Raw genomic sequence first — 109,986 nt, 5'->3', positions numbered from 1 at the left:
CGAGTGTGTGCGTGTTTATGCGCGCGTGAATGTGTATAGGGGGCGTTCCAAGCAGGGATCAAAAGATCAATCCTAATACAGTGCTACCACGCTGACCTCTCAAATGTAATAAAGGCGCCATCTCTCACCCTGGGGTCCTATTCAGGAGCCTCCCACCACATGAACAAACCTGGTATCTTTAAATTAGCTGACTCTCTTGCCCTGCAGGTAATTGCATTAGTTTATCAATGTTCAACACAATTTATTACTTACTCAGGCACTAGAAAAATCCCTGTGTTGACTTCGCCTTACAAGGAGGCTGGGGGTGCGGGGGTGAGCTTGTGCGTGTTTCTTTGCAAATAAAGAAGAGTAAACACAATGACGCAGAGAAGTGAGGCATTTATTTCGCCACGTGGGTTTTATTCATACAGGTGATGTGTTATCATCAAAAGACCTGATGTCTGGACCAAATTAAAACTTCACATTTTACTTTTCATGAGCCTGATTTCACATGCAGCGCCCGTGTTATTTATTGGTGTCCGTGCAAAAAAAAAAAAAAATCTTCCCTCTTTTTTAATGCAACTATTGTCCAATCTTGTATGGCCATAGCTCCAGTGCTTATTTTAAAACTTTATATGACAGCAGACTTATTTGCTTTAATAGGTGCTTAAATCAGATTGCCTTTCATTACACTAAAAACAATATTACTGTCTTTTCTTCTCAATAGAGTCCTCTGGCTTCAGGCTGCTGTGCCTTCTGCACATCTGTATGCATTATGGATCTGTCTGAGGTAATAAACAGACCCTGCTCTTATTCCTGCTTCCTGGTATCATTATTCCTTGCCCCTCAGATGGATTATAGCCCACTATGCAACATGTAGATGAGTGGCGCTCCTCTGATTGCCTTATGGCCATCAGGCTTTGCATATTTACTGCCCATGAATCACAGTGCGCGTGACAAGCCCACAGAAACATATTCTGATCTTTCTCCCTCCTCCTTGTCCTCCTTCTCGTCTCCTCACTCTCTGCTCCGTTTTCCATTTTCTCTGTCACTCGCTTTTATTCTTAGTTCCTTTTCCTCCATCGTCTTTCTCCCAACTCCTCCTCCGACTATTCTTTCATTGTCTGTCTTTCCTCGTGCCTTGATCCTGCCCGGTGCATTCCCAGCTGCTTAATTAAAGCATGCATTATTGATACAGCTATATCTTTGTCCATCTCTCTTCCCTGTTCATACGACTGCTACATTAAGTGTAAATTGTTTCGCTGTAATTCCCACATAATGTTCCCGTTATAATCAGTGTTTCTGGCGCGTGGCAGCAAGGGGAGGACAGGAAAAGGGAGAGGAGATCATACAAGCTTTTACTGTAACTTACTGTTTGATGTGTGGCTTTGCAAACTGCCGGCCCCCGATAATTAGGTCTGTTTTGCAAGTCAAATGTACAAGGCACTAATATAGAAAATATGAGATTAATAAAAGAAGGTAGTAAGGCTTGTGTGAGTGAGATTGTTTCTGCTGTGCCTGAGGGAAAGAAAAGCACTCTTTAGCGCTTTGTAGCATTTTTGTGTGTGAACAGTTTGCCATTGTCCTGTGAAAACTGAACTTAGTTTAAGTTTTAAAAAAATGTGCAATAATCTCCAATCCAATTTGACTGTCTTCCTGCAGAGGTCGCGTAAAAGGTGCAAGTCTGTACAGTTGGTAACTCTGTTGACTTGAGGTAAGTAGGTAATGGATTCAAGTCCTAGTCTGAAAGTTGCCCTGCCATACAGAGGCAATCTGTCAAGGGTGTACTCCGCCTGTCATTCAATGACTGCTAGAGACACGCAACCCCTCCGTGACCCAGCAAGGAAAAGGACGTATTTTACAACCTTACAACAGAGTCCTTGGCTTGAATCATTGCCAGGGTTTTTCTGAATGAAATTTGCATGTGACTGCAGTTTGAGACCACTAAACTAAACCATCCTAATGTAGTTCTGGCTGTGAGTCCTGGATAATTGTCTGACTGGTTTCTCTGCTGAACTAAAGCTACCTCGCAACATTATGCTACCATCTTCAAGTTTTCTTTCTGTGTGAATGGTGTACTTTGAATTGTGTAGTGTTCCCCTGGTAAGGGGACGAATTGTATGAATACTGTATGAATACAGGTACATATGCACCTGTGTTCATACCTGTATGTACACCTGCACCTGTATGAACAGCACAGGTGCAGGTGCTGTGTTATTATAAAAGAATGTGATGTTCCAGCCAAATTAAAATTTCACATTTTACTTTTCGTGAATCTTATTTCACACGCTGCTCCCGCATCATTTCTGTTCACTGTTCATATGACTGCTTTATGTTGGTGTAAACCAAAGTACAAAACATATACAGCACAAAGAGAGCAAAATAGCAACAGGAGCTTGTTAAATTATGTTTCTATCACTCACTAGAAAGAATTGATGGAATAAAACTCTACAAAGCTGCAACCAGAAGACATAAGTGACATTATCAGAACATTATCAGTGACATTATCTTTATCAGGTTGTTGAGCGTCTTTAAGTCTCTGGCTCTGATGCCGCTACACCAACAGAAAACCACATAAGACAGTGCACTCTCCAGAACAGACGTATGGAAGATATGCAGCATCTTCCTGCAAACCTTGAAGGACCCAAGCTTCCTCAAAAAGTCCTGCCTTCTCTCTTCCTTCTTGTAGACGATTTAGACAACCTGCTAGCAGACTACTCTATATTATGTGAACCTCTAAACCAAATTTCAGCACACACTCATGCCCATTTAAGAGCTTATAACTGCCAAGCAAAAATACTTGTCATGTAAAGTGATTATCCCAGAGGAGTTTGGAGTACAATATTTTTGATGAAGAAACTTTATCCTTCCAGCATCAAATGACCGGGATCTTGGAAAACCAAATGTCTATTAGCCTAATAACTGTTTTCCGTTCAATAAACCACACTCAGAGAGCAAACACACTGACTTGGTAAACCTCCATATTCAAAAGCAGAAAGTTGACAAATGTAGAGGTTGGGATTTAGTCAGAAGTCACATTTTGTGCTGCTATCATTACTGTTGCTGTTTCGTAACAGAAACTCAAAGTTGTTTGCTATAAGTCATACAAACCAAATTGAAAGGATGCTTGAAGTCAGTTTACTTTAATTGCATTTTGGCATTTTATCAGTTTTAAATCTCATTAAGTCATATAGTTTTCTTTATATCAAAGAAGAAAACACTGTACTTTTGGTTGTTGGGATTTCTGCTCCTTTCAAAGGCACTTCCTCTTGCCCTCCTCCAACCATCACTCCTAATGAAACGGTGTCGATGCATTACCATTTATCAGTCACAGAGTGCTTGGTTTGCCATTATTGATCTTAGGGAGGCCAATTGGCTGGAAGGGTGCTGTAAACTGGGCAATTTAGAACATGCATCCTTCATTGTCACATTATGGCTGCAGAATGAAATAGTTAAAAGCTGAATGAGTGCAGCGGTTCTAAATAAAAGAGGCGGAATATAATCGAGGAGACAGACAATGGCTGTCAATAAAATCTGTGCACATGCTGCAATCAAAGTGATTATGGGAGCAGGGATGGTGCAGAGTAAAGTACTGTAAAATATCCTTGGTGAAACAGAAGTTGCAGATGGGTAATGGCACAATGGCACAACTACTGGCCCACATCTCAAAGGCAGGGTTGCTCCATATGGAGAGTAACAGACAAAAAGAAAAGAAAAGTGTGTGAGGGCCTCGTAAGACCATAAAGCAGTACTTAAATATTTTAATTTCATTTGTCATAGAGGCCCCTCCCTCCCAGTCTATTACCCTGACAACCATCCTTCATCAGCTGAATGAGTGCATTATTCATTAGCACTAATTATTTTCACATAATGTCTGCCCCGATATATTTAACCTCCACATTACACCCGGGATAATGGCCTTGTAAAATTGAATTGTGAGAAAGAAGTGGAGTTGGAGAGCTCATTTAAAGAACATAAGAGGGAAGGAGAAAAAAAAAGTGAATGAGGTGCAGAAGGGTTTTTGAAGCTGCTAGGGCAGGGAGGGTTAAGAGGAGTGTTAAACACTTTGGGACAAGGAGCCCCACAAGTGACAGGGACATTTGTTCTCGTCTCATTTGCATGTTAAGAGAACATTCTGATGGTTCTCTGCTGGACTGACAAGATACCTAAAAACCCTGTAGGTTGAAAGTGGCCTCAAGGTGAGGAGCTAAGATTAGTCCGTCCTGTTGAGGTCATGCCGAGGCCTACACAGTGATGAAGATGAGCTGGGACAGCAGGAACAGAAAGTGGAAAGTCGAGTCTTAATGTCATCACCTTCACTCCTGTCTTTACTTCAGCTGTAATTCCATTTACTGAGCTTTAGTTCCCTTTTTTTTCTTTTTTTTTTTTTAACATTTCACATTTTCTGCTGTCCTATAAACAACTTACCTGCACTGACGCACTGGTTGAATCACCCACTTTGCCTGAATCCCGCTGAGAAGTACCGGGAAGTCGCATTCTGCAGACAAACTTCAAAACAAACTGTGGTCCAACGAAGACTTTGTTCTTGTTTTGATTATTCATGAGTCTGACATTCACCGGCGTGTAAAATGTAAAGCCAAACAGGGCTTGCTGTTAAACCTGCTTCATCTCTGTGGTCTTCTGGGTGAGAGCTGAGAGCCCCTGCTAGTAGCAGAGTCGGAAAACTCACCCAAAAACAAGTAAACCTATACAAACACTCGCATGCAATTTAGGATGCCGTGCAATTTCTTCAATCAAGCCCAGAGATTTGCACTTTTCTGACGAAATGGCCTCCAAATTCAGACTGAACCCTTTCTAACTGATTCAGGAGGAATATATGGGATTTTCATCATTTATTCATGAAATGATCTAACAAATTTTAAGCAGATTAACTTGTTTACTTCCAGCTAACAAAAGAAATAAGCGTGTACAGTGCAAATTCCCTTAAATGGCAAATTATTCAAAGATGTATCATATTTCATAAAATGCATTACTTTTATAAAGGACAAACATCAAGAATTATAACAAGTACTTTATAAAAACTAAATTGAAACTACAGACAGACAGCCGTGGATTGATGTAAATCTTCATGAGATCATTGTTTTACAAGTTAGGAAAAAAAAAACAACATTATCACGGATGCAATATTGAACTCATTTGTTATTCCATATTAGCGCACAGACTTAGTTATATAAAGAGCTGTGAACATTAGAACTTTTTAAATTTGATTACTTAGCTTGGAGTCTTCCTCGCTGACCAGTACTTCAAAAAATCCAGAAAAAATATGTCTCTCTTAAATACAGGGAATACAGAAAGATTTAAAACCAATAAATAAACCAACTGAAACGTTGTCACACCAGTAGTGATAGCTATTCTGAAGTGTCATTTACCAATACTCAGATTTTACATTTACATTTTAAAAACAGGTACAAACATTCAGACTTGTTTCACAGCTCAAGATTGAAGCATCAATCTCTTGGTACACAAACTTCTTTCTGGAGAGTTTTTCTAAAATAAGTTGTCCTTTCAAACATGTTTATCAAGAACACAGTCAGTAATTAACCAGGCCTGTATGTGGCAATGTAAAACAGTAAAACAGTAAAAGAAAAATGTCAAAAACAAATAAGTAGGTATACAGAATGCACTTAAGGCTCACTACTGTTGAGTTTAACATGCTTACAATCAAGGTGGGGCTATGAGATGAGTGATTTCAAATTGTTTGTTGGTTGCATACACAGAAATTCAATAAATTAAAACACTTCAAAGTTACATGGGCTTATAAAATATTGGATTTGTGAATCCGTTTTTCATTAAAAAAAAATCTGTCAAAACAGTCAAGCAGGGTGCAGCTCTGTGCTACGGCACCGGCTAAAGTTCAGCCTTTATGTCAACTTCTTAGAGAAGCTAGGAATAAAACGTATATGTCAGTATTTTAATGAACCTAATTAATAATCTCAATATTTTCCCTTCCATTTAAGTACAGCGTTGTATACATTCCTCTGTTGTGTCATGAATCAGAAAAGGAAAAAACCTAAATATAATAGCATGAAGTGTTTCATTTTATTCATGGTAATTTTGAGCCACTCTTTGTCTAAAAAATGTATAAAGATAAAAAAAGTTCATATCTCACTTTGTGTTATATGTTTACCATTATGTTACAAAAAATTTACACCTCAGAATTTGGAGCTACTCCTTTATACACAATAGTTTATAAATAAGCTGTCAGTGGATTTTATTATCTGACTAATCACAGCAACATAAATCCAGTAAATCTGATCTCAATAACACTCCTACATTGCTTTTCCTGAGTCTCCTTTGTGTGATTTTGCAAACAGTGACCATGTTCCTCTCCAGGCTATGAGAGTGCAAACACTCTGCTTTGTATGTTTGATGACGGGTAATTGCAGTTCGCTCCAACTGGGAAAAAATATTATTCTGAAGATTTTCTGCTCGACGCCCAGAAGGCAGCGCTCTCTGTGTATCTGTCTCTCTGACATTTGGATTCGCCTTTTAAAGAAGACATTTCTCAAAACTGTTTGTTCATGTTTTCCAGACAAACATTTTTCTTCTGAACTTCAAACAGTTCAAGGAAGTGTGCAATTTACTAATCTTTAAGATTTGTTAACCAGATGACAATAGGTCAAATGATGTACTAACTTGGTCCACAGTGTTTACCGGTGATATTATCTTTGTAAAAATGTAACCTGTTTCCTCTGAGTGAATTATGTCATTCAGTGTTTAGTTTTAAATCACATGGCTTTGAGGCGTGGTGTAGAAGCTTGAAGTGGCGATGGTGGAAAGGTGCTGGTCTCATCTGTAGAAAAAGACACAAAATGCACATTAATCACATTTCTTTACATGTCATATTTACACAATATATGGCACAATTAAGAGAATAAGTACACAGCACGGTAGGTTTTGCCATCATTTCAGTATTTTTTGGGGTGTGTGACTGAGTATTAATGGCACACTGATTTTGCAGTTATTGAGTAGACATGCTCATCTTTGAATAATTCCTTTGAATCACAGCAGCTTTCCAATTACAGCACTCTGGTGACTCGCAATGAACCTTTATCCATTCTGCAAATGAGCGTGCTATCCCTAAATAATTTCCTCTACAAAGATGGTGCCGTGCATTATGAAATATTCAGAACTCAATTTTCCGGCCCTATCAGTCTTTGGAAAGATCCATAATTACATGATAATCCATAATGTAATTCATTTTGGGCACTTTCGGAAACTGAGTTCCAGTCGCTGCAAAAATGTTTAATGCGTGGCTGAAATTGGATAAAGTCCGCTTTGTAGTATTTTGTTGTGATTGTTTAAAGGGATTATATTTCATAGTCCAGTTTTGCTGGATTTCTGACAATTACAGAGGCCTTTAGGGTCAATGGGCGATACTGAGATACTCTCGTCAGGGTGACATAGAATTATAAAGCGCGTAAAGGACCAGAGGGACAAGATTATTGTCAAAAATTCAGAAACATACACCATCCAGTCATATGGCCGTATCGTTCAAACTGTGATAGAATTCAGAAAAAAATCTGAATTCTATCATTTTACATTGAATTCAGGTACATTTTGGTTGTAAACAGCATTAGAAACTTAAAGGTGCAGAATCACATCTTATTAACCAGAAACGTGGGGTTACAGTTCAGTTATTATGAGGCGTTGCTCTGCAACAGAGGCATGTGTACAAAATATTGTCATTTCAAAGTTGAACATGAGACGCTGATTGTGTAAGAGACGGACGGATATTTCACCAAGACCCATTTGTGAAAGCCCACAATAGCCTATAGAACGCTATCAACACAAGATTTCCCATTGAATCGCGTGCCATAAAAAAGTGAATGTGTGCTTTATATTCCCATACAACCGGTGCGGTGTACTTGTGGAAGTTTATAACATATAATACAGTTTACACAGCAGTATCTCACTGTAAGGTGCTCAAGAAAGTAGCCCATAAAAATCTGTAGCCACTGGCTTTAAAACTAATAAAGTTAAATGGAGTCGCTGACATTCTTTTGTGTAGCGTTATTGGAAGAGAGGCCTGCTGTCAGTCATTGTGACAGAGAACTCAGCAAGATGATGGCGATGAAATGCCTGTTAAAATGTGAAGCTCCTGTGATAACAGTGCTAAGCTTAAAGGCCAAAGCTGTCACAGCAAAGGCGAGACGCAAGAATGAGAGCAGTAGGACTTTAGAGCAGTGTTGTCAAGCAGCTGGAATTGAAGCAAAATTACATCAATCTCCTTTGTTTTTGGAAGTGATTGGGATAAAAGACTAGATATTGGATGAATTCTTAATGTGTATAGTGCGGACCATTCATACACGGGAACTGGTGTTTCAAAATTTATTTTTGTGATGGAAAAACTGTGATTAGGCTGTCCCTTTAAACAGAAATTATTGATGGACACCAAACAGAACAAACTGTTGTAAGCTGTGCAAGAATTGACACTCAAAACTATTTATTTTTCCCAGCATTAAAGGCACAAATAAGAACTTACTATATAGTAGGTTATATTCATCCGTCCATCCATCCATCCATCCATCCATCCATCCATCCATCCATCCATCCATCCATCCATCCATCCATTTTCTGTTCACCCTTGTCCCTAGTGGGGTCGGGAGGGTTGCTGGTGCCCATCTCCAGCTACGTTCCGGGCGAGAGGCGGGGTTCACCCTGGACAGGTCGGCAGTCTGTCGCAGGGCAGGTTATATTCAACCACTATAATGTTTAGGTCAGTGTATTCTAGTGTATTGTGTTTGTCATTGCTTATTCCTTTCTTCAGAAACATAATAAAAACAGACAAAAAACATATTGACATTTTTTGCAGCTGTTTATAGAACCTACAGTGTATGGGTAAATTGACACTGATACCTTTAACTTACTGGGAATTGGTGACAAATGACTTCTGTAACAAGGCGGCCTTTTGCGGTTGGATTTTACAGTGAGGATGAAGCTTTGAGGCAGAGTCAGGTGGAAACAGCAGTGGTTTATTCTTCTTAACTAGATTATGGTGAAATAGCATCTATGAAAAAATAATCTATGCAAGATCAGGGGAGGAACTCAGTGGAGGTAAACTTTTCAAGTTTTGAATGACAGCTTTTGTCACAGTTTTTGTGCTTTTTTTCCACTACAGTGAGCTGCAAACAGGCTTGCGACACCCAGCACATCAAATCTCTATGTGGAGTGCTGGGTGTCCAAGCTAGTGCTGTCAGGCAATATTTTCTCAAGACTTTCTCCTCCCCCTCACAAGACAAATTCCCACTTAAATTTAAATTTAATAGTTCAAATCTGTAATGAAGAGTTTGTTATAACAACTGTCCTCTGGCAGCCACTGTTGCGCTTTAGGGCCTGTGTTATTAATTGCCTTTTGCTCACTTCTTTTGTTTTACACCTTTTTTTTTCATGTTTCTCACTTTTATACATTTAAATAAAATGAACTTTAACAAATCTTGAACACAGCGGAAAAGAAAATGCCTTTAAATACGTGTTCACATTATTGGTTAGGACAGTGCAGTCAAAACGTGCTTTGGGTTGAAATTGTCACGACAGCTGAAACGTCAGAAAGGAGAAAGAATTTAAAGGATCTGTAAACATTTTACATTAGATTGCATTTACTTTCCTTTCTTGATAGAAGTCAGTTTTCATTTTCTATTTGCCAGTAGGATAACATCCACCATAAGCTCACTTTAAGTCATCTTTTACACATAACATATTCCGCTTTTTACTGTCTTTCTTGTGTGATGACTGTTTCCAATAACATCATTCACTTCCTTTTAGAAAATAATTAATTTTTTTGCTGGAGCAATCAAGCTCTGATGCCCCTCATTTTCTCCTTGACATTTTGTGATGAATTCCCATCTGCAAAGCATTTCCAAATGCTTTGCCCAAGGAGGTGTAATTTAAAGAATATCAGTCACTGCGGTGCTGCCAGAATGAGAATTATGGTCACATGGATGTCTCATCTGACGAGCAGCAGAGGACAGACTCAAATAACAAGAGCGCAATAATTCACTCACTGTTATTATCCACCTAATTATAACACAAGATCCAGCCATGTCGCTTTTCCTTCTTGGATTCAGAATAAATGAACAAATTGACCTCTTGTTATAGTCATGTTTCAAATGTGTGCATGCCTACAATTGGTGTGGTGTGTAGTTTTCTGTTTGCCTAGAATGTACATCTACAAAGCTAAAGCACCCATTAGAAGGTTACCCAAAGTTGTCGTGCGCGGAGCAACCACACACTAAGTCATCAATTTTCACAGGCAAACTATTATAATTATAGCACTATAACAAGTTTAATGAGAGCAATCAGCTCCGAATATCCGTGCCTTCAAGGAAGCAGAGGTCTAAGTCAGTCACAGAGCGACTCCTTGGTCATTCTCCATTCGCTTGCAGAGGGTGTTCTCTGGGTGTCAGGGTCTTGGCAATGCTGCTCCCCAATGAATGCTACCAAGTCCGCTCCTTAGTGGGGGTCCCTAATTAGATTCTCATGTGAATTTAATGGACTCACTGCTTTTGGTCCTGCAAGAGAGAGCAAAAAACTACAACATCTGGAGGGAGAAGACCCTCCTCATGCACAGTGGATCGATCGATCTATCTATCTATCTATCTATCTATCTATCTATCTATCTATCTATCTATCTATCTATCTATCTATCTATCTATCTATCTATCTATCTATCTATCTATCTATCTATCTATCTATCTATCTATCTATCTATCTATCTATCTATCTATCTATCTATCTATCTATCTATCTTGAAATTAATAGCTAGATCATTAAGTTGATTCATTGGATTCTCGGGGGGATGACTTTTTTAAAAATATGTTTTTTAATAAAACCTAAAAATTCAATTTCTGAACTAGCAACTTAGTTCCTTAATAAAACACCAAAAATTTGTTATGGGTTTTGGATTTCATATGGCACCACAAAAATATATCTGCCTTCTACATGATCACCGTTTTTAAAAACACACATTGCTCTTGTTACACAGACTTATTGCAAAAAGGTATTTTTCTGCAATATATAAAGATTATTATTTCTCCAGCTGCATGTTTTTTTGCAGTGAAAAATCTTATAAATTTACAACAAAACAGGCTCAGTCTTTTTTTTCCGCATCTGGAGACGGGTTCTAAGGGAAAGCTATTTGCAAACAGATTTCAGTGCAAGACTTGCAGGTCAACGGAACTAAAGAGGGTAACAGGAAGGATTATCACTGACAATGCTGCACTTGACTTGTCCATTTGAACATTTGTTTACCAGGATACATAATCTTAAATGTTATGTACATATGTTTTTTTTTTTAATTTTTATTTTGCACATACTGATCACTCCTTCTGAGACACCATGAAATCATCATGGTTGTGGATGGAAAAGAGGCTGTTTAACTCAATCCCATTTCTGTCTTCTAAATCTCTCAGTGCTGTTCTAATGAGCACAGACATCTGGACCCATCTCACAATACGAGGCTGTGATGAATATGACCCCCGTGGTCAGGCCCTGCCCTAAACCCCACCAGGGCACATAAAGCAGCAGCGCAGGCCTGTTAAAACGCTGAGCTGGAACATAAATCGGTCCGAGCGCTTCTTAACTGTCCAATTTGCATGGCCCTTACACAAAGAGGCTAACGATGTTTTACAAGACAAACATGAACAAACACGAACACGGCGCCATGCGTGCAGGTAGGTTGATAGGGTTGAACCTGTTTGTTTTACGAGGACATTTCACAGTTTGAATCTGTTAAAGACGCTTGACGGGACTCGTCCCCGGAAATGGTAAACAAAAGTTGCGGTAGACAGAGCAGTCTGCAGGAAAGATGGAGGCTCTGAGAGGAAAGAATTCGAAAGTTAGAGAGAGAGAGAGAGAAAAGAGGAAACGGAGCAGAAGCAAGACTGCCGATGGGAAAAGGCAAGATGAAGAGGGTGCTGAGATGGGAGTCTGGGTAGTTTTATCTAGTGGGCAGGCTGACGGTGGCGGCGGGATCTGTCTCTGTTAGCAAGAACAGAGACCTGTTATTAAAGCCATTTATCACTGGCTGAATATTCTCCCTTTAATAGGCGCTGTCGTTAATTACCCAACTTTGTCAAGACAGAGTGTCAAGGGCTCTCTGTTTTCTCACAGACAGGCTCACACAGCCACTGTGATGCATACTGAAGCTTGACCATGTCATCAGGCCAGGGGACTCATTTTTATAAGTGCAGGGGGCAAAACGAGGAATCCGCACAGGCACACATCAGAGCAGGTTTTTGATGCTTTTCAAGACATGATAAAATGATGCAGTCCTCAACGAAAGAGTTCAAATTATCTAATGAAGAACTGAATTACGCAACTCTGCTAAATGGACAATAGGAAAGTCATATTATTAGTATTTTATTTTATTTTCCTAGAGTTCTATTGTGTTTTTTTTCTGTTTTTGTGCATTTTTTTACTTTATTTTTACTGTAGTTTATATATAAATATAATATTTATCTAACCTAATGGAGGGACAATCCAAAAATAGATCAGACAATAATGTCATCTTCTCAGTTTTACATAGCATTGTAAAATGCTACATAAACATGCATGCAGAAGTCAGAATAATTCATGTTTAAATACATTTTATACTAGACATTATGATTTGAAACCAATATTACAAGACCGTGAGCATTTTTATTTTACACAAATTAAGGTTTTTGGGAATTTCTTTAAGACAAAGTTGAGGTTAATGTAAAAATACTTAATAAAAGTCTCAGCTTTTAGATGCAGGAGAAAAAAAAACCTACACAGCATTTTCCAGTTCAACAATGACAAACGGACTGCTCTTTACAAGAACCAGGGAACTTTAATTTATATTCAGTTGATTGTATCAGCTGCCCCGTGTAAAAGAAAAGTGTGTGGGGGGAAAAGTCTCCTCCTCTCCTCCTCCCTGTCTTCATTCCTAATTAGACACTTTTGTTCTTCTTTTATAATTAGCCACTTAACTAGCAATAGAGCTGCGGCTGTAAAACATTTACAAGGATACTCGACAGGACACGCCAGCACCTTTTGTTTAGCAATTAGTTTCTCTTTGAAAGGAACAATGCACAACATCTGCTGGTCTTGTAGAGCTCAGTGAAAGAGGGAGGCAAACAGAGGCAGCAGTACGGATTGTACCGCAAGGACTTGCCACAAGGGCTGTGAAGTTTATAGTCTGGAGAAGATGATCTGGAAATGGAAGAAAAGCAGCTCTGATGGATATGATGATAATAGAGTAAGAGAGGGATGTGTAATAGGGACTTGTTTTTCACATTTCATTGATTAAAAACTGGCGTGGCGTAAGCGCAGATTCCCATGTGAACAATGAAGCAGAGTTTTAGCGCGTGTCCCAGTATGGCTTCTTTTAGTACCCAGTCATTTACATTGTAGTTATCCAAAGACAGAAGCAATGAGAGGCAGAATGTCCATTGATCCCTTTGGCCCGATTAGCTCACCAATGTGCAGTCAAGGCGAACTAATCAGATGCATTGATCATGGATTACTTTTTAATGCTTCAACAGGCAATATTATGATTTTTATTTTTTACATCCAACTTACAGGCCAGTTATCTTCTGGGATACAATGCCAGACATTTGGGAATTTGTTTCCTATGTATCAAAAGAATCCATGACTGCAATCTCTGGACTTACTTTTAAACTTTTTAAAACATTGGTCACACCGTCATAACTTCAATCAAATTCTTTATTTCTTTAAATTTTCTCTGAATTGTTTTACTGCAGCTTGTTTTTGATTTGCAAGATTTATTTCATTTTCTGCTTGTTTTACCGTTTGTCCAGAAGAGGTTGCTGTGTTCACTGCAATTTACAGGGAGTGAATGTTGAGGTCTGATTCTTATTCTGACTTGTATTTATTAAATAAATGAAGTAAGTTTGAAATGGGAGCTCAATTTATATATTTTCATTGCAAGCACATAAAATCTCCAAATAAATATGAATTGGACAATCGCATAACATTTCAATGCCTTATATTAAATTTATCATTGCTGGTTTTTGGGTCCTGCACAGAAACTGTGCTCCTAGTAAAGAATTGGTATATGGTAATAATAATATAATTATGGTAATGTTTTTATTAATACTGTTCACTGTGCAATTTTTCCTCATTGAATACATGCTAATTGATTATAGATGTAGTGTTCCTCATTGACAGTAGGGGGCAGAATCCATTCATTGATTTGAGTGCCATTATGTGGAAGCCATGTAATTGTGTTGTGAGGCCTATTAACACACACTTACACCCGTCTTTGGAGAGCAATGTTTAGCCTGTTGACTTAAATGTGTTTATCTTGTTTCAAAGAGCAGCGCTGACTGTACAGTGTGTGACTTTTTAGAGAGATCTGAAGAAGAGAGAGTTCTTCAAAGTGAAATTTTTGTCTGCCCATTTGCACCAACATCTAAAAAAAGAGAAAAAAACAACAACTAAAAAACAAATCCTGTGAGGGAGTCTGAACAGCTGTTAGAGGTATGAGCTTCTCTCTGATACCTGCGTTCCCGTGATGCTGGAGATCAAACGCTTTGCTTAGCACAACATCCATTCCTGTCTGTCACACCCTCAGGCTAAACATCAGTAGTGTGCCTTAAAGCTTGCAAATGTTCTCATGACAAAGTTAAAATGTCTCGATTAATATCTGACAACTCGACTTTTCTTCCCCTCCTCCACACCGGTTCATGTGTCTGCTTTGGCTGCTTATCCATCTGGTGATTTCTGCTGGATTCGTCCATCGCTATGGTGTTCCCGTGTTAAGACGGTGAAAAGACTCGGCCAGTGATGAAATCTTGGGATCTTGAGAGTTTCTTGCGTTTGCTGTGATGCGGAATGTTATAAATGTAAGCGTAAATCGCTTTTCATTCTGATTCTATTTTGCTGTCGACAAAGTTATTTGAAACTTTGTTATGTTCCAAAGTTCCACCGCAAGAGTCATTTACATGAACTGTTGAATAATTGACAACCACAGAAAGGATAATGGCAAAATGCTGAGCAACCTCGATGGTGTCCTCTTATGCCATGAACTCCCATCAGTCCTGTTTCTCCATCTTGACGCTTTTAGTCTCATCCATCCATCAACTTTTAACCAGACCTTGTGGAAGATGGCGAGTGACTTAAAAGCCCGGCAAGTCAGACCTAATTAGCCAACGCCTAATCAGACCAACCCGAGCGCAAGGACACTAAGTGGATTGTAGGGAGCAGTTAAGATCTTCTCTGCTGTTGAACTGGTAGAAAAAAAAAAGATACTAAGACCTTTGAGCAGATGAGAAAACTGAATATGATGGGGTCACAGCAAGCAGCAAATATAAATAAATAAACAACCTCTGCAAAAAATGCCAAATGACCTACACCTATAAGATAATAGAACATCCATTTTTCCATTAGTCTTCTGTATTTTCCCTGTAATAATAATGGTTTCTTTCAGAGGAAAGGTACACAGCCATAGGTTATACATTTTAGTAAATTTAAGTTTATTAAAACTCACTGGTGGGAGCTAAAGGCACAATTAGCATAGAAGGTAAAGGTTAGACGTAACACAACTGTGAACTGTGTGGTTTACTCGATTGGTTCAGGTGTTACTTCACAAACTAGGAAACTTTGCCTCATGTGTAAATCAAAGCAAACAAATATCACATATGAGGTTCCTCAAGGCTTCATTCATGAGCCACTTTTATTTAATGTCAATTTACTACGTATAACTCACAATATCTACCACAGAAACTACATGCTATATTAATGCTACTAACACAAAGCTTTATAAATGGGTCACAACATAACCTTAGTCCTCTACAGTCACTGAGTCAGTGTGTCCACGATATCTACAGTATTAGTGGATCAGAGAGAATTTTAATTCTGAAACGATTTTGCTTTGGTCCCAAAAAGGTAGTCTAGGATTCAGCAAGACTAAATGGGGCTAAAAACTGCACAGCATGCTAGAAACCGGTTGTTGTAGACAGACTTAATTATGCCTGTCAGAATAAGGTTATCTGAGAAACATTAGTCAGAACGAAGGCTCTCTAGTCAGGGAATCTTTTATATTTAGCAGGTTAAAAGGTTAGATTATTGTAATTTATAAGAAAATAACCAGGTTCTTGCCCATCATCGGGGAAAATGAATCATTTCACAGGAATCCTTAAATCACTGCTCATTTTGACTTCCTGTTTCTTGAAAAGGATAAAAAAAAAAACATATTACTTGTCTATAAGGTAATGAATTGTTTTGGACCTATAATACATCTCAGTTGCTTGTCAGGTGTGAACCATGTAGATGTAAATCTCTGTTTACACAGCTTTCATTTATTCATTATTGCAAATAGTCTGTTGTCCTAATGCATAAATAAACATGCACTTTATGAACATTTACTATTTCTGATAAATGCAGAGTATTTCAGTACTATAATATGGTCCTTACTGTATGGTATATTATTCTTAATTTTGTTTCTTTATAAATTTATGATACTTCTTTTCATCTTCATGTCTCGAAGCATCTGAATTTCTATTCTATTCTATTCTATTCTATTCTATTCTATTCTATTCTATTCTATTCTATTCTATTCTATTCTATTCTATTCTATGTGCAGAAATTCTTTCATTTCAGGACTGAAACATAGTTTTTGTTATAGATTTCCCATGAAGCTAAACAACTAGAAGACCATTTTTATCATGCATTTTTTTTAGATTTACATTTTTTTATTCTATCAAAGTGTCTTTCTTTTAATGTGGTGCTTAATTTTTTTTCATTCTTTTAATGTTTCTTTTCTTGAACATACTTTATTTTTTACTTACATTCCATATGGCAAAAATAGATCAGAGTCCTTTCTTGTTGGTTTTTGCTGCGTAGAAACTATTCTCCCATGAAGACACTGGGTTGGAGTACTAGTTACTGAGAAAATGTTTTTCTGCAAACCCGAGACGGCAGGACACCAGACGAGAGGGGACAAGACAGGAGGAGACAGAACAGCCGTGCAGCAGCGTCTCTTCATTCTGTGAGTCTCTGCGCACTAAAATATTGAGTAGCTTTTGTTTTGCCTAGTTAAACATGCACTGATGTGACACAAACTGTGAACAAAGCCATTTCACACGCACGGGAATCTTCTTTTTGTATAATTTATGATGCGGCGACGAGTACACCGATGCCTCACAGTTTGTTCTCAACATAAAACACCCAGTAAATACCTACTTTAAAAACATTTACCTCAGCAAATATAGCAACGAAAAAAATATACTAATGACTGAAAACATTTAAACAAAAATTACCTGCTTCATCTCACTGAGGTGGCTATCTTCTTCAGAGTAAAAGATGGCTTTGTTGTTTAGCTGGCTTTTTATTGTGACACTCACTCTGTGAACAAAGAATTGATTGGATGAGTTCAAAAAAAGATGACTTCATTTATAACTTTTTTTTTGCGTCTGTAGCAGGTTTTCTTGCTGAAAAGAGGCATCATAAGCATAACCTGAACCTCACTGATGCAAGTTCAGATGTTTTCTTGTTTTTTTGTTTTTTCTCCCCCAACATATAGGTCAGTCTTTGGTTCCCACTGGACGATTTACCAGTCCCAGAATGTAGTTTAGCTGTATTTAGAACCAAAACTACTTCAAATAACCTCCCTTCACAGACAGAAGGTTTAAAACTTTAAACCATCCATAGAAATATTGTTTCTATCTCTAGAAACTTCTGAATTGAAGCATAAATATTAAATAAGCAAACAAAAAAAAAAAAAAAAAAATGAAAGAGTCAATTTTACTGTAATTTTACTAGTAGATTTTACTAATCATAAACTACCTGGTAATAGAAGGCACTGAAATTGATAATGAAAATTTTTAAGGCTTAATTTACAAACCTTGCTGAGAGACAAAATTATTTATTTATCTTTGGCCTCAAGTGAAGATTCAGAGAATAAGTCTGAGTGCCTCAAGCCTAAAGAGCAAAATTCAACTACTTTACTATCCAAACCCAAAAGCCACTGAGACTTCAACTCAGCAAAGATACAGCGATCATCTTGTAGCATGAAATCCTATTCACTGAGATCCAAACAATCTCAGTTGTGAGCATAAATTATACATCTCTCTGGAGATTTGCTCTCTGTGCTTTTCCCCTTTTGTTCCCTTTGTCTTAAACTCTTCATAATATTTTAGCTGCAATGTTTCTCTCATAACAACGCAATAGCAGACAATTAAACTAATGAAAGTTAACACAATCAGACAGCAGGAGTTGTTTTAAATGATCTACTTCAAAGACTCGTGAGAATGACTAAGCATACCAACTGAAGAAAGCAATTTTATTGTTCTGCTACTTGCTCTTTGTGTGCTAAATCGGGGTTTTCTATTTGTGTGACTGCGTGTGTAAGTGCACACTTCTTTTCCTGGTCTATTTTAAAATAATTCATCTAGAAGAGTCAATACCTGGAATAATCTATAAGATGTTCAGGGCGAACTGCTCCTAGTCTCTCCTGATGAATAAATTATTTCATACTCAACACGACAAACTAAATTTCTGCTGACATTCAACAAATACGCTTTCACAAGATGTGGAGCTATGCTTCGGCAAACCAACCTGCAAGTGTGTGTCCTGTGTGTGTGTGTGGTGTTTATGTGTGCGCTCTCTGTGTGTGAGTCTGTCTCAGATAAAACAAACCGTACATACAACAGCCCAGGGACACTCCAACCATAATTGCGCAGGGTGGCATTTTAGAAACACTCACACAACAGGGGTCAATTTCTCTTCAGGTCACTGAGAATGACATCATCAAACTACCATTAACTCTGCAAACAACCCTAGTCCTGCTACAGCTGTACTGACATTGGATTCCTTCAAAACAAACAGCCGTCCCCAGGCTTTGCCCTCAATCTAAAACCATAACCTCCGAGTGAATAACAGAAAAGTCTCCATCTAGGTGGGATGGAGTGGAGGTGAGGATGGGAGAACTGAAAATGACAAGGCAAACAAATTCTTCAAAACCACTTCCCCGCCGCTCACCTCCAGACTTCCCTCCTCCTTGATTATAAAAGACATCCAGTTTTCTTCTCAGCTTGAATCGCAATAGACACAAACAAGAGTAAAACATAAAGAGCAAAGATTGATTCCTTACCGCTAAGTTGAATTTTTTCAGACGGATTGTCTTATATGATTAACCTGTGACAGAGACTTTTTTTTGTTCCACCTTGAGTTGACCTGCTAGAAACTTCTTTGTAGCAACACGCAGGCCTGACTGTGGCCGGGCAAGCGTACAGTAGTAGGCCAAGGCGTGCGCTTGGCATACGGGCATCAGCAAGGCGTCCAGATGCAGGGCACTGTTTTTCTCTTATAATGGCTTCAACTCCTGCCAGTAAATAATTAATGCGCTCTATCCAACACGAAGTGGATGCCATGCAGAAAGCACTACATAGCTCGCCATCTCACTGGCTACTGCCCATTGATAGGAGCAATGCACATGATGGCGCTTGTGTTGCTCTGCTTTTATGTGGCCTAGCACTTCATGCTCCTATTGTTTCAAGCGAAGACAGCAAAGAACTGAAGTATATTTACAGGCTAGTGTAAAATAAGGTTTTTAATTTCCCTTAAATACTGAACAAGAAGCTTTTACACGTCGATTGTTGGTAATCATCCCAAGGAGACAGCTGTTTTTGACGGTTCTGCGTTAAAATGATTTTAAGCGTAGATATTATTGACAGGTCCTGTTCGTACAGACATGCTATGTGATATAACCTTTGCTGAGGCCAAAATGTCAACGAAAAGGGGAAAAAAAATTGATCATAATGGGCGAAGCAACTGTTGACGATTCATCGAGCCTGTGTTGTTTTTCTGTCCTGTTTTTACAAGAAACAGTCTTATTTGGCACGGAGGTGCAATAAAAGCACAAAAGCGTATTGGAGGTTATGGCAGGAGCAGTCACATGATCAATAATGTCCCGACCCTCCTCTCCTTGCCCCCTCCGCCGCTCTTCTTCCTTTCTCTCCTCACCACCTTTCCTCCCAATCAATTACCTTCTCCAAGTAAATAGATCTGTCCCAATGCTCACTGCTCCCAGCTGGAACCTGATATTCCTTCTCTTCTCTTCATCGCCCCAGCCAAGTCACAGAGCGGAACCAGATATCTGACAGAATGCTGCTGCAAACTCTCCTCCAGAACGTATTGAAGTGCAAAGGCTAAAAAAGGCCCAATGACATCATCTTTGTATTCTTTAGTATTATGTTTACTTTGCTCTGACCTCTGAGAGAGCCACAGATGGGCAGCCTTTATGAGGAAATTAGTATTAAAACTCCATAAAAACAGAAGAACTTTAATAAAATCATTAATGTTTGTCACCTTTACCTTATTTTTTTAACAAGTCGTTATTTATTTTATGCTGCTCCAGTTTTTATGTTTTTAATGTGTTTCCCTATTTAAAAAAGCAGAGACACAGAACCGCATGAGATGGGATGAGATTCCCACAGTTTGATCATCTCAATTTAAAACGCAGCGGTATCGAGGAAATTGTAGAATCATACTAACTAAAATAAAATCGAGCAGTTGATTTAAAAATAAAAAAGTAACAATTATTCTTATGCTTCTAAAATACTGATTATTACAGTTACAATAATGCTATTAAAAATTGTGTTATTATTTGTGCTTTCATAAATAGGCTTAAGCAAAGAGAAGCCTACTACTAAATGTAGTAGTTACCAAGTACAAATGCCAATTTATTGAATAATTCAGCTTTTTGTTTACTTAGCAGAGAGCTGTGTTAATTTGAGATATCTCGGGTAACTTTTTGAAGAAAAAAATGAGTTTTTAGGCTTCATCCATTTCACTGATATTACCTGAAAAAAAAAAATCTAAATACTTGATTGCTTGAGAGGTAATACAGTCTAGGCCCTTCAGATTAACTAAGAGAACGTCAACTCTTTTATTTAGACCAGCAGATGGACAGTCAGTCTGTCCAGAAAAGATTGTACATCTGTTCCATTTATATATTTATATAAAAAATTGTCTGTCTTCTTTTGTAAGATTAACAAGTGTGAGGGTCCATCTGCACTGCATTTATTGTTTTTAATTTATACTGTACACCAGGGGTCCCCAAAGTGGGTCCTCGAGGGCCGGCATCCTGCATGTTTTAGTTCTCTCCCTGGTTTAACGCACCTGGATCAAATGATGGCTCGTTAGATGACCTAAGAAGAGCATTGACTTGCTGAAAAGGTTGTTGGTACCACCAGGAAGAGAACTAAAACATGCAGGATGCCGGCTTTCGAGGACTGACTTTGGGGACCCCTGCTGTACACAGTTGAAACCAGGTATCTACATACACTGTATAAACCTTTTTCTCCTGTCAAATTTATTTTTATAATTCCAGTTTGCACAATTAAATGGTCGATGGAAATACAACTAGTGACTCCTCATCTCGGGGGTAAAGAACCAGTATCCTTCTTGAATGATGATGCTGGACATTTCAATGCCATTTATACCTGCATATTAACTGCTTGATGAGAAACATGATACTTTCAGTGAACTGTAAGTTATAGATCAGGGTGAAACAGACATGAAAAGTGTGAAAATTCTCTTCCAGATGTTTTGGCCAATTGATTTTCAAGAATTTTTCCCATAATGTCACACAATGAAGCAGTGTGGTTTAGGTTTTGCCTCTGTATAACTTAGAATTTGTGAATCAATCAAATGCAAGTTTCAAAAGCAATGTCATTATCATCTTGACTTTTTAACTTTTTTAAATGCCTAGTAATGTTGGGTTAACTTGTACAAATGTGTTTGTAAACTAGTTTATTCTTTATTTTTCAGAAAGTGATAAAAACATGATGACTTGTTATGCAGTATGCAAATATCTGGTTTCAGATTTATAACATGTTAGGAGTCGGGGTATTTAAATTAAATAATTTTATAAATTCAAACAAAGCTGTATTTCGCAAATGAAAATACTCCAGATGAAGCCCATCCCCCGTCATCTTGCTCGTATAATATACAAGGTGTCTACAACAGGAATCCCCAGGAGTTCTTGAAAATGAATTTGTTCATTCCACGAGCATCACAGCGCGAGAGTGGAGATGCAGGCAGAGCCAATCTATATCTCCTGTGACCCTCAGCAACATGTCGTTATACTTGCTAATCAGATTTAGAGACAACAAGTGAAAAGGATGGCCTCTCCGGGCCGTTTGCTTTCGCAAATGGATCTGCTTAATATGGGAGATTAATAGACTACTATCTCATCTTCCCTGTGATTGAAGCTATGATCTGGTTACTGAGAAACATGATGGATGCTGAGGTGGAGGTACACGTTAACTCTTTCAAGGCAGAAGGCAATGCGGCCTCGCACAACTTTGTTAAAAGGCAATGCAGAGCAGCAATAATGATGATGTCTGCAGGGCTGTTGAGTTATTAGCATCAATGTGTGAAATTGATTTTTTTTTCAGCTCCCAGATGTGTCAAATTACAATATGAACTAATTCTGTATGGTTGCTGGGAAGTAATTATGCCTGCCTTGGGTGTTTTGTGTGAGATGCTTGCCTCAGTTGAAGGTATTCAATTAGCATATTTCTATAAGGTGGGCTTCTGTGCAGAGATCAATAATAGAAATCTCTATGATCTTTAGAATCTAATCAGTTAAAGGGACAGTTCATATATTTTGAAGTGGAGCTCTGTAAAGCTATGAGAAGGACATTTCTGCAGACAGTGGTCAGAATTACCTCAGAATAAAGAAACAAACAAACAATTTTCATATCTTGTTATATATAAAAAACTAACAAAACAAAATAAAAATAAGTTGTATAAGTATGCCTGAACAAGATTTTATTAATTATTGTCCTACATTACTTTTGCATCAGGTAGTTAAGTTACTCTCCTGAGTGAAACTTAAGATGGTTTACTTTTCAGTATACATTGTAAAAGGTACACAGACTTCCATCTATATAAAAAGTGACAAGTGATTGAGTAAAGACCCGCTGTAAGCCTAATATACTGAAACAGTTTTCAAAAATGTCACAGAACCTGCTTTGGTCTTGGTCCTGCTTCAAACAGCTGATAGTTTTACTCTTTAGTAGGAACTTCTTTTGTTCCTCTAAACTCTGTCACAGGTAAGAGAGTGACTGCTAATGGCAATTTTACAGAGCAGCTTTGCCTTAATAACAGATTCCCAGGAAATCTCATATTGTGTTTAGAGGGAAGTTACAAATATCTTCAGTCAGGCTGTCATTTCACAAAAACTGCTATAATCAAAAATATTTGTAAATCACATTAACAAATGCACATACAGTAGTATTATCAAAAAGTTAATTTTTGTCTCTCATCTAATTCAATAAATGTAATGGCTGTTGTATTTATTTCTACTAATTTCAACAATTACGGCTTACAGCCAATGAAACCCAACAATATATTATTTCAAACCAACAAAAAAGAGGAATTTCAGTCCAGTATTCTCATTGTATTGAAATGGTGAAATTGTATCTGTCATGTTCCGTGTTTTTCTGTGTGTTTATTTTGAGTTTCCTGTGTCTCTGAGTCTCCGTGTTGCCCTGTCTCCCTTTGATTACTCCCAGGTGTTTCTCATTCCCTAATTACCTCCTGTGTATTTAGTCTCACCTGTGTCTCTGTGTTTTGTCGGGTCCTCGTCATTTCATTTCTGTCTACCTGTTTGTTTGCCACGGATAATTGCTGTTGCTACCGGTGTGAGCCCTGGCTTCTGCTCAGCTGTGCTGTCAGAACTTTGTGGACTGTTTTGAACATGATTTATTATTAAAATTACCATCTTTACTTCAACCTGGGTCTACAGCGTCTGCCTCACCACCTTCACGCCTCACACCAATTCATGACACTATCTCTATGTACTGTGCAGTGGATGCATCCAATATTGGGTCAAGACTCTTTTTGCACTGCATTTATGTGGTATGTCACATAGATGCCATAGTTTTTTCTTCCACTTAACTTTCCATTGACATTCTTGGTATAGCACTTGTGTAGTAATGGCCTTTGTGGCTTAATGTCCTTGTAGAGGAGATGACTGTCTGTCACCATATCAGTCAAGTAAGCAATTTTCTCCATGACTGCATGCACCAAAAAGTCGCCAAACCATACTATTTGTGTTTTAAAGGTGTTTTAATAAAAAATATTCTTATGTATGTAATATTTACTTTTTCTGAGAAGCTGAATTTTGGATATTTATTATCTGTAAGCCAAGATAATCAAAATCTGTAGAAATAACGGCTGTAAATATGCCTCTATGTGTAAGGAATTTATGTGAATTGCTGAAATTAATTAACTCTCTGATTATATTGTAATTGACTGAGCTGTACCTTTAAAGACCAGTATTTCATCTTGCTGCTTAGCACATTTTCCCTCCAATAGTTCCTGGTATTTGAAACTGGATTTTGTTAACACTGCACAGCTGTCAAGTTTGCCCTTTTTATGCAATTGTGTCCATTTTTTGTCTTGTATCACATAACATGCAGATTTTAGAGTCAGTTCAGGAGCCTCTCTGCAACTAAGATGTAAATATGAGAACGATAACCAGAAAATATGGCCTCATCAAATCAAATGCAGAGGTAACATATTCAAATGACCTGCAACAGCAAAAAACTACCACAAGTGTAAAGTGGAAAATGAAAAATAATACATCCATGGAGTCATAGTACATTTAAATAAGACAGAGCTTAGGGTACAACGAAGCGTGCCTATTTTAAATCAGAAAAAGGCTTGACGTTACAACACATTCTCTTATTTCAGCTATATATTCTAGTGTTTTTCCTTCCAGGGTGTTGCTCCATCTGTGTGGAAATCACACAGAAAAACTGTCAACCCCAATAGGGCCTGTTTAGTTGATGCAGAACCATGATGGCTGATGCCTTGAAGGCAAACTAATTATCAGGTACTTAACAGTCCGAACCTGTGACGCGCGCTCTGCGAATGAATTGGATGCATAAAACCAATTCCTTCATCTACTTTTCTCTATCACGTTCTTCCATTATTTCTCTCATTTGTTATTGCTGTCATTATTATTATTTTTTATCTCTTTATGCGTCTCATTTTCATTGATTTTCCAATATGATGCTCTTCTGTTTATCCTCCTTTTTCTTTCAGGGAACCAGCTGGGAAACTGGCCCTGGGATACAAGCAAGAAGCATGCAACCATATGTTAGATATTTCCAAGGAAGGTGTTTGTGAGCGCATTTAAAAGAGAAACAAGGGGAGGAGTGAGTACTTGCTGAACTGCACTACAGTGTAATAGTTAAGTAGGACATTTATCTGGCAGTGGTTTGTCTTCCCCTGTTGTGCTTGGATGTGAGCAACGCTGAGAATTTCTGTTGCCTTCAAACACAAGCACACACACACACACACACACACACACACACACACACACACCAAGACACGCTGCAAAATGCACAGGCAGACCGCTGAGAGCGACTTGTTAGAGACACTGACACAGTTGCTCATTAGACAGTTTCTTCTTGGATTGGGGCCAAATATCTGCAGGTCACAACTCATTGAAGTAACAGGCAATCTAAATCACTGACGCATGGAAGCGCTGAAAAGCAACACAAGACTGTTTCATCACTATTTACCATATTTATGTCACATTTTGCTTATGACTGTAAAGAAACGGAATACAAAGTGTTAGCGTTCATACTAAGAACTGCCATGAGATCAATGTTTTCTTTTCCTTCACCACAGCAGAGCTGCTCTTAGATTGTACAGTACAAGTCAAGTCACATGTGTTTGTATAGCACGTTTCAGCATAAAGGCAGTTCAAAATGCTTTACACAGCAAAAATGTGACACAAAAACCAATTATGAAACAAGCAATGCAATCATCCAAATCATCAAGAATAGTCATCATAAAAAACTAGATTAATCTTTGTTCCAGTTGTTTTGAATCAAAGGCAACTCTAAACAGATGTGTTTTTAATTTGGATTTAAAGAAACTCAGTGTTTCAGTTTTCTGGACGTTTGCTCCGGACTAGTGGAGAATAAAAGGAGGAATTCTTTCAGGTTCGATTTAAGTCTCCAACGCCGTCATTTATTGAAAGACTAACTAACAGTCTAGTTACTAGACTGTCGCCTTCAAGAGGGATGTGGGTTTTCTGCTAGATGCTAAGAACTTTTTTAAGAAAAACAGAAAATAATATGAAATAGATCTACAAATTAAGTTGTTTTTCACTACTGAGGAAGTCTTGATGATGAAGACAGATGAAAATTTCCCATTTAAAAGCTGAGAGTTTATATTCTGTATTCAATATTTCAAAATTGTAATATTTCGATAACTGAATAAGGCCTGCTGCATAATAATTTAGGCCTGCACTCAGGTCTAAGTTGCTGCCATATATGGTAAAATGGTTGAAGTTAAATTGAAAATCCAACCAAATCGTGAACAATTTGAAGTAAATCTGCCACACATTTACTTTTCTGAACTTGCCTTGGAAAGACCCCAGCTTAGCAGTGCTTGTTAAATGTTATAGAAATATGGCCAAATTGAAGAAGTGCCTTTTTTTTTTAAATAAAATAACAGCCAATAATTGAGTCATTATAAATGTCAGGGTTGAATTTGTTCAACAGACACTAAATATATTTGTTGTGTTCCTATAAGTCAACACAAAAGTTAGTCTATGTGGAGATCACGTTCTCTAATGACCAGAAAACTCCAAAAGGTCCACGCCTGCTCTCTTCTTCTCAACAAGCGATAACTGTTTGGGAAACTGGAATATTTTTGTGAACATTAGGACATGCCATGCAATCCTTTGTCACTCCAGTCATACATTTATGTGCACAAGCTTACCCTCCCCTAAGGGTAAGACTGAATGTCCAGCCTCCATTTCTCATTAACCCACTGGCTGGATAAATCAAAGAGCAGGGCAAGACAGGAGACCCTCAGCCTTGGCCATTCAGATAACAAGAGCACCCTACACCATTCATAGCCTACAGCCCAGTGATATATGGATCTGCGGAGGCTAATAGCAAAGTATTGACAGGGAAATGGTGTGCTTATCCTGCTCCTGCATGCTGGGGAGAGGTCCCCAAAGCAGATGGGATACACATCAGGGAGAGGGAAAGAGGAGGAGGAGGGTGAGTGGATGAGATAGAATTGTACTGGGACAAATTAGGTCCTTTATTGCTTTATTTCAACTAATTTGTTCCTTAGTTTGAGTACAGAAAATAGTTTCCTCTTCTTTATGTGACTGGTAAGGAACTGGTCATTCCTGCAAATGAGTATCTACTAACAGCCAACAGTTAACATCTACATCATAAGGTATTGAAATAGTCTGTGGCAGCAGACATCTTTGTGAATATTTGTAGGGTACACAAACACCTAGGATCTGACCTTTCACTCACATTTAACTGCTTTCGCAAAGGCCCTTCAAACTGTCCTGACTAAACTTTCACATTTAGCCACAACAACCTCTCACCATATGCCAAAGGTGTCTAGAATCTCCAACATTTAAATGTTTTATGACCCAGATGAGTTACGCTTGAAGAGTTTTGTCTGAAGATCTGCAAGTATGGCAAGGATAAGTTGTTGTTTTTTCCTTTTTGCATATTTGCTTCTTCTAACATTTAGTTAAAGGAATTTGCTACTTTACAACTTTAGCAAATCTGTTCAAAAATAATCTATGATTAGTTAACTTTAAGTAGTTATCAATGTGCTAAACTTGAGATACAATTTTATCTACATCATGGGTACTTTGTCTACATGTAGGTCTGTCCCCCATTTTCAAAATACTGGTATGAAATTATTTCTTGAATAGCGCCATGTGGCCCAAACGTTTTCAAATTTCGTTTGAGATTGGTGGAACAAGACCATATAGCAACTTTTATCCCAGAAGCTGAAGAGCCTGAAGAAGCTGAGACACCCAGAGGAACTAAAAAAAACAAAAACAAAACATCATCAGACAACTGCAAACAAAAACTGATCTACTAGTCACATTGAGTTGTTATATACAATTTTTGTATTTTTATATTTTATAATACTTTATTTTTTTGTATCTTTTGGGGGGATATTGCATGCTTTGTTATTTATGGCAAGTCTTGTGTGAGTTTCTCACAAAGTTTTAGCTTTACTTTTCTTCCTTATCATTCAGTTAGTCATCTAAAGTGAGGAGCCACTGGACATCAAAAAACTCAGCAGTAGGGAGAACAGCACTGCTTATTAATATAACATTGATTTATTTAATAAATTATGAAACTGAATATTTATGTAAATTGCTGTATTTTAATGAAGTTTATGAAAGCTAGGTGGTTTACTGTGGAATGTCCTTATAGATTAGTATATAGATGAAACTATAAAGTGGGCTGAATTAGATTACAATAGCTATGTTGCACAATATTTCTATGCGTCAGAAATTTGAAGCCTAATTGGATTCAAATTTAGAAGATTATTGCTACAAGGTCTGTACTTCTTTCACACAGGTACAGTAGATTCCTCATGCCAGCACACAGAGCTACAGGAGTACAAAACACACAAGCTAGAGCAAATAATACGTTTCTCTAATAGGAGCCAATAGATCACGATATATCCTACCTCCCTGTGGTGGAGTCTTTAATGCTGGAGTCAGTAGGTTATCGCTGTGGGCGCTGCACCTCGTTCCCTTATGTGCCAGCTTTATCAAGTACAAGCAATTCTTCTTGTGATGTGGTCATGGATGCAGAAGATGGGCCCTAATGACCACACTTCATCACCAGCCTCAGAGAGGATGTAGGGAGAAACTTGCAGCTTCCGATGTCAGATAAAGATGTGACCAATGTGATGTTATTAGACCAATAGGCATAATTTGGTTAAAACCCAGCTTGAGCCATGCCTGAAGTAGTTTAGGGTTGTCATTGGATTAGAAACAGCCAAAACACTACAAACAGGAACTACCATAAGACCTGCGGGAGCCAGTCAGTAAAACAGGTAGAGAGAAAGAAGAAAGAGAGAAAGAACCTAGTTATTACTATTTTTTTACTTCTGTAGTTCACAGAAATAAGAGAGAAAGCAATAAAGAGGCTTCCTGTACACTGTGTCGTAAAATTTGAACTTTTTAAAATATTTTGTCACATAACTACCTCCAACCTCTGTATATTTTATTGGTTGTTTAATGTTACAGACTGACATTAAATAAGCGTAGTGAAATCAAAGAATAATTATAGGTTATTTTGCCTGTTTTTATTGCAAATAAAAACTTGAAAAAGGCATTGAGCATGTTGTAACCGTCCCTTTTACCTTGAGGCCCCTAAATGACATACAGTACAATTAACTGCATCTAGAAGCCACACAATAACTAAACAGAATTCACCTGTGTGTGATCTAATCCCAGTAAAATCTGTTCTCTGATGTCTCTTAGGGAACCCCCAGGAACAAACAGCATTATGAAGACCAGTGAACACAACCGAGAGGTCAGGCAGAAAGTTGTTGAACATAATTGAACAATTGTAGGTTGGTGAAAATGGTGAACCTGCCAAGACATGGCTGTCCACCTAAACTGGCAAGTCAGACAAGGAGACAAGCAGCTAAGATGTCCATAGTAACTTTAGAGGAGCTGCAGAGATCCACAGCTCAGGTTGGAGAGTCTATTGACAGGTCAAATACTATTCATGCACTATACATGGAATCAAATGAACAAACTTATGGCTTTATGGCTTTATTCATAAAGCCATATGAAGTCCCCTTGGGAATTTGCCCAAAAAAATAAATATCAGAGCCACTCTGGTGTTCTGGCAATATGAGACCACAGTAAAACTTTTTGACCTCATGAAAACGTTACCTGTAGTATAATACCTTAACTGTACTTCACTCTGAGCACACTATCCCTATGGTAAAGCGCAGTGGTGTTAGTGGTATCATGTGTGGAAACGGATTCGTTTTTGTAGGGAAATGGAAGCTGGTTAGAGTTCACAGGAAGACAGATGCCATTAAATGCAGGACAATCAAAGAAGAAACCATGTTAGAGATTGTACTCTAAATTTGCTGACAATGGTAAATTAAAATAGTTTAGATGAAAGCATGGATTAAAATGGCCTAGTCAAAGCTTAAGTCTAAATTCAATTTCATGGCAAGGCTTCAAACATATTTTCACAGATGCTCTTCCTTTGAATTTGAGCCAGCTTGCACAAAGAATAAGCAAACATTTTGATCTCTAGATGTGCTAATCTGGTAGAAGCATGCCCCAAATGACTTAGAGCTATACATGTTTCCCTCAGGGGGAGTAAATACAAGCACACACCACACTTTTCAGATCAGAATTTGCTTAAACGTTTGAAAAAAAAAAAGAAGTTTTTTTCTCCTCCACACCACGGTTATGCACTCCTTAACAGCATAAAGTCCCAGTTAAATAGTAAAAGAAAAGAGTCATGGTTACAAACATACATAAAACCAAATGGATCTAAATGGGATTTTTTCCAGTGTGAGTTAATGTCAAATCTGTTTGTCAGTTTTGTACCAATGAGCAATGGGACAAAACAACAGACCATCATCATGTGCATGTCTCCATAGCTCTAAAGGGGGTTCACCAACAGCCAAATATACATCTGGATGTCAAGTACTGCACTGAGGCCTGTCCCTGTCCACGATTACCCGCTTGACATCTTTATAGTTTCATGGCAGAGTTCCTCTCCAGCAGAAGTAGGCACAGAAAAGGCAAGTGTGCCAAAGTGGCTCCACAGTGCCGGTGTGGGACACCAGAGTTTTGTGTTGAAATAATTAGCCTGCTTAGCTGCCATCTGGGCTCTAGTAGCTGCTGTGTGGCATGAGCCAGGTGCTTCATGGGTAATACTACAGAGAGACATGCAGCAGATGCTCATGTGTGGATCTGCCCAGCTTGGCAAAGATCTGGATTCAGCTAATCCCTGCTACATTTTGTGGAAAAACCGACTATAGGGAATACAGAGGAGGCTGGTTTGAGCACAGCGTCATGAAGCATGCCTCTTTAAAGCTTTTAAAGCAATAACAATAATGTGTTGAAATGAAAAGTAAACTTTTCTAAAGTCAGCAACATTATATGCTATAAACCTGCATTGTCACCAGGACTGAATCTGAGATCCATCCATTTCACCTGACATAAAACCTGAGCCAAACGATCAGTACGCTTATCTGTGAGACACAGGGGCTGTTTAATTGCTGCCCCTTCCCCTTTGCAGTTCAAAATCTAAAGAGGTATAAACATTTTTTGAGCAGTTCAGTAGGCCAGTAACTTGATAAGGCCCCTGGATTTACTCGATGAGCTTAGAAAGTTCCTGAGCAAGCAGCAGGCATGTGGTTGTTGTTCCCAGAGGGCTGGGAAACCGTATCTGCCCTGAAGGAGCATCCTCTTTGGTAAGCACTTCTTATCCAGGCCATCACTGCAGGCCGATAGCAGGAGGGTAATATCCAGTAACTGCAGCTTTATGTGCGATCCAATACTTGGATCAATCTCTAGGACAAGGAGGATTGCCATTAACCCCTGAGATTTCTCTCACTTTATTGTAGAGCTTTTCTTTCCTAGATACTGAGGGAGAAATAAGGAAATCATAATGAAGACGGAAAAAACGGTGTACTTTAAAATTATGAATAAGAGAGAGGTTTTTACCAAAAAAAAGATGAGAAACTTTATGGCAAATTAGCAAGGTAAAGCGGTTGATTATATGTAAAAATGAACAATCTCTAGCATGTCCTTCTGTGAGTGTGAGCAAGAGTACGTTCTTCTTTCACCAGGAGGTGAAATGACACACAGATTCATCTGTCTGTGTCTACTTATCTTTGTTTGCATTCAGGCATGTGTTTGAGAGCGTGTACGTGTCGAGAAAGCCAGAGAGTTCTCAGCAGTGAAGGTATGAACAGAAAAGAGACGGTGACTTTCTTTCAAACTCTGGATACTTTTGGGAGTATTGTCCAACACGCTCTTCCATGTGACTGAGAGAAGGAAGCGCTAGACTGAAGCCAAGACTCGCTGCTCTGACAGAACATTTCTGCCACACTCACTGAATATAAATGAATAGTCCCTGAAATCAGTAATTCATTTATAGAGGAATAGAACGAATAAAAGAGCGATGCAAAATTGTCAAATTAGCAGTAACATTTACAAATTTACAATGTGGGCAGCTGAAAATAATTTTTTTTTTTTTTTTTTTTCTTTTCGGTTCTCAAGTTAATTCAAAACTGACTCAAGATGTTTGTGTAAATTCCCATTCTACTCTCTTAGGAGAAAATAATTTTGAACAAAATAGGCACAATTCTAGTATATATATATATATACAGTATATATATATATGTATATATATATGCTTTTTAAATTTGTTTTGTAGTGTCACACACTATCTCCACATATATGTAGGAAATCAGTAAATCATTCGTCTTAAGAATTTTATATGGTGGTAGAAAATATTATTAACTATTATATATTATTAATAATATTTTTTATTAGTAAACAAAACACATAAATCGACAGCAACAATTCTCTGAAACACAAAATTCCAAGTATTTTTGAGAAGTTGAAAACTGTACAGTAGTTTTCTAAAACCTAAGCAACTCAGGTCTGTCTAAAAGTGACAAGTCTCACTTACCTTGACTGTTTCCTTTCACAGGCAGGTCAGGACCCTGAAGCTCCATCGCAGCAGAACAAGAGGGCTGAGCGCATCCCCTCTTTTCCACAGCAAATGTCAGAGGCCACTAGGCAGTCGGCTGCTCCCGCCTGCATCACGGTCCACCGGCGCTGGTACAGGAGAGCCGCCGGTCTGCCTGTTGGCCGGTCAGCCCGAAGGGACCGGTCAGCTGGCCTCAGCAGAGACGAGGCAGACGGGCACACGGGGAGACGAGCTGAGCCGGACTGGGCTCTGCTGGAAGGCTTTTTCGCCTCTCCTTCTCTGAATGAAAGCAATCCCTAAGAGTGAATGGGTAATGAGAGACTGGCTCCTGAGATTTTAGCTTTCTTAATCATGTTCATAATTAATTCAAGAACATTGATAATTTCATTACATTCTTTTTGTCTTATCAATAAATGATGTGCCTGCACTTTTGGTCTTGTGTATACGGGGAGAGAGGGAGGAAGAGAGGGAGTGAGGGACAAGAGGAGTAATACTGCACTAAAAGCACAGGAGATGGAAAATGATACAAACAGGGATGTGGTAATTATAATCTTTGACCAAGCCACTGGAAGCACAATATGAAGTCAAGTGGGTACAAATAATTAATAAGGCCTCCTGGAGCGGGTGAGTGTGACTGTGGCAGGGCAGCTGGGGGGACGGGTGACAAAAGTCTCTGTTGAACAATATTTCACCGACCCTGAGAGTGGATATTTTTACAATAAAAAATAAAGAAAACATACTTTAAATGCAAGTTCACATAAACCTCTAATAGACCACCAGTTATACACTCGCCTTTAATCCTCACCTTTAAACAGGGGTAGATGCTGGAGGATGGCTGTCTCAGGCTGCCCTTCAGATCCAATAAGAGCTCAGATTTCAGTGCATTAGTGCATCGATGCAGTTTTCAAAAAGACCACTCTCCACCCACCCTTCTCCCCTCTTCAAGTGCTCCCTGTTAGGTCACAAGAAGAAGAAGAACAAAAAGAAGAAGAAGAAGAAAGCAGATCAATTTTCTGTCTAGCACATATAGTTTCCATTTATCTAGCAGCAAGAATAATGAGATAATATGCATTTTTAATAGTTCATCCTCAGAATATTAAATAGCCCTTCACCTCTGTGCGTGCTTTATCAGTTGAACTTTCTGTTTAAAGCTGATCTGAAAATAGAACACCAAGGAGGAGGAGGAGGAGGGGAAAAGGCGATGTAATGGATATCCCTGTTTCCTAAAAATGGCTGTGACGATGATTGAGAGTGAGGAAGATTCTGACTCACAGTCTTCTCATTTGCCCTGAAACGCGACACGCAGATGGATGGTTACGAGCGGCGTAATCTGACAGTGAGAGATTGACAATCCTGCCGAAGGTCTAATCCCACACCTAAATACTGTCGGAGAATTTGTTGATGCATCAGGATCAATCTGAGGCAACGTGTAAATTTACAACAGCACCGAAGCACTGCTGTGAGCTCAGTGAAGTTTTCCGTCGTAAGTCATCAATATCTGAAAAGCTCTCTGTAGGTATTTTTTTTTCACTTAATTTGTGACAAAATTACCGAGTTAAAGATTTTTTTTTTTGCACAAAATTGGGCTCATTTGACCAAAAAAAGCAGGGCTTTGGCATAACTGTAAGGCTGTGCAATTTGTCTTTTTCTAATGGATTTCCAGCTCGTGACACACTACAATATAGCTTCGTAAAGCTATATGAGGCATTAGAGATTCAAGTACTTTATGTCCTATTTATTCCTTATGTGCCACAGGCCCCCGGTCTTGAGATATGACCAGCTCGAGAAACCTTTAATAAAATAAAAAAGTAAAAAAGGGGAAAATAGAGATTTACAACAGGCCATTTTGACAGTAGATTTGATATAAGGTGTTCATAACAAGTTTTGCATTTTGTTCCAAGTCCCCTCACACACATTTTAATCATTTTTATGTGATCTATGTATGCAGCACTCATCCTCTCTCTGTCACCCAAACCCTCCAATGTGTCTCTCTTAAACAGATTGCTACAATACTTGTAATGATGGTCCTTCCCAGCTGTGCTGCAGGAAAGGGGAAGGGAGCAGCAGGCTCTAGTATTACCATAATACCCACTCCCTCCCTCTGCTGTCCCAAGGGTCCGTGTGTGGCAGCACTGGGACGTGGGGTAACTCTGCTAACTGCTGTGGAGGGGACTCGACTGGCTGCCGGTCCTGCAGGCTTTGTGAATTTGTGTGAGCGTGCGCGTCCGTGTGTGTGTGCGCGCGCGCGAGTCTGTGTGTGAATGTGACAGGGCTGAACCTGCCTGTGGGCGATGTAATAAAAGCGCCACGCTCTGCTGGTGGTGATGGTGGCAATGCTGCTGTAGCTGCAGAGGAGGGGATAAATATAAAGCAAGGAGGAGTCGGCCCCTCAAGTCACGGCTTGACTTACATCCTAATAATTAGGCTCCTTTCCAATAAAACAGGGATTTGTAGCCATGCATCTCTTTTACTTCTGTTTGCTATTCTGCAGCGAAGAAAAATGCAAGATCTGCTGCAGGATGGGGGTGAAGCAGGAGCCTTTGAAAAGATTGAATTTAAGCATCGAAACAACATGATGGCCAGGATGATTGTAATTATAACATCATTTCAGTAAACATTATTTCCAACTTAATATTTTTTACTTTAAGCCATTAGGCCCTTCTTGAAATGATACCAAAGAACACATTCACAACGGTCTCTGAATTTACTATTACATGTTACCCTAAACCTTCCAATTTATAATTTTGTGTAATATTCTCAATATTACATTTCTCAGCTACAGTATATCAATCAACTGAATTCAGCCCCAATTTGATTTAACTCTATTTCATGTTGTTTCAAACAGTTTGCAGTGTCTGGGTTAAATATGCACACCCATGCAATATTTCGGGAGCCTTAAAAGGCTCCAGAAAGATAAATTATCTCCAAACTTTTAACACCTTCAGTGAAAACAAATCCTTTAGGTAGAAATCATAGCTTTGAAAAATGGTACAGTAAATAAACACACCCTTACACTAATTGCTCGTTGAACAACTTCCTGATTTTATTTCAGCATTCAGTGTTCTATGGTATACACCACAATTACAGTCTGATTTACCTGAAATAAAGGTCAGCTTCAGCAGGATTTTTCTAAAGTTTGTTCATTTGTTTCCAACAGCTGTATAAGGATGTCAGTTGAGAGAAAAGAACAACAGTGACATGGTAAAAACAGGACATTTCCCCAAAATTGTTGAAACTAGAAACTGGTCATGAAGTTGCCAAGAGCCTGACGGTAACACTGAAATAATAATTGGAAATAATAATTGGAAATAATAATCGCAGAATAAAAGACAGAAGCCTTTTCTTCCAAATAAAATATTCAGGCCTGACTAAAATATACTAAAACCTTGTGGAATTATGATGAAACTAAACGTGGTCTTCTTACACTAAGCATGCCTGCAATTACCATCACCATATCTAATATATGCTGGTTGCAGCATCATGATCCTGGCTTATTTTCTCTCAGAGAGAACTAAATTTATTATCAAGGTGGATGAAATCATTAATAACTCTTAAGACCTCTCAGTTTTGACTCAAAACCTTTGCTGCAGGTGTCTGCTACGAAGCTTATGATTAAAGGTATTTTAACATGAAATAAAGGCTGAATATGCACCTAATGCAACAAAAATATGTCACAATCAGAAGACAACTAAAGTTTGGGAATGGCCACGTCAAAGTTCAGAACTAAATCTTGTAGAAAATAACGTGGATTCACCTGTAGAGAGCTGAGCAAGGCAAGGTGGAGTTAAATTAAGTCAAAAGGTGGATAAACAAAATACTAGATTAAGATGTGCACACTTATGGAAACAATTTTTAAAGCATTTTATTTAGATTTTTATTATCATTATTTAATTCATTTATTTATTTTATTTCCCTCAGACAGATATTTTTTTTCCCAGTTGAATTGTACAGACTTATGTGACATTTAAGGTGCAACGACTTTGGAAATGATTTAGCAAATATCAAACTTCAACAAGGATGTATTCTTATTGGGCATGACAACAACTTGTTTGTAACATTACTTTCCTTAGATGTCAGCTGATGCTTGTGTCTGCAAATCTGAAAAATACCCAAAATTGAAACTGTGCAGGATTTTCAGAGTGCCAGACACACAGAGGCAGGTGGGGGCTGTGTGTATGTAGGAGAGAGAGAGAGAGGCTGTGCAGGATGGTGGTCCAAGCAGGGGGTATCAGGCTAATTAAAGCAAGCATTTGTCAGAGATTAAGCCTTAAACAGAAAAGGTCATCTGAGCACAAGAGCGCACAGTTTCGCTGCTGTGCTCTAAGGGCAATCTAAACCTTTCCAAGCTAAATGGTAAAGATGCTATTTGAAGGGGGAGGGTGCCGAGATCCTGACCAGCGACAAGACTGACACTCGGGTCATTGGTTCTTTACTGTCCATTACACATGCTGGTCAAATCTGGCAATCGGTGTCATTTAGGGATGAAAAATAAGCACTGGGACAAGATCAATAGATGCAGCCATCTGTACCAGCTGTGATTAATTGACTGTCTCCAATTAATGACTGGCCTGTTGCAAAGCAATGCAATCTCAGCAGAACGATGCTTATTTGACTTATTTCAGCCAAAAGTTGTTTTTTTCCCCCTGGCATACCATCGGAATAAATTCATTTACCAGTTCAGGTGGCATCTGTTGGTTTACTGGAGTAAACTGGAAAGCTTTTTTTCTGATGGCATCATGTATTTTAGGTGCTTTCTGAAGTCATTTGCAGTAGTGAAATGAAGGCAGACATTCACATGGCTTATTTTAGTTTATGAGACATAGGGACTAAAAATATTTGAAAACTGTCTTTCATGGTGTTTCAAAGGTCTGTATACATTGATATTGCCTCATTATAAGCAAACAGCGAGCAGTGACACAGAATAATGCCAAATAAATTGCAGTGAAATTTCAATATTCTCTAATTTATCTAACCTTATTCATCATGGACGTTTACTCTGAAGAGCATTGCATAAAACCACTGGGGATATGAAATATGAGTAGGAACAAGTGCTGGCTTATGATCCATTTAATAAACCATTGAAAACAGTCCAACAAGTACTGGTGGTGTTTTTAATCTGGAATCAGTGTACAGGGTTATTTTGCACACAGTCGATTGTAATCATATTAGATCCCGAGAAGATGTCCTGGTTTTAGATACGACGAAGCGCAGGACGTGTAACCTCAGGCATGAGTAATGGCCCTACAGGGTTAAACTCTGGTACTGATGTAATTTGAAATATTTTTAGTGGAATTTATGCTAATATTAGGCCACTCTGAATAGATATTCATAAATTCAATCATTTTCATCTGAGACAATGACATGCGAAGAAATATATGGTAGTTTTTATATGGTGGGACTTTAAAATATTAAATGATACAAGACATATCAAGTTAGATGTTGGTCTGTGTTATATTGTTTCTTTTTTTTTCAAAATACAATGACTACAAACCAAATTACACATTTAAAAAATATTTTTTCTATAAATTATATTTATATATCTGAATGACTTTTGTCTTTCAACCAAAAGTCTGAAAGACTCATAAGAAAGATTTACTGGCTTATGAGATAAGACAAAGAGAATAATTATATGATGATGGAAATCTGCTAATTTATTTATTTTCTATACACTAAACTCTTGCATGTACTCTAAGGTGTTTTCTGTGTATCCCATGACAAGCAAATCCCATTGTTTAGCATGTCTCTGTGACATATTTATGGTGAGTTCAGCAGTTTTATTAAGTTCATCAACTGACTTTTTCACCAGCAGATTTTGTAGTTTCTATGTGCATTCACAGTCCTATTTATACTGAGCAGTGAGTGCATTATAACTTCAAGAACAAACTTTTTCCCTTCCAAGTTCAGCACCTTTTATATCTCAACTGAAGTGGAACAATAAAATTAATAAAACAGAGCCCACAAGTACAGATCGTCATGGTTTTTTAATGGATAATACTGACATGCATGGGCAAAGCATAAAGTAACATAATATTTTGTATTATTTAATCTAGTGTTAAATAAAGACCATCAGATGTTATAGCAAGAATAACACATTACCAACACGTGCAGTCTGATTACTATCAAGCTCTCAGCTTATTTATCGCTGAGAAAGTTATTACTCATCAGCGAATGCATAATATATAAAAGCTCCTGGTATTTTAAGCTTCAATATTCAATATCTTTCTGTATTTATAGCACTAAGCCTATTGATTATGCTTTTTTCCCCCACCTTGATATACACACAGAAGTATTAAATTATATTACAGCTCTCTTGTTATGGCTTGTTAGCCCACTGTGTTGGTAAGCCTCCTCTTAGATTTACAGCTACTGCTAATTTAGTCTCCTGGCTCTCATCAACTACGTGTCAAACATGAGATTAAATAAACCTATTATATTACTCAACACCAAGTAGCACAGAAATACTATAAATGACAAGTTAGACTACAAAGGGAATATGTCAGCTGGAACAAGGGAAGCGAAAAGCTATTTACTTTCATTTGTGGATAGTGGGATGTAAAACTACAGACAATGTTAAAATCTGTAAAAATAACCATTGTACACAGCTATCGATAGAATAAAGACAAAGAGGTATATTTTTAAATTTCCTTCTATTGAAATAAAAGGCATACTGTTACAATTGACATAAAATATCCCATCAAGAACGTAATTTAAATGTTTAGAAATAAAATTAAGAGCTCCAGACAACATATATACTGGCAATATCGCTTGAATGAAGTTGAAATAATGGCAAAAATATTAGTTCAGGAATCAAGTATACCAGCTAAGATCAAACAAATTAAGCTGCGATATATTAACCCATGATTGATATGAACAAAATCACCTATGAAAACAACACAGTCAAAATTTTAGCACATAATCCATATTCAGTTTTAAATAGTTGGCATAACTATTCAATTTTGAGGAAGATAGATTAGGAAGCTCTGATGTTCTTAGGAGGAAAGTGCAAGTTCAGTTTTTTCTGACTTTTAATGTATAAGTTCAAAGTCAGAAAAACTTTAGAAGATGCACAACTTCTTATGTTCACTAAGCAGAAAGTAGAAAGTCTAACAGAGGAATCCAAGCAAATAGGAGAAAGCCCAGACTGTGCTGTAAATGATATTTCAATCAAGTGGAATTGCACAGGAAGGCAACGCCCAGTCTAGTTGTAGCCCATATCTTGGATACGTCTGTGAGTGGTGGGCCTTGGAGCACTGACTCTAGTCACGGTCCAATTTGTGCATCTCCATTACTCGTAATGGAGGTTGTTTCAAATCCTATTCAGTCTGTAGTTATTAAGTCTATCTCTTTCACTCAACTTTCCAATATCCTTGCACACAGCACTTTGTGAACAGTCAGCTCCCTTTGTGGTTTATCCACCTAGTAGGGTGTGCCAAAGACTGAACTGACAAGTCAGTTCTTTTTTTATGATTGCATAGGCTACAATATTACGTGTATTTAAATATAAAAAAATTATTCATGTAGTATTAATATCTTTTGACAGACTGCATTAGGGTGCAAAATATAATATAAATGGACATGAACAGATGTTTATAGAGCACAGTAGTTAATCTATTTGAGTTTCACTTTTTAAACTAGTTATTATTTGTTGTTAAAAAACATTTATTTTGTTGATTAGTTTGAGAAGTAGTCTGTTCCATGCATCAGCCTTATACACAAATACACACTAAATATGACAATTTGGTTTAATCATAAAACCTTAAGGTGGAGCTAAGCGCAGAATCCTTTAGGAGATGACAGCGAGATCTGGCTGGTGAGATGAGCCACATTATTCGGATCTCCGAAACAAGCCGCAATTCCCATAGGCTACTCTAACACAAACCCTTTATACAAGTTGGACTTCTGCTAGCGGTGAAAAACTGTCTTACTAATCTTGACATTTTTATTTGTTTTTAAACACCACATCCAGTTTAAATCACCCTATATCCACATAAGATTTTCAAATACACATGTTTGCAGATTCCTTTTAGGCCGTTGACGCTTTCCGTAGTTTTCAGAGTCGGCGGGCGGAACAGTGGCTTCCCTAATTTGAAACTTTGTACCGCCTCAAAGGAAGTCCCTTCTTCTCTGTGCTATGTTCTCTGGAAATATGGCTCATATCTACCAGACATCGACCCTCTCTCTAACTCTGCCAATTTCCTGTCAGATATGTCTCGGAAAGGTAAACAGCGTTACGCTTTTAACAAACTTCACCATCTGTTTGATAGAACTACGTTCACGCGGAACAGACGGTTTCTTAGTAACAAACCAGTTCAGCTTTGCGACGCCGTCATTTGCAAAGTCAATATGTTTCTCATAATCTTTGCCAGGCCTACTCTAGATATAACTCACTCAGGTTTGCTTCTGCAGGTCAAGCAGCCCGTCGTCTGCGCCAATCACCACGTGTTCTGCTCGTGCTGCATGGAGATGTGGTTAAAGAAAGCCAGCCAGTGTCCCACCTGCAGAGTGCCCATCACAGCCGAGAACCCGTGCAGGGAAATAATCGGTGCGTGGCTTCACGGAACACTGACACAAACCAAGACGAATGCGATGCCTAACCAAACATGAGCGCATATTCAAAAACTGTGTCTATAAGACAGTTTTTTTCCATAAACAACTAGATTAGGAGAGTCATAGATGGTCCATAGGATTCCTGCACAGCTTTTGTAGGAGTTTCACAATTTTGCAGGCAAATTTAAAGAGTGCTCGGGCCCTTTTACGCATGTTCTACGTTATAAATACATAAGTTTACCTCGGATTCATTGTTTTAGTGATAGTCAGACATTAATCAATCAATCAATCAATCAGCTTTATTGTCAATTCCTCTTACATGTCCAGACATACAAGGGAATGGAAATGACGTTTCTCACTATCCCACAGTGATACAAGACAGGGCGTTACTAACATTGAGCCTGCAATAAAAGACACAGTCTAACTAAAATTATCCTAAACAATTAATAAATAGATGTACAATAACTAGACATATAGCGTAAAAAGTTTTACAACTGAGAATGTATATGTTTATATATAAGTATATGGAGATATACAGATAAAAAAAGTGGCAGACGTGCAGAGTTTAAATGCCGAATTTGCCCTCTATGTTAGGAGGAAGGGCAGTTGTGCAAGGTTCTGGGTTTCTTCTTCTTCATCTTCTTGGCCGCTTTGATGCTGAGGGGAGGGAATTCAGCATCCTCACAGCCTGATGGATGAAACTGTTGGAGAGTCTGATGGTGTGGGAGCAGAGGCTTCTATATCTTTTCCCGGAGGGCAGGACACTGAACAGTTTGTGGGCAGGATGATTTACATCTCCCACAATCGTGACCGCTTTCTGGGTGAGTCGGGTGGTGTACAGGTCTTGCAGGGCGGGGAGTGGGGCACCAATGATTTTGGAGGCTGTTTTCACAATGCGCTGCAGGGCTTTTCTGTTCTGTTCTGTGCAGCTTCCGCCCCACACTGTGATGCAGCTAGTCAGGGTGCTTTCTATGGTGCCTCTGTAGAAAGTGGTCAAGATGGGTGGTGAAGCACTTGCCTTCTTGAGCTTGCGCAGGAAGTAGAGGCGTTGTTGGGCCTTCTTCACAAGTGATGTGGTGTTGGTGGTCCAGGAGAGGTCTTCACAGATGTGCACCCCAAGGAATTTTGTGCTGCCTACTCTCTCTACTGCAGCGCCATCTACGGTCAGTGGTGGGTGTTCGATATGGCCCTTCCTGAAGTCCATAACAATCTCCTTGGTTTTGCTGACATTTAGCAAGAGGTTGTTGTTGCTGCACCACTTGGTCAAAAGATGGACCTCCTCCCTGTAGTGGGTTTCATCGCCCTTGGTGATGAGGCCCACAAGAGTTGTGTCGTCTGCAAACTTTACTATATGGTTGGAGGTGTGGGTTGTTGTGCAGTCATGTGTCAGCAGGGTGAAGAGCAGAGGACTGAGCACACAGCCCTGGGGGGGCGCCTGTGTTCAGGGTAATACTGCTCGAGGTTAGCTGGGGATCAAATATAGAACCTCCTCAAATCATAAAGAAAGGTTGGAAGTTTAGTCAAGCAAACTGATACCAGCTTAGACAACGGGCTTGGCTGAAAATGTCTGAAACTACAAATATTTTCCAAACTCTGTTCTACTCCTCTGTAGTTACCAAACCTGGTTTTCCAGACTCAGTGAGAATCCTCAGTGGTGTTTGCTTCCTGGCTTTTTAGTTGCAAACCAGTATGAGAAATAAAATAAAGTTCAGCATCGACCGACCCTGGTGCTTTACGGAACATCATTACATGCGCCACTGCAACTTAAAGCTTGAGATGGACTAAACTCAAAGCTGTGCTTTTCTGACACTGTCCATTACCTAAACAGGCTTCAACATCTAAATATTGGTCTGATTAATAAAACGGACCGATATAACCACCAATATTTATTTCCATATTCTTGCCCTTTATATCTTAAGGGAAAGGGGTTAGTGTTGGTCATGTGGTGTTTGTTTGGTCATGTGACTGATGCAGTGCAGGATTGTGAGATTACTTTTTTTAAGGCATCGGAAGGATAGCATATATTGATAAATATTGATTATTGGCAATAACAGCGATATTAGATATCAATATTTGTCTCAAATTTTTATATTGGTGCATCCCTAAATTTTACCTGAAAGAAAACCTTGTTTGATTGTGCTTACCCTCAAGATTAGCAATAAAAAAACAGTTATTTAAGACATCACCAGCTACAGTATGTGTTAACTTTTTGAGTTGGAGGAAAAACAAAGTTCATTTCCTGCTTAACCACCAGCCTTGCCATTTTTGATTGTAGAAGTCAAATAACTATTACATCTATGAAGGAAGAGTGTATAAGAGTTTTTGTCCTCAAACAACACATAAATATCCAGCCATAAGTCCGTGTTTATGGCTGTGTCTGCCTCTGCTTTGTGCTCGTTAGAATCCAGGCCTTATTTACAGAAATCAGTTGTGATATCTATACGATTATTAGAGTTGTTCCTGTTGCTTGTGAAAACAGTACTTTAGAGCTGAAAATTAAAAGTTTAAAGTGGACTATATTTAGCTATGTGCTATTAAGGACTGATCAAAAGCTTTGAGTTGACCCCATATTGAAATAAGATCTATTACTCAGCTGTGAGGAGGAAATTTCCAACATGGCAATGCTGAGAAGCCTGTTTGAAAGTTGTGTTTGTCAAATAGAGGTGTGGAGTTTCTAGTTAAACTCTGGTAGAAATTCTTCCGGGAAATGCTGGAAGCTGATATTTTAATTCTTTAATATCACTGCTCGTCTTTTACTGCACTCTGTTTTTTCCTCCCCACAGGAGGGACAAATGATGGCGATTACAGCGAGAGCCCCTCTATGAGGAAATGTCTGAGGAAAACCAGAGGAGAACTGCTTCTACGAGAGTATGAGGTTGTCAAATATAGATTCCTTTTAGGTTTTATTTTAGTATCGGTGAAGATATTGAAAAGAGTGCCATATATAGGATTACTGCTGGGTTTTTTTTAAGTGGAGTATTGTGGAGCAGATACTCATAAAGTGAGATGGTTGTAGAGAACCGACATTAAAGTAATAACTCAGATATTCATAAAACGTTTTAGTTGTTGTAGATACTTAAAGATGTCCTTTGCTGAGCATGTCATTTCCTGTCCACTTCCTCAAATCTAAACACACTCACCACTCAAAATAATTGAACATGGAATGTATAGAAAGGTAATGGACACCTTTTTTGTGTTGCATTTGTCAAAGAACTAAATTGTTTTCCATTGAAAACATTGATGGGAAAAATATAAACAACCTTTAATAGCTATGTTGTATCATTTTATAATGAATCTGAACCTAACATAAGCTTCAGCTTTTCTTCAAGCATTTCTCATCTGTTTGCATATTCTAGATAGAGCCATTTATAGAGCTTACGTAAGATTTAAATGATTGTGCTTAGGTGCAAAGGTGTCACTCAAGAGAAGAAAACAAAATGTGTTCTACAACATTGACTTGTCACATTAAAGCTGGCCTTCACCAATCTGACAACATATGAGTGGTGAACGTATCAGGCTGAAAGATCTGCAGATTGTGGTGGTGGTGGCAGAGTCATGCATTTAATCAGCTTGGTTGGAGTCAAGTTGGATAAAATGTTAATCATTTCCAAACTAACTGACTAAACTTTTTCATTTAGCTAAATTTTTAGTATAACTTGAACCGAAGCATTCATCCAAATCAACAAAAAAATACTCCATTAAGACGATCTAGACCTTTTCCATGTTTGGTTATTTTTGCCACAACATGTTTTTTTTTTTTTAGCTTTAGAAATCCTTGATATGGTTTAGATGTCAACAATCGAAGTCCTGCTTTCAGATGCATAAAATCTCTTTTTGACAGGAAGAGATTGATGGACTCATCAGAGAAAACGAGGAGCTAAAATCAAAAAATCAAAGTCTGGAAGACCAACTTAAGACTGCTTTGCTCCCGTGCAACCTCAACACAGAGCAGCCAGATGACAAGAGAGTTTCGCTTTTTTTGGTGGAGGAATGGAAAAACAAACTCCAAGCTGCTACAGATGTTTGTGATAAGATAAAACATGATATGGACAAGATGAGAGAGGTAATCTGTATGTCCAGAATGTGTTTTATTGTACAGTTAATGTTGATTTTGCTGAACTTTTTTGATGCCGACAAATACATTTATTAATGTGTTTCTTAGGCAAATAAGACTTTGCGATCTCAAAATGTTGACCTTGTGCAAGAGAATATGAGACTGAAAGCAGAGGTGGCAAGCAGATCTCCTCAGAAGTAAGTAATGTTTTGGTGTTTCTTACCATCAAATTTGTTAATTTTTTCTGATACCATGACTTTCCCCCCTCCCCGTTTTCAAAAGTTTTCTTCTGTCATTAAATTAATGAGTTTCAATTTGAGGAAATTTCCTGTTTGCCTGAAATATGCAATGTTATGTTCATATGCAATCTTTTGTTTTCTTCTACTTGAAATATTTTATAAACCTCAACCCTGATTTACAAAACGGTAGGCAGAGTATTGGATTAAGTTTCTGTCAACAAACATGAGCGTTAGACAGTTTCATCAATAAAAACAAATACGTCTGGCCTTTAAGTGAGATCAGGTTTACTTTAAGTTTGAAAAAGATGGCCTGTACGCAGTCATATTCTTTTTATTTCAAGATGTTGTTTAAATTTTACTTATGCATATCTATTATGCTTGTTTCATAGTTGCTAGATTGTAGAAAATGTGTGTTTTGAATAAACAAAGACTAATTAAGACAGGTTATGATTCAGGTAATTGTCATTTTACTTGTTTGTTGTCATTTCATGACAAACTGATCTGTTCTTAGGTTTGGCCGCTACACTGTGGCAGCCCTGGAAGCTAAGATTCAGCAGTATGAGCGCGATGTCGATCACCTGAAACGCGCTCTTGATCGCAGCGACCAATACATCGAGGACCTGGAATCTCGTGTCAGGAAGTCTGAGAACAGACAGCTTGAGACACAAGAAGCTCTTGGGACTAACAAAGGCGCAACTGATGTTCTCCTACAGCAACAAAAGATCAATATGATGATGAGAAGCTTGAGCGACAACGAGAGAAGGTCCATCTGCAGCAACCCGGAAGCGGAGTGTCGAACATTTTCACGGAATCACAGTTTGGTGTTCCTGCCGTCAGCAGATCACAAAGAGTTTCACAGAAATGTGCCTGGAGAGCAGAAGAACGAGGAATCTGAAAGCATTTCCTCTGACTTCTTGCCCACCACTCCTTCCTCTGCTTTCCGCTCACTGACCTTGAGAAGCCCTGGCATCCATGAGAAGAAAGTTGCATTTAAACCTGTCTCTCATCTGAGAAGGCTCGATTTTGAAGAATATGCTAGCCATGGGAAGACTAGCGCAGCCTTGGAGAAAAAAATCAACAGCCTGGAAAAGTTTCCTAAAGGCTTATATCAAACGGAAACGGAATCCTCCAAATCTGTCTTCTGGGACTCCTGGCAGCAATCAAGTTTGCGGGACATGTCACACCCAGGTTCAAGTAAAGAAAACCTAGCAAAGGGAGGTACATCTGCTACTCTTATCAGAGAGGAGCCTGATAGTTTACAAATCTCCAGTGAGGCATCAATGGATGCAGCTTACCTGGACAAAATATCAGAGTTGGACTCCATGATGCACGATGGCGAAAGCTCCAGTAGCCGGGGATCCCAGTTCTTCTTGGCTTCCTCCCCTCACATAGACTTGGATAACACTCTTGTCTCAGAGCAGCAAACCTGCCCTGACGCCTTGGCCGACAAGAACGGCAAACCTGCGATTCCAGAGGAGAATAAGAACCAGTGTTCAGACACTAACAAGGATAGTGATTTGAATATCAGCGTTGCTCCAACAGGCTCTGACAAGGAAAGCTTTGCTGCTCAGGTGTCGGATGGGATAGATGGTGCCCACGTTTCTGGCTCCGCAGAGCATGCAGGGCCTTCCCTGACCGAAGAAATGTCGTTTGACTTGTTGTTTGATCCTCTGGATGAGATTAAGACTGCTCCCTCTGACTCCCTCAGTCCAGAAACCCAGGATCAGGATCATGTGAACCCTTCATTCTCCTCTGGCTGCACTAGTAGTAAGCCTGTGAACACAACAAGAGACAGAAGTGCACTGAACGGTTGCCAGCCAGGAAAGAGAAAGTCACACAGTCCCTTCAACACAAGCAGTCCCACCAAACTTTCAAAGCTCATGTAATGGCATTGAAAACAAAATTTTCAAAACCGCATTACATCCTTTGGATGTAATTTGTGAACGTTTTTGTTGTGTAGTGGTAAATGAATTAAACTAGAACAACATTGAGGTACTTTTTGTAAAGTGGGGTTGTAGGTATCTTAGCAACTCAGTTAACATAAAGCATCTTTTTAGCTCGTAACATACCACTAACTCCAACAGTTGTGTACAGAAGTGTCTTGTTTTGTGCTGGGACTTTTATCAGACTTATTTGCAGCCTACTTGTGTGTAGTTTTCCGCTATTAACCAACTGAGATCATTGTTTAATAACAAAAAAAAAAGATTATCTTGAAACACTGAAATGCTACAGAAAATAATTGTGTGTTAGGAAATAAAGAAGTAATGCAAAGCAAAAAATGTATGAAAACTGTGTATGTCTCTGAATTTCTGCTGCCTTGAGCATCTGGTGTGGCTCCTGTCAACAGTGATTGTCCTCTGATTTGTAGTGACCTTCCAGCATTTTTTTTTTTTTTTACCGCATATGACTTAAAATACCTTAAGCTGTCACAATTATTAATACATTGCTATTAAAAATGGAAACGGCACAGCCTGTTCATGTCGACAAAACCCTGTAAGGACACACATTAGAGACCTCACACGCAGCAGCAGCGAGCCGCCTTATTTATTATGCAAATTTAACGGTGCCGTGTATATTTCACATACCTCTAATCACTGCATGAAATTTTAATTGGATAACCATTGTGGTTTGAATTAATGAAGTGTTAATTCATTGGGATTAATTAATTTAGATAAAGACCGTGCAAGGTTTGGTCATGTATTAAATCAATTTGTTTTGCACTCATCTGGCAATGATGGGCCTTAATGATCAGGTGGTGCTCCCCATTTTCTTTTAATTAGGGGTGAAAAAGAAGGACCCTGCCACCTGGACTGGAAACTTTACCAATAGAACTTGATATCCTAATAGTGGATTAAAAAAAGAAAACCAGAATAGACTGAATATTCTGATATAATTAGGTGTGTGATTGCACAAAATGTTACTTTTCTGTGTCTCAGATTACATTAAGAACGAGTGCAGACAATTGCATTATAAAATATATACATATATTTAGCTACACAAGCCAAAATTAGCTGCACCGGGTCATTTGTGAACTGGAGCTGAAGTGAAGAATGAGGCCTGAAAGCTACTGATGCACTCCTGTAGCTGGATAGAGAGAAGCCCTAAAACGCAAGCAACTACTCTCCAGATGTGATTGCCTGCCCTGTGAGCAGCTTTTTTTTTTTTTTTTTTCTTTTTTCTTATCTGTCAGCCAGTTCACTGTTCTGGCAGCTCGTGTCTCGCGAGAGCAGCCGAGCACGGGCTTGACGAGATCTGAGGCGCTCAGGTGTAAGAGCCTCTCTCATCCCCAGCAGTGGGGGAAACAGTAGACAGATAAGCGCGTCTGAGAGACTGCAGGCATCTCTGTGATCTCCGGGCACAAGGCTGCCGCACTCGGCGCACTACAGAGCGAATCGCACTGCATCATTACCGAATAGGCAAAGGATCTGTGATTATCTATGACTATTTTCCAGCTCTCGTAGCTGTTTCCCCCCTCCCCTCTATTTTATTTATTTTATTTTTTTCTTCTCCTGAGCACTTTAATTCGAGACGTTCGCCAAGATGATGTCCATGAACAGCAAACAGCCGCACTTCGCCATGCATCCCTCCTTACCCGAGCACAAGTACACCACTCTGCATTCCAGCTCGGAAGCTATAAGGAGAGCCTGCCTGCAAACTCCACAGGTAAATGATCCCAGAAAACTTTACCTTCTTTGTCACTTTTCCTGCCTCGGCTGCTCGCAAGCGACGAGCGCTGTCTTGTGCGTAATAACGAGAGGCGCTTCAAGGCACTTTCCGCCACGACGCGCGCTTAATGTTTTTTTCATGTATTCCACAGCAATCACTCGGAGAGTCTGTGATCTTTTTGAAAGCATGCTCACGCAAAAGCCCGGCGTTTGCCGTTTTTGTATTAATTTTTATGACTTCCCGCCTCTGAAGGAATACTCAACTCTGCTGCGTGTCGCCAAAAGTACCGACTGACAGATGCATTTATGCACGTTTCTTTTTCCTCTTTTCCCTCCATGTGCCTTTTCCTATTTTGCACTCACTCACTTTCTTCTCCTCTTCCCTTTCATTTTTTTTCATTTTTTATTTTTTATTTTTATTTTTTTTGCCCTCGCAGCTACAGAGCAACATATTCGCGAGTCTGGATGAGACCTTGCTGGCTCGGGCAGAGGCTTTGGCCGCCGTGGACATCGCCGTGTCCCAGGCCAAGACGCACCCGTTCAAACCGGACGCCACCTACCACACGATGAGCACGGTGCCATGCTCGTCGACGTCCACTGTGCCCTTGGCCCACCACCACCACCATCATCACCACCACCACCACCAGAACCTGGAGCCTCCGGACATCATGGATCACATCGGCTCGCCGTCCCTCACCCTGATGTCCTCGCACGACGGGACAGGCGGAGGAGGTGGCGGGGGAGGCGGAGGTGGCGGCGGAGGGCTCATCTCCACCTCCTCTGCCCACCCGCATTCCCACATGCACGGTTTGGGTCACCTATCCCACCAGGCAATGAGCATGAACTCGTCGCTCACCCACCACGGGCTCTTACCGGGCCATCACGGTGGAAGCCAAGGCGGCCCAGGTCTGACAAACCCCGGACTTCCCTCCATCAATGACTCGGACACAGACCCAAGGGAGCTGGAGGCTTTCGCGGAGCGCTTCAAGCAGCGGAGGATCAAGCTGGGGGTGACCCAGGCGGACGTGGGCAGCGCTCTGGCTAATCTCAAAATCCCCGGTGTGGGCTCGCTGAGCCAAAGTACAATTTGTCGATTTGAGTCCTTAACTCTGTCCCACAACAACATGATTGCGCTCAAACCCATCCTTCAGGCCTGGCTGGAGGAGGCCGAGGGGGCCCAGAGGGAGAAAATGAGCAAACCTGACATTTTCAACGGCGGGGAAAAGAAACGGAAGAGGACCTCGATAGCAGCCCCGGAAAAGAGGTCTTTGGAGGCGTACTTCGCCGTACAGCCTCGGCCGTCCTCCGAGAAAATAGCGGCCATAGCTGAAAAGTTGGACTTGAAAAAAAATGTGGTGCGAGTGTGGTTTTGTAACCAAAGACAGAAGCAGAAAAGGTTGAAATTTTCAGCTGCTCACTGATGGGCAGAGACAACAGAGAGAAATGAAATGAAGAGCTGGGTGACTGAATTTGGGGACCAAGGGACACTAACAAGACACCATTTTCAGTCTTTTGTCTCCAGCGACTTTACACGTTGGTGCACAATGGACTATAGACACCCATTTTATGAGGCTTCATATATCTTGTTTATTTTTCACGTTATTGGTGAATGTGAAGTATGCAAATACCAGACTACACAAATTTCGCTCAGTTGTTGCGAGGGAAAAGTTTAGCGTCGTCGTCGTCATTGCCTTTCGAAACGCGCGGAAAGACGTAATTTGCTCGATACAATATAGCGAGTTGTTTTTCTCCTCTAATAGGCCTATGATTTGAAATATAGCCATTTACGAATTACCTCATTTATTGTTGAACTGTGTTTCGGTTTGATTCTTGTCACTGTTTGGTATAGAGTAATTCACGAAGCTGTTCATTTATTCATGTGTTCCTTTATTCTAACTTTAGAAGCTGCTATACACTTCAAATTTTGTTGCAAACTTTAATGTCTAACGAAAAAAAAAATAATTAATAAAATAAATTGGGCCTGCATGAAATACTAATTCACGGGAAGCAAATAAGCCTCTACAGGCCATCATAATAACTACAGATATATTTATTTAAATTTGCACACACAAAAAAAGACCCTTTAGGTTTAGATCGACATGGTTTGTATGTACAGACTACAGTTTTATCACTTACAAGAGGCGAACTTCTGTGTTTTGGAAACAATTTCTAGGGGTCTTGCGACACCTTTGGCATCACAGATCAGAGCACGAACAGCGTGTGTGCTTCATGAAGGAGTAATCACAATAAAAAAAGAAGAGGAAAATTTTCTTTTATGCGTTTCAGTTTGCAGTGCAAACACTCTATGCATTTAAGAAAAAAATAAATAAATCACTGCTTACAGTAGTGCTATCTACTGATAGACCTTATTTTTTTTTGTGGGTGGTTGTAAGTCACTGTTAAATGCTTGTTTTCGCATTAAGATCACCTCGTTGTTTGTCGTGTTAACTGTTGCGGAGTCGTTGTGTAAGTACTATTTACTTTGTGCACAGGTATGTTTACAAAACTACGGCGCCATGTGCATCATGGAAAATGTCTCCTTCCCTCACTCACAACTTCTACACTCTCCTCTGTTGTCCTCTTACTTTCATTGGTACTCTCCATCCTGTACGCCAAAATCCAACGGGGAGTGTGTTCCAGCAATCTTCTAATAAATCAAAGAAAGAAAACCGTGCTTTTTTTTTCTTCTTCTCCTGGTTGTGATTGGACACGCTACTCAAGGGGCTCATTGTTGTTGCACAATATTATAGCAACAACTTTGTTAAAACTGGAATGCTTTCAGTACGACATGAAGTTATGTTTTTTCCCTTCAGCTTTTCTTTGTTTCCTTTTCTTTATTTTTTTTTCTCCCCCTCCCCCTTTTTTTTTGCAAATAAAGCTTGGATGGGAAATGTATTTGATTTGAATCACACATATTAAATCAAGCAACGATTTAATGTATTCTCAAATTAAAAATATGAAAAATATTATTGATAATATTCACTTACATTCGATAATAATATAATAATAATTGCAAGAATAATAATTAATAATAAATCCGTTTTGTTTTTTTCTAAATTACACAGTAAACATTAGATTAAAAAGAGGAAAAAAAATCGGACAAAAGTTTGTTTCCAATAGCTATCTCCTTAATAATAACAATACAAAATAACAATAATAATGCACTATTTTAGTCATAAATTAATGTTTCTTTGCCAAGTAAAATTGTAATGATCATTTTTTGAAAATTTCAGGATAAAGCTCCACTCTTCCAGATTTATGGTGATGCCAGGCCTTGACAACACACTAGATCCACTGAAGTGTCACAGCAACGTCAGAATAATTCAGCGGTAGCATAAAAGAGGGCATGCAAATGAAGAAGAAGAACAAAAAAGAGAGAAAGAGGCGAGCAAAACAACACAAAGTAATAAAATAACAGATTTTATCTTTGAAATATCCCAACGACATCTCATCCCTCCTTTAACTGTGCTGTTTGAACTCTAAACCTGCACGGATTTTTTTTTCTTCCTTCACATTCGCCTGGCACTTGAATTACTCTGAATTTTTATAAGCGTGTAATGCAATATTAATCAAGGTTTGCCGCTATAAGATGCAATACTTTCAGTCGGCATTCGGGGTTTTCAGAGGAAGTGGGCATGTGGAGGACGCCGTTTGTATAACAGCAGCGAAAGCTTCTCGTTTTTGTTTTCTGTAGATTTTTTTGGGGCCAAATTGGACAGAAGAGGATGCGGCTCGTCAAAGTAAGTAGGCCTTTTTTTTTTTTTTTAATTTCACATAGTTTTTAACCTGAATGAGCAAATAATGATAAGATTGTTTCAGAAACAAAGCTTAGAACGGAATACAGCGTGGTTATTTTGTAGCAAATAATAATTAATGCAATTTATTGAAAACTTGAATGCTATCTATCTATGTATCTATCTATCTATCTATCTATCTATCTATCTATCTATCTATCTATCTATCTATCTATCTATCTATCTATCTATCTATCTATCTATCTATCTATCTATCTATCTATCTATCTATCTATCTATCTATCTATCTATCTGTTATTTATTTATTTATTTATTTATTTATTTATTTATTTATTTATAGTACGGACAGTCAGCCACACAGCACCGTTGGCACTGAACACTCTCCACCAGCAGCACCACACGCGCCACATGGCACCATCATTTCAGCACCACGAACAGCTCCGCTGGCGGACTGAAGAGTGATGCATTATTGAAAGCCTATATCAAACAGCTCTGGGGTGCTGTCTCTCTGCACAAGGGGCTGTGGATGAAGTCGGACTGTCTGCCTTCACAATAGCCTCTAATATGTTAATGGCCGTAGGGGATGCCTGAGGTACCGTCCCCAGCTGCCTCGCCTACCATATGTCAGGCCGTTACGACAGAGCCCTCTATTAATCAGTTGGGGATACTTCATCGATGGTCCTCGCCGATATCATAACCCTTAAAGCTCCATCAATACTGCGCCGCATCGTCACCTGATCTCAGGTATTCATAACACAGAGGCCCGAGAGAGAGAGAGAGAGAAAAAGGCCTTCTCCCCCTTTGCATGTCTGGATCGTTCAAGTACATTAAACTCTTCCCACCGTGTTACTTCCCGTGATGCTGTGGTCGTGCTTCTTGGGCCACAGATAACTGGTTTCGCATTATTATTATTATTATTATTATTATTATTATTATTATTATTCACCATTCGCCGATATTAATCACCACTTCTGCTTCCGCCTTTGTATCCTTGCGTAGGCCTTGATGGATTAATCGTGGAGCCTTCCAAAGGATCCCATAACTTAATTCCTGCAGGCTACTAGTCAGGGGAGTAATTAATCTATACCGCGGATGTAAATAAAAGGAAATTGGATTCCTGACAGACGAAATGAGCGAGTCTCTGACACCACCTCGGCAAATAATGATTTCGCCACGTTATGGTTACGCGGGGCGCTTAGATTTACGAGCGTACGAGTTTTTACTATGGCTCTGAGCGGAAGAAAGTGAGCCTACTCTAATCGCAGCTGTTAGGCACCCAGGTTAAGATGGATTAGATCATTATAATTACAAGATGACGCGCTGAAGGTAAAAGGAAGGGGGAAAAAATGCTCACAATTGACGTTAGTTGGGTTTATTTGTTTAATCTGAACTCGTTTTTGTTTTCGATGTTATTCCAGGCCAACTTATGAATTTTCTTCAAAAAATAAATAATAAAAAGAGAAGCCTCAGATGGCTCAGTTGATCTAACAATGCGCGCTAAGGTTGGCCTTTGGACGGAAATGTCAAACCTAGGATGCGGATGGGAAGATCCCCCCAGATCTGCACTCATTTCCCACTCATATTTGCTCAGTAATCCGCCGTGGCAGCCCTTCATCGCCGGGGACCCGGTTTGAGAGGCGGTGCTGTTGACACAAGGGTATATTTCAATCACAGAGGGTTCAGAGTCAGACGCACAACTTATTTGTCTAATAAATCCGTCATTTAGTAAGAAAAATATTTGATCTTGAGGGGCTGACCTCTTGTCATGTAGCGAATGACAGATAAAAATGGATGTGGACGCATCAAGGAGATGCAGGTCGCCTTCATAACAACAACAACAACAACAACAACTATAGATTTGTGTTAGTATGGAGCACAGAAGTCCTATTGTGGGTGTAGTTGTTTAGATGAGGGGTCAAAAAGTTGTAGGAAAGCAAAAATAATAGGCGACGTGATGGGAACAGCTCAAACTTGCAGAACTGGTGATTTTTTAAAATTTGGAAATAAATTAAAGACTAAGATTGGCAGTTTATTGAAGCCAAATTTGATATTTTGATTCTTTGCTGTGTGAATTTCAATACGTACTTCAATTGGTATTGACACTTGTGATTATTAATATTATTATTGATAATAATAATAATAATAATAATAATAATAATAATAACAATAATTGTACACTAGCTGAGGTAGTTGACAACTTTGTGAGATTTACAAATTATAATTTATGGGGGAAAAACAGGGATCCTCTTGACCATTTTTATTTTGCTCTTCCCAAAAGATCTACTTTCATTTTGTCACAAAAACCAACCAACCAACCAAACAAACAAACAAACAACAAAAAAAACCTCTTGTCAAAATTGGAAAAGGTCCCAAAATCAATACTTATGTAGCAACCAACCACAAGTAGAGTATTAATCAATGAGCCAGGATCAGTTGTGTTTTGTGTCACATCTTTTTCACCATGCAGATAATTAGTAGGGTACCTATAAACCCAACCCACAAGATACTTGTTGTAAATGTACACAACATTCTTTCATAAAGGCCAAATAGTCAAGTTTAGTCTATTTAGTCATGTTTAGTCAAATAAAAAACTAAAATAATAATATATATTTTTTAAAAATCTGGAAATATGCTCGGTTTAACCTTAGTACAGTTGTTTGAACTCACCGCGTGACAACTAAACTGATAAAGTGCGACACTAAAACATCAAAACACTTGTCAGTGTCTTCACGTGATCATGGCGGGACGTTTCAACTCGTTCTCAAATCACGTCCCGCCACCTAAATGTCACTTTATGCTAAACCTGCCTCACTTCCTAAATGTCACTTATTTCCCAGTCCTTGCCTTCAAAGAGCCGCCGCGGCCCCGGGCGGAGTGCTCTTTGAACCCTGCTCCCTCTCGCCATTACTCGCACGCGTATCAGCAGGTAGGCGCGCGAGAAAAGAGAGGGACGAGCGACCGGAAGCATAAGGGGGGGGGGGGGGGGGGGGGGCGTAATAGCGAGAATATGCCATATAAGGAGACCCAACGTCAGCGTCATCGACGTAAACTCAAGAGAAGCGACAGGGGTTTAAAACTAATGCTTTGTTTAGTGTGAATTTACAGATTTGTTGTTTATTTGAAATACTTTACTTCAAAATAATAATAATAAAATGTAGGACAGGAACTTTAGTTCTCTGTGAGAGTCAGGCTCAGCAAGGTTAACCAAAAGTGAACACATAATGTCATAATTTTTTAAAACGCACGAACATTCTATTTATTCTAACCTTGACTACATAAGCTAAGCCTAAATCTTGCAATAAGTATGCACAATACTTTAAAACAAAAATAATGTATGTAAAAGAGAAATACCTTATTCTTTTTTATATCGCAAATATTTTTTTTCTCTTCTCTTTTTGCAAAACGTAAAATAAGTCATTCTTGCTTGGAGTGGTGATTTATGCAGTGAATGAATGAATGAATGAATGAATGAATGAATGACTTTTTTTTCCTACCATCACGACGACTTTGTTTCTGACCTGTTTATGTCGCTGTCCTTCGTGTTGAAGTACTTTGCGTAGTCTTTTGGGGATAATCTCCAGTCTCAAGTATATTTCCACTTAATAAACTTTGTTTAAGCTTCTACTATCAACTCTTCCATTTTCACCTTTACGTACACTATTAAATGCTAACATGAACAAATACAAGCCTATATTTACAGGTGTTTCGGTTTCGAATCCAGGCGCTTGATCCATGACTCTTATTTCTGCGTGGTGTCCTATTTTGCGAACCAGCTTTGCACATATTTAAGGTCTAGACTTTCGTGTGGTGGTGAAATGTAGGGGCATTTCATGTTGCTGACAGGGGCCAGGTCCCCTTCGGAGAGATATTCAATATCTTCCTCCGTACACACGGACTTCGATAATGAGGAGGGTGTCGGCCACCATTTGCCCGCCGCCACGCCATCAAATATTCATCACTGTTGATTAAACAGCCGGCAGCTGCCGATCGGCCGGGTGTCAAGTTTGTATCCAGCTACCTCTGCGTACATTCAACCAGAATACAATACACTGGGCCCCCCGGAACGCTCGCTGAAATTGCACAAAAGTTCACCGAGTGTCTAGGCTACGAGCAGCCCGTGAACGCGTCCGTGGAGGGGTGAGAGGTTTGTGAGGTGAACCTCGCAAGCTCTCTCAAAATAAAGCGAGGCTTAAGCGGACATTTACGTTTACATCCCTTGACTATCAGCTAAAATGACAGAAAGAAAAATATATGTGTGTGAGTGGATGTGCGAGAGGTTAGTGTGAGGCACCGTAAATATTTCATGAGTTGTTAGAGGTTGGGGTAGACAGGGAGGACTGCCCGGGAAGGTTGGTTCAACTCATTTGCTGAACTCGAAGCATACAGGGGAACAAATGTTGATGCGCTCTCTCTCTCTCTCTCTCTCTCTTCCTCTCTCTCTCTCTCTCTCTCTTCCTCTCTCAATGTTACGCACGCGCACGCACGCATTGAAAGTCTGAAATCTGTGGTGGAGCAGCAGCAGCGATCCTAAGACTAATTTTTAGACCCTCTTGTTCTGATGCTATTGTAAAGATGCAATATTCAATCACAAAGGGGCAGAAGTCTAATTATATTAAACTTTGAAACTATAACCTTTTTTTTCATGCATAATGGTTAAATTATCCGGCTTCATCCAGCTTCACAAAACCCACAAATCTGATATAGAACCGTTTTTATGAGCATTTTCATTCTCCGTTCTCTAGAAGTCCTTAGTCTTTTCAGTTAGACTAAACACAGAAGCAGAAACCTCAGGACATTTTTGATTCTGGACGATTTAAATGTTACAGACTAGATCGTCCAACTCAACATCTTTATGAACTTTTTTCTCCATCACTAAAGAATCTCTGTCTGAAACTCACATCCAGAGTCAACTACAACTATTTTCTTTTTTATTTATTTATTTATTTTTTGCTTGAGCCTAGTATATAAATGTCATAAAATTTCAAGTACCACAAAACCAGAAGGATGAGAGCAATTGAAACTCCCAATTATCCAGAATAATCACTTTTCACATCGGTAAACAAAAATAAACCAAAGAAAGTAGCATATTCACAAGTAGAAAACTTTTTGACACTGAGCTTGATGAAGAGTTGAATTTTTTAACGTTGTAGTTTAGAGTTTAAGAAAAAAACAACAACCTTAAAACCATGAAAGAATTAAACAAACAAATCTCATGTGCCATTTCCTTTGGTTTTCAAAACATATATAAAAAATACATAAATAAAACACCCACTAAAAAAAGGAATATTTTGATTAATGTCTGTCTGAAACAAGAAGGCTCAACCATTTTGAAGTATCTCACTGTTCATGGCTTTAAACAAATAGCTGCTTGTTTTCTTGGTCAAATCTACAATTTGCCCAACAGAAGTGTAGCCACTTATCGGTGACACTGAAAAATGAAAAATGAAAAAGCAAGTACTTTAGCTACAAACATCGGTGGAGCTCCATGACAGTGGACACAGGTCTCCCCTCCACCATCTAAAACACTCTGCATTTAAAGCACATTTTACTCTACAATATCGAAATGTTTTGAGTCTCTTTGAGGGAATAAACAAACCAAGGCTGATGGATGATTACACAACATGTTCATGCCTCAACAAATAGCTTGACAAATTATGGAGAATATTTGACTGCAGATGCTGAATATTTTACTTCTCTTCCGTCCAGCATTGTGGGTAGCAGTAACCAGAAGTGTTTTTTTAGAGCCAAAGGCCATCTTGTTTTGAGAAAACTAACCTCAGATGAACTTATGAGGCTTGAGTTGCCTGGCAAAGTCCCTAGAATAATATTTTGAAAGCTCCGTTATCGCTGAGCAGTTTTACATGGACATGTGGGAAAAAAAGTGAGACTTATATAGTCAAGGCATGACTTCCTTTTTTTGTGACAGCTGTTTGGAGAAATGGGAGATCCGACACAAGTGGATCTCAGAGAAACAATCCCGGTTCAGAAAATACAACGCATGACCTAAATGCTTGTGGAATTTTAGCATATTGCTTTGTAAATTATTGGAAGTGTACGAGCACTACAGAATATTTTAAACCACTCCCTGAGGTGCCGGTTTGTTAAGTCTCCATGCTACTGCTCTCATCTCTTCACTTCCTCCTCCTCAGTGGATAAATCACCACATTAATCTTCACTTTCCTGATTTAAATTTGAAGTGCAGGCTTGGCTATAACTACTTTTTTCTTGGGTGGGCATCATGTTCTGCTCTCGTACCTGGGTAGGAACTCCAGATGGATCATCATTCTTTTGCATCTTTTGTCTGCATTTGTGGACATTTTACATGTTCAGTAAATAATATTTGGGATGCTGCAAGTCAGACATCGTTTATCAGAAAAAGGAAGCATCTCAGAGTGAAAACATGGTGAAGGGCACATCATGCCGGCCATTGATTGCCTTTCTTTGATCCTGTTAGCATCTGGTTACACAGACTGGAAAACAATCCCCTAAATCACATTGCTGGAATGCATGAACAACAAAATGAGCTTTTTGATGGACACCTTAAGAAAGTGGCACCTTAGAGATAGTTCATCTCTAAGCATAGAACTTAGAGATGAACTATTGGTTGCATTTCTGCAGTTAAAACATTGAATCAGACATGCAACTATTGAATCTGTTAACAGAACAAAAACAGGTACAAAAACTCCTTCAACAGCCTTCTCTACATCCAACAGATGTTGCAGCTGCCTTGCGTCACTTTCACACAATGCATTGTGTTACAACTACGATCACACCCAAGAGACTCCACTGAGTGCCTCCAGGATCTCATGTTAGGTTTCAGCCATTCCTGACATCTTTCATCAATACCACATGTTCTGACAATGATTATGATGTCCTCAGTGGCCTGGCTTCACACCTTGCAGGTCACACGGTTGCGAAATCAGCTCTGCTGCTTATTACTCAGGGGACCTCATCGGCTCCTCAGAAGACTGACAGCTTTGACAGGTGGAGCTGGAGTCGGCTTTGACAAACTACTGATTAGGCTGTCACTCCGAATAGAGGAAAGCCAAGAACTATGTAAAACTCATTCACTTACTCACTCGCTCACTCGCTGCGAGCCAGACAGGTAGCTGAATGAATGCATCAACTCATCGAGCTGCATAGGTTGACACGGCTAATTATGCTTGAGTAATAAGCAGCAGTCACATTGATGTATCTCAGCAAGAGTTTCAAAGCACAGGCTCGGTTGCCTTAATGGAATCAATTTGTCCTTCAAACCCCTTGGAAACTGGTAAATAAAAACTGACTTGTGTTTGGATGTCGTGAGAGTGATGCCTGAACACTGTGTGCTAGTGTCGCCTACAGCAAAAAATTAGCTCCAAATTGTGTCACATGGCAGACTACATCCATACGCACATGATTATCAGCAGAGTGAAATAGTTCGCATCAAGACGGGGAGGGGTGGTAGTGCAAGAAATACTTTTTTAAAAATCCAACTTAAAGTCAGATTTTTCTGTAAACATATATGTGTTATTCCCAATTATTAGATTCTGGAAAGAATCAAGAAAAATCATGTGCTGAGCTTCTAACAGTGGGAATCAGATACTGACATGTACTACATACAAATACGCTTTTTTTCTTAGTGTCATGAAATGAGATTTAGTTCAGTTATGAAAAATAATGGCAGATACTTTTTTTTGTGTTACATTCTGCCAATTTAAAAGTGTACTTATTCTAACGTAATATTGTGTTTTGAACAGTTTTAGGAAAGTCCATAAGAGTTGCTGTTGCTGATTAATTACAAAGGTTGATTAATTCTCTAATGACTTTGATTGACTGCTACTCAATTTCACCTATTTGGGCTGCATACTACCTTCTCGTTTGTGTATTCTAAGAATGATGCTGTCTGAAACAGTCAGGATCCAAATTCCTGCCACTTATTGACCATCGTCACACAACAGGGAGGAGGTGCAACAGTCTGGGGAGAAGGGAAGGTGAGGAGATAAATGTACCACTGAATAATTCAGAACAAAAACACAGAGAAAAATCAATCATGTGGCCAAATCTGGTATTAATAGCCAATTCTACTAATATTAGGAGGGATGTGTTTGACAGAGGGTTTATGGGATGCGTTGAAGGCGTTTTGTGGATTAACTGACTCTGAACTCACTATGCTCTGATTTTATGAGTTTTAAAATAACCATCTGCTTAGAACTGCAATGTTCTCCATGTTAGACACTTTAGAGTTGCTAAGTAATTAGCACTACATTGGATTTTATAATTGCCAATCATGTACCTTTATTGGTCAATTACCTACCCTAATCAAGTGACTCAGCCAAATGTAACAGTCTTATTATTACTCAATTAAAACAAATGCTCTCTGAGGTAGGGGCTTTGAGGCAGAGAGGAACTGGGGGTGTGTGAGGTGTTCTCACTATATCACCAGGTAATTAATATTTTCATTAACTCTCTCTCTCTGTTGAGCACTGACCTGCCTCTGATCATTTCATTTCCCCTCCATGGGTTCGATACCGTAGTGGCTCCATAATTAGTTTGATTTACATCTGCCTCCTGTAATGAAGGAGCGAGGTCGCTCCCTCTTCTTCCCTACGCCGAGTGCCACTGCTCTACTCGCACTCCTGCTACATCCAATAAATTCGCCGGGTTGGACATGGAAGGAATAGGCTTTGGTGTATAGAGACAGCTCATGAACAAGAAACAGAGACTTGGTTTATGAAAAATTCACAGCCAGATCTTTGAGGGATTGTGGAAGGGCTTGTGTAGGGAAACGTTGCTTATTAATGATTGAAGTAGACATGGATGGTTCTTTTTCTGGCTGAAAACCGGAGAGTCCTACATGGTGCTGCGTAGAAACCATTGGGATTAGGAGCAGTGTTGTCACAGATGGAACTACTCTCTGTCTAAGATCTTTTGGTTGATCTAATTTGCGTCAAACATTTATGATCAGTGTGTCAAAATATATTTGTTATCGAATTACTTAAAAAAAAGAGAATGTACAGATAGTTCTAGGTAACGCTCCACTTTTGGTAAGATATTGATCTCGGGTAAGTGAGAGCAGATGCAATGGATTTTATTTAAACCAGCACATGCGATGCAGTCCACTGTATGAGCTCCATGACTTAAGCAGCTTTACACTCAGCAGGATAACACAGGAGAGAAGATGAATGATTCCAGCATTAATAATGCTCCATTGATTATTGTTCTGCTGTTTAAAGGTGAATGGCAAAGCTTTCTGAGCAGCAGGGGATGGAGAAGTCTGTGCGTCTCTGAGAAGGCCTGATTTACATTTCGGAAAGTGCACCTGATTCTCAGGGGGTTTGGCTGTCGTTTCTACTCGATACTGATGGTGAACTTTCTTTGTTGTGGAAGACTCACCAGTCCTTTTACACACAAGCTGCAATGCAGTTGCTGTAAATTCATATATGCTGCTGAAAACCCATGTCCAAATCCATAGCTGTTCATTCTCCAACTATAAATACATAATAAACAAATTCAATATTCTGATTTCAATAGTTCAAGAAGGCTTTAGGCAGAATACTCTGCCCCGCAATAATGCCTTATTTTTTACTTGACACGTTACTCATAGTCAAGATTGGACTGCATGAGTGCATTTCAGAGGGCAGGAACTTTTTCCAAAGACAGAGACAATATCTTGGTCAACAACTGCTCTCCAGCCAGCTGCACGTTAAGTTCATCTCAGTGTCACAATATCCAAAAAGAAAAACAGTTATCAGCATAATTCACAAGCAGCACTGCATAGAAATAAAAATAAAAAGTGACGTTTGATCCTGCAGTGTCAGTTCCAAGAGGTCAACCTCACTGTAAATATGTAAAGCAGCTTCAATTATGAAAGTAAAAACAAAGGTTCTAATCTTATTCGCTTGAAGGTCCAAAATAATTGTTGCTTAAGCCCAGTATTGGATATAAGTAAACTCAAACTCATTCATAAATGAGTGCAATAAATCCTTCATGCTGTGGCATACATCCAACTCCTTCACTTTATGTTGCTTTGATGCTCTTTGGGATCAATATGCATCGGCACACCTGCAATAAATGGTGCTAACAGGAAACACTGCATGTTCTTGCTGCGGGTCTCATATGGAGCCAGAGGCAAGCGGGTGGAAACATAAAGATAATCTTCAGTGCCACATAAAAAAAGGAAGCCAAATTAGCAAGCTAGCCAGACAGTCCATCGCACCATCTCTCAGGCACATTTAGCCAGCAATGAATGCAGCCCTGCCTAGCATTTCCCCTTACTCAATTATTGATGGTAATTATCCCAGTGTGCTTAGTCTGCACCATAACAATATATTTTTAAACAAGAAACAAGTCACTGCACATTCTCTCAAGTGATCATTCCTGTGTTCTCTTTATTCTCCTCTTGATAAAATAATTGGTAGAGGGTGGAGATTTCATGACGTGGAAACAAAGCGTTGGCCCATCATCTGTTAAGGGTAACTGTGATTAAGGTGCTCACTAAAAAGTAATATACATTTATTTATGAAATTATTTATAAGTACTTAGGTGAAAAAGACAAAGAATAATGTGTGTTTGCTACATGAAATCAGTAGTGAATACTTCATTTGTAATGAAATATTGCAAAATGACTGAATCAATCAAGCATTTTGAATAATATCATCTGAAAAACAATGTTATATTTTTGGTGGCAGCTTTCCGAAATGATTTCATGACAAAAAAAAAATCCCATAAAACATCATACATGGCAGCTTCAGTGTGAGTTTAAAACCGTTCCTATGCTGAATATTTTCACCATTCTAACAAGTCAAACTATCACAGGCTAAAAAATGTCCCCCGACAAAAAGCATGCAAACCTTCACTTTGCTAAACATACAAGCACAACAATATAACAAAATCTAAACAGCTCTCTCTGTCTCTCTCTGCCTCTTTTTTTTTTCCTGGCTAAGATCTCGGCCTTACTGTCCTCTATTTCCCCTTCCATTTCAGTGGAAGGCCCAAGCTTGCCGTCTTCCAGCGCCGCAGGGCATGGAGCTAGCCAGCGGTGAGTTTCCATCAATTAGTGCACCCCCGCGGCCTCATGGCAGAGCCCACCTTTGACTGCGGTGAGATATTGATTAGTTCAGCTGCACTGTCAGGTCTGGAGTGTGCAGGGCCTGGTGATCCAAGGCCTTCGCCAGAGACAAGATCATGTCAGGTTTCTGACACATGTAGGCTCTCACATACACACCCATGTGCACACGCATGGAGGTTAGCATGTGTACACATGCGGCTGCACACAGACGTGCGCGTCAACACATGAACACATACAAATGCAATGAAACATGCTCTCTCAGATGACTGCAAGGTGTGAGAGAGGGAAGATAAGAGGAGAAGTCCACAAGAGTTGCTTGTCAGGAGTGATGGGTGAGAACTGACAAGTGCTTGTTAGTTTTTTTTTTTTTTTTTCCTCCCTCTGCCCGGTGGAGTTGGTGTGAAAACAACAAGCTGCAGAGCCTCCACACTCACTCAATTACGGTGCAATGTGATAATATATATCCACTGGACAACATAAATGGCTGCTGAACACAAAGTTCAAAACAAGCAACAAGAAAAAACCCCATTTTATTCAGGTAAGAAGTGGTAGATAGGAAGCAAAAACATCTCCTGTCAATGCACGACAGCTATTAGCAGAGTACGGACATTAGTCTGTAATGTTCAGAAACACATTGCATCTGCATAAATGAATAGCACTTTATCTTTTCTAGTGAATATGGCAGCAGAGTAAAAATGAAACACTGCTTGCCCAACCAAGTGATGAAGATGTTTAAAGCTGAAAGTATGGAAAAAAAAAAAACAAAATCTGGATCAGTGCTTCCCCATGTGCATTTCAAATATTGGCAAGACCTGTATATTCATAGGATGGTATTCATTGGGCTTTTGCAGTGATGCAATCAACTGCAACTCCATAGGTATTCGCTCATAAAGAAAAATATTACCATCCACTCTTTGATGAGCACACCTCAGAAAATATTTCTTAAAACCATTTCAAGGCCAAGCAGAGCTACAGTTTTTTGTTGTGAACCTCAAAGAGAAATTTGACTGACCACAGGAGCCTCAGTCGACAACTATAAGAGTCTGATTTCTGTTTTTGCGCCACGGTGACGCCAAAGACAACCACAACAGTCTCGAAGTGAGCAGGAGAACACAAACATCGAAGGCCAATAAAACTGAAAAAGTCCAGCAACGTTATTTTTGGGAAATAGCATTGATTTTATGCTTCAGCCCATTATTACCTAATCGGAAAACAATTACACATGCAATTTGTTCTTTAAAAGAAAATAACTCAAGATGAGTTAAATAATAGCCAAGAAAATATCACTTAAATGATGAGAGCAGTGATAAACACATGAGTTTTCTGAAGCTTTTTGTTTCAGTGTCAGGGATTAAAATAAAACCACAGGTGTTGATAATATTTATATTAGTTTTTACACAGTGATCTGCCCAATCTTGGCGCTGTAGATACTATTTTGAGAAACAAATGTTTAATGATTTCTAAGTTGATTTGTTAACATATTAATCTTTAAATGGAAAATCAAATTATGGTATCTTTGGAGAAACTGGGTTTCTATAGCCTAATTAACTTTTCTTTCTGTTCACAGAGACTCAACAAAAATGAGTGAACATCGGGAACCGGAAGTGAATCCTTGAGATTGGACTTCATAATGACTCGGAGCAAAAAGCCATTGTTGCTCTGAAAAACAAGATGGACGTTTGGACTGTTGTGGGCAGCTGTACCTTGTGAGAAATTTTGAATTTTCATCCTTTTTTCCTCTTTCATATTGTTTCCAACGTATTTGAAAAAAAAAAAAAATCCTGTTTTGTTATCTGTTTATATATATAAAAAAAAGATGAAATAGTGTTTTTTTCTTATTTTGATAAAAGCAAACTTATTAGGATGCAGGATACATGTGGGCTGTTTGCTAAACAAGGGCAGAAACAACACAAAACAGTGCATCTGAAAGCAACGGAGAAAGGGAAAAACACACACAAAACACTGTCAAACGCCTGAGGTATGCTCCACTTGAACGCTAGCTGCAATTAGTCCACAACCAAATGATGTGCTGCATCTGCACTTAATGCATTTCTGTATCTAATCAGTGCGAAGGCTACGGGGGACGTGCAGCCTTCATCTCCTGCCTCCCCGCTGTGTGCCCTGTACCTCACCACTCTGTGCGGAGCGCAGGGATGTGTGCACCACTTCCTGTCTCCTCCCTACTTTATCCAAGCAGAACAAAGTTACTGTTAGAGAACCGATCCCCCCCCTGCAGTTTCTTGCTCTCTGTTGGTTAAATAAGCCATTTCACCTTCTTTTCATCCTCCTCGCTCTGCCGCTTACACGAGCCGTCAGCCCATTACACCGAGATGTTGGGTGGTGCAGCTTTGCCTTACATGTATCAGGAGCTCATCTGAGGAGGGTTCTGGAGCTCTGTGTCATGCTGGATTTGCTCAGCCGATGTTAAAACAAATTAGCCCTTTGCAAAGCTGACTTTTGCTGGAATAAATTGAATGCGATTCATTTAAGTTTAAGTAAAACTGAACAGTCTGTCAAAGAATCTTCTTATCTTTTGTAGAAGTGATCAGAACAAGCTGTTGTACACAACCAATAGAAAAAGAGCAACAGCTATGATTACTATAAAATCCTTTCATCCAATAAGTACAATTTCTTAAAACTGTGTGTATGGTTATTACATTTTTAAAGAAAAATTAAAACTAAACACGTTTTTTTTCTTCCATTCGTGTTTGGTGCAATTTAATTTTTTTTTTAAATAATCCCCCCCGCCTGTCGTTTTCTGATAGAGGTCTAGGAAATCATGCATGCACATAAACATGGGGGGGGGGGGGGATCATCTGGGCTGGACCGCTTGCGATTTGCAGCAACAGAATGGTGTCATTTTCCTGCCTAAAAAGCACAGAGTCCTGCCCAAATTGATTGTGTCGCCTCATTGCTTCTGAGGCCAACACGGGGAGAGGAGTGGCCATAATTGAGAGGGAGAGTTAGCAAAACCTTAAATATATGGCAGGTGATATATCATTACCCATAGACTTGACCCCGCCTGACCCGCTCCAGCTCCCATGTGGTCTCCAGCTCGGGTCTGGCGTGCGGCAGACGGAGGGGTCTGCTGCCGCTCAAACGGCTAAATCAACAGCGTCTCGCCACGGCTCACGCTGGAGTGTTTTGCTTGAACGGTTTCATGAAAAACTAATCATCTGTTCATCATGGAGATCAAACATACGCGGGGGGCAATGATTAGGAAAAGCAATCTGATAAAGCTTGAGGAACCAGTAGTCCAGATATAATAATTTCAAGATTAAAAATGACTCCTCCCTCCTTCTCCCTCCTCATCATCACCTTCGGCGCTCCTGTTAGCTGTATCTTGAAGAAAAAGTTTTCTTGTTTGTGACATATGCTTGTTTAAAATGCAATTATTAAAGATCCAAGCCATTCTTTTGAGGAGTAATTCCTCTCAATTTTAATTTATTCTTTTACATCTGAGGTTGAAAATACGCACGTAAAAAGAATTCAGAAAGAACAAAGCAAGCGCTGTTCTTCCAGGATGACTACTAAATTTTTTATGTCTAAATACTGCCTTTAATCTGGTGTGTGATGCTATTTCCTTCTTTCAAATGAAGACCTCATCCAGTAATCACATACCTTATTGGCATGTTGACTACAAGTGCATAAGTATCTTGTTCTGCTTTTGAAACAAACTCATAAGAAAGACAGTGAGACAGAGGTCAAGGTAATCTTCTGCATGCCCAAACCCCTCCCCAAATCTTCCCCCACAAAGCAAAAAAAACAAAAAAACAAACAAAATAATGAGAAAGTTTTTAAATGAGTGGACAAAAGTGGAGTTGCTCCTAAGAAACCATTTAAAGTTGGTCTGTGCAATACTTCCCAGGAGATCAAAGGAGAAAAAGATGATTTATTATGAACAGGGAATCTCTCAGGCTTAAAACAATTATGTGCAGATACCCCTGAGTTACTTAAGCAAATAAAGTGAAAATAAATAGTAGCTATGTAATGTTTGACACACCCGCTGAATGTAATAACATTTTGTCATTTCCACAAAGTGGACTGGAATGAGATTAGAGGTCCCTGTAGCCTGTAATGAAACGCGGTGCCTCCCGACTAATGCAGTTTGTCATCATGTGGACATATTAATGCTCTTCTCTAACTTCCCTTTGACTGATGCTGGCTTCACATGCCAGCACAGACATCCAGGACTCCGGCTGGAAAATTCCACACAATCCACTTTAACAATTTATAAGATAAAATATGAAATGAACAGCTAAAATAAAATGACCAAAACCAAAGGCTGACACTGGAGATCCTCTTATGAGACATGGAATAAAATTTTTAAATGCAATATGGTCAGCCTGTTGACCTCATTTACAAATGAGCAATTCTCCCTAGTTATCAGGTTGTCACAGTACGATTTAACACTTAGAACTACAGCAAATCAGAGTAAGATCCATCATCCACAGTGTTGAACCTCGCCAGGTGTCCGTGGAGTTTGAAAGCGCGTCACAGACTCAGAATTCTGGTTTCTACTGGAAAATCTTGAAGTAGAATGATTTTTCACTTTAAGTTCAAGTGTAGCGGGCTTATGCAGTGATTAAAGGAAAATAGCAAGTTTACATTTAAATGATAAATGAAAGTTTTGAAGTCACTTATAATCAAAGTTAAGACTTAAATCTGACTCCGACGTTGCAGAAGGACCTGACACACATGCTAATGTTCCACAACTCTCCAGTGTAGCTGAATTAAAACCATTCTGCAAATAAAATTCCTCCACAGTGATGTAAAAGACTCATTGCCAGTTATAGCAAACACTTGCAAGTTGTTGCTGACAAGGGAGACACAGCCAGTTATTAGGTTTAGGGAGGAATTACAGTACTTTCTCACATTTAACTGGAGTGGTTTGGACAACTTTTTGCCTTGACAAATGAAATCCTCATTGGGAGACTACTCTTTGTATTTTGTTAGGTTTTATTTGTCTGGTTTAAATGTTTGTTTGATCATCTGAAACATGAGAATTCATGTTTTTATCTTTATTAAAGATAAAAACAGAATAAATCTGTAACTGAGCAAAAACCTCGTCACGTCACTGTGAGGAACCAAAGTGAAAATCCGACACAAACTTTGAATAACTTGGAAAAACTAAATATGCAACTGAATAATCTAAACAACAAAAACAAAGGGAATGACAAATGAAAACCAGTCATGAGTTTTTACAGTCATAGTCAATAAACTAGAAGATCTGATTAAGCATATTTGTCAGATTAAAACTAAGTTTTGAAAATAGCAAACATGTATTAAACATACTTTTTAATAAGCCCACATTTCTGTATTAAACATTTTTTATTGGTCTGATGTAATGTTCTGATCTTGAATGTGTTTGAATTTTTTTCTGTAAGCAAGAAATCATTACAATAACCGAAATAAAAGCTTGAAAACGTTAGTATCTGTGTAATTAATCTATATAAATAATTTTATTTGACAAATGGAGTTACGTAAATAAGTGTTTTATCAGGACAAATCCAAGAAATCAACAACAGGCATGTGAGAACTAAGACATGCAGTAATTAATAAAAAACCTCACTGGAAAATGTGTTTTTAAAAATCTCCACTTTGAAAAGTGTCGTGATTGATATAAATTTTTCTCACCAAAAAAACTCTTTATGTGTATTAAAGCAAACTATTCTGCAGAAAATCTATTTTGCACTTTAACCTTATAGAATGCAGCCAAGGCCTGTGCTGAAAAAGGAAATTAGAAGAGGAAAAAACAGCAACAGATGCTACAACTAGTGTAAAATAATAATAATAAAAAAACAAAAAAACAAAAACACCAACAAAACTAATAAAAGAAAAACTTCAGACCTTTACTTTAGAAAGTAAACATTTGAAAGAGGCATGAAAGGGAAAAAAGTGTCGTAAAACTGTACAAATACGCAGCACTTATTTAAAACCGCTTTAAGCCGTTGCTTGAAGAAGCAACGATACAGGTTTTGATGATAGCTTTACACATTAAATATTCAAAGGGTAATTGTACACACTGTTATTGGACTTTTTATTGGGATGTATATTATATTCTGCACAATATTGAAAACAGAAAGACCATTATTAGTCAAGGTAACAACTATCAGTTTTCCACATTAAAAATAATGATGCTTTGGTTAAAATCCAATATATACATATATATTAAGATGGTAATTAATCAATTTGTTGCTAATTTAAAGATGGAATATTTAAGATGTTAACATTTGTGTATGGTACTAAAAAAAGCGACTGTTTAGGTTTAACCTTAAAATATGATAATGTTGATAATTTACACTTTTTTTTCTGCCACTCCGCATCATGAGCCTTATTTTCTGAGGACGCAGCTGACATAAACTTTCTCTCCACCAGAGATGGTGATCAAATGGACCACTGGGTGTCCCACTGGGGCCCAAAACAGAAGAAATACGGTTGTGTCACAACAGAGCACACAAATACAAATCCCCAAAGCTGCAGTATCTGTCGTACTGCTATTGCATTAGCACTCATTACAAACGCAACACCTCAGGGCGAAAACTTGCAAATACACATTTTCAACTTTGCCTGTGCTTGTGTTCTACATTATAGCTAACCTTAAGTGCTCCTCTGGTGGCAATAAGTTCATTTATTGTTACTGTTAGGCAAAAGAAAACCACAGATAAAGCTTAGTGTGTCTAATTTTACTGTCACCCCTAAAAGCCAGATTAGGAGGGAAAAGGGAGGTCATTATTTTGTGCTGGGGAGGGGTTGGTTAATCTATGAATAATGTTAAGGGTGAGGGTGAAGGGATGTGCAAAGGAGGGGTATTTAGGTGGAGGGGTGCTTAGATTGTGTTGTCTGGCAGCTCATCTATATTTTATGCTGCCACTCAGAGAAATGAAACAGGAGCCGCCCAGAACAAGGGGGGACCCTCTGACACTTCAAAGGGAAGTCCTATGGGTGGCTTCTTATTGAAGCTAGGCCTATACCAATGCAGACCCACATACATAACCCCCACCAACCCATGCTGGGACGCTGCTGGGGCCTCATTAACCCTTAAACAGACTTATGAGGCGTGCAGCGATGCAGTGCCTAATTACTCCTCTAACACACTGGGAGAAATGCTCCCAAATTGACACATAAACTAAACAACACCCATCTTATTTGCTGGTTGTGTTGATCTGGGATGCTCCAAAGAGCAAGCCCAAGTTGAAAACCAAGAGTTTTCTTAACGATTAGCAGTAACAGAAGCTTACTTCCCCTCCTCTCTGTTGCTCCCACGCTACAGTCATACAATAGCTGTACTTCATAATTTGTGAAACCTGACAATGATAATGAGGGGAAAAGAAAGATGAAAGAAGAGGAAAGATAAGGGACACCGGATGAGGGGAAAACAGGCACATATCAAAAGAAAGGGTCTAATTGAGGTAACACAGGCAGCCAAGTCCACAGCTTCATTTGCATAAAGCAGTGCAGCTTCATTTGGCCATCTCTAACGACGCTAATGTCTTAACAAATTAATTTTGCTAATTAGGCACGCCCAGTGGAACTCACCAGCAGATTAAGCAGATTAAACAAACAGATGCTTATTACCCCTGGGCGGCCTGAGAGGTGCATTTCTATGGGTATGATTGTCGTGCTGTATGCTCTGTATGCTACACATCCTACATTGTGTGACTGGTACCATTTAAGAGTGATGTCCAGGTCCAAATCTAACAGTTTCTGTCAGTTGCTGGATGCCTACTGATATACACAATAAAACAGGAAAACTGTTTACAAAATAGCTAAAAAGGTTGATATTACCACCGCAGGGGCATAAATGTTTGATTTCATTATGTAATTCATGAATATTTTCAGTGTTAGGGTAATGGATTTTTTGTAAAAGAGCTAGGAAGATATAATTTGAAATTTCATGTAATCAACTGCATGTTTTAGGCAATTGTTGCTACTTTGTAATCAAATTAACATATAGATCCTTTTTGCCAAAATTTTGAGTGTTTATCATTCCCTCAAACCTTTTAAGTAATAAAGTTTTCTTTATCATTTTTTAAATTTTAAATCATGTTTCATTTTTTGTGCTCTATCATTCTGAAAGCCCTTTGTGATTTTAATCTGTGAAATGTGCTATAAAATAATACTCACTTAAATAATTTTTTGTAACCCATTCAAGGGAATATTATTGCCATTTCGGTTTTAAACTGCGCTGTCAAACATCCAAACTAATTGAAAAGCCTGTTCACCTTCTCTCCTCTGGAGGCGCTGCACCATTAAACTCTGAAGGAAACGACATGAAAACTTCCAAAGAAGACATGAGCGCCTTCTTCACAAAATGATGACAAAATGGACGTGGCATCCGATTTTAATGTTTATAGCACATGTGTCAAACTCAAGGCCCGCGGGCCACATGAGCACGAATTGACTACAAACTACATCTCCCATAATGCCTTCCGATTCTTACCAGCCAACATTACGGCTCCTCGCCACTAGAGTGCAGCAGAGTCACCTCAAGCTGTTATTAATTTTCCCAGCGAATAAAACTGAAGCATCGACAAGCTAACAAGCTAAAGAGCGAAGTTCCGTGACATTTCAATCGAGGACTTTTACCGTCTCCTGCCCCCTGATTTGATGCCACAGCTCCGACTCCACGCAGCTCGTGTTTTGTCCACGTTTGGAAGCACCTATCTGTGCGAACAGATGTTTTCAATAATGAATTTAAATAAGACCAAACACAGATCGCGCATTACTGACGAAAACCTACACGCCGTTTTGTGGATCGCCACAGAATAGAACTAAAACCAGACATGGACGAACTGACCAGGGGGAAACATTGGTAAGCACGAACAAACTAAATTTAAATAGAATGAATGTAAAACCAAAACTCAGTATACTGGAATATGCATATAGTTTATTGATTTTGCTTGTTTTGTGTTTATTTACAGAACACAATGAGGATGTGTGTGAGTTGGTGACAGGGTGAAGAGGATCAGCTTTGTGTTCAAGGACAGGCAACATCACCTCATAGTTTGGTTCTTATGTGAAATACATGTTCGTTGTGTAATAAATAACGAACAAGTTTTGTGAATGAAGTTGAGAGTTAATATCAAAACTTGTTTTTTATTCTTTGTTTGCTTATCTTTAAAGCAGACAAAGATTAATTTTCCCAGCGAATAAAACTGAAACATCAACAAGCTAAAGAGCGAAGTTTAGCTGAGCAGTTTAAAAATACTGAGCATATTTTTAAACTGAGCAGTAATTTTACATCCATGCAAACTCAAATGTAATATTTAAAACTTGAATACATAAAATCAGTTATTTAACAATATGAGGTGTTTAATTTATTTTTAACATTGTATTTTCATACATTTATGCGAGGGTTGCCCAAGTCTAGTTTTCCAGACCTATCACTCTGCAACTTTAGATGTTCTTTCTCTAACACACCTGGATCATTGACTCATTCATAGGCCTCTACAGAACTGAGTTGCTGCTAATGAGGGAAGTCAACTTTTTGTCTGGGGTACGTTTTAGCAGGGACGCATCTAAAAGTTGCAGTCTGGAGGACTGCACTTGGGCATTCCTGATTTATACCGTCAATGTGCCCCGTTGAGGATGGCCAATATGCTGAAGTGGCCCTTGGTGAAATTGAGTTTGACACCCCTGGTTTATAGGATTTCTCTTTTGTCTTTGGTAAAAGATCATGAGCGATTTCACTTTAATCGATTTCTTCAATCACTTCAATCGGTTTTTAGGCAGACCATAGTTCGCTTTTTTGGTCTGCATCAGAGTTCAATTGTGCATTCGCATCTCCCCAAACCAAACACACCTTTTAAACAAATTAACTAGAGTTCAATTATAGTGGACTGAACACGTCTTCCAGTACAGTAAAGAGTGTTTGAAAGTGCGTGCTTGCTTCAGATTTCTTTTATTTTTGCTTTTTTTTCCACATATAAGTGCTTCACGTTAGCAAACTGATTTTAATATCGGACAAGAATGACGTAAATGCAAAAGGTATTTTTAAAATGATAATTTACTTTACTAAAGAGCTTTCCAAAGCAACCTGAACCTGTGAAAAAAAGTATGTCCTTTTTGCTTAGTAATGAAATTAATGTGATTAATCACATTTTTAGAAGCTGAATTCAGTATCATTAGTCACATACAGGCCCGATTATTTCAGAACGTATAGAAGCAAGAAGTGATAAAATTAAATGTGTTTAACTACATGAAGTAGCATAAAAATCGAATACATTACTAAAAAAAGGTATAGATGAGCTGCAAAGTCATTGAGATTTGTCAGATTGGAAAGGTTAAAAAGCCACTGGGATGGAAGCAAACAAAAAATGAGAGCCATTGTCCACAAATGGAGAAACCATGTTTGCCACAGTAGACAACATCTGAAGCTCTGCAGGTCCCTCTGTCCTCAGTTAAGGTTTGTGTCAATGATTCAACAATAGGAAAGAGCCTGGGCCACATTGGCATAAACCACAGATGACAAAAATAATACAAGGGCCCAACCCACACTTCCCAAACAGACTCTTCACAATCCTCAAGGCTTTTGTGAAAACATGCTCTGTATTGATAAGACAAACGTTTAACTTTTCAGAAAGTGTTTCCTGTAATATTTACTGTAAAACACACAGAATTTCAGAACAAATAGCATCATATCTACCAGATATGTACCTGGTTTATCCTAAACCATATCCTTGAAATATAAACACCAGTCACTGGTGTTTTCTTTTTTTTGTACTCGATCTCCTGTCTTAACCCTGAAGTTTACAACTTCACCACCATCGGAGTCCAGCATTAATATCCCCAGCCATCTCCACCAGTTTCCTGGTGTGCTGAAGTTTGACAGCTGCAGCCCTTTTTGGCAGTGGTGAAATGAATAGATTACAAGCAGTAATTAGTTATACAGCAAAATCAATGTGCTCTGGGGCAAGACCTGAGGCTGGGGCAGGAGGTACAGAGGCGAAGGGGGTGTAGCGGTGTGCTTGTATGTGTGTGTGGGATGGAGAGACACAGGAAAAGAAAAAGAGAATAGAAGGGGGTGCCAGGAAGCCACAAGGGAATAGAGAGAGAGAGAGAAAGGCTAAGGTTTGCAAAATAAAAGGATGCAGTGTTCACTTGGCATGACTAACAATTACTGCTTGCTGAAAGAGTCTTCACAGCACGCAATATTGTTTTTTATTTTTTTGTAATTTTGGCTACCTTGTGAAAAAACAAAACAAAACAATGACAACAACAGGACAATATTTTGCCCTTTCTCAACTGTAAATATTTCAAACAACCGTGATCTTTCTTGTGCCATAAATTTGATGTAAAAATTATCACTTTCACCAGGAATCTGTGAATAACTAGATAAGGAAAACGTGATTATTTTGTGTTTAGCCAATGAACCATTTCCAAAGCTTCTCTATCAGTTGTTTTAATCACACAGAAACTTCACAATGAGCTCCATGAATAACATTGTAGTAACTTAGAGGTTGTTAGGAACAAATTGTGAAAACTAAGAAATGTTACTTTGAAGAAGAATCTTTCTACCAGTGTTGTCAGCTGATTTAATCTTCACAAATTTTATTTGCAAGTTAATGTAGTGACTGGGAATGTACTTATCAGATTGGGATTAATTCAGTTCATTTTATTTCAAATCATTTGAGTTCAGTTCAGTTCATTTCAGATTAGGTACATTTCAATTCAATTCATCTCAATTTAGTTCAGTTCAAATCAATTTTGTGTGATGACAAACAGTTCAAACATAAAAATAGATTTTAGCTTGCCCACAATACATTTGTACTCATGTTGGAATGTTTTCTGCTTTTGAGGATTAAATACATGAGAGGATATGTTAAATACAAATTTAATTTCTATTAACCAGTTTTTTTTTGCCATAGATATGCCCCTAAAGTCAGCTGCTGGTGGACACTTAATAAAGCAACTTTTCACCTGAGTTTCAAGTTTAAAATCAACCACAAAAAGCTCAATCTTCATATGAGCAAATCTTTGTATGGCTTTACACTTCCAAAAATTATTAAGCTCCATAAGTGTGGTTTGGTGTTTGAGAAGCATAATTTTAAAGGGTGTTTTAAATGGATCGACAAATAACACACACACACACACACACACACAAAAGAGACTAGGGGGGCGAGTAAGCTGGTGTAGGATGGTGGGGTACACACCCCCAGCTCTGAATATGCCCTCCAGTGATGCATCTTGCTCCTTTTTTTAGTGGCAGAGTGCTGGATGACCTGCGTGTGATCTCCTTCATAATTAACATATGCTTGTTAGTCAGGGTTGGCTGGAAGCACACACACACACACACACACACACACACACACATAAGCACCCCCACGCACATGCACACAACTGAGTCTGATGGAGAGGAGGGAAGCAGGAACTGTGAGTTACATAACACTAAGGTAAAGAGTCACTGGAACTCACAGGTGAATCAATGCATTTCTGTCACTTACACTCCCATCCCTTCAGTGTTTTGCATCCTCTTTCCTTTTGCTGAAGCTCACTTATCAGCTTCAGCGCCGTAGGTAAATCTGATCAAATTTGCTCAGAAAATGACTCTGGTCCACTTTAATAGGGTCATGAATATGAAGTGCTGAATGGGCACGTGTCATATTTGTCCAATTTATCCCAACCTCATTTGGACATAATGAAGACATGCACCTAGTTCTGATTGTTCTCTGTATTCCCCATGGCTCTTGACCTCCAACTGAAAAGATAAATATAATCTCCTTAACCTATCAGGATTACAGATGAAAATCGGTGTGTGCAAATGCCAATTTATTCCCCAGCAGGAAATCCAAAAGTGTTTAATCATTATCCCTACATTATCGACTGTCTGCGAGGTTAGAGTGCCAACTAAGACAAATTCTTCATAAAATACTGTACTGTCTTTATGGAATAGCACAAAAATGTTTCAGAGGGACAGTGAGAAAAGAACAGGACATGAGGAGAAAAAATTAGGAAAGTGTTCACATCCAAGTATTGTTTTGCAGCTACCAGCACAGAATTACTGTATGCATGTTTGCATGAGTGTGTATGTGGTGGAGGGGGATGCTGTCTGGCAATGTGGAGGTGTCTAGTCGGTGTGGGAGTCAGTGTGGAAGTCTGTGTGTGCACGCGTTTGCACTCATAGCATCTCAATGACATCAAAGCGCTGTGCAAACTGAGCCCCTGGCAGCTCTTTAGAATCCCATCTCCCCGCTCTGTTTAAAGCAGGCAGGAGAGAAAGGACCCAAACTAATAAAAGAGGTGTTATTCAAAAGAGGAGTAGACTGCTCAAATGTGTGCCATTTCTCTGTGTGCGAGCACAACTCAGAGAGAACGGGACAGGTAAAGAAGAAAGAGGAGAAAATGTGTAGGAAACGACAAAAAGATAATAGCGAGAGCAAAGGTGACAAAAGGGTAGAAAGGAAGAAAAGATCACAATGTTTTCCCAGAAGCCTAACGTTTATCTCACAACTTTTCATTGTTCATTTGTGTTGCTGACACAAAAGGTTTGGTGACTGTTTGTACAATCGTGCAAAGAGACGTCCAGATTTCTCAAGCTCTGACGTTTTTGCGTGAAAGGTTGTGCTTGGTGGAAGAAGAGTAGGAGGATAAAAAAAAATCAAATTGATTTGTAACATAATTTTTGTAACAATCTGTCTAGTTGTGCTCTGGCTATTAACACTCCCAATTGTCACAATACTCTCAATTCAATTCAATTCAATTCAATTCAATCCACATTGGTGGGATTCAGTTCAGCTGCAAAGAGCAGTGTATGTAAGAAAATCTTAGGAGTCTTTCTTTTGATTTAGATGTTACCTAAATAATGTAATAATAAACCAAGATTATGCAAACAATAATAAAGAAATGCAGTGAGAAAGCTGAAGTGACTGTTTAGTCACAAAATGTGCATTTCATGTCTCTCATGCATCAGCAGCTTTGTTAATGTTAAAGGTCATGCTGTTTTCTGGTTTGTGTTTAACTGTGTTTTTTTTCTGTTGTTGAAAGGCAACAGCACCAAATTATTTTATGGTTCTCAGAATTTCAGCATAATTTATCTCTGCAATAATCATCATTACGATACTTACAATTAAATTTCATTTTAATTAAATTGAATGCAGGAACTTGTCTTGCATTTCCTTTTACATAACTACAGAGCTTGAGGTGAATATTTGTATTTTCACACATATGATTCCACATATATCATTTTTAGCTGTTTATTAGTGCAAAATGTTGCATAATGTTGTTGAGATGCAAATACAGCACCCTGTAACGTTATGTGTAGTTTCCATTGATTTCAGCATTTCTTTACCATTTTCCCAACTTTTATTAATTTAAATCAAATAAATTGAAACCAATAGTATATACAGGAAAGTCCTATCACTTGCGCTTCTATTTCTTTGTAAATTAAAACTGCCAATAATGTAACCATGAAAATCATAGTGTTTTTTCTACTAACGTAAAAGTACAAGAAACATCCATTTATCTCCTGCTTTATGGGCTTTGTTAGTGCTAACGGCTGTGCTATATTTACACAAATTGAGGAAGTAAAAGAAAGAAACTACAAAACAATGTTGGATTGGTCTACTCAATTTTACAATAGATTTTTTCATTGTGAATTTTTAGGTTGGGAAACTGACATGTCTGAAAATAAATGACTTCCCTGTTCTAAATGCGTTGGTCATTTCATGATTTTATTTATCACTCATGTCTGATTATTTGCCAGTTTTTGCTCTTAACGGCTCCCCATTATTTGCCAGACTTGATAAGAGCTTCCAAAAAGCCGAGGCGAACGTCTTCTGAGAAGTACTGCTCCTTCTTTTCCAAAGCTCTCACTTGGAATGCAGAGTTTGAGAAAAGTAAGGCATGAGATAGAGGAAGGGCTGCAGAGGAAACACTGCAGTTCAATTGATGCTGTAAAATAAAATAGTTTGTAAAAGGGGAAATAAATGCAGCAGTGGGCGGAAGATTCATGTGCTCAAATAAACTGGGGCTTTTGAATTTTTAATTGCAGCGGCCCTAATTATGGCCATCAGACGGTACTTCTAAACACACTCAGTGCACTTTCTCCCCATCGCTCTTTTCCCCCCAGCCTCTTCAGTTTGGCTGCGGACGAGGCCTCAGTCCGGGTGTATTTTTCCATGCCATTAATATTTGATGAAAATGGGCCAGGCTGCATCAGCTGCTCATCGCCACTAAGAACATGGCCTCCATTATGAGTCCCGTGTTTCCTTTCAGCTGCGTGCATTAGCAGAATGACAGAGCGCAACAGAAAGCACAGACAGATGTGATGTGCTAACTCATGTTCACACACATTGGTCGTGAGGGTGCGCGTGTTGGGCGTGTGTGTGTGAGAGAGAGAGAGCTGGCTCGTCAACTATCCCTGTCGATTGATGCTATTAGATGTTGAGAAACAGTTGGGTGTGAGCTATAATTGAGCTGACACTAATAATGAAAGCAGATACTGTCTGGAAGCCCTTGGCAATATGCTAAAGATATTGATGCCTCTAATAATTCAGGGGCTCGACAGAGTGAGGAAGGATTTTTTTCTCACCTTCAGATCTGGCTCAGGAAACAAGGAAATAAGATATAAAACGCCTTTTAGATGTGCTACAGATTAATCTTTTAAAGCTTTTTTTTCCCTGTAGTACCAAGTCATCAGGAAGCACTGAAACTATATATTACAGCATGGAGTTTGTTGGAGAATACCTATTATCTTAGCAGTTAGCAGCAGAGGGTTAACATGCCGACCCTGTTTGATTCGACAGCACCGGTGGTTAGCCTGCCTACACATATGTTCACACATATTTTGTTTCCATGTTATCATTCACTGGGGATTGTAGAAGACCAATGTTCAGGATTGTAAGTTTGTGTTAAGCTTTGGTCAAGGACTTCCATAATGATCAACTCAACCTTGTGACTCCTGTCAGAGAGCCAGGTCCCTTGGGGTGTGTGCATTTTTGTGTGTGTACGCATGTGGGGACAGAGTGGGTGGGGGGCTGTCTGAGTCCTGAACCCCAAGATGAGGTGGATCACTTAAAGGCTTGCCTGTCAAAAAGATTGCTTTGCTAGCAGCCCTACAACGCTAATAAAGTGAAAACTTGTGTATTGTTGATGAATTTTCAAATCACTAGACAATTTAACAAAATCCACATCTTCTTCCACTTCCTCTGGCTTCTACCAATTACTCATTTAAATTATTTAAAGGAACAGAGTCCGTCACACTCATGTGGCCAGAACCCAAAAAAGTGGTTCAAATGGAAAAAGACTGATTTGCCAGTTGGATTTGATGGAGCTTAAAAAAAAAAAAGGGCAATTTTGAGTTGCAGCTCAGCAGGTAATGCCAAATGGAAAGAGACGGGGGTTAGTAGAGTAGAAGGCCCCTGTCATCTCAAGCTCTCAGCTTGTTTGATCAACATCAAATTTTAATTTTTCTCTCAGAGTTGTGGCTGAAAGGTTGTTCTGCCCGTCCTGCACACGGCTCCCGTCTCCCCGAGTTTGCTGGTTGTGAGGCAAAAGCAAACCGACGAAAACGATAGGATGTGACATGGGCTCCCATGCAAAACCAGAGAGATGCAGGCAGAGGAAGTCAAAAATAATTTCACTCCTTTTATTGTATAATGTTCATCATCATGAGACATGCTACTTCGATAAATGGCCCATTTGAGATTACCATCTGTTAGGCACAAACGGCTGCAACATCATTAAAATAAATCCCTGACTTTTCCTGGAATTATTATCTGTGGAAACAAACTGCATCTATACATGTAAAAATAAAATCACCACCAGGGGAAATTTTGAACTTAATTACTTCAAAGGCTTCCTCAAGACAACAGCACAAAGCTACATGAGTTCAGGACCCCCAAACAACTCTAAACGGGCTGCGGTCCCAACATGGTGGCTTGAATATCTCCTAATTGGATGATGGAAATCACACGGGCCTTTTGTTGGGCTTGGTGCATCGGGAACACACCGCACGGCTTTTCTCTATTTTTCATTTGCATATTCATTGAGATATCAATTATTTATCCCTCACCACAATCACTCGCTACACTGGTATTGTACGTGCCTCCATATAAGATAACCCGGCGTCATAGGAGTATGACTGGAAAATAATTTGGATTATATAAATCAATCCGTATAACAGCATTTTTCAAAACGATAAACTATGTCAAACTAAAATAAGTTGCATAATGAATTTGAACAAAAACTGTACATTAAAGTTTAAAATTAAAACAAGAAAAGAAATTAATTTAATGCAAATGATTTTTAGGTGATAAATATATTGTTTTGGTTTTACTCATTACTTTAGCTGTTAATTATTATGGTGCATTTACAATTTAACACATTATGTTTTCGCATTGCTTTACAGGTTTTCTCTTCTGTGCACACACCCCTCCACATCCACACACACACACACACACGCACACACACACACACACCCTCAGCCGTTAACAACTGAACTGTTCTCCCTCAGCATGTAATATATGTTTATATTATGTGAGAACAGGACACAATATTTGAAAACCTCTCAAACAATAACCCCATATCCCCCCAAGACACATTCCTATTCGTGCATTATTGCCCCATAAGCTGCTTTTGTTGTCATTTTGTTATTATTGTCATTATTGTAGGAAAAGGAAGAGATGTGACTAATCAGAATATTATTTCAACATTGAGGCGCAACTGACTATTACAGCTGCACCTCAACCAAATATGACCCGAGGAAAAAAAAAAAAAAGAAAAAGAAAAACATCATGGCCTCACCAGCCAATACACTTTCTCCTTCAACACACCCGCACACACACACGCACGCCCACACCCAAACACACGTTCTGGGCAACACATTACAAGCCGTAGCACGGAATAGATGACCGCACTTACTTTAAATGTCCCATGAAGAAAAGTTTTCTGATTTTTTTCCCCCTCCACCTCTCTCACTCCAACTCCACTGTTTCCACGAAGATGAGATAGGAGCTCTGGGAAAGTGTGCCTGCCATTGGCACCCATCTGTTAGCCTCTCTTATCAGATATCTACCATTTCAAAAAAAAAAAAAAGAAGCATGTAGATCCATGTGATTTTTGTACATTTTCCCCCCGTATTGTCCTCTACCTTGCACGGATGCAGACTGTGCTCTCTGTGCATCTGGTTGCACAAGCACAATCAATATGGAAGGGGAGAGCTATTTTATGATTGGAGAAGTTGTTGTGTTTTTGGTGGTGAAATTCATTATTTAGTATCTGAACCTTCAGCAATTCAGTATCATTTATTCATAAAGTCCCTTTTTGCCAGGAGGAAATGGATACAGCTGCAGCAGCAGAGAGAGAGAGCGAGAGAGAGAGAGAGAGAGAGAGAGAGGAGACGGGGAGAAGCGAAGGAGAGAGAGAGAAGTAAGAAAGGGAACGATTGGGAGAGATGAAGGGAGAGAACATGTGTGTATGGGGGGGGTGCGAGAAGGGGCGGTGGATGGATTGATGATATTGATCAGGCAGTTCTTGAAATAAAGGCTCTATGTTTTTTTCAAGCTCTTGTGATTGACAGATAAAGAGACGAGATGGCTGGGAGGAGGAGCGGGGCCTTGAACATCACATGGTCGCACCGAGCGATTAAAGCAGATCCTCTGACAAGCGCAAGCAAGTCGGGTTCAAGCAGACTACAGAGGCAGAGGGGATGGATTGTGAGGAATCACTCGAAATGATGTTTGTTTACTTTGCAAAATCACAGGAGAAAGAAGGCAGAGGGGAAGAGTTGTTAAGTGCCGGAGCTGCGTTTGTGCTCGATGCGTCTTGCTTTGTAAATTTGTTCCAAAGAAACTGCAGCTATGGACCGTACACATGCTGACTAATATTGAAATGGCTGCTCTATCCATTGAAAAAGAGGGAGGGGGGGGGGACTGCTGCAATAAAGGGAACATGTTAAAAAAAATGGAACTGTGTTTCGGGTTAGTTTGAATCTGCTGTGTGAAGCACACAACACAAAGCAGAGGAGATGTATGGAATCACTTAGCCCACAATGTTTTACCCTCCTTTTTTTCTGACAAGGAAATCTTTCTGCAACCACAGAAGAAAAGGGAAACGTATGGTCTTTTATTTTTTTCTTTTTTTTTCATTGTCTGTTTTGTATTCTGTTCGGAATAAAAGCAATTTGAGAGTCGCTCCAGCTATTGAATTATTTAGATACAACTTAGTGCAAACGCTACCAACAGAAATTGATGATATCCATCTCAGTCAGGCAGTAAAGAATGAGGCGCACCTGTAGCTGCCATGGCCTTTGGCTTCAGCGATTCCATTGGCTGCCAGGACTTCCTGTTGGGTGGCGTGGTTTTGTGGATTTCTTGTCTTGTGTTGGTGACAGTTTGGATCATTAGAAGTAGAAGATTATAATTAAACTACCTTTGTACATCACATTCGCAACCAAAAATTAATAGTAACTAAAAATGATATGAATAGGACAGCAGATCTTTTTTGCCTGTGGATTATTGAAAACTTTAAACAGATTTCACTGCAATGCCTTTAAAAAAAAACAAAAACAAACAAAAAAAACATGCAGATTATCACATTAAATGTAAGTGCAATATTTAGTGTTAGTAATCCACTCGCTCACACCTTTTCCCCTGTTCCTAACTGTAGCTCCACTGTGGGTTTTAAACCAAACACTTAAGGCTCTGAGCTACTTCAGAAGATGGTAGAAACCTTTCACAGAATGAATTTAATTATCCTTGAATAGCTGCACAATTCCCTCCTCTGTTAATGTGAAAATACAGAAAACACATACGTCTCAGAAACAGGATGAAAGACAAACATGGAAATTGGTGTAATTTTATAACACAAGGAGAACAAAGTAACTATTTCCACGTAGGCGACAGCTTTTTATTAAAAAGAAAACCGTAAATAGCAAATCAGAGAATTTCATATGTTAGTATTGTGTTACTACTTACCGTACTTGAACATTTTTGCCTGTCTGCCGGTCAACAAATAAAGGAACTGTCACCACATTTGTGAATATTCCTTTTGGGTGTCGTAAAGCCCTGAGAACTATATTGTATTTATGTACTGTGAGCAGCAGCCTAAATGCAGGAAATCTGTTTGACGGTGAAACTCTATGGTTTTCATTTTCCCGAAATGACTGGCAATTTCAGTATTTCAGTCTCAGTGAACTACACAAGCGACTCGTACCGGGAGCAATTTCTGAAAAATGTTGTCGAGGGCAGAGCTGAGTGCGGATTAGGAAGTAATTGAGACGGAGTTTACAGTTTTGCATAAAATGTGTTAGTAGAAAAGCAACAACAACAAAACTCAAACAAACAAGCTTTGATAAGCAATGCTTAGCACTTCAAATGTTATTCAGTTTTCTTTATTTGTATGTCAACACGAATTGTTAAAAGATTTTGAAAACCGACAATGAATGTTTTCTTTTTGAACACAACTTTAGTGCATTTGTTTGATTGGAAAAAGAAAATAACATAATAAGGAACAATGTGTTAAGCATTTTTTTTCATAAGTTCTCTAAGGAGCGAAGTGATTATCTTTACTAATTTTGTATAAGAAATGTAACTGAAGCATTTTTTAAAATAATTTTCTCTTTCTTTTTATGATTGACCAGAGTTAGTTAGTCATGTACTTTTTCCTTGGGGAAAAAAAAAATAACAGAAGACTAGAGATCCTGTCTCTTGCTCAAAAGGGGAAAGACGAGAGAACATGTCGTTCAAGTCAGGCAGATGTGAATTGAAATTTATCATCTATGAAGTAAAAAAAAACTTGTCTAAACAATTACTAAGTCTGAAACAAGTGGAGCTGCAACAATGTTGGATGAGGACTCAACTCTTTCTTGTCAACTTGCACAATTAGAAGGAAAGTAACAGAGTTTAAAATTGAGTTTAAAAGAAGCCTCTCAAGCTCACTGAGAAAACTGCAGCAGTGTTTTCAGTAAGAGAAGGTCCCACCAGGGCCGGCCCATTGCAAAAGCAAGATGAGCTTCTGTGTTTTGCCCTCAACACAGCAAGGAGCAGCAAAAAATGTTTTACTTCTGATAAGGAATAAAAATCTTTTTGAGAAATGTTCAGTAATGTCTAATCAATTAGAGTATGTGTTCTGAAAAGTCTCGTTTGTCAGCTTAAGAGTACCTTTAAAAACCTAACATTTAAGCTGTTATTAAACGCACTTCTCATTAAGCCAACATTTCTGTATTAAAATGTTTTTAGTGGTCTAGATATTTTCATGATCTGTAAATGAAAAATTATAACTTATAGGAATGATAATTCCTCTTATGATTAGCCTGTGCGTAGTTAATCTTTGTAATATGCTTCACTTTGTGAATAACAGTGTAACACTCTAATTTACTGAATATGACTTAATTTCGAATGAGCTTCAAAGGTTTATAAATAACAAATAAAAAAGAACGTGAAACTGTATATTAATTTCAGAGTAAAAAGAATTGATCAACATACTAGGTCAGGTAGAGAAAGATGAATAATAGGTTGATAAATATATTCCCTTTCATAATTTAATGTTGCTCATTTAGTTCTACAGTACCTATAAACTCAATATCCTCATTTTATAGAAAATCTTACTATTTAAGGGTGGCACTTTCCAACTTTGTACCATTGTTTCCCAAAACCCCTTTCAGAGTATTAGAGCATTCATATATTAATAACTTATAGAATGCATTCATTTCATTAAATTAATAGAAGGAGTTGTGAATCTTCTCTTCTGAATCTAAAAAAGGTATATCTTTGTTCCACTTTATCTGTATGTTAAATAGAATCCCTTCCTTCCCCTTGACATCTTAAAAGGTTATCCTTTGCAGATTGAGATTCACTTGATAAATGGTTATTGTTGAACAAGAGCAAAATATATATTGATCAAGAGTCATGACATAGTAGATTAATAGAGCCGTTGTTATTTTTTGTTCCAGCCTGTCTGCGTTTTGATGCTCAGGGGAGTCTGCTGTCTTCTTCTGATGTCATGGATGCAGAAAAGATCAGACAATAAGCTAAATAAAGACGCTCTATTAAACCAGCAATTACCTCACAAGGCTGAAATGATTTATTGCATCTCATTGAAGGTAAAAGCTCTGTGAGTGCCACATAACTAGATTATAAATTTTAGTTTCCCGATGACATAGCAGCAAACTGAAACACCACTTTTCTTCTTGTAAACTTTATAGGAACAGCTATTCATCGTCCAGTAGATGCGGTTGCAACACGGACTTCATCAGTCTGAGAGAAAACAACAATACAATACCAAAAAAATATATATATAAAATCCTTTGAAGATTTCCTGGAGCGAAGGGCTCTTGCACTGGGACTACTTTCAGCTGTGCATTGACTGGCAACTCCAGAGCCAGTCATGTCAGCTGTCGATCAAACTGGAAAAGCACAAAAGTCTGGCTCCCAAACCTCCACCAGTGTGTGCAGATCGCAGTGCAGGGCTACCAGGGGCCAACAACATTAAAGTGCCTGCTTCTCCTTTATTACCAGGAAGGCACAAACGCTCTGCCTGCCAAAACCCTTGTGAATTCACATTCCCTCCTAAATTAGATGTACCTGCAGACCGATGTGATACAATTAGGAGCTGATTATTTGTAAATCAAACGATGACAGCCTGACCGTGTGGCTGTCTGGGATGTTGTGGTCCTCTGGTAGCCAATCCCCTGCCTCGGGAGAATGGTAATTGATTCCCAGGCCCCCCCTGTGGGAATGCTGCTCTGCTCGTCTCGCAAGGCAGAGATGCACAAGTGTCTCTGGGACTGGAAATTTCAATGAATACATCCATATTGTAAATTTCTCCACAGAGTTTTCTGGCAGAAAACTTTGGGGTGAAAAAATAAAAAAAATAAAAGGTGGAATGTTTTTGTTGCTGCAGAGTGAGGGAGGAAACCAGCAAAAAACAGCAAAAATAATGCAATAAAGAGCGAATAAACTTTAGCAGAAGTGTATGAGGTTCTTTGGTGCTTTTAGCAAGTGGCTTGATATTAAAATGTGTTTTGCGTGTGGTTTTGGTAAGCATGTGCTGTTTCATTTGTATGTGTTTGTGGCCTGTGCCAAATCTCTGCCGTTTTCTGAAGCCTCTTTTAAAAATGTATGAGATGTTGAACCATTGTGTTTGTGTACACACACCCTGACTTCAAAGGGTAACTGTGCATGTTAACCTTTACTTTTTTTTTTTTTTTTCATCTGAAGCACCAGAGGTTGCTGTAATGTGACATGTAGATGCAAGTTTGCCTATCCTAGTGTTAAATAGCCTTCGGTCAGACCCGGACAATTAACTCCTAAAGGAAAAGCCACATGTTAATGTGTTAATGTAACAACTTGTGGCGTCCACTGTCCCCACATGCTTTCACAGATGGCTGGTCAGTCAAAGACTCCATGCAAACAGATAAAGTTCCTTATATCAATCAGTTATTAACCTATTAAGATTGTATAGGTTCACTGTGTTATACCCAGTATTAAATGGAAATTTAATTTGAATTTGGTCTGATCATACATATGTATCGATTGGTATGCCAATTTGATTTGGTGCAACACAAATAAATAAAATCAAACTGTATTAATGCAGTAATAAGAGCTGAAATAGTAATATTGCATTTTTATTTCAGCTGATAATAAGAAAATCTGCATCAGGTGTCCTTTATGGTCAGGTGCCGTCACAAGAAATGTTACAATTTAACACAATAAACAAAATTATGATTTAAATGTTTGAATTTTTAAAACAAAAAACCATTTCTGACACAATAATTTGTTTTATTTGAACAGCAGAATCAAATGCAAGCAAGTCCAAGTGGTGAAATGCAAACTGTGACAGAATAGAGAATAAAAGAGAGATTACAGAGATTGTGACCTGAGAGTGTATCAAAACAGGCATCTTGTGAGAGCACTCCAGCCATCAGTTCAAGAGCTAAGAGAGTGCTTCATTGAGGATTAGGTCCTTCAGAATCACTCATCCACAGATCTCAGCCAGTATTCCCAGTGAGACTGATTATCTGGGCCTGTCGCAGACACAGAGGATAATTACAGGGTCTCCCCGAGGTCACTGCTCCCACCATGCCCCACGAATGGAAATACACTGCTGAGCGAAATGCCGGCAATGGCAGGGGAGGGATACAGGTTATTCTCTCTCACCTGCATGCACACAAACAAAACAAAAATTATTACCTACTTTTTTTAAAATAAAAAAAAAGAGGACAGGCATCTTCTGCCTGTCCTCTTCGTCTTAAACTCAAACATTTCAGTCTTAATTATCACAGACTTTTTCCCTCTTTAAGGTTATTTCCCGTCTGTCCCCAACAGTCCACCCCTCCTCTTTGTTTTCTTTTGTCCTATTTCAGCTCTGCCCCTCCCCCTAGTGGCAACTTTATACATTACATAATGATAACTTTAATAGCCCAAGCTAAATTTCCCATGTTGTCCCAGAACTGCGTGCCATTACTGCTGGAGTGTGGTAAAGATGTACAAGGATAGGAGAAAAAAAATTGTTGGAGTTGGTTCCTTGGCAAGGACAAAGTGACACGGGAAGAAATCCTAGACCTTTTTCTGTCCCATGGCCCCTGCAGAAACATGACACCAAAGCCCCTTTTACATCCAAAATGAAACTGCCTGCAGCAGAATGCATCTTCTTAAACGATTTGCCGAAACCTCTGCACATAAAACTGAAAAACAAATTGGAATATACAGAATTTGTAGATTTTATTTCTTATTTTTATTGCATGAAGTGAGAGAGAATACACCCATTATGTACTTGTTGATGCAGTTATTCTGTTTTATTAAGCAGATTTTAGCTTGATTGGTTTGATAATAGTTGATACCGGTGAACAGAATTGTATCAATCATTCGACAAATCGAATGAAATAAAAGCCATGGCATCAGCATTGTTTTGTTCAGCATTGCTCTGATGGTGGCCCTCATTAATAAGTTATAAAGCTCAGGCTGCTCCAGACTGGGTTGGGTTGGTGTTTGTCTTCAGAGGGAATCTTTATCCTTATTTGTCATGTAGTCTGACTTAAATCTATAAAAGTCAAAGAAGTAAATGGAGGAAAGGCAAAGAAATGAACAATACAATGCATTATAGCATTTGAATATTAAAAAAAAGATGCATCCTGCTCCAGTTTGTCCTCTGTGACACGCCTCAGAGACATTAGCAGCATTTAGGACCACTCCAGAGCCAACCTCATGGACCGTTGAGGACCCCACCTGCTCTTCACCCTCTTATGTTGTGTGTGGCTGCTTAATTATTGATGCTTATGTATTGCTGATTTCGGTCTTTGTGCAGTCCCTGATGAATGCTCTGGTGAAGCGGATGGAGGTATTTATCTAACTCAGAAAGTAGAGCTCTATTCCTCATCCTGTCCGCGCACGGCCAAGCCATCCCAGTGGATATGACCTCAGCATTGCAGCACAGAAAGAACATTCTCTCACACACAGGAGTGTGTTTCCATTAACCACTGCAATTATGCTTCTTCTCAGTATACAGACATTCATGACATGTGGAAAAAAACCCCTCTATTAATAATGCTACAAATATTCAAAATACTTCAAATATTTTCTTTCTGGACAGTTTTCTCTCAGACTGGACTTGAAATGAGCCCTTATTACATTATTGCATAATCGGGTTCTATTTTAATTCCCTCATTAATTGAATTAGAATGGAAAATCTGTTAAACTTACAAAACTTTAGCCCAATCAAATCTGCTTAATTCTTTGATTAGCTCAGTTTGCAGAACCGGTATATGGTGTGAAGACTCTAAATAACATGAACAGACACTATGAAACCCAGGCGCAGCTCAATGGCGCCCTCTGGTGTCTAAAGAACAACATTACAAAAACTTACAAACGTTAATCATTAAAAAAAATGCAACAGACTTGTTTTTTACTAAAACAAAGCTAATTTAATTAATCAGATCACAAAGTTCAACTGCCAATAAAACTTCTGCAACTGTTCCTATTTCTGAGCATTTTCTGTGAGTTACTACCAAACTTTATTTACAATGTGCTCACAACTGAAATGGAAATAACTTCATAGAAATCATAATAAAAGCAAAACACTTTGATCCAGATTATGTATTTTTTCTGTCTCCTGACTCAGATGTTGACTTGATGTTAGCTAGTTTGAGTATCCGCTTTGAAGAAATGGAGAAACTCTTTGTCCTCCAGGAGATGAGACCCTGAGGTCTCCAACTGCCAGTCTCAGAGTAGTTCGATAGATCTTATCAAATAGATCTGGTTACCCAAGCTGTAGCTCTAAGAAGGTGGAGGACCTCCAAAAACAATATTAGCAGTATTGACATCTTTAATGTGTGGCAAAGGTCTAATCCCAGAGGTCGGTGCACTAATGGGGAAATATTGAGTGTTGCCAGAACAGAGGTTTTCTTCTAATCTTTCCATTACGTGCTTTGGACAACCACTTTCAGCTGGGATGAACATACAGAGATGGATGGGAGATAATGTGATCAATCCGGATACAATAAAAGGGGTGATAACTCAAAGTCATTCACACTCTCCGATGACTAGCCTGTCTGAAAGAATACTATTAAATCGGGATCTTTGAGCCATTTCCTCTCTCAGTCTCTTTCTATGGTCTGCTGAGTGATCTAATCAATGCACTTTCCATCTTTTTCCATTTCATCCTTGACTTATTGCAATCCTTGTAAAGTCTTTTCGGTGCCTCTCAGTTTAAACTTTTATCTTCCAGACCTTACCAGAAATCAAACACTTTCACGATTCCTTCAGCTGCCAGTACTTTAAAAAAAAAAAAAAATTTTTTCCACACTAAGGTCAGTCGTGATGCATGACCAGTCAATAGGTTGAAGGACAGCAACCGCCATCCTCCGCTATTTAAACGTGAACACGAATTATACACATTTCCCTGACCATGGGGACTAGCAGGTTGGCAGAGGCTCTCAGAGCAGAAATTGCAAAGACACATCCAGTTCTGTGATGCAGAACTAAGACACCATTGCTGTGTTTTAGCAACATGAAATGCTCTTTTTTATGCCCGCAGCTCTATCAGAGCACCCTATCTCTGTTCCACATCCAGTCACACTGGTTCAGCACACCGGCTCCAGCAGCCAGCGGAGGGCACTGTAGCTGGTGATAACGCGCTGCATTGTCTCAGTTTATAACATGGTTGGCTGCGGTCTTGTGTTTTAACTCCAGCTGAAGTTGTTTTGAGCATGAAAGGGTTGTGTGGACTCTGAGAGACAGCAGCTGAGCTTAAAATTTCAGTTGCGATTTAGTTTTTGCATAATTGAAAAAAAAAGATTTACAAACAATACAATCACTCGCTTTGTATTTAACAGCTCCCTCTTGACATAATGGGGTGTGAACACAAGATCTCTGGGGGCCTCCAGTGATGTGAGGCACCAAGTTGCTGGGAGTGTTGTGGGTTTCACAGCAGCATCCCAATCTATCACTCTTGCTCTGGTGTTTCCTGCTGGTTTCTGTTGGACGGGGATGCAGAGAATTTCAGGGTCAAGTCAATGCCTCAGGCTGTTTGTTGGGTTCCTCCAAAATGTCCAGAGCAGGATGTAATGTGGCATGGTGCATTGCTCTCTCCTGCTGGCAGACGAGGCTGCTACCTAAAGTGTCTCTGACACTTTGGGTCATGCTTAGTCTGCAGCTCTGGTGCAATGACACTATATAATATTATCAGCTTAATATTAAATTATTATTGATTAATTGATTATCTATTTATCTGATCAGTTAAAAGGCTAATAAGGCTCATTGTTGTTATTTGGCTTCAGCAGAAGCCAAAATGCCTGACACAAACTATTCACTAAAGTAAACAAAAAACAAACAAACAAAAAATAAATTCTGAAGACATTATTTTAAAACATAATATCATATATGTATGTTTTTTTTAAAGTAGATGAAGCAAGATTCAGGCCGCTATTATGCTTACTGTATGACCTAAATATATCGCTACATTTTTTTCAACTTTTGATTCAGCAAAAAAGAAAAAAAAAAAGACGAGATAAAAGACAAATTATTCAAGATATAAAAGCATTTTTACTGGTAATTCAAACATCTGTAAGAGAATGTGTTAATGGCTTTATCTTATTCCCTTCCCCCTTTTTCTCTCCTGCATAGATGCTGCCTACAAAGCCATTTTAGAAGCCGTGCCCCGAGTCCGTCTTTTAAAGTAAGTTTAAAAGCTTTCTCTTCAGAGACTTGCATTTGTGGCCACTTTGAAGTTAATCAGTTGCGGAAAGGAAGTGGGGAAAAAAAGTATCACCAGAAACCCTTCCAGAGATCATTGGTTGCAGCTCAGTAACCACAAAAAATTAAGTGATTTTCTGCTTGCAAGACAGTGCAGCTGGTTAAAGACGTTACATAGGCTAAAAAACAAAGCCAGAAAACATCTGATATTTTTCTAATTTGGTGTTATGTGCTATTATCATTACAATTTATTAACTAATAATTATTCAATTTGCCCATTTACAGCAGTGCTGATCATGTAAGGCTTTTTCCAAACAAGGTGTATGTCTCAGTGACATATAGATTCATTCGAAAGTAATTTTTTTCTCAATCATTTCTGGTGACCCAAAGAAAAAGGTGTCCTCTTTTGCTACACTCCCAACTCTGCTTATTTAATTTTTTTCTTTTTGATGTTCATGGTTTGGCTCAATTTTAGGCTTCGGTATTTGAATGCAAAGGAAAAGAAAAACTCGTACATTATGTCATAACTATTATGTCTACGCAATTTATATGTACAGGTTTTGCTGGCAGAATGAAACATATACAGAAATATACAAGCGTTAGGAGCAAGAATAGCAAGATGTTGAGCTATCAAGTAGGAGCAATTAATACCAATTTATGTGACTATTGATCTATGACTTAGACTTTACATTAAAAAAATCACGAGACGTTTGTAAGAGACTTAAGAGGTTTAAAGGGAAGGTTTAAAAAACTCCCACTGATTATTGAAAATGATATAATCAATTTACCATTTTATTTTTAAAATTAAATGTAACCAATAATGAATCAATTATTTTGTTCTGAAATCAAACTCTTTTTGCTTTGATTAATTATCTTTGTCGGTGTGTTTCTTTAATTTCCTGTCAGAAACAAACTTCTTGATGAAAGCGAGTTTCATAGATCCTCCAGGGTGAATAGATGTGGGCATAGCTGTTTTACCTTAAGAGTCTTCTGCAGATATGAGCTCTTTTGTTTACTTATTTTGATGAAACGATAAACAAGGTTCATCAAATATTAAGTTATTTTCATATTAAAAGCATCTGTGATTGCACCAATTGGTCCAACCATTTCAGGTCTCTTAAAAACATGCTTCTTTAGAGTCAAGTGATGAATATTTTCCCTGAAGGGAATCAGCATGGTCAAAGCATCTGTATGTGGCAGTTGTTTCAACCAGTTCATGGCCACAAGCTCCAGTTCACAAGAGTCATGCAACAAGACAATGATCTGAAGAACACCAGTAAATGGTTTTAAAATGGTCATTTTATTGGAGAAGCCTAGTTATAGTCAATTTTTCTTTTTGGCTCTAGAGGCCTTTTATTTGAAAGTGCCCAGTCAGGAAAGGAGGGTATTAAGAGAGAGGAAAGACATGCGCCAAAGGTTATCAGGCCAGGAATCTAACCTGTGACGGCCGTGTCGAGGACTAAGGCCTCCTTATGTGTGTCATGCTTAACCCCTGTGCCACCACAGCACCCCTGGAGAAGCCTATTTAATATCCAAATCTAAATGAGATGCTGTGTCATGACCCTGACCAGGCAATTTATGCTCGAAAATCCTCCAGTGAGAGTAATTAAAACAATGTTTCAAAAAAAAGAGTGGGCGAAAATTCCTCCATAGCAATATAAAATACAGTTATGTCAAAAGCCTGATGACAATGGTTATGATCAAGGGTGACCCAACCAATCACCGGGTCGAGGAGGCAATTACCTTTTCCAGATTGGGCCAAATTGGTTTGGATAGTTTTTTGTTTTCCTTTTATCAAAATAAATTCATAATTTTAAAAACTGTTGGTTTTATGCAGTCTTGAGTCAAAATGATGAAATTAGTTTGATGATGTGAAACATGTAACAGTCTGACAAAAAGTAAAAACACAAAAAATGAACTTACAATTACATAAACTTTAACCAATTAGAAATTTTGCATCTGCAACTTCCTTTGCTGACCCCATGTTTCAATCCCATTGAGACATCCTATGTTCCACTAGGACACTGTCAGCAGAGTAAAAGCTCATTTTAACCTGAAATACATCAAGATATCCAGGTACTAATAGTTGTGTTTAGAAGAGTAAAGGCTTTTTCAATGCTTTATTTTGAATGAAAGAAAAAGTGACATAGGCACTAAAAGCAAAAGTAAAAAAAAACAGATTTTTAATAGTGATTTTTTTTTTGATGCGTCATCACACAAACTTCAACAGATTACATGAATAGTTTTATTCAAAACTAGTTGCCAGAGCAATGAACGAACACTTTATACCTTTGTTTGGATTTTTAAACTAAACTAAATGAAGAAATAAATAAAAGAAAAGAACAAAAGGTGTATTTATCAGACATCCTCCTATTCCCTTCAGGCTCCTCCTCTCTTATCAACCTTCTTGCAGTGCAGAGAGGAGGAGGAGATGTTGTGCTGTTGGTGAATGAGAACAACACTGTGTGCTGCAAAGATAATTACGTTTGCCAGAAAATGGCTAAGTGATTGTAAAAGCCCACATTTCCTCTTGATATTTGCAAAGAAGAAGAAGCGGAAGGACAAGAAGGAGAAGCACAAAGTACAGATTTGACTGTTGTGTCTAATGTTTTTTTTTCCTCTGATTTTCAAAAATCACCGAACAGCCTATTATTTGCAGCAACTTTCCAAAGTAGTCATGTAGATGTCTTCTTAGGTGTAATTTTAGCAAATTCCTGTAAGACAGATTTAGCAGGAGCATTTTTCTGTAACATAGTGGTTATGCTGTGATGAAGTCACGATGATGCTGACAAGCACCAGCAGCTGTCTTAATGAAATCTTCATTTCATATCTTTTTAGATGGAGTTCTTATCTTGCCTGAGTGTTCTGGTGAGTTTCTGTGCAACACTGAAGGCTGTAAGAAACTAAAGCGCCTTAACTGCAGCTTTTTGTTGCTGCCTCCTGCTGCTGCCACCTGCTTTAGTTCAGTTTCCAGGAAAGGCATCTCGAACAAGCTAATTGGCAGTCTCATGAAGTCGTTGCCCTCTCTCTGAGTCACGAGTGAACGCCTCAACTGGTGCAATGCATTTTTACTAGCTCTTTTCTCCAGTCCGGTCTTTGATGCGTTTGTTGTTGCAGGCAGTCAAACTAATGACTGATGAAAAAAAGAAGCAGAAATAAATGAATAATAGAGCCTAACTCCTGATGCAACATAATCCGCCTGTACGTTTTCTATTTAGAAACTAGAGATGGCTTCCACCTAATTTCACATAATTCTTTGTGATATGTTAAATAGTCCTAACTTACTGCCTTCTTTAACCTCGTCAGGTTTGTTCCGATAACGACAACAAAAAAGCCCCCAGTACTTTTCTCTTTTTCAAAACAGTGCCTCGTCACTCACTAAAATGATTTAAGCTGAAAGGAAAAAGAGAAATTAAAAGGAAGAATACAAGACCTTCATGGACTTCTTTCCCTTCGTTTTTATCCACTGTCAAATTATTCCGCCTTGTTCCCAGCCGAGCTGCATGCTGAGACCTCTCTACCCCTGCTGTGACCTTTACAAATTTTGCCCTTTGGTGCTGCTTTGTGCAATGTGACCTTATTAAATTTTATTTTACGCCACGTGGTCAGAAATAAGTCCTCATTGGAACACTTGATGGGTGCGTTTCGTCAAGCGCAAACAAGCCAGGGAAATCGTTAAGATAGCGTTCTGGCCTAAGCAGAAGTATTAAGACACAGAGGGACGTGATATGGGGAGGACGGAGTAAAAGAGACATTTAAAAGACAGAAACAACAGAGGAGAAGAGAAAAGGAGGCTTTTGACAAGATTCCAGTACACAATGACTCATTACTCTACATCTGTGTGTCTGGCAGGGTAGTGGCTCTTTACACCACAGCAGCTGCCCAGTGCAGTCTAGCCAGCCTTTGAAACGCTTTGCTACCCTGCAGGGTGGAGACACCATGCATAATCTTTGTTTCATTCTGTTTGTCTCTGAGCTGCTCACGCTCTGGTGCTTTTTCTTCCCACACAGCATAAAAAATATATGCACATAAACCGGAGTACATAATTAAAAGTAAGGAAAGAATTAGGAAAGCTATGAATAAGCTTACTTTTTTTGTGTGTTTCACAGTAGCTGTAGGGAGGGTAACATCAATCATTCATTGACCACTTTGGTGTAAATCCAAAAAATACAGCATATTTCATTTTTAGAGCACACAGAGATGAATAGCAGGTCTATTCTTTAGGCTTTTTTTGACCTATTTCCTTTGAAAAGATGGAGATTCAATTTCTCAGCCTAATAATTCAGTGATGACTGTGCTATCCTTCCATCCATCATTGGGTCAGCACATCAATATGTCAAACATCGTGACTGAACACCAGGTAAGAACTGGCATCTCGATCAGACATGGCTATATTTCATGTTTCGTGATAATTAGCTAAATGCTGGCTGTCATACTCAGATAAGCAACAGACTGTGGTGAATAACCTTCTTTAGAACCACGAGACAACATGAACGTATGCATTTCCGTACGCACAAATTTATGTCAAAGCACAGACGAGAACTGAAGAACTAAAGCTCCTGTCATGTAAATTTGTACAGTATGCCAAGATTTGCACAACAATGAACAAGGATACTTATTATGGGGAAAGACGATTCCTTTGTTGTGCAGCTGAAGCATGGCTACTGCAAATAGACAGTGATTAGTCTACACATTCAAGGTTTTTGTTGTTTTTTGCTCCTTTACTAAAATCAAGAGTTAAGAAGAGAGAGCTCCACCTCTTTAGCATTAAAACTTAAAATAAATTCTGCAAGATCAGATGATTTTTATTTAGAAAGTATCCACTCCACTCTAAGCCACATAAAGCTGAATGTAGGATGTGGGAGTTATTCGCTGCATCCACACTTTGCCCCACATTTTGCACATTATTTGCAGTGCTATCTGCCATAATCTTGCATTGTCGTTCACAAAGCAAATAGAACCAAAGACAGGAGATGCAAACATCCTCGTCAAATTCAGACAATGTGACACATTTCATGCCTTCTTATGTCAGGCTGCAGTTTCGTTTGCTTCATAAACACATTTTGACTTTTTTTTTTTTTTTTTTTTGCCAAAAAACGTCTGATGCAAAAATGTGACAGAGGCAAATATGTCTTCATAGTGAGCTTAAGGATAAAATACAGAACCACTCCTAAAAAACTGCCAGAGCATCATATCACAAAGGAACCACAGCGAGGATGCAAATATTTGCTTTTTCTTACAGAGTTACTTTTCGGAGAATTATTTAATCTTAAAGTCAATGGATGCAATATTCAGTCAATGAATCTCAAAATAGTCCAAATGCAATATCAGTTTGTGCAATTTTGATATCACAAAAAAAACTCTCTATTATGCAATTTGTTGATTATTGCATTCCAAAGATCAAAAAGTCAAGCTTTGCTTATAAGTAATATCTGCAGGCAGCAAATATTACTCTCTTGTGAAGAGAGTCGATTCCCTCTCTTCACAAACATAAGAGTGCACAAGATATCAGGAACATGTTGACTGATCAAAATATTATCATCAGTATTTTAAAATAATGGTGCCATTGTGTGAATTCTAATATTACTAACTCGAAGAGGAACGTTTGTAAAGACGGTTTTGCATTTTAAACAGGCAGCCGAATTTAGTGAGCTTTACAAATTTGACTATTTGTGAAAATCATTTCTACAGTTCCAGTTTTATAAATCTCTGGGAAACTTGATACTTTTGCAACATGCCTCCTTTTGTTTGTAAAGGAAGCAGCGAGAGAGGTTGACAGCACTGATCTTACGTAATTGGAAGCTTTTTTGGTGAAAATTTACATAAATTTACATTAGGATTGGGAGCTTTCCTATGTGTTCATGCATATTGCCTCATTTAAATGTGAGCAAAAGGTGCCAGTGCACAGAGACGCCATTAGCACTGCAGTTTGAGGTATAAATCCCTCTTTGCAAAGGATTAAAGGGATAGTTTCTGACTTTTGAAGTGAAGTTCTGAAGAGTTAATATTTTAGCTGCAGTAGAAATCTCTCTTAGTCTTTTCATTTAGTATAAATGCAGACTATTTGTTCCCACAGCATAAAACTAACTACATGATTTGGCCCGAAGCAGAAATCCCCCCTCAAATAACTCGAACCTAAAAAATGCCACAGCTGTTTTTGCAAATATTATTATATTGATTTTTTTTTATTTTTTTTTTTAACATTGCCTTTTTATCAGAAACTTAAAAGCTGGTCTTTCTGTCAGACATTCAATAAAGTACATTTTGGACATTCTTGGCCTTTGTATATGTAGAAGTAGGATTTTTCACCCAAGTAGTTGAATAGAAAAGAAAAACTCTCGGAGCCACTGAGTTGTACAATCTGTGCATTCTGTGATTATTCATGCATGTAGATTTATTTAAAAGATTATATTTATCATAATGTAGCCACTGTGTAAAAAGTAATGAGTTTCAACAGTTTTCTTAATCATAATGCAGAACCTTTCCACCCCAGTAAAAAAAAAAAAAGAACCAATAGCAAAAAGTTTCAAAGCTTATAAAATTGGGAGTTTTGAAAAGAGTGACAGAAAAGTAGCCACACTTGGTCATTGGTGCATTTTTTTTTTCTCAGAGGTCTCTCTGAAGGAGATATATTTCAACTTTACATTAAAGAAGCCATTAGACATCCCTCTTGCTCTTTACACAGACTGAAACCCCACTAGGCTTTAAAAAAGGATCAAGGCGAAATTAAACTACTTCCTTCCTCCTTACTTAAAGTAAAAATAGATCTGCCACTGTAGAATTGGTAATGACAACAGGGTGGGTAAGATTTTCTCCCCCCTTTTATCCAATCACAGTCTTGATGTCCTTGAGGATGGCTGACAGAAAGATGGATGAATCTTTTCAAGCTTTGATGGCTAATCCTATCAAGGATGTAGTCACCGTCTTCAAAATGTAATTAAAAATTCCAGCTAAAATTACTTGCTGTATCTTTAACGAAATATTCTGGGCCATTAATGATCTCATGCTGCTACAAGATTTTAGTCATTTCTGACACACCTGTTTAACTGTCTACACCCCTGCTTCGCCATTTAGAAATGTTTTAGTGAAACCACATTTGTGTGTCTCTGTTTTCTGATAACACAATTTCTGTTTGCTTCTGGGAGTTACATTTTCTTCAACAGGCCTTGCAGACTATGGGCTCATTTAGGCTGTGATTATACTTTTTCAAATTTTGAAAGAGTGGGAGAGCAGAGTGGGGCAAAAAGTGTCTGCACTGCATCTGCTTTACAGCTGGAAGGTCAGTGGTTCCAATCTCCACAAATAGTTGAAAGCAAAACGCAATTCTCTATTGTGTTGATGTGGATGCTCATCTTCACCTTTTAATTTTGACTTACAAATCCATCCATGTGTACCAACGGCCATTAAAAAAAAATGTATCACAGACAGCATTGACTTTAAAATGCTTCTAAACCAATTAAAAAAATTCAGTAGTTCACGATTCACACTGTGAGCTCTCTCTCTTCTGCAGTCCATCAAGGTAAGACTCAGAAAATTTCCATTTCAGTGAATGCATCTCATGCAGAGAATGTCCTGCTGTGAAGAGCACTCAACTCTAAAAATAAAACTCAATTAGATAAACATGCTAAAAAAAAAAGAAGAGTGCTATCAACTAGGCATAAACATAAATCTTCTCGAATAATTTTTGGTTGTTGATTTTATTACCTTGAAAGTGAGGCACATTTGTAGGTTCACATTGCTTGTGAAGAAACTTGTGGCATGGCTGGGAACAATAAAATATGATAATGATTAGCAAAGACAGATGCGGTAAAGGGATAATAATGTATATGTCATAATCTATCATGTGGAAAAATACAAAACAGTAAAGTTCAATTTTCATTGAATTCAACAGCTAGCCTTGCAAAAATATTCAAGCCCCTCAAACTTCTTCATATTTTGTGGTTCCAGTGATTATGTATTTCAGTGCTATTTTATGTGACAGACCAACACCAATACACAGATAATTATCAAGTGGAAAGAATCGGTTTTCAAAATGTTTTACAAATAAAATGCACATGTTGATTTCTTTCTTGACGTTTTGCATTTTCAACAAATTAAACTCTAGAAGATTGAACAAACAGCCCCTGTAAACACCAGTTTTCAATTCTTCCCATCTATTCTCACTTGGATTTATGTTTGTTGACTGATTGGGTATTTTTAACAAGTGAATATGGTTGGAACCAAACCAATGCATTGTAGCAGCGACTGTATGTTCAGAGCCGTTGTCTTGGCGATGAACCTCTGCCATTGGTTTTCTTACATGATTCCCTTGAATTTAGCTCCATTCATCTTTTCCATCAACTTTGACCAACTATTGTTCTGTTTGATTTTTGAGTTTTGACTGATGTCGTAAAGAATTAACAGCAATCACATTAAGCAAAAGCACCCTGCAAAGCTGTTATTTTTGTTGGGGGGGGGAAAAAAGAAGATTGTAATGATTTTTTTTGAGAAACAACAGATTGGTTTGACACATATTAGACTGAAATATGTTTGATCATCTCAACGTCAACAGCACTTTAACTCGGAGACATTAAAATGAGAGCAGAATTTTAATTGTGAGTGGAAAAATGAACAGCTCGAGACCTCAATGCTGCTCCTCTTGGTGCTAATGTAAACACAGAATATCACTGTAGAGGGTTGGAAAATACCATTAAAATTGCAATTCAGTTTATTACCTATTCCAGATTCCCCTGCATCTCCTGTATTTGGAAAAAAACTAAAAGCCTTGTTTTTTTTCCCCGAGATATTTTGCACATGCACATTTTTAAAGAATGAGAGAAAAGGTTAAAACAATCAGGCTGCTCATCTGCTGCAAAGTTCTGAGCCAGAGTACTGATGTGATTCATGCAGACAAAACACTCTTTATTCAGTCCTGACAGTTTGTATCTTTATAAGATTTGATTTTTTTTTTTCAAGTGACATGACAGCGTAAATCAAGTAGCGCACCCTGGCAATGCTAAGTGTTGCTTTTATGGATTAAAAAAAAACTTATTTGAAATGAGGTTACTGTTATTTATTAAACGCAACTGCTAATAGCTGCAGTTTGCTTTATAATACTCAACTTTGGGCTACATATCTCAGTCATTTCTACAATGCTTAGACTGAATGTCAGGCTTTTTCCTGGTTACTCTGTCAGAGTGAACAGTCACAGGCTGGTTTTAATGAACGTAGCACCCAAAAGCAGTGCTTTTTAATTTGAATTTCCTTTTTAAGTCTTCTCTGACTGTTTGCCCTTTGTTAAAATTATGAAGATACTTTGAGAAAATTTTCTCCCAGATGACTTTATTTCCAGCTGAACTTTGTGTCATTTTGCATCAGCTGGCCACATTCTGCTTCATGTAACCTTTCAGCAACATGAACTTCAACTGCATTTGGTCAGTGCTGCTTCATACGTTTCACTAGCAATTTTGATTTTCTGCTACCAACTATCCTTCTCAGTAAACTTACTTTAACAGTAGCCTCATTTTGAATTGGTAAATAAAAAATCAGCATTTTCCCTGAGGTGCAACATTGTTTCGCTTTCTTATTTTTCTCATTAAAAATACCCAGACTTTGCAACTAAAACATTTTTTTCTTAATTTACCAGAGGTTTGTTCTATATTCTGTTTAACTGTGCAAAAAAACAAAAACAAAACAGTATTCGTGTAGAACTGAGATTTGAAGAACAATATCCTGCCATCTCTTGTACAATTTTTTATTAGTCCTGTCCAGCTTGTTGTTGTTATGCACCCTCAGGTACTTGTAGAATTGCACCATGTCCTCCTCCTCACTCTGTTTTCTGACAGGTGTCATTGACTCCCGCGCAGTAATAAGCAGTAAAGCCATTGTAAATGACAGCCTTCATTCCGTGAGGACACATGCACTCCTGATGAGGGGCCACTTCAAAGGTGACAACAGCCCCAGAGAATGAGTTGTCACTTGATTGTTTGAGGAACACAGGAGTGACAGTCTATATATGGTGCCTGTTTCAGCTGCCATCTCAGCCCAAATGAACACTCGCTGCATACACCTGGCTCTGGATTTCTACATTGTTGGTCACAAAATACCAAATATAACAACTGCTCCTGGAAAAGTTTTTTTTTTCTTTTCTTTTCTTTTTTTTTAAGACAGGCTTCATTAAATTGGTAGAATCCTGATGAAATTGGCAATTTGTTTACCAAATACTACAGTTGTAGTTGTTAAGCAAACAAAACACATCATGCCAAACTGTAGAAGGATTTATTTTCCATTGGCATCTGAAAGCATATGTTTTGAAATGATAAAAAGACTATAAAATGAGAAGAGAACATCGTTTTTGTTTTCTTTTGGTTTACTCCGATTCTTTATTAAGGAATTTTCTGCTGGACGATTCGCTGTGCGAATGTTGGTTCCAAAAATAAGATTGTCATTCAAAGGAAAGCAGCGAAACAGACTGCTGCTAGTATAATTTAAATTAATTTAATTCTGCAATTGATAGTTTCTTCATATGCAGATATACTATACAAGCTGAGAAACATTTTGGATATAAATAGCAAATATAAAGCAAAGTTACGTTATCCCGCCTTTTGTACAAAATTGTTTCCATTGTTTTATGATAATACTTTAAACTGTCAGAACATTTTTGAGCCTATTTTTACTACAGATTGTTTACAGTATGTATGGCACCATTTTAAAGCCCTCTTTGTGTGACTTTTGCAAAGCAAGTGTTTCAGAAAAAATATTTGTCATTGTACATGAATGGAGTAGGAAAAGAAGTCCCTCCTCCTCATCTTAATTTTCTTTCAAATTTTCTTGCAAGAGCTTGTTACCTAAATGTTGTTGTCTTTTGTTTTTGATTTCTTATTTTCTCATTTTTCTTATAATAACTGCCATATTATTGAAAATTATTCATTTGAACTACATTCAAAAATAAAATAATTTTAGCTTAAATGGTAATATATACTGTATGTCCACATGCTTTACATGGACAGTAAGATCGTCAATATTAGTTTTAGTGCTGATCTTTTATTATCACTTTTGCTTGGTTTTTATATTTAACGGGTTCTTTCAGATTCATATAGATCAAACATCTAACTTTAGATTCTGTCTGTCCATCTTGGTCTCTCTACCTTTGCAGGGTTTGGTGTCCATCTCCAGGGACAGTGGGAGGCAGGACCCGCCCTGGACAGGGTCACCACTCCACGTCAATGCTGGTCCAGACATATCTTATGAGAAAAAAGTCAAGGATCTCTTCATTTAATTCAATGCTAACTCAAAAATAACCTACGGAACATCATATCATTACTAAAGCCCAGGAGCTTAACATGAGGAGTCAATGTTGGATAGAAAATAATTTCTGCTGCGTGTTTTCTTCCCTTGTTCTGTTTTTTCATAAGTACTTGGAAAAAATTGCTGTGAACATTACAAGATCAAAGAAACTCACATCTCTCTAAAAACTGCCATGGGTGCAACTGAAATTATTCAGTGTGATCCACAAAATTATTTCAAATAAATCTTTCCACAGTAAAAAAAAGAATCCAAAGCATCAAACGTCAGACTGCTGTTATTACATTCACTCCACTCCAGAATCAGCGGATCAAGGATGAATTCTGCATCATATCAAAGACTGATTGAAGGTGTATGTAAGATATCCAGCTGAAAGTTGAATGCCTATGATTTTTATTGTGTTTTTAATAATCAGCACAATACTAAATAATGTAAGAAAAAAAAAAAAAACCTTCACAGGTTTCTGCAGTGACCCTTTGGAAACACAGATTTGGATCCCATTTGTGAACATTACATGTTAGGAAAAACCCTGTTTGGTGTCTTCTTGGAACTAAAGAAATTAAGTACAGATGAGTGATAGGAAACCACCCTCAGGAAGTGGCAGAAAATGTAACAAAACAAATTTAGAAATCAAGGAGAGAAAATTTTTTTTGAATTATCGTTCATGTGCACACTGTATGAAAGTAGTTCAAATATATTTTTAATCACATTGTGTTAAAAAGAGTCATCGGTTTTTGTAATTTTTTTTTATAGTGTTTGTGTGTAAAAAAATGCAATGAATTATCATACATCATGCTGTCCTAGAAAGTCTCAAAAGACTTCAAACTGAATGGGGGAATATACATACAAATTATGCTTCCAGGTTTCAGAGCTGACATGAATATTTGTTGGCCTGTTAAAGACGTTGAGGAGTTTTAATTATTAAATTTCTCTTACATAGAGGCTTCAAAATGCCAGGGCAGCTGCAGCATCAGCATTGTTTGGGGGAAAAAAAAAAAGAAGTTATTTACATAATGAATTCTTATTCATCTAGCGTTGTGCTTAACAGCGTAGAGAAACACAGCACGGCATCTGAATGCAATGTTATGATGATCCGACACTGTTACGACTAAAATAATAATTAGTTTCCTGCTTGTTCTTGGAGAATGGCTCAGTTGAAGAGCGGTTGTCTTCTAACAAGAAAATCGGTGGTTTGATTTCTGGTATGTCTATGTGTGAAAGTGTCCTTGGGGCAGACACTGGTCCCCTAATGATAATAATGATAATTACTGTTCAGTAATATAAGGAAGAAAGTATAAACAGCACTTTGCAATTTTAAATTTTGTTTTTTTAAGTTACAACCACAAGCTTTGTTTTACACAAAGTAGTTCTGAATTGTGAAGTCGACAAAAAATGATGCATGTCTGAAACTTTTTACAAATAAAAATCTGAAAAGTGTGGCGTGCAAATGTATTTAGCTCATGTCACTCCCTAAAGAAAGCCAGAGAAATCACTCTGTTAGTAAAAAGTCTATGCTGGTGTATAATTTAATCTCAATTCAAATGCAGCTGTTCTGTCAAGGCTTTCAAAACAGCATCATCAAGTCGCTGACACACACACACACACACACACCAGACAAATCAGAGATAAAGTTTTAAAGAAATAAAAAGAAAATGTTCTGCTATAAAACAATTTCCCTAGTTTAGCACGTCTCACTGATGGGCGTTTAACACATTTCTCAGAATGAACACATTCACAGACGTCACAACTGCAAAGCAACTATGACATGGCAGCCCACATGAAGTGACGTGCTAGGGATGGGAAGCATTCAGCAGAGGCAGCCAAGAAGTCCATGGAAACTACCATCAGCTGTAAAGGTCGGCAACATCATGGGGAGGGAAGAAGGGAAAGGAATTGCTAACATGTTCATTTTTCACTCCTGTGTCATTTTGTGTCTGATGGTCGTAATCGCTACGTATCACAATCTGTAACACTAGCATTGACTTGTAAAATGTCGGTAAAACTTTTTACAACAGTCAACATGCCAGTGATTAATAATCATGGCTTCTAATGCAGTTTGAGTAAAAAGTTATGTTCTGATATAATTGCTGTAAAATAATGCTAACCCAATGTCCAGCACGTAGGCAAATTCATTGTTTTTTTTTTCCTTCTGCAAAGTGATGCAAATGAGAAGCTGTGGGCTTTTAATGCTGATGGCCTAACAGGTCTGTCCCTCACGCCTGCCCAGTCTATAACAGATAAAAAGCTAATCACTTCCCTGCCGCCTCTCTCAGAGTAAACTTTCTGTTATTTACTTCACTGATCAACACAACATCTCAATCCGTTTCTTTCAATGTTATTTTAATGCACAAATATCATGCCATCTACTTTCCCGTTTCTTTTCCTTAATGCTGATGCACTAATGATGATTCATTATTGACAGGCTCCAGAAGGTTTCGGCTATCTTAAATCCCAAAATGTCATCTGCCATGAAGGAAGGGAGGATGATGTCAAAAGGTGAACTGGTTTTAGGTTAATTAATTTAGTTCGGGTCACAAGTTCCTTCAGTTAATGAATGTATCTCACATTTCTCTCCCCTGTGCGCCATGTGACATTAACACCTCTCTCCCAATTGACCAGAAGCATCACCACCAAGTATTAGATGAGGAAGGTTTTAGAGCCACAATTTCAGCTGAAGACAAATTTAAAATGTTATTTCCATTGAAAGATTTCAAAGTAAATATATAGACATTGTAAAAATTACATTATGTAAGGTGAAAAATTAAGTTAAAAACAAAGACTGAAAATTATACTCAGTGAATTAACCATATTTTCTAAATATTACAATGATAAAATATAAATGTTGCTTATAACATGCAGTGCTGTGCATAACTCTGGAATCATCAATTATTTTGTAGGGAATTATCAATTCTGACATTTTGCTTTAAATATGACATATTTCCTTGGGCTTTGAAAGTTTTTTAAGGACTTTTTTTTTTAACTTGCTTGCTTTTATTATTGTCAGCCCATTTGGTTATAAGAAATTCCCTGATAGCAAATCATTGCAGGTTTTGCTTTCTTGCCTCCTTTCTTTCTGAAGAAACAAACAACCGTCACTATAATTTTCTTCTCCTGCTTCGGTTTTGATTTGTGGTTTTCTTTATCAGTACTTTGTGTGGCACCAGCTGTTGTATTATTGCTCCACCTGTTGCATCATTGTTCTTAGCGTAAATAATCCTTGTGATTTAAGTCAGCAAACCGAATTACTTGAACCTGCCGCCTTTGTGATGAGTTTGCTAACTAGAGGAGCAATTTGACCGAATCATCAAAGTCAGACATGTTTGGAACATGGTGAAATATTTGCGTCCATACATCTAGACTTAATTCAACACTTTACAGCTGAATTGAGACCAGCTAAGAATGGCTTAGTACCACTGTTCTAAAAAAAAGAAAATTAGAGAAATAAATACAGATATTAATGAATTAAGCGCCTTAGCATTTCATTAGAGTACAGAGAAGGCCAAAAAGTTTACATACAACAAAAAAATCTGTTAAATAATCTGAGCATCTTTTAGGCTCTGTGTCGAGTCTTTGGCAAAACTTTACTTGTTTCTTTAAGACATGACTTTCAAATTCTATTAATCTGCTCCTGAAAACTTTATAGGGCCGAAGCCCCCATCTTGTGTGTTCAGTTTTCAATTTTTTATACAAACATTGCACTTCATGCTGTGATAGTCAGGTAGAAGGACTAGACTGAAAATGAGTGAAGAAGCAGATAAAGTTCAAATATAAACTTTGAAGGACCTTCAGGAAGCTCAGAGAGATATTGATCAAAACTACTTTAAAAGATTAAAAGAAAACCTGACTCCTTCAAAACAGAGTAAGAAGAAATAAGGTGTGATTTGAAACTTTTGCGAAATGGATTTCAACCATTACATGGAGTATTATTCACTGCAGATTTATTGCTGCAGTGTAATCCCTAATTTCTGTTTCTTTTATTTTTCCACATCTATGTAATGCAGGTCTTTGATTTATTTTTTGTTATTTATGTGAGTCTTTCCACACAATTAGTTGGTCAATCACTATTGTTTTAAAACCAAACTTAAATAAAAATGCAATGCGTTGTGTAACGTATCACTCCAGTGCTGCTTTTTTATGGCCAAAGGAGATTATACTCATGTTAAATTCACATAATAATCTTGAGGCATGTTATTGAAACATGGTCTAAAAAAATCAACGTTTATCCCTCACTAAGTAATACAAGTCTGAAAATACAACCTTCATTAATGTGTAAAAAAGAAGAATGCCTTGTAACATAAAGTCCTTCAGAGCAAACCTTTTTATTTAGAATGTCTTTTGGGATACATCAAGATTAAACTTTAGAACAGTAATGAAAGTAATTACACTTTGATGATGGTGGTCATCACAGTATTAATGGCATGCCATTGTAGGGAAACTATAACTCTTAACTTGCTTGATGAAAAGCTTTTGGAAGGTGTTTTGGATAAGTACCTACATTTATTTTATCTTCCACCAGACAGTGTTGCAATTCATCATCATAAAACTGCTCATCTGAAAAAAAGCTCTTCTTGGATTAAATAAAATCTAATTTCCTCCCTAATTTATGAAAACAAATTGCTTTTATTCACAATTACACCTTTAATTCTCCCCTTTATTCATAACTGCGCGCAGCTCCAACATTTATTTGCGAGACATAAAACTTCAAGTTCGGTTCGGAGGAGCACTAAACTCCGCAACAAAGCTCCCACCCCCACAAAGTTTAAAACCAGGTCACAGCGTAAACACATAATCTCTTTGTTGAAAAGCTGCAGCAACATCCTTTTTATTCAATAACTAAGATGATTGACAGCCTCTTCCATAGCTACTGACAACATAAAAGCCAGCATGCCAGTAAATCACCCTACTCTCTTAATTCCTTGGAAAAAAAAAAGAAAACAGTACAAACATCCCTCCACATTGCCCTTCTACATGCCCACAATCCATCCCCCAGGATTTAAGCGGCCCTAATAACAAGCAAACCAAGGCCATGAGCCCTGCGATTATTCCATCCCTTAATTAGAATTCTCATTATTTACAGAGTGAAGGGAAAGACTCTGCAGTCACATTCACATCAAAGGCGTCATCCAAAGGCAAAGATGATAATTAGATAGTCTAATCTGTTCTCTGAAGTGTCTGTTCCAAATCAACATTTCTGGAGTGTTTGTTTTCCTTCCCCTTCTCCCTTTGCTTTGCTAAGAGACTGATCAATTAAAAAAATATTCACTGGTGACTCGTTTTCATTCTGCCATGTGCAGCTCTTTCTCTTTGCTTCATTATCGCTGACGAATGTGATTCCTACGCACTTCTCTCATATTTATTCTTCGGGAAGGAAGTCTGAGAATAAATGAGCTTCATGTGTGATTTTTGGAAAAAATTGATGAGTGCGTTTCAGCTGCATGCACAAACGTTGTCCCCTCTTTTTGGGGGGCGTCTTTGCTGCACTGTACTCTCTCTCGGCTGCATCAACAGATGGCACTGTTCCCCTGCTAAGTGACTCGAGTGGACCGCATCTCTCATCCCATTCTCTCGTGCTGCTATTTCTTTCTTCTTCACGTCTCTGCCTCTGTCTGTCTCATTCCCCCTTTCCCATTTACTTAAGCAGAATGAGGGCACCGGCGAGTCATTAAGTGTAACCGCTACCTGAGATTAGTGAGAAGAGCTCAAATGAAGTGTCACTAATATGAGGATTACAATAGCAAAGCCACCTGAAGTCCTCCTGGATCCGCTCCTAAACATGAGATGTAGAATACGGCGTTGAGGGATGCAGTGGAAACAATGTTTACGACACTTGCATCTGTTTTAGAGATATCATTTGGGTCCCGTTTGTTTCTACGTGATCATGCAGTTTGAGATCTAAGCTATGTAAGCCACTGGAAATGAAATAAATTGGCAGCAAAAATTGAAAAGTAGTTGTCTCTGTTTAAAATAATGCAGGTTTTAATACATTTGAAAAACAAATGAAATGTATTTTATTGGAGTAGACTGCAGATGACTAATAAATGTGAATAATCACAATAAACGGGAGCGTCTCACTGCTGACATCGTGGAATGTCTGTGGGAGACAATAATATTGAATTTACACTAACAGTGGTAATGTAGTTGCGGTTTTGGATTCAGTTTGCAGGCCTCGTAATGCGTATTTATTTCACCGGGAAACACAAGCTGCATATTCCCCCAACTAAAGGTTTAGAACCACTCTGCAAAACTAGAAGATCATCTTCCACTGGCCTCTCGAATATAAGATGTTATCTTAGCTGGAAACTCTTAATTTAAAGCATCTCCCTGTGAGGATTATTAAGATTTTCCTGATTTCTGAAAACTAGCGGCTCTGCTGACTAATCTTATGTCTCCGAAGGAAATGTGTTGCATTTTTCATAAGCAATATGTTGAAAGGGAAGTTCCAGTTTGGGGTTTTATTTACTTTGGGTTATCATATGGATAGATGCAATTCAAAGTTATGTAAAATTCACTAGATATAGGAAAAGTAAATATAAACACAGAAGGGTTTTGGTTTTTCCTCTACTCGGTGTCTAAGAAAAGTAGATAAAATACAAGTTTGCTAATGCTCCTGTTGTTTCTAGTTATGAAAATAGATTTTAAGATCACAAAAACATAGGCCCAAAGGTTGCCCTCTATTTGCCTATATTTATCGCACACATTGATATCGAGTTAGACGTTTCATAAATCAAAATAGTACAACGTTTTTAGTGGACAAACCTCTAAGGTCAGCTT

General features: G+C 38.4%; 2 protein-coding genes and 2 long non-coding RNA genes across 4 annotated transcripts; 3 read left to right on the top strand and 1 right to left on the bottom strand.

Moving 5' to 3' along the window:
- Nucleotides 1-4,884: 4,884 nt before the first annotated feature.
- On the bottom strand, nucleotides 4,885-46,715 carry LOC111608429. Its single transcript, XR_002752652.1, has 4 exons — nucleotides 46,628-46,715; nucleotides 33,298-33,444; nucleotides 32,472-32,788; nucleotides 4,885-6,793 (listed from the first exon to the last, which is right to left on the bottom strand). It is a non-coding gene; the product is annotated as an uncharacterized LOC111608429 (long non-coding RNA).
- Nucleotides 40,577-47,599, top strand: rnf219 (ring finger protein 219). The gene is made up of 6 exons (XM_005799762.3): nucleotides 40,577-40,710; nucleotides 40,899-41,034; nucleotides 43,823-43,914; nucleotides 44,881-45,102; nucleotides 45,202-45,290; nucleotides 45,844-47,599. Exons 1-6 carry the CDS (start codon nucleotides 40,624-40,626, stop codon nucleotides 47,216-47,218), a joined length of 2,001 nt encoding a protein of 666 aa, XP_005799819.2. The 5' UTR covers nucleotides 40,577-40,623; the 3' UTR covers nucleotides 47,219-47,599.
- A 1,035-nt stretch (nucleotides 47,600-48,634) lies between these two features.
- pou4f1 (POU class 4 homeobox 1) lies at nucleotides 48,635-51,660 on the top strand. The gene is made up of 2 exons (XM_005799712.2): nucleotides 48,635-48,995; nucleotides 49,435-51,660. Exons 1-2 carry the CDS (start codon nucleotides 48,873-48,875, stop codon nucleotides 50,416-50,418), a joined length of 1,107 nt encoding a protein of 368 aa, XP_005799769.2. The 5' UTR covers nucleotides 48,635-48,872; the 3' UTR covers nucleotides 50,419-51,660.
- Nucleotides 51,661-52,411: 751 nt separating this feature from the next.
- On the top strand, nucleotides 52,412-104,620 carry LOC111608430. Its single transcript, XR_002752653.1, has 6 exons — nucleotides 52,412-52,737; nucleotides 53,093-53,496; nucleotides 63,718-63,772; nucleotides 65,370-65,508; nucleotides 91,864-91,915; nucleotides 103,067-104,620. It is a non-coding gene; the product is annotated as an uncharacterized LOC111608430 (long non-coding RNA).
- The last annotated feature ends 5,366 nt before the right edge of the window (nucleotides 104,621-109,986 follow it).

The sequence above is a fragment of the Xiphophorus maculatus genome, chromosome 4 (assembly GCF_002775205.1).
Source record: "Xiphophorus maculatus strain JP 163 A chromosome 4, X_maculatus-5.0-male, whole genome shotgun sequence".
Classification (NCBI taxonomy): Eukaryota; Metazoa; Chordata; class Actinopteri; order Cyprinodontiformes; family Poeciliidae; genus Xiphophorus; species Xiphophorus maculatus.
The sequence above is the reverse complement of the archived record's forward strand: the minus strand, read 5'-3'. Positions and strand labels throughout refer to the sequence as shown.

Excerpts from the sequence above, each read along its gene's own strand:
- pou4f1 (XM_005799712.2), top strand. The coding sequence starts at position 48,873 with ATGATGTCCATGAACAGCAAACAGCCGCACTTCGCCATGCATCCCTCC. Across the intron at positions 48,996-49,434 it reads CCTGCCTGCAAACTCCACAG|CTACAGAGCAACATATTCGC; the intron begins GTAAATGATCCC and ends TTGCCCTCGCAG.
- rnf219 (XM_005799762.3), top strand. The coding sequence starts at position 40,624 with ATGTTCTCTGGAAATATGGCTCATATCTACCAGACATCGACCCTCTCT. Across the intron at positions 40,711-40,898 it reads GTCAGATATGTCTCGGAAAG|GTCAAGCAGCCCGTCGTCTG; the intron begins GTAAACAGCGTT and ends TTGCTTCTGCAG. Across the intron at positions 45,291-45,843 it reads GCAAGCAGATCTCCTCAGAA|GTTTGGCCGCTACACTGTGG; the intron begins GTAAGTAATGTT and ends ATCTGTTCTTAG.